The sequence below is a fragment of the Corvus hawaiiensis genome, chromosome 10 (genome assembly GCF_020740725.1).
Source record: "Corvus hawaiiensis isolate bCorHaw1 chromosome 10, bCorHaw1.pri.cur, whole genome shotgun sequence".
NCBI lineage: Eukaryota > Metazoa > Chordata > Aves > Passeriformes > Corvidae > Corvus > Corvus hawaiiensis.
The window spans coordinates 9798861-9943039 of NC_063222.1; the positions used below are offsets into that span (position 1 = coordinate 9798861).

Sequence of the window (144179 nt, forward strand, 5' to 3'; positions counted from 1 at the left end):
GGATCCATTTATTTTTATTTTTAATTTTTTCATTGAAAATTGAGTATTGACTTATGAAATTGGTAGATTAGTTGATACTTTGGGAAAAAGCACTCCAGTTATCCAAGGCGTACTTTGAAGATCCTGGTAAGTTTCTGTGTGATCTTAATAAAAATGAGACATCTATGGGAAGGCAGTGACAGAAATGCAGTGTGTCCTGCTCTGTGAAATATGGTAAGGACTAACATGGCCTATAGAAATCTCTGTACTTCTGTGTCCCTGGGTCCTCATATTCAGCCTGGCTGACAAACTGAGAGATGAGATCTTTGGAGTCATCTGGAAATGGCTGAAATGTCCTGTTTGCTCCAAAGTCCTGATGTAGGCAGAAGCAGTGAGCAATGACCAGGCCATATTTTCCTTGTGGAGAAGGGCACATGCTTCTAAATAAAGGTGGAAAAATCTCTGCTTATATGCTGAAAAACACTGTGTGTTTTGTACAATGCAGTTTTGCACTGAGCTCTAGTTTGTTTTGGTTTTGGTTTGGAATGTAGGTTGTTCTCCCTTGTTAGTTCCCAGATAGCCCACAGGCAGTAAAACTAGAAGTGTCCAACAAGCAAGAAAGCATACTGTAATTAAAAGCTGTTCCCTCTCCCTTTCCTCTACAGATCTCAGTAAGAAAAATGTTAAGAATAAACTCTTAAACAAAACTGATTTTTTATGAGGTTTTCCATCTCTAAAGGTACAAAAATCTCAATTTGCCACTGACAGTCATAGTAGAAGCAGCTGGTCCTAATTGAAGAAAATCTCTCCTGATATTTTCTTCTCAAAGTCAGACAAAACCAAATGCTGAATCTGCCCACCTCTGAAACTTCATAGGTTTAGGGCTGAATCAGGCTGCCAACTTTGCATCTGGTCCATATGAATATAAGAAACCAAGCAAAAAGAAAGAAAAATCAAAGCAGTTTTAGAAGTAATGTGTACATTAAACCTCATTTCATTCATACTCTTTGAAGGTTATGCATTCCTCCCTATTCCAAGAGCCTAAGGTTGTGCAGCTTGCTCTCTGAGAAGTTGCTGTGAGCACTCTTAATCTTCAGGCTTTGGGGGCAGGTAATTTTGCCATGACAGGTAAATGTCTGTGGATCATATCCTTCAAGGGGCTGTCCTGATGGAATGCTTTTGAGGCCTCTGTATGATTTGATGGGTTTGCATTATCTTGGCATCTGCTGGTGCCCGCAGCTGTGGAGGTGCCTGTGGGTCCTGCATCCCAGGTCCCTGGCAGCAAAGTGGCAGCAGAGTCTGGTCAATGTTTGCTAAACCCACACTTGATTAAGGTGAGCTGGATTTCCATAGGCTGAATATGATCCTGCTTTACTCTGCTGATGCCATGATGATTTTTTGCCTTTTCTTTTATACATTTTTACTGCTTCTGTATTCTTAGTGCTTTTTGCCTACATTCTTGGACTTATTTGTTAAGCTAGGAGACCAAACATTTTAGAAGCTTCATAGTTAGGGATCAGTGTGCCCCAGACCCCAAGGTCCTCTCCAGAACACACTTTTTAAACCAAGATAGAACCATCCAGGGGAGGGTTCCTTGGGGAGGGGGGCTCATTTGAGCCTCTCATTGGGGAATTTTTAATAGATATGCTAATTAGTAAGACCTATAATGTTATACCCGATCTTTTGGGGGAATGCATTGCAGTAGGCATTGAGGTGCATTCGACCTGAACATAGTGCACCTAAAGGTGCTTAAAATAAATACCAAGGTAAAACCCCTTTTTCCCTTCTAACCGTGTTTGACTCTTGATTTTAAGACAGGAAAAGGCATCATGCCTGTGCTTGGTGCACACTGAGCACAGCAGAACCCAGCTAGGGGGAAATACAGGCTGTGAGAAGGATGGGAGGGGGGGAGACAGGCTGTAATAAATCCCTGACTACCATTTCTACAAGTCCTTGCTTGCAGATGCAGTAAAATTGAAGTGCTCATCCATAAATGAGCAACTAGAAGCAAAACAAACATAAACATTCCTGCACAACTAATCAATAAACTCGTATGTCTTCATTAGCAAGGTAGCATTTTGTGTTATTGATATTAAAGATCTACTTTCTGTGTTGGGTCTCACTGCAATTGTTATTGATGAATAAAACTCCCGTGGGCTGAAATTGTTGTCTTTTAAAAACTATAATCTTGATTGGATGGCTTTATTTTCCTTGCATTGCTTCTCACCACATCTCCTATTAAGCCAATAGTGTTGAGAATGTATCAGTTCACAAGTCTCAGTTGTGACTCACACTGGACTCTGCCTGGATGAGACAGTAGCAGAATGCTGAAGCTATATTGGGATATGTGTTTCACTTAGGGCTATTTAAAGAATGGATTTTGATTTGTGTCATTCCTACTTTAAATATTACTTGTTCAATAACATGTTCAGTAGTAATTAGATAATTTAATGTCTACTGACAGGTCTTTTGTGACTGAGACCCAATTTTAGCTCTGCATACCAAGGAGCTTGCCAAGGAAAAGTAACCCTTTTACTTACTAAGGAAGGATAATGGGTAACTTCTGGAATTAAGTGAAAAATTGAATCCAGCTTCCTGTGTGCACTTTAGGTCCCACACTGGGATTACAGAACTAGCTCTGAACTGCTTGGCTGCTGACAATAAAGATTTTATGTGTGTCATGTTGAATTTTCAAAAAAAGTTCTTGAATCAAAAGGTCAGTTTTACACTGAGTCCGGCTGTTTGTTTAGGAATTTAAGTGCTTTGCACTGGCTTGTCTTCTCTGTACCACTCAAGTTTAACTCGTCATTTTGGAGCAAAAATTGATAATATTCCAGTTTAAGGAAAGGAGAGAAAGAAAATAAGGTCATATGCAAACAGAATTTCAAAGTGTTAGCTTACTTTCCATCATGAAGAATTTACCCACTGAAGAGCTCTTATTGGCCAAGTTCTTTCTTGCCAATGACTTCACTACAAGAGAAATTTTATAAACACAGGAATAATTTCATTTAGTTGTATTACTATGTATTAATATCTATCCATACACCTATGTATATTTGATCGATGCAGAGTTGGTATCCTTAGCAATGAAGGTGCTTCTGCCCTTGGAATGAGACAGCAAATAAAAATAAATACGCTTTTTCATGTATTCAACATTTTAAAATATTTATAGGCTGTCTTCTGTGGCACATAACCTATTACAGTATAGGTCATCTTCTCTGTGGAGTGTTTCATCCTGAGAACTGCTTGACTGTGCCATGTAATCACTGGGAGCAGACATGTGAGGCCCCTGCTAAAGGGAAATGCCATCATTTCTAATCTGTGCATATAAATGGATCATGCAAGTCTTAAGACCTGTGTGAATATCCACTTCAAAAAGTTTTAAAAGTCTGTATTAAAAGCTTCTTCATTTTAACACGGCATTCTCCCTCAGAGACTTTCTGCAATGGTTCATTAATCAAGAAAAGCTTCATTAATCAAGATATAGTCTGAATTTTAGAAAACATATTTAAATTAAATACTCAGTCCTGACAGAATGTATTTTCTAATGTATTTAGCTAGAACCGTGTGAAACTCTCAGTCAAGAAGTCATCTGATCTTCATTCAGCCTTCTAACAGGATGTCTAACTTTGATTTTTATGTTCTTTTGGTGTGAGACAGATTTAAAATGTTTTTATTTGTAAATGATTTTTTTTTTTTTTAATATAAAACTCCCGTATGTACTGATTGGAGAATTTTTTCTTTGAAATTCTGCTGTCTGAATTCCACAAGAAAATAACCAGGAAGCCCTGTGATGTGATATTGTAACCAGACTCTCACTTAACTACTCATTTGTCTTTTAACTTGGTCGTGGGAATAGTAATTTACTAACCTAATTCAATGCATTTGTTGCCTTTAGAGATCAATGCTGCTCCAAGCAAAGTCAATAACAAAACTTAATTGATTTTCCTGGGACCAGGTCAGCCCCTTTACACAAGTGAGACCTTATAGCATCATAATTTTTCTGGACAATTGCTGAAATATTAACCTATGTTTTTGTCCTAGCACAGACCCTGATACCCTGTGTAAAAGGAAGTTTGGAAGGCAGCTGACTTCTCCAAAGAGCTGTGGCAGGTCAAAAACACAGCCAGGATTTCCAATCTACTGAACCACAGAGCATAGGGGGGGTCCACTCTGAACATGTGGCATGAAGAGGTAGATTATCAATATGTTATTAATATACTTGATAATTATTCCTTTCCACTACTTAAATGACTATTTTTTCTTTCCCAGGCATAGATAAAGACTCAAGTTTTTGGAAGAAATCAAATCTGTTATAAACCAAGTATTTTTGGGAGGCAGTGTAATTTAGTACAAGAACCACCACCCTTTTTGCCAAGAAGTAGGAATTATTGTACTGTCTGTGTTGTTGAACGCACTGTACATCCAGGGTCTTGCTGGACTCAATATGATAAAGAAATGAGGGTTTTTTTAAGGTATCTGTGCCATGACCTCCTGGTATTCAGCTCTAGATCAGTGGTAGGATTTGACAATAGCAACAACTGTTCTAAACCACATCTGTTTTGTCCCTAAAAGCATTTGGGAGCCTTTAATCTTTAGACAGAAGGTCATAGGTAGAGATGCACAGGAGTCAGTAAGGAAACTGCTGGAGGATGCTAGGAAAAATTCAAACAGATGAAGGTACATGGCAGATAGCTTAAGGTAACAGGAGATACCTGTTATCCCAAAGTACAGCACCAAAGATGAAAAGAACTACCAGTAAAACATATTTTCAGATGGTCTCTACCTCTGAGATTGAGGGGAAAATCTGAATGTAGTAATTAAAAACTTTAAACAAAGAATATGCAAAATACAGAGAAATGCAAGTCTGGGAGCTGAGTCAATGGGAATGTAGACAGAATGAGATTTGTCTACTGCCTGGCAGCTTTTCTCTGAACTGCCTCAGCTCTGTTTAGGTGTCTGGGAAATGATTCCTAAGAAATTTTGAGGCTTCAGATCAGGGTCTTACAGAATGAGCAGCAAAACACAACCTCTGCATCTACAAACAAGCCTAGGTTTGATAAGCTATAAAAGCACTGTAGCCCCCAAAGGTCTCTTATGTTGTTTCAGTTTAATCAGGCTATTAAAGGAAGACAAACCTGTTCTTGACATTTTTGAATATGCAGTGTACTGTGTTTTTTTGTGTGAAGCAAGTTCATATCTTCACCCTGTCTTCATCAGTTTTTTGTGTGTGAAGGTAAACTGTTTGAAATTATGCTTTGTTTTATACAAATCAGTTGAGCCCAGTAAAATATTTCTCCTACATACTATTCTAAATACAAAGGCCTTGCTGAAGTACAGCTGAATATTTTGAGAACTAATTTATTAAGAGCAGAACCAGTAATTTTTTTACTGGGGAATCCTACAGCTTTATCACATTGTTCTATGTTAAAGTAATGATGCATCAAGTTCCCCATTAGTTAGTGAGGAAGAAACCCTCAGGGCAATTGAAATAAAACAACTTAATGTATAGAGTACCTGGCAAAAAATTACAAGGCTAGACAAGAAGAATGTGGCTACGCTGGAGGTCTGTAACCACAGTCTCCAGGAGCCCGGAGCCCTGGCCATACCACAGCAGTTCTTTTGGACACTTCTTCCTTGCTGCGGAAAAAGGATTTATAAATTTATATTTGAAAACCTCTGCACAAGACAGCTTTGTCAATGTATTTCAGCATTGGATATTGAAATAAATCATGGAATTCTCAATTAAACTTTGATGTGCAAACCCCTTGTTTCATAATAATTAAAAAAAGAAGTTGTTTATTAAGCAGGTTGCTTGGGAATAAATAAATAAATAAATGTCAGGAGGTATTCTGGAAAGATTTCTCTACATTGAAACCGGCAGATTTTACAAAGCTAGTTATGTACCTGAATATCAAAGTTTGTTCAACAAAAATTTTTGTAAAGACCTTTAATAGGTCTTTCTGTTGGTTTGTATTTGCTCCTCTAAGTAATGGAGGTAAGTTTTCACAAGCCAGATTTTTCACTGTAACGATTAAACTTATTTTTTTGTTGCTGAAAATATATAGATTGCTTTATGTGTGAATCAGAGAACAAGTTCTAGTGAAATTATATAATATCTTTTTCTCAGGTTTTATGCCTAAAACATAATTAGAAAATGTGTCTGCTAATTATGGATTATAATAAATGGAATATTGCTGGAATTTACTTGTGAAATTTCAAATTTGTCAGATTTTTAAAGAGCAAATTTGTGCTGCTAATTGATTATATGAGTTATTTTACTTGTGTCAGTGGGCAAGAGAGAGAAATGGGACATTATATGGAGAAACATAGCACAAGAATACAGATATTTTCTACACTGAAATCATAGAGCAACACATAGAACATAAATAAAAGGAATGAAAGAAAGAGTAAGTTTGAGTACCCTGATGCTTTACATCCTATACAGGTCAAAACTGGGCTCAGGTCTTTTCTGTGAGGTTCCCAAAAATTATGATACTTTGCATGAGGTGGCATTACTGGTGATTTATCTTTTCATTAACACACAGATACCTAGCAGGGTGTGTTTGTCTCCCACATACCCTGCTGGGTATCTGTGTGTTATTCTTCATTGCAATTAAAGTTATGTTTGTAGAGCTGGTATTTCTAGAACTATATATGTTTTATCTATATATAGTATAGAACAACTCTATATGTAGAACTAGCAGATAAGTGCAAAAAACCTGAAGGTTCAATTATTTTTGCTTGCCTTATTCCTTTAACTTCTGAAGACAGAGAAGCTGACTGACTATTGCAAATTACTCAGGAGTGGTAGATTGAAGTGGCAATTACTCTTACACCCTTGACTGGAACTCTCACTCCTGCTCCTTTATGGCAACTTCTTCACGTGTTTCTTTCATTGTTAATTCACAGCATGAAAATTCACATCGAGAAATGTTCTACTGCAGTTTTGGAAGTGCAACATTTCTGTGCTGATACATCAGTTATTTTAATGTTCCTTATTTAATTAAATTATTATTATCAATATTGCTTTCTGTCTGAGGCAACATTAGAGCCTCTATTAACGTATGCATTAATATGCATGCCTGAAATATGCTGTCAGATGTTGCCTAAAGTTATTTACTTCTTAAATCCTAGGGATTGAAGTTCAGGCAATAGTTCTGTCTTAGCAGTAAGCTACAAACTTCTGTCAAGAGTAGTAGAACCCACCTGGGATGATATTCTCCTTCATGGGGTCTGGGGTTGAAATTAAAAATACCACTAAAATCAGAAGGAGCAACAATGTGTGGGTGACAGTATGTTTCAATTCTGCTGTTCTCTCAATGAGATCCTTAATGCCAGTAATGAATTATATGGAGAAAAGTATGGATCAGAAAGTCTCTAAATTCAGGTGTTTGTATGATTGCTGTTATTTCACCAGGATCTGTGGTTTAAATACCAGAACAGTAGCAGATGTCATAGCATCTTTAAATTTTACAACTTTGTTTATAATTTCACTCTGTTAAAGTTTTAATGCTTTGAAGTGCATCATACAAGTGCACGTGGCATAACTATTGCTAGAATCACTTGAAGGGGATTTGAGGAATTCTATTCTTAGCAATTTCCTACAGGCAGCTTTTCAAATTCACTTTATTGACTCCAAACTATTTCAGTTTCTACTTGTATAATTTTACAAGAAATATGACAAATGTAACTGTTTTCCCCATGTTTTATGTCTCTAATGAGGAGCAAAAGGTCAAGGACTTTGGGATGGAGGGGGAAACCAATTACTCTTGCTACTGTGCTTTGGAATACTGCTGGCAACTTGCACTCATTTTCTACCAGCAGGATTACAGGACAGTTAATTTCCTTAGAAAGTTTATGAGGCTCAAAGGATTGGGGTTTGTATTTTTTTTTCAATGCTTGCTATTCTTGCTTGAAAGAGACTGAGAAATATTCCCTCTTTATATATGCATGACATATATCATAAAAAACAAAAGCTTTTTAGAATATCTACAACTTGAAGGTTAGATTATTTTTTAAAGTCATTAGGTGCTCTAAGCTGCAGATAGATGTCTGACTGATTTTCAAAAGCATTTATATGCCTACCTTATCTGAAGAGTTGATATGCCTAGCCTATGAGGTATTTGTTAAAATCCTAATTGACTATCTGCTTCTTAGGCACATTAATTAAAAATCTGGCTCTAAATGTCATTAAGGGCTATGAAGAAAGGCATTCACTGGAAAATAAAAAGTCAGAAGGAAAACCAGGTCAGTGTCATTAGCAAACTCGATCAATTCTTCTCATGTTTGATTTTGCACAGCTGACTTGAAGGCTGGATGCTGAGGGAATCACGGACTGGCTTGGGTTGGAAGGGAACTTTAAAGTCCCCTAGTCCCCTCCCCCGCTATGGGCAGAGACACCTTTCACTAGACCAGGTTGCTCAAAGGCCTGTGATGTAAGAAAAAAGGTGGGTAAGAGCTTTCTTTCCCCATAAAATAACAGATTGAATTTTCCCAGTGCAAGGAGCAAGGTCAGAGGGCAGGGACCTGCTTTTTGAAATATCAGACCTAGCTCCTGTTTAAGTAAAGCTTGTCAGCTCTCACTGTGACATCAGGCAAGGCTGTGCAGTGTGTGAAGGTCACTTGAGCTGTTTCAGTTTGTGACCAGGGATGTAGGGCCAGGTAATCAATGTTTGTGCCCAAACAGCCACATTGTTAAATATCCTAACTGCAGGAAGTCCTCAGACACAGCCCATGGTGCTCCACAGTGTCAAGGGGGGACACAGGGACAAGGACTGGCCAGGACACAGCTGCTCCATGGGTCCCACTGCACAGCACAGGCCAGGCCTCAGTGGGGCTCTTGTCCCACAGGGAGGATTCAGGATCCACTGCTCCTCACCTGATGTCCCACTCAGGTGGAAGTCATGCTTCAGTGACTAGTGAAATGCATCTGTGGGCTTCTGGAACATGCTTTAAACATCTCCTGCTGGCCTCGGAACCTGAGACTAACTCAGAGAGTTTTAAAGATCATTTAGGGAAAAATGTAGTGAAGGATTTTAGCCAGTAGTGAGCACACCTGTTACAGAAAATTGAACCTTCAGCTGGGATCTACTCCATGGGTCATGGTGGAGAAGAGAAAGGTTTGAGACACTTCAATCTTTCTTCCCCTAATGACTAAAGACTGCAGAGATCTGTCTGAGGTCTGCAGCCCTGTAACCTGTACAGCCTGAAAAGGGATATGCCTGATATGCCAGGTGGCCTTTAAAGCACACAGTCCCATCAGACTGGAACAGAGCTGCTTAATGCACTGCTAATTCTTCTCTTCCATTGCTGAGTTCTCTCCTTCTATCACATGTCATCCAAAGTCTATGGCTTGTCTGAAAACTGATACACTTAAATGTCAAAACCATCTGAGGATTTACACAGTCCCTCTGCCCTTTGGCTATTTCTTTCTTATTTTTTTTCCCTCTCACTTGGATCTCTCTGTGCTTAACTAAACTACTACTCATAGTCCTAGGAATAGAAATTGGTGGTCCAGACTTTAATATGCCTGTTGCTTTACATGCTCCCAATTTGAATATGTGATTTATATGAATCTGTTCTAAATATTGTGTTCTGTACTCACCTAACCTTTTTCTAACTTTAACAGAACCAAAAATAATTTAAAGCATTTGAAAACAAGCATTTAGAAAAATCACTAGGTGAATGTGGCTATTTAAGTACCGCACCGACTAATTCAGGCAAGAGTGGTTTCTTTCTGAAATAGCCTAGTACTTTGGGTAGAAATTTTGTCTGCAGGGGAGACCGTTACATGAGATGCATGCTGTGCAAAACTTTAAGCCATGATTGTAAAAAAGCAAACTTTAAGCCATGATTCACTGGCAGAACAGAAAATTGTATCATAGAAGATCTAGAATTTATACATAAAGAAAGAGCTAAGCTCTCTCTGGCTAAAGACTGAGCAGGCATCCCTCTGTGATGTGACTAAGCTCAGTCACCAATGAACTTAATTCCTATGACCAAAACTGCTGCTGATTTACTCTGGTGTAAATGAGCAGAAATTCCAGAGGAAGTCTGGTTGCATTTCAGTGTAATGGAGAGCACAAACCTCTGTAATGGCAACACAATAAGGCAGGGTTTTGACTGCCACTTGACTCCAAATGCTGTTTTACTTGACCTTCAAATAGCACAGCCTCTGCCTAGCAGTGTTTTCATTGCTGCTCCCGAGGTGCATTATTTTAGTTTCTTATTTGATTGCAGAGACCAGGAGATAAATGACCGAATAAATGGTAAATGATTACTTGAGTGGAGTTTAACTAGCAGAGTCTAAGCAATGCAGTGGAGTGATAGGAATGTTTTGGTCAGGTGTTTTCTTGGTTTTATTGCCAGCATGACAGATCAAAGTTTTCCTGCGAATGGGAGTAAGGAGAGAGATGGATGAATTTTGGTCCTTTGTTTGGTCTTGGTTTAATTGAATGGCTTAGGAGGATGCATTGTTTGTTAAGCACAGACCACCATCAAATAAATAAAGACAAATTTCCTGGCAACTGTTTCTGAACATTTTGGGTTTCTGGTTTTGAGGTTTTTTGGGGTTTTCTTTAATATCTCTAAGAACATAAGAACGTAATTCTGGTTTTGGTTTCTGTAGCTAAAGATTTGGAGTAGGGTTGCAGTGGGTTTTGTGTATATAGGAAAAATTCCAGCTTTTCTTTGCAAAACATACTTAATGAGACCCTGAGTAGCAACACTGTGAGAAGAGATGGATGCTATTTCCCTTTTAGCCACAGCTACAGTCTCTAGACTAACCCACAGCAGCAATTGTCTACTTAAGACCCACACAAGAAAGCCTTATTTTGGCCTCACTTTCCCTCTCTGTCCATCAGCAGAGATGACTCCTCTATTAACACTGCATATGGTTTGTCCTCACCTGAGGATATCAAGGAAATTTTGGCTTTCTGGTATGGAAATACATATTTATATGTATGCATGCATATGTATATAAACATGCACACCCATAAATATTGTATTTTCAAAAGGTCTCACAAATACAGTGTTAAATGATGACCATCATGTGTTATGTTGGGCCTTTTCTTGCTCTGTGGTTTGCACAGCCCTTGGCAGAGAGGTGTTCCCAGCTAGGAACTGGGGCTGTGGAAGGTCTGTTTGCCCTCTGATTGGAATGGCCAACTACTTTTGTTCTCTTTCCCAGCTGAAGCAGCCTGTGAGAACACACTGAAGTGCCTGGCAAATTAACTTATAAAATATGAAGGAGTTCAGTGTATTACTATCTTTCACATCCTGCACTTGGCATTACGCTTTGGGTATCTCATTCTGGTGACAGAGGCAGTAAAAAGAGCAGACAATGCAGTACAACAGTCTCTAAATCTGTTGTGTGACATAATGAAAATGGAAAATGGTTCTGTATAAACCTGAGTTATTCTCAGTACAGTCTTTGGATTGCGATTCCTCGATAGGATGACCCAGCGTTCTCCTTTGTCTTAATTTGAACTGGCCACTGACTTGCAGTGTATGAGAATTCCCTGGATAACATCAGTAAGTGATGGATTCCCAGGACCCCTGGCACGTGTTTTCAAGGGATTTGGTTTAATGATAATTGTCTTTGTCCTTTACCAAAATCCAGCCTTGTTTCATGAAAAGAAAAAGAGAAAAGGCTGCCTCTGGAAATGTTGTTCATCTCTGCAGTCATATTGAGAAACAATGCATCTTGCCAGAGTGATGTGTCCAGGCAAGGAATCAAATATTTATTATTTTCTAACCCCTCTCCTTGCAGATAAGAAGCTAAATAATTTTTCAATCAAGTGAGAGTGGAGAATTAAGAAATGAGTGGGGTAACATTGGCTTGATCTAATGTTCACTGGAGACCCTCTTTATTTGCATATTTGGTTTTAGGTTTTCTGACACTCTGTTCTCCCAGCTCTTTGCTAGTGCAGAAACAGCAGTACAGTTCAAATATTTTCTCATTTGAATGTGTAAGCAGCACATGTACTACCTTCTATAATTCTGAAGTTACTGCTTGCGTTTGTGTCTGTTTGAAAATGAGTATGTGAAGCTTAGGAATCAGATAAGTCCCCAAATGGTTTCTCTTTATGTTCCTCCTATTAAATAGCTTTTCTCCGTTTCTTAAATTAAGTGTTTAGTATTTGGACAGTAGATCAAGCTGGCCTTGCTGCCATAATTGTCATCTTAAAAGAACAGGTTTTTTATGAGAGCTCATATTGCTAATAGCAAACTGAATATGCATGGGGAGCTGCCTAGTGTGTTTCATCAGCATTCTCACTTGCCTTTCCTAGAATTATTATGCCAAATTTTTCTTGTCTTTTGTGGTTTTGCCTTGTAAATGTCTTAACAGCTCCAATGCTGTAAATTACAAGTTTAGCAGGTTAGTTGGAGGGAAAGTAGAACCAGTTGAGTAGAAAAGATGGGGATGGAAATGAAGAAAACCAATTTGAGTGGACACAGTGTGTGGCAAAACCTCAATAGGTGAAGGATGTGTTACCCCAGGGAACAGCTTTATGTTACAAGCTGTGCCTTATAATGCATGTCTTTCTATTTTGACAATCCCTGCCTTCAGCCTGATGCTTAATAAAGCACCTAAACCTATATTCTACTCCCTGTTGTGTCTTGCTGCTTAATCATACAGTATCTGTTTGATATTTGATCATATTTTTCTGCAGGAACAGTTTTTAAAATAATTACTCAACATGAGCATGGAATTATTTTAGGGTAGTTTACACTGACAATTTCCTGAGTGACATCTCTGCAGAGGCAGAGTCACAGTGAATTGTCAATTCATTTAAAAAGTTCAGTGAATGGATGGAAGAGTGCTTTCCAAGCACAAGCTTTAGCTCTTCTCTTTAAAAAAGAAGAAAGACATTTCAAGCGGGAAAAAAAGTTAGAGTCAGGATCCTTTTCTGACCCATTATTGTTAGGTATGACAAATGCTAAAAAACAAAGCCCAGGTATCTGAGAAACAGGACATCTGACATCTGTATTCCCTTTTTCTTGGTGCTGTGGTAGCTGTCACAAGGTCCAGAGAAGACTGAGACCATTGTGTGTTCTGTGGCAGAAAAGGATGTTCTCTGCAGATGGAAGACCTTCCCTAAGGCCCAGTGCTTCCATCTTTAGGGCAGGGGTGCTGAGGACTGTGCTCTTTCCTCTGAGCTAGTGCTCATTTTGCCTGCTGCAGCTGTATTGTTTTAATTTCCTTCAATCTCTATTTTCCAGAGTTGAAGCCAAATTTTAAACACTGCTACTAGATCATAATGCCTCTGCTTTTCTTTCAGGTTTCTGGGTTTTTGTTTGTGGTGTTTATTTCTGAAGTTAGGCAAGAATACAAGGAGAGTGATGGTGTCAATACCAAGGTCTGTGCAAGTGAGGCAAACTGCAGTGCTTATGTCTTCTGAAAAAGCCATTGGACACATGGAAATAGTAGGAAAAAAACAATTAGGACAAAGATTCCTGTTGCCTCTAAAAGCACCCCTAACTAATATGAATGTTTCCACTTTAATTTCTGTCCTCCTCAAAATGACAAACACCAAAAGTGTTTTTCCTCCAATTTTTGAGGGCTTTTGCTTTTGAAATAGACAAGTAGAATTTCCCAAGAAATATGTTTCTTGGGATTTTGTAAACGTAAGTTTTTAAACATGTTTTGCCTTACTGCAGCATTCAGTAATGAAAATATTGATCTTATTAACTGTGCTAATTAGAGCTGAACAAAATACCTCCAGCAACAGCTAGTGAATATGCAATGAAATAACAATTCTGAAATTGCTTTGCCAGTGTTTACAGAAGATGAATATTGTCAGGGATAAGTCTGCTATCTGGAACATTGTGAGAAGAGAGCGTGGTAAATATTTGCACACTCTAAATTTTAAATTCATATTTCGGTATAAAAAATTTCCTTTGTAAAATCAAATAATCTATATATCTTTTTTTCAACTAATCTGCTTAATAGGAGAAAGAGAATTAAGCAGGTTTTGCGATGCAAGTTCAAATGAGAGTAATCTCCTGTTGTCAAAGCCTGTGAGCGGTGTATTTACAAACTGTCTGGAGAAGAAGGGAAGCCTCAGATAGTTTGGAAATGCAAAGTGTTGATATTTGTGAAGAAATTACTTGCTCACTTCTGACAAGGACTCTTTGTACAACACCTGATACTAAATGTTGAATATGCCCAGGGTTTATTGGAAATAGGCTTTAATATATATTTAAAAAGTGGGTTTAGTACACAGGAAAAGATGAGTCTATAAAATACTTTGTGAAAGGACTGAAGAAGATTCCTTCTGTTAACAGTGTAAGATTCTACTGAACTTTGAAGTAATGTCATATTTTCTTTTGAGTACCAGTCTCCCAATACATTTGTCTTGTAGAAGGTGACAGAAATGCTAATGCAGGGAGATTCTGGGCTGGTTGCTTTGCGACATGGCCAGCAATGTAAGAGCTGAGGTTTCACTCTGAGCTGTTAAGTATTCTTCTACCCTCTTCTTTTACACCACAGCTCTTATGCTGGTACATGCTCCTGCAATAGAGCAAACAGTTGCCTCTGTTTAATGAGCCTTTTCATTACTAAAGTGCTGCAGCCATTTTAAACAGCATACACAGTACTCATATTAATAATTCATTAGTGTATCAATTACTTATTTTTAGTTCTAATTATTTAGTTAATGTTTCAAAGAGTTTTTCAAATGTAAGTATGTTCCAGGGACTTTCATTGGTACTATGAGTCGCTGAAGTTTTTTTGTTTTGCCTATGTGGAAAAAGAGGGAGTTGTTGAGTTTAGAAACAATCCTAACATATGGGGGCAGAATGAAAGATGTAGAAAATTTATGATACTGTGGTAGCCAAAAGCAAGCAGAGCTAAATCCAAAGTCTGGCATGTGCTCTTTAAAACAAGGCATTTTGCCATGTTTTTGTTGGAGAAGCACTGACTGTTGGGTAACAAGAATGAAACTTCTTAATTAATAACATCAACTCTTGTGAGGTGGTTTTTTGTTTCAGAATAAAGATTAGCTAATCTCTTTATTTTTTTAATTTTTTTTTTTCTGAGTGTTTACTTCCTTGGCCCATGTTATACTGTGGATTTATGTTCCAGTATCTCGGTTCTTCGTGTACTTTCCAATCCTGGTTCTGCAACTCAGAAATGGAATTCATTCATTACGGTTTCATTTTTGGGCATCAATCCCATGAAGTCTCTGGCATATGGGGATGTTGATGGGATGACTCACATGCATAAAATTAAGCTTGTGTTTAACTAATGGTAGGATCAGAGCTTTAGTCACTAGCAGAAATGTATATTTGATTTCCTCCTGGACTTAGCATAGCATATAGGGCAAGATATATTCCCAGTTGGAGATGGAGAGAAGGTGGTGATCAAGGAACAGGGACAAGTCCCTGCCCCTCATGTGTTTGTTTGAACTGACAATTTTTCTTGGAAAATGAGAGGCTTGAACTTCAGGAAGGTTTTTTTCTTAGTATTAGTGGTTATTCTAAAAAGGAAAGCACAAAAATATCACAATAAGGTAGAATGGTTGGCTAAGATAGATCAAATGCTTGTGTTTCCTAGGTAGCTGTCTCTCCCTTATGGGATTCCTCTGAATGTTTAGTGCTGATGCAAACAACAAAAGCCACTATGAGACTCAGCTGTAGAGAGCTTCTGCTTTTGGCATTGGAAATAAAAACTGTCCAAATAACTCCCAGTGCTGACCTCTGGATGCTCCAAATTCTGTATACTTGGATTTTTATGTTCATGCATGCTGTTTTCATTAGTATAATGCTCATTATATGAGCATATGTTTGTTATGTGTGTAAAACCCTGACCTATATCTGAATATATACCTTAGTACTATGCCATGCTTATATCAATGTTCAGCTGCTTAATGGCTGTGCTGAATTTCTTCCCTGTTCTCATGCAATGGTCAGGTGTGGCTTTGTGTAAAACACAGTAAATTGCTGCAGTGCTCTTCTGCCATTCTTTAGCAGAATTTTTTGTCTGTTTTATATCCTGTGTCCCATGTGGTTGTCTTAGCTGGGTGCTGAGCCTGGATATTAACCAGCACAACTCAGAAACTTCCCAGACTCTGTATTGGCCCCCTCTGATTTTATTTTCTGTAAACTCAGATGAGTTTTCTTCCAACTTCTCTATATTTGTGTATTTTTTATGATACTTCCCAAAGACTACACTGAACTTCTTTAAAGAACAAGCACATCATTTGTCCATGAGGGTTTAGGGCTTGAAAGAAGAAGCAGAGGTGGGTAGCAGAAAAAGCAGCATTTTCCAACCTTCCCTTGGAGAGAGCTTCAGAGAACATCGGATAGCTGCATCGGCTGGGAACTCCTGGCTCGCTGCTGATAGTGAGGTTTAGCTTCCAGAAGCTTTTGCTTCTGTCAGCTCTAACAGAGAGCTTCTGCTGGCTGTCTCCTGTTTAGGAACTGCTGCAGCTCTTGCCTCCAGCTGACAGCTGTGCAGGGGAAGTCACGCACTGCTCCACAGGCTGTGGAAGAGCCCAGCTCCAGCCTGTAGCCAGCACAGAGGTCCTGCTTGTAGCAGCACTTGGCAGAGTGGCTGCAGAGTGGCCCAGAAATTCTGCTTAAAACTGTGCAGTGGTAGTGTCAGTGTGCCAAGAGCACCAGCAGAGGGGACTTGGCACATCAGAGGACTGAACCCAGATGGGACTCCCATGAGAGGGTGCTGCCATCCAGGTCCTGAGCTACAGGGGATATCTGATGCATCTCTCTGACTGAGCAACACAAGTTGAAATGAGGTTCCTGTTTGAGATAAGGAAAAAGATTTTTCGCCATGAAGGTTATCAAACACTGGAACATGTAGCCAGAGGGTGGAGATAGTTAAGTCTCGAGTCTCTTGGCTTGAGAAAGCCGTGCATAAACTGGCCTGGGTAGCAGTGCTTTAAATAGTGAGTTGGACTACAGAGGTCCTTCATAACCTAAGTTATTCTGTTGTACACAATGGGCAAGTGGCACAGAGCCTGTGAATATTGGCTTTGGGATTGGCTCAAATGAAAACCTAAAGAATGATGCCTATGTGTGACAAAAAAGAGCTTCAATTACTGATTTCATTAACTCAAAGTGGTGCTTTATGGTTTCTTCTCCCACAACCTAAAGAGGCTTTTGAATTTCTCAGTTTAACACAGAAAATAAAGGTGACTCTCTAATCACTTTTCATGAAATGATCTTGTCAGGTTTGAAGTGATATTGATTTAAAGTTGTAGAGGGAGGGAAAACATTGCAATCCAACTGATGTGGCAGCCTCAATAGACTCAGAGGGATATGATAATAATTATCATTGCCATTAAACACTGATTAGTACTGTTAATTAGTTAAACACTAGACTAAGCCTGTCTTGTTCTGCCGTTGTGTTGTTGATTTATTTATTTATTTATTTAGAGGAACAACGGAAGGTAAATTAATCAGGAAAATTTGATTTGGTCCCTCTCTCAAGAAGAGTGGCTCTTGATCCTATTACTGCTTGTCTCTTTGTATTTTATGAAACCCTGGAAGTTATCTTATAGAATAGCTGGAGAAGATCAGTAGTTCAGCTATGCACAACTATCCTCCTGAGGAATATCCTCACTCTGCTACTCCAGCTCTGCTCTATAACACAATAGTGGCTCTGTGCCTGTGCAGACCAGTGGAGAGTTTGCCTTTGACTTCAGTGGCCGCAGAAACAGGCCCCAAATGTCACAAATGTACTCGCCTGTCTCAGAAACAAGGGAAGTGACAGGTCTAGAATATGATTAAATTCTCTGATTGCTCTGAAGTGATTATTATGGGGATTTTTTCAGTGCACCATGTCAAGAAGCACTCTCAGCAACACAGTCCTCCTGGCTCTTGAAGGGTGAGTTTATAGAAATATTTAATTTCCCCTTCTGGAGATTTGTGCTTCGAAACAGTAGTTGGCAAGAGAGTGTAGTGAGTGACTCATGGTGCCCTGCTCTGCCAGAATTAGGGGAAACTGAAGTGGGTAATGTTGCTCTGTAACTGTGAGAAAGAAATAGGAACTGATTTTTTTGCTTTCAGTGCTACAGTTTGGAGTCCAGAATTTTCAGAATCTCAGGCAAAATACAGAGATTCTTGAATTGGTGTGGGAACCACTCCAAGTAATATCAGACTGGCATGAGGATGAAAATGTGGAAAACTTTTCCTGTGAAAACATGCATGCTAGACCAAAGGCAGGTTACCTGAGGGAGGAAGGCCTTTAGTGACATGCATGAAGTCCATGCTTGAAAGAGTTGTTCAAAACAGACAGGGAAGGTCTGTAATGCCTCTACAAAATAAAGTCCTGTAGCTTTGGCAGTGAGTATCCTTATTCAGTGACTGTCCTTTTCTTCTGAAAAGTGTGTCTTTGCTGGGTAAAGGGTTTGCTGCCTGCTGCCTCTCTGAACCAGGAATATCTCCTGTCTTTTGCAGGTATTCTGTCTCAAATACAGGCCACTGCCATGCAAACACTACTGACCAGAAGTGGAAAAGGCAATGACCGTGTCTGAGATACAGAAGTGGCTGGGTAACTCTAGAAGAGGAAAAAACGTGCACTAATAAGGGGAAAATTGTGTATCTGTGTATAAAGTGTCAAATATGATTTGGTATATAATTTCCAAAGTTTATCTTTTAGGATCTATTTTGAAGTTCTTTTTCCATTTTTAATTACTTACATTTGTTATTGAACTTTTTTTTTTTTCCCTCATTTGTTCTCAAAGTAAACACTTTTTATCTAGTCAAAGTTTTCACTGTCTTTTTCAGGTCACTTGATCCTGAAAAATGCACAGAATCCATCTTCATCATGTTTTTAATTAAATTTTCCATTTATTCAAGTAAGTTTGCTTTTGGCTTTTTTTAAAAATTTGTACGTGTTTTACTGAGTTTCCAGACATGTAGGTACAACTTTCGATTATATCAACTTTTTATTTCACTTAGAAAATCTGTCTTTTTTTTCTACTTTACAATCAGATCTAATAGCAAGTATCTAGCAATACATAATAAAGGTTTGTATAGCACTGAGTAATTAATTAAAAGAACGGGTACATGATGAATCATTTAGCTGTACCTGGACAACTCTATACAGTAACAAACTCTGAGCATCCTGTTTTTTGGTGGGGTGGAGAGACTCCATGAAATCTATTAAAATTTTATGTATCTCTTTTCCAGAATGCAGGTGGGATCTGATCCAAACACTGGAAAGCTGAACTCTTGAGTACCAGCTTCCACTTCTTGTCCTGGACTCAACCGAAGCTTTTCTGGAGAAGAAATCTCTGAACACCATGCTCACTATTTTCACTGGAATGACAAAACATGCTTTCTTTGAATTTTACAATTGGCACAAAAGCACATGTGACAGCAGTTTCACAACACAGTAAGTAGAAATTAAATATAAAATATGCAGGTTTGCCCCTCTGAGTATGCTTGACCTGCCTGTGACACATCCTGTTCAGGGTGGGCTGTACATCACTGGTACCCTTTTTATGGGTGTGGTGTAAGAGGCAAAACACAGTGGAATGTGTGAGTACCTTTTGGGCTGGAACTCTGAAGGAGGATGTGATGAGATGGAGTGTTAGCTCAGTATTGAATGGTCCTGCTTTGATTGCTTTGTGTAATTTTCATTCTAATATTCATAACCCCCCCTCAATTTTGGGGGTGGATGGTGTTAATGTATTTACAGTGTGGTTGGTTTAACAGCATGTCCTGCAACACAATCTGGCTTGCAACAGCAGAAACTGAAACTGGAGAAGGGCATTTCATATCCGGCAGACAAAAGTGGTGATATCCAAGACTTCCTGAGTTCCTGTGCCTTGATTCTGTAACATTTTGTTGATTTGACTGTGAGTTATGACTTGCAAAAGCAAAATAGGTAAGTCTTGTTATGGCAAAATCATTAAGGGATAATTTTCATTCCCACTGAAGCCTTTGACAAATGCCCTCTTGATGCTGGTGGGAACATTAATGATCATTAACATCTAATTTGAAGCATTTAAATTATGAGCAAAGGCCCATCTGGGTATTCTTTAAAGTAAAGTACTTTCAACAATGATCACTCAGTTCCCATTCTGCCCCCACTATCATCAGCTGCAGTAGTAGGAGGGGATTACCTGTCCCCAGGAGCCACGGTCGGGCTCCAGCACCTTTCCCTTGGCCTGGCAGAGCTCAGGGATCTGCAGCCAAGGCAGCCAGAGGTGTCTGTGCTGTCCAATGAGGGCTCTGTGCTGCCTCCCATTCACAGCTGGAAGTGAACACTTGGGACAAAAGCAGTTGGGGATTTTTCTTGTGAGGAAAGAACAGGGACTTTTCCAAGAGAGGTGGCTCCTGCAAATGCTGGCTGTTAGAGTCAGAAATCTGGCTACCTGCTTGGGCTTGCTGATGTACTCGTTCCTTGTTTTTAATCCTGTCATATGCAGTGAATCATTAATGGGTTCAGAGGAGAGATGTAACCTCCATAAATAAAAATAGCACTTCTACTCTCATTTTTATATCAGTACATAAAATAGCCTCACCTTTGTTTGTCCTCTCCTCTTTCTCCATATTTTTATTTCTTTCCTGTAATCCAGTTTCCTTATTTATTGTGTCATGCATCCTGCTCAGAGAAAACTTATCAGGCTTACTAAATATGAAAATGATAATATCTTTTAGGATTTATGTAATTTCTTCTGCTGTAATGGATGACCATATGCAAAACAATGAGAAACATAAGGATATTGAAATCACCCCTCTGTAATGAACAAGTAAATCATGAAGCTTGGAGTTTAAAGGACTCCTTCATAAGTTAGGAGATTAGTTCCTAATATAAATTGGCTGGTCCAAAAAAAACCCAAACCAAACCTCAAAAAAGCAATAAATTAAAAGCAGCCTTTACTGGGAGAGACCTTAAAAGATCTTTTACTCATTTTTCAGTTATTTTTTCTGTCTTAAAAGTCCTGTCAGTGCTTCTTGTTCTGATTTTTGGCATATTTGGTAACATCCTAGTCTAAGAAGTTTGCTGCAGCAACACAATTCAGAAATGACTGCGTGGCAGGATTGCTCCAGCAGGAGACTCCATTCAGACCATGGCTAACATACATGTTGACTTAAATGAGCTCAAAAAAAAATGCTCGTGGCTGTTATGGATGGGAATGTGAATAATTTTTTTATGTAATGACCTAGGAAATCCAGTACTTACCAAAAAAATTAAAAAAAAAAATAAAAGAGAACAGCTGGCCCTCCTGTCCTCTTCCTCCTTTAAACCTCTTCAAAAGTTCTGGATGTAGTCCCTGACTGTAAAAAGAGATTGAAATATTTTTGTTGTCTTTTTATTTAGATAGTAAGAATGAAATCCCTGGCTGAAGGAGTTAACAGCATTGTCCAGATGTAAATGAAAAGTGAAACAAAAATATCAACAGCACCAAAATCAAATAAATTCTTTAATATATTGCCAGTACATTGAATTGAACTGCTAAAAATGTTGTGCTCTGGCTGGCAAGCTGAATGAAATGTGAGACCACATAGAAACTTCTACAGAAAACAGCTCGTTTGAGGATTGTCACTTTGCTCTGAGAGAAATGTCTCCTTGTTTCTTTTTGGCTGTGATAACTAGCCTTAAGTCTCCACTGAGAGCTGTATGATGATGAGCTGTGCCACCTGGGAGCCAAGTGTTTGTGCCCTCTTGATCTCTTGTATGAGAAATGAGACTTCAGTTCTTGAGGAGGAAGAAAAGAGTGAAAAAGGCCAGTCCCTCAGGGAATACTATCAGGGCGTTAGAGCAAACAATGCCTGTATCCTTTCACCGATGACACAAACTGGTTCATCCACATCTAAAAGGATAGGGAAGAGAAAAACAGAGTTTGTGGTCTATATATCTTCATTGAACAAAACCTGTACTCTGGGCCTTGTGGCTGTTTGAATGATTCAGTCATAATTGTAGAGTACTTATGAAATTCATTTTAGTTACTCCTTTTACTAAACAAATTGGTCATGGTTTGGGACAGCCTGGGACTCCAAATTTAAGTGTGAGAGAAGAAAGAGGAGTGTGAAGGCGAACATGGATTCTGCATGCCACGGCTGAGCAAGGAAGATGAAGTGTGATTCTCATTTTAAATTGGCTCAGTGATGGCACTTCTGTTTCAGGTGAATTGCAATAAGATTTTCACAGAACTCATTCTTCTGTACAGACTGGCAGACATTTAGTTCTGATTAGAGTTGTGCCTGGGTTGGGATGCTCGGCCACTTGCCCTGTCCATTTCACCCCATGCATACTGCCTTGGCCAAGGCTCTTCCATTCTTCCTGCTCCTGGCCTTGCTGGGCTGACAGCCAGGCAGAAGGAGGAGGTCATCTTTTGTTAGATATTTTTCTCTAGAACATCTGTTAACAATCTACCTTTATTTAAAAGTAAAAGCTGGGTAGCTGTAGCCAATTTAAGACCACATCTCTCTGGAAAAGGCAGCTTTAGGGAAGAAAACTAGGTAGACACATGCCTCTTTGTGAAAAAAAGAGTCTGGTGTGAAAACTGTTTGGAAGAAGTATTTCCACTACTCAGAGACAATCACATTGTAAATAGAAGTAGCAGAAGTAGAAAGGGTGCTGGTTATTTGCCTCAGGACTTACTAAGTGGGTTAGAAGCCTAGGCACAGACTGGCTGTAAGGGGTTTAGTCATGTGAGCTGAATACTGACATTTCTAAAACAAATCACCATCTTTATTATTTAAATTCAGACTATATAAAATCAGAGAAAATAAGAGAAGTTTTGAGATTTTCCTGAGATAACTCCATCTATCTCATTTCTTACAAATACTTCTCAAGTAATTTTCAAGATTTTGATGAGACACTGCAACTTCCTTGGAAATTTATTCCAGCATCTAACTTTTTATAGAGACAAGGATTTTCTCATTTCTTGCAGCAATTCAAACCCATTTTTGCTCATCCTGTCTACCAAATATAAACAGTATCCCCTTTACAATAACTTATATGTTGAAGAATGTGGTTGTGTCTTCTGGGTTTCTTTTCTGCAGCTTAAACAACCTCAATTCTTTTTTGATAGAACCTGTTTTTTAGGACCATTAGTTATTTTATTTTGTCCCTCTGGGAACAACTTTTGCTGGTCCATCTGAATTGCCAAAGCCTGACCCACTACTCCCAGCTATGAATTACAAATGTCCCATTCTAAAGCTTTTTTTCATACATCTTAAATATGTCGAACATCAAATCATCTGTAGGAGCCACTTGTTTTTTAATAGAATGATTTGTCTTTACATGGTTCTCATTCTGGTGTTCAACAGTTGGAGAACTTGTTTACTTCATAAGTGTGAACTGTCATCAATAACTGTCATTAATTATTACTCAACATATTTAGTGATGTCTTGTGAATGCTTTTGGAAATATACTTTTAAACTTTAGGTTTTGATATTGGTGACCTCTGTAACATGATGTGCAATTAAAATGAAAGCTTATTAACCAAGTTTCTCACCTTTTTATTTTCACTTAACACTATTCTGTGATGATGCAGGCAATGCAGCCATTCCCTAGATCTTTTCTATACCATATTTTACTTTTCTGTACTTCTTTTAGGCCTTGCTGAGTCCTTTTGTATCCAAAGAAATCACTCCTGGTTTTGTCAGTCTCATATTTGAAGCATTCTCTTGGATTATTTCCATTTTTCTTCTTGAGCCCCTTAGTCTGTCCATGAACTTTAAAACTAGGCTTACCACCACTCTGAAGGTGTCTCCACATGGAACCAAAGCACAGATTAGTACTAGAATGCATCTTGTGTCTGGCAATGGGATGAAGAATGTTTCATGTTTATCCTCGTAGGTTATGACACGTACTAAAATTCTGGTGTTAGCTGCAAACATGGTCTTCATGCTTCAAATAGGGTTTTTGTTGTTATTTTAAGTTATTTATATTTAATTCTCTCCTGTCTCGTTTCCGGCCTTCTCCCTTAAAATGAATAGGTGATCATGATGAGTTTCTAAATTTTTAAATAGTCCTTTTAGACTAGAGAAGTGTGTTTTTTAATTATTAAAAACACGAAATTTTTTCTTGACTTCTGGAACAACAATTGCACAGGACATGTTACCCAGGCAGTACTCTGTACGCTGAAACACAAGGCCAGACCATAGCTGGAGCTGAACAGCTCTGCCTGTGTCGATGGTAAAGGGGCTGGTCACTGCTGTGAACCTAAACTTCCCTTTGAAATGCTGCAGATTAAGATAGGAATACTCAAGGGGAGATGGCTGTGACTGAGGTAGAGTTGCACATGATTCCCCACTGTGCAGCATCCTGTTCCATCTGAAATTTTTGAATTTAAATTTATGGGTGTTTTTCTTTCCACTTGCAGGGCAGACATTCTGTTTCCTAAACATATCCACTTCCTACAAAACAGGCAGTTCATTTTGCTTCCATGGCTGAACTTGTACTCAGGCAGCTTTTGATGGATGGGTTGTTTATAGTTCTCCTATGGTGTACAGCTTCACCAGAAGTTTGATTGTCTCCTGTGTTTTGTTGTGTTCATTACAGGGGTATGCATACACAGCTTTCTTGAAGCTTCTCTTTGGTAAGAGAATTACAGGGAGGGAGCAGCCAACTCGTTTCCTCTTCAAGATGTGCTGAAACAAACAAAAAAAAAACCAGTTGGGCTGCTCCTCTTCTTTTACCTGTTCAAAGTGGATGACAGTTGAGGCAGGTGCACGTCAAGCAACGTGCTGAGTTCCTTAAAAATCACAGTGCAGATTTCCCCTCATTTTAGGGTTTGTGTCACATGTCGTGAGCTGGATGGTGATTTTTATTACGTGCTCAGACATGTATTGCTGACTTCCTCTGATATCCTCTGACAGCTCTGTGACTATAAGCTTCACTGGTCCCCTTACTCAGACACATGCACTCACCTGTCATTGGGGCACAGCTTACCAGTATTGCAAATTTTGATTTATTAAAGTTCATGTTGCCACAGAAACACTTTTATTTTCAAAATTATTTTTGTTTTCTTTGGGACAGCTGACTTTTCTGTATTTTTCATCATGTCTCTTATTTCATTTTAAAATTAATTTCATGGCTAGGTGCAGTACCCTACTGCGCACAATTATTGCACCAATATAAAATCTAACCATCACAAAATAATTTCCAAAATCTAGGCAGTTGTTGGAACCAGTGCAAGAAAATCAACAGAAAAGTCCTCTTGTTTTTGCCTTAAACCGAGTCACCTGACATTTAAAATATTGTCTTTAATATTTCTTTCTACCTCATTAGAGAGTTAAATAATCCATGAGATAGTATGTATTAAAAATCTATTCAAAACATTACAATATTGCTTTTCAAAAAGCCTCACAAATCTACCTTGTACATTGAGCCTGTACCTCATATGTTGGTTAACAGCCAAATGGAGCTATGTCTTACGGTCTAATTAAAGGCAAAAATCAGGACAACCACAGTTGTCTTTTGTAAATTAAAAGTCCTCTTTTATGTGCTGCAGAGGTGTCAGCACTATTATAAGGACTAATCAGACATTTTACAATGTCCTGGTACCAGGGAGGAGGTGGTATTGTGTGTAGTTTAAAGATTATTAAGTTTCTTTAGCACACTGGGGTTAGATTTTTAAGGATGCCTTCAGTGCTTACCTGCTGCTATGAGGGGAAGTACTTTATTGTCTTGTAAGAAGGAACTGGGCTTTTTGGAGAATTAAATGCTTGTGTATAATGGGAAGCTTCCACTTCTAAAAGTCACTAAAAAGAACAAGCAAATTGTTGTAAATATAGTGGGCTTCATGTGTTTGTGTGCACTCATAAATCCCAGCCAGAGTATGTATCTATAAATCCAAACTCACCTGCTGATTGTTTGTGGTATTTCACATCCGTTTCCTCTGTAAAATAAATATTTCTATCACTCATCTTCCGTCCCCCAGCAAATACCCAGATAATTCTTCTTTGCTTTCCTTAACAAACATGATTAGCAGAAAGCCTGGGCCAATGGTGTGTGCCTTTTCAAAATAAAATTAGATTATCCCTTTCATGCATACATGTTTTATTTAACATCCTATGATTTACAAACCAGACTCATGCTTAAATTGGGCAGTAGGAAAGGTGGGGACCAACTTGTTTTCATACTTTATTTTTTAATGCTTACATTTTTGTCACTCAGAACTTAGTTATAATCATAATCTTGCTTGTTGCTTCCATTTTGCCCCCCCCATATTCTACCTGATTTTATGTGCATTCACATCTTGAGTGTGAAATTCCTTTTTTCTTGTCAATGCTTTATATGCCTAGCTAGAAAAAGAAAAAAAACAAACCCAAGACAAATATGCATACATTCATTTTGTCTTAATGATAGGAAAAAATTGTGACAAAAATTATATTTGATGTGGTCCCTACTGTGCTTGTAAACAAGTGAGCATCGTCCTTTGTGAACAAAATTTGTAGTTATATCATAGATTTAACTGAAGCTTCTAGTATTTATGAGTAGATCTTTAGATGAGGCATTCTGAAGACATTAATCAAAGTCAGCTCCAAAGAGTAATTTTAAAAATTTCATTTAGTGTATGAACTTCTTGCAAAAATATATCTTCTGATTAACTGTCTAAACTGAAATGAAAAGTTCTGTCTGCCTAGTGTGAGAGCAATCAGTGTTTAACAGACTAACAACTGTTTCAAAAGAATTCAACACCCAAATGTAATGGGCACTTTTGAAACTAAATTTTCCACGTGGTGTTTAGGGATTTAACCATGCAGTGCACATTAGTGTTAATGGGAAATTGTCCGGACAAATCTCTGCACATTACACTGCAAATGCACTCCTTAGTGTTTAAAGCTGGCCTGTTAACACCCATTATGGAGCCGAATTCAGGAAAGGAGAGGAAGAAATATGGTACCTGAACATCCATCATGCAGCAGTACAGTCCTCCATTCAGCCCCTCTCCTCCCCACTCCCCCAGTTTTGGGGGGGGGGGGTGGGGGGGTGGGGTGTATTTTATTTTATATTCTTTTGTTTTTTGGGGGTTTTTTTACAGAAATTCTACAAGAAGACTGTATGGGGATATTCTTCCCTATGGAAAGGCATTTTCCCAGATTGAAAAATAACTGTTTTTCCTAGGGGCCCAGTTGAAGTTGGCATGGAACCGGTGGAGGGGTTATAAATACAGCAATAGGCTTTTCTGGTTTTATTTTCCTATTTAATTTCTTTTCTTTTTAACTAGCCTTCATGTCAATCCCAGCCATTCTTATGCTGATTCTGGACCCGATTCAGCTCCAGCAGAACTTAGAGATGAGTGAGGGTAATGTGATGGACAAAGCCTCGCATAAATTTGACAATAGCATTTTTTAATCATACAGTGCTGGTTTGGTAAAATTGGACTTGAGAACACCTAAGTTTAGATAAAACTTTTGCTACCCACTGCTCAATTTTTCAGTCATTAATCTTCCTAGATAGCATATCTAGGTTCAAGGTCTGGTTTCTCCATATTTATTTATAGGTAATGGAAGAATTCCAATGAGAAATTTTGGAATTTGGTCATCTCAACATAGTTGTTGTCATCCTGACAATAAAGACAGTGAATCTGGAATGTGGGCAAATGACTGAGAGCAGGAAGCTGAAGCTGCTCTGTCACACCTATACTGGATGTCCCAGCCATCAAGTTATGTGGAGAAAAGGACTTTATAACACCTGTGAAAAACAGGAAATGTCTTTGCTTTGTTCCAGGTTACTGCTAACATTTTGAAATACCAAATTTACTCATTGTAGGAAAACCCCTTACAATGAGAATGTGGAGAGCCAAGAACTGGGTAGGGAAAATGAAGAATAAGTGTGTGAGATACGACAGAGATTTTTTCAGAAAAGCATAGTTACTGAAGAGCTGCATTTCCATCTGGGATTTGCAATTTTGTTCAAGGTCTTGTGCTTTACTTTGTTTTGGTATTCTGAATCTTGCCTCTTTAGGAAAAATTGAAATGAGGTAGAGTAGAATATTTTTGCTGTGGGGTGACTCAGCAGAAAAGCATAATTGCAGCTGTTTCTTCTTTTTTGGTCATTGAAATGAATGAAATGTATAAATACAACCCAAATCCACTTTGGTAATATCTCTCCCTTGGAGCATTATGGACCTTGGAACACGATGTCTGATGGCTCCTATCACTTTTCTGAGAATTTGTGCAAGGAAACTGAACTCGGGTTAAACCCCTGTTCTTTGAGGAGCTGACACAGGTTTTTGTATCTTCAATGATAATACAGTTGTGTGATAAAAATGCCTTCTTATTTTTCCAGTTCACAATGTGCATTTTATTTTTACTGGTGCAGAATGTGTGCTCTAGAGTAAATACTGCCTTGTAGTTTTCAGCAACTGAAATCTCTCAAAATTGGCAGACAGATTAATAACACATGCTCAAGGTGCCCATTAGTTATGTCTACAATTAGTGGAAAAGTGCCACAGCTCATTCTAAGGAGTTATTAGGGGCATTTCTGTAGGAATGCAATCAATTCTTTGCTCCATATGGTTAGCCAAAGCCAGCAGAGCTAACTTAAAAAGTCCTTTTACGGATCCTTTAGAGACAAGTTAAACTAGCTTTGAAAGACTTACCACAAAAACGCTGTTGATCCACTAATGTGATTGAGGCTCTGGCACAGCGTATTTAACTCTTCCTCTTTACAATACTTTTTCAGGGGAATATGAAAATGATGTATATGAGTTTCCCTTAACTTGCTGAAGTGGCTTATGACAATTTTTTTTCTTTCCTTCTCCCTTCTCTGTGATGTATGCAATGACAAGCCATTCCTGATGAACAATTATTTAATGCTGTTCTCTGTATCTGTTCTTATTACTCACTAGAGTACCACTCTTCCAGAACTATGATTCCTCTCTGCCTTCACTTCCTTTCAGGTTTTGTAATTTCCTTGATTTGTCCCTTGCTGGTCTCCTGTTCCAGCTCTGGCACACAGTGCTGCCCTCTGTGCTGCTTAGCCAGGGATCTGCTCGCCTGCCGCCCAGCCAGCCTGTGTTCAGTGCAGGCACCTGTTGGGATATCTTTCCAGAGAGCTCCTTACAGCCCCATCACTGACAGCAGTGGCTCAGTGTCACATGTTATGCGGTCTCTTTGCTTTACTTGTCACCCATCAGCTTAGCTCTGCTCCTCTCACCTGTCAGGCCTCATTGTAGGATCCTTGTGGCCACCAACCCCACTTTGACATTGGATGCTTTGCTTTTCTAATTCCTTCTCCAAATCCTGCTTCACCTAACTTCCTGCTGTCTTCTGCAAGAACTTTGTCATGTTTTCCTGCCTAAGCTGGGATCCTTCACTCTGCTTCTCTGGAGTGCTGCTGTCTCCAAGTACCCTTGGCTGAGGGATTGGCTCCTGACTGGGATCTCATGTGTGACTGCAGTGAGAGTCAGGGGGTGCTGAGCTACTAAACGGGGAGAGTGGGATTCAAGACCCCAGAGGCTTTTATTCCTTCAGTAGGGCAGCTGTGTGATGCCCTATTGCCAAGGAAGGATTCCTTTATTAGAAAAGTGCCTTATGAAGTGATAGGTATAAGCCTTGGCACTCCCAGGTCTCTTGCTTTCTTCTCAAGAGCTGCGTATCCCACCATTGAGCCACTGTCACCAGGACTGCAGTGAGCTGCAGGAAGCAGAAGGCCTGAACACCTGAAGCTGGAGGCAGGGTGACAACGACACAGCTCAGGCTGTTCTCAGTGCCCAGAATATATTTAAAGCTGCTAAGGTGTTATAAACACTGAAGTAATGAGGCAGCCACAACCACTCTGATCTCTGATTAAGAGAACCCAAACCTCTAAGCAGGGAGGCTTGTTGAAGTAAGATAAGCATGGTAGTTAGTCACTGCTTATTCCACATGATCTTGATATATCAGCTCTTTGTCTTAACCACATACAGCTTGTGGGAGAAGTACTTTTCCATCTGTGCTCTGTTATTGTCAATTTTAAAAGTGAGTTTGAATCCTCTTAAACTGTTATGGCAGTTTCAGCCTCATCCTGTCTTAAAGATCCCATAGATTTTGGTAGCTGCTTTGTTCGATCCTTCTATTGAACACTCAGAAATCTGCCAGTACACCACAGAGTAGGTGTACTCAGAGTGGAATACTCTGCATTTACCCCAGTGCAGGGGAATGGGTCTGTGGTGTGTCTGTCTGTGCTCCAGCAGAGTGGCAGTGCTCTGATTAAACAGATGGATAATTGAAATAACTGCTCAGGGAAATTCTTACCCCTGCCCCATATAGGCATTTGGTTTATTTAAATAATACATATTTCACATTTCAGTGGTAGAAAAAAGACCTTTGAAAGCACTGTATTTTGTCCAAATTTGTGTTCTTATCTGCTGGTAGGTTCCAACTGTCCATGCAATAGCACAATTTCTTATTACCTTACAGCTCTGAATTATGGGGTTTTTTTCACTATTAATTTGACAGCCCGTTGGAATACTATTTGAAAATATCCAGACATTTTTAATAAAATATTTTTGGTCATAAATGCTATAGGGAAATTTGGCACAATATATCCTACTTTCAGAAGACAAATTTGCATTTTTACAGGAGCAGCTACAATGAGAGAATAATTTAGGTGCAGCAGAAATTTGGGTGAAATCCAATTGCTACAGTGAAGGTACTATTAGTAATGTGCTTAAATCAATACCATTTATCTTTAACTTTCTAAGAACAACTAATTTACAGACCCTGAGAAGAAACAGTAGTAATTGGCAGCAGTGTGAATTCTCTTTTTGTCTGTCGTTTTTTGAGCTCCAGTGAGAATACTGCACATTAATTTCTTGGTTACTGAGAGACTAATAGATCTCTCTGTATTGTTAGCTTTTAAATTTGTCACATAACACTTCTTTATCTCTCCCTCTTCCGCAAGCCCTTCAGTATAACATCCCAGGTGTTCTCCTTCACTGTGTTTCACCCTTTTCTGCTGAAGTTGTCACTCAGCCTGCCCAGCACTTTGGCAGACCCATACTGTGGAAGGAACAGTTCCCTAATCACGGGTCGGGTAAGGTTTTGGTAGGGAGGATGACTTGGAAATCAAGATTTGGGAAGTGATTTCAGGGATCAAGAAAGGGTGAGTAAAAACTATGGCACTGCTGCCTTTACCACCCACTCTCACTGGAGCCTTTTGTAGAACTTCCTAAACGGCTTTCTGCTGAGGGAAAGAAGAAATGTTGTGTTTCACTCTCAACAGCATATGCGTTTTTGTTCCTCAAAATATAATGTCAAAACCTCATCTTATCATAATATGCCTGCACTATTAGGAATTGTGATTGTATCTTGATAAAAATGTTACCCCCTTTCAACGGCACCTAGTAAAAATTGCCATTTTGGTCCATTCTAATGCCATTTACTTCACTGGGGATACTTGGTTCTTGTGATGGCATGATACCCCAGTAACATTCTTTATGGATTTCCAAGCCATAGAACTAATGGAATTCTATGAAACTCAAAATCTGTCCCCTATTTTCAGATATACTGACCAGGCAGACTCCTAGGAAGACCATTTCTATTTGTACATCATTTATCTACTCTTTTCTGTACCATTTGTGTTTACCTGTAGACTGCAAAGTCATTTTTACCTATTGCAGTTATTCCAGTAACACCAACAGCCTCTGACTGATCTTGTCTGTGGTTATTCCATCCCCGAATGCAAGAATTGGTGGCCTAAAGCATGACAATATAAACTGACAAGACAGAAAATGGGACAGCGTAAAGCTACCCAGCTCAGAGGCATGCAGCAGGTCAGTGGTGTAGCTGAGAGAGAACTGCAGTTATCTCACTGCCTCTGAGGCTCTGTACTTTGGGAACCTCATTCTCTTCTCACTTCAACAAATGTTCACTCTGCACATAAGTCGTGTAGGGATCTCCAGTCTTCCTCTGAGCTCTTGCCAAACCCAACAGTGGGAAAGCATGGTGAAGTGAATTTAATGAATGTCATTCATTTCAGCAGTGAAACACAAATTTAATATTTTGCTTAGCCTAAAATTTATATGGAAGGAATGAAAGTCATGTGCAGAGCTGGCCAGAATCTTCCAGGTTTTGGGTTTTTTTACAGACAGAAAAATACTTATATTACTAAGACAAAACATTCTGCCCTATGTAGTGCTGTTATTTAAGTTGTGCTAGAATCTGTAATATATGAGGCTTATTTTCTCCCTTCAAGGCAAATGGAAATCTTAGAAAAACAACCTCTTATCCCCCCTGAACTCACCAGCCAGAAACTTTTCCTGTATGGCTGTTGAGTGGGAGTGCACAGTATCCATCACTGCATATCCATGCCTCCTATTCTATCACACTGCCCTTCACAGACCTCTTTTCAATTTTAAATGAATAAAAAGTGCGTTGAATCATCTGACTTTTGTAGATGATGTTCCTTGTTTAGCTTGTAGCAGAAGAACTCAGCCCGAGTGATGTTGGCAGACATGCCACAAGAGCAGCAAACTCAGGAATTGAGCAGGGAGCAGATAGTAGAGTACTGAAGAGTTGTCTGGGTAGCTACTCTGTTCTTCAATCACCTGTTGTGCCGGGACAATATTTGCAGTTTGTATTAGGTGATGATTCAACAACATACGAACTTGGAGAGCAGTGATTCTTAGCAGACCATATACCTCACTCTGATAGGATTCAGGAAGTTCTCCTCATCTTTGACATCCAGAATAATATTTACTATGTTGTTCAAAGCAAGTGCCTTTCCTTTATGGAAGAGTGGCCACTGGGGATGAGTTGTTTATGCTGCAGTGAAGCTGCTGAAACTGCAGTTTAGGGAAGATGCCCCTGAGCAGATTGGCTAGACTTTTGCCACAGTCTTTATGGAAACCTCCAAGAAGCAAGAATTCAGAGGATTATAGGTGCAATTAGTCTTTTTGTAAGTGCTATAAACAGAGAACTATGTGTAAGGATGTGGATGCTGAAAGCTGGATTGCAGAGAAATTTTCCAGCTTTCTGCCAGCATCCGTGTGAAAGTCTTGCTTTCACACGCACACTAGCTGGGAACAGTGAGGGGTTTTTGTAAAACAATACTTTTATCTTGCAGATGCAATTTGTTATGTAGTTTGTTATGTTACTGACTGGAGAAATATTTTGAAATGGGTGTTGTAAGGTTTAACCAATTATTCTAAGAGGTGGATGGTCAAAGGATCAATAACCTTATGCCATTCAAGTGAACCAGGTTATATAAACGAGTTTAGAAATTAATAAAAAGCCCCTTCCTCTTGACTGGAGTCTATGCCACTTTTCTCGCCGTCCCCAGTAAGACAGCAACACAAGGAGTATCTGGGGAGAGCTTCAGTCATGGCCAAGCTGCAAAGCTGGTGATGAGAAGAAACCTCTAATTGTCTGTGTGGGATAGATCAGCTCCCACAGTGCCATGAAACATTCAATGCCAAAGTTGGACATAAGAGGTTCACATTCACAGCCATATCACAGTATGTTCCAAAAGCTTTGTTGGCATCCTGCCTTTCAGTCAAAATCCCCATGCATTACCATGCAATCAGTGTTTTCTCCTTCTGGAAAGCCAGCACCCTTTCAAGGCAACAGCTGGTGCAGTTACTGAGAAACTGACTGAGCCTTATCTTTAAGGGGTAATGAAATGATGACATCTCTCCATTTCCTATTTTGTATATAGAACTTGCCATGATCTTGGATCATGCAAACCCCTGGGGATTTGGAAGATTGTGAAGTACCTCATTGTAAGCATTTTGTTTTCTTGCAAACGCAGGGAGGGATATGAGAAAAATATCTGTTGTAGATTTTTTGCAAATGTAGGAGGACTCCTGATGTAATCTTCAAAATATTCTCATGCCCATGTAGTCACCAGAAACATTCTGGCTGTGCTTTTTCTTCCTTGATGCTTACTATTGCTTATTCTTTCCTTCTTGATGCCTTTTGCTCTTTACTTCTCTTGTTTAGCTGCTAATTTTGCCTTGTTACATGACAGGATTTTGTGGTATTTCCTCCTCTCTGACATGTCACATCTTCTTAAGTCACAAATACTCCATTGCCACCATTGCCCACAGACAGAGCTGGTGGTATCACATGGTTTGTGTTAGTGTGTGAAGGGCTGCATCAGAACTTGTAAAGGATTCACTCCTGGAAAACTTCACTCTTAACAAATATAGTTTGGAAAGGAATAAGATGCCTGACAGACTGAGACTGATATTGCACAGTCTTACTTCTTTAGGAGTGTTGGGGTTTTAGTTTAGTCTTAGGTTTTCCTGTTAAAGGAATTTTCTCCCATATGCATGTTGCTAGGGGACAAATAGCTGTACTTAAGAAAGACAAAAAGGGGAGTGGGGCGGGCCTGGCTACTCTTTTGTCTACACCTGGGTGTGGGGACAGTTCGCTCTGAGCGTCCGGAGAGAGAAGCTGCAGAGAAAGGAGCTGCTGCTGCTTTCTTTTGGCCGTTCTTTCTTCCTGCTGGAAGCAACGCCGGGACCCCAAAAGCCGCTTTTCCCTGCCCTGCTGGAGACCGAGCTGTGGCTGTCCTGCTCCGCTGCTGCTTCGAGCTTTCGCTACGCTGTAGCCCTGCTCACCCTGCCTGCCTGGGCCTCCGTGGTTTTTTCCCATCTGGATACATCTCGTCTGCCACCCGGGATTTGCGTTCGTCCCTGCCATTCCAGCCTGCTGTTCCTGAGAGCCCGGGATCGGCTGCCCAGCGGTTTGTGAAGCCTTTGTTCCATCCTTCCCGGGATCCCAGGGCACCAGAGCCGCGGGTTTCCCGAGCTCGCTCCGGAGCGCCCCCTGCAGCCGCGGGGGAACCATCGCACCTGCCCTGCTCACCGGGAGCCGCCAGCGCCCCTGCCGGCTGCGAGCGGAACTGCACCCGAGGGGAAAGGGCCTGACAGCCGAGAAGGCTGGCACTGGGTTTGTGATTGCTGTTACTGCCATAGTTGTTGTTGTTTTGTTGGACTGGTTATATACATATATATATATAGTAAAGAACTGTTATTCCTATTTCCCACATCTTTGCCTAAAGGCCCTTGATTTCAAAATATAATAACTTGGAGGGAAAAGGGGTTATATCTGCCACTTCAAGGGGGGCCTCTGCCTTCCTTAGCAGACACCTGTCTTTCAAAACCGAGACAAGGAGTCATGCTGAAGGGTAACGCTGTCTCTTAAGCTTTTGACCTCCACAGATCAAAGTTGGTTTAATTTTGGTTTATTTTCCAGGCCCTTCTAAAAAACCTGGTTCAGTCAGCATTGTCCTTAAACACAACAGGGTTCCAGATAACACACTGGGCACTTTGTGTGCATAGCCCCTCGGTCCTGATGTCTCTTCCCAATTGTCTCATCCCACCATGCGGCTGTTTGACACTTGCACTGCTTTAGAGTTCAGTAGAAAACAGCAGTTGAAGAAGGTGAGCTGATCCAATTTCAGAGAGAAAAGCTGGTCTGTTCTGACGGTAAAGATGTGTTTTCTGCAATTAATATTTGCAGACCTCTTTTGTGGAGGAAATAGGAATTGATTTGGAAGAATCCCTGGCATTGTAATGCTATCAAAGCGAAATTGCTTATTTCAATTTGCCATTCATTTTGAAAGCCTTTAAGCCAATTAGAATTATTTTACTTCAGCACAGTCATTGCTTCCACATTATAGACACGTAATCTTGTTTCAGTAACTCATTAGTGGTTCATATATATTTTCATATATAGTTTTATATAAACAGTCTTTTTCTCCAAATGATTTAATATTCATGAAAAGTATCAGAAGCTACAAACATTGATTACATCTGTAGAATAAACAAAGATAAAAGAGTACTTGAAATACCCTATCTGTGTCCTTCAAATTTCATGAAAAGGACCATCTCTGAGATGACATGTTGTCTTTCCATCCACACAAGACTCCTGATGTTGCAGTGAACTTCCACCAAACAGAACAGCTCTCCTCTAGGAAATGAATGAAATGAAACCAGTAAGTCAATGCACACAAGTCATTGAGTCGTGATGTGATGTAACAGCCTTGTCATCTTCTTCTCTTCAGTGTGCAGCTCAAAAATGCATTTCTTTTTCTTTACTAATGCTGTATTTCTCTGACCTTAGCTTAATGAACAATATTTTTTCCTCCTTTTTTCCTCGTCTTTTCTTGCCATGCTAAAGATGGATTTATAAGGCTCATTGCACTGGAAATGAGGTATGAAAGCTTCTGCCTTTTGTATTCAGTCCAGACTTAACTTTAAGCAAAAATATTTTCATTTTCAGGTGGGAGGGTTGGTATAATCATCTTTGCATTTCGCTCTTGTGGACCCCATCCAATTTGCCACACCTGAGGAAAAATGTAATGGGAGAGTGAATCTTAAGATGGAATTGCTTTTCAGGGATAAATTCAAAACTATATTCTCCCTTAACTTTGTGTGCTAGTGGTTATTAATTTCTGATTTGTAATTTGGTTTGTGAGCTGATGATGGAGAGAAGTTCCCCTCTCACTTCCGTGATCAGAGTTAGTTCTTGCAAGCAGATGATGTGATTTGATACCTTTTGTTGTGGTTACTGCTGGTTTTGTCATTGCTGTTCATTCTCTGAGTGAACAAAGCAATATAGCCTTGATCTCAGATTCAGTTGATATATTTAGTGCAGGCAGAGAATGCTCCAATAATGTCCAGAGACCAAATAAACCTGTAGGTAGTAAACCCTGCCTCTCTTTCCAAGATTTGAAGTAGACCTTTATAGCTCCAGATGCTGTCTTTTGCTCAGTCTCAGACAGCTGCCCGTGGATGCTCTCCAGAACGGTATATCTCTAGTTACAAAGCCTAGATCCCATGAAAGAGCTGTCTAATATACCAGAAACCAGCCCAACAGGTCTCTGTTTCAGAAACCTGCAGACTGGTTTTGAGCAAGTTACATCTTTGAACTGGGAGAACATTTTAAGTTTATGTCCTCATGACATCAAAAACCCTACAAGTTTTCAGATTTTTGTGCAATGTCTGCATTTATAAAATACTTTTAACTGTGGCTGATTAAATCATCTGTCTTAATTAAAAGCAGATTTTAAACATATGAATGTGTGATTGTAACAAAATTGCTGCTTTTCAAAAGTTTAATTAAAAATACTTCTGGAAAAAACCAAACCCATGAAGAAGTGAGGTGATGTCTGTGTGCCACCCCCTCCTTGTTTACTTTCTCCACAGCAATGACTGTGGATACTTATTTGGAAGAATATAGGGCTGAATGGTGAATCCAGCTAATTCAGGAGCCTCCTCATCTCTCAGCCCCTGTTCTCTTCTCTTTTCCTCTTCCATCTTTTACTGTTCTCAGTGTCTTTCTTTTTCAGTGTTAACTTGTACTCTCAGAACCTAATGGAATAAGCTGCTGGCTGCAACAGCTTGTGTTAAGCAGCAAAGATGGTGTGGGAACAATTAATGAGAACTAGCTTGGAAGTAGCTTTCCCAGTTTTGTGATGGCTGTCATTGGGGCAGTTGATTGGAGGCTCATTCCAGTTTTTTGCAGTCTGTTCTGCAGCCACTCAGCAAGTGAAATTGAGATGGCATCACTTATAATAATGCACAATAACCAAAACCTGAGAAAACATTGCTTTCTATTCACAATATTGCTAAAATTCTAGCATGGGAGTTCGTCTCACTCCCCTCTTCTCTCTGCTGTCATTTAAATTTTGTTGTTTTGTGCTGTTCTTCACCAAAAAGTAAAATCACACTAACTAATCTGATCTGCTCTAAAAAGGTGGAAAGTGATTAGGGATGGAGATTTATTCTCAGTCTCTATTAAATTTCCTATGCTGTTTACTCGAATTTCCCTCTCTCTCTTTGTTTTCTAACAAGTTTTTCTTTCTCTTTCCGTGCTCTGGGTGAGGGCAAGGGAGAGGAGGGACTTGCTGCACACGAGCTGCTGGTGGAACCCTGTGGAGCGGGTTGCTGCCAGGGGCAGGAAATGGAACACATGCCTTCCACCCAGGCACATTTCTGCCTCTAATCAGAGCTGCAGTCATGCAGGGAGAAGTGGCACTGACAAAATGTCAAGAAATCAATCCTCACATGCACATGGGTTCCAACTGGAGCTATGGATGTATTTCTGACAGAGAGGAAATGGCCACAGCCAAAACTGTGTTGTACATCGTGATTACAGCTGTAAGGAACATTTGATTTAACCCAAAGAGTGGAGAGCCTTTAGATTGTGAGTAACTGATCCAAGCTTCCTAATGGAAAGTTTAAATGAACTTAATTAGCAGCTTCAGCTTGTTGTGTTTCTTGCCGTGCTGTACCATTGCCCTGAGGAATACCTGTTCTGCAGAGCTCTGGCTCAAAGGCTGCTAAGTCTTAAATAAATCAACTGTATTAATTTATGAGCTTTCACATTATTACTTTATAACTAAATATACATACATATATATTTTGGCCAAGGCTGAAGTAATAATTTCTCCCTCTCTTTAACTTGCATCCCGGGGCTTAGCAATAGAGTGCACTGTTCATACATTCTAGTGCAAAGGGAAAAGCAGAGATGCCCTTGAAGCTGTCTTTGGTATGCAGTGCATGCAGCCCTGGTGCTTCCCTGCTGCAGCACTGGAGCCTTTTTCCTTTGCACAGAACATAAAGAACCCTATTTCCTGGATCCCACAGTTTATATATTTTACATAGAAGATGAAAGCCTTGGAATTTGTCCTAGATTGGCTCTCTGAAATGAAAAGTACTGGGAATTTGTTTCTATCCTTTCAGGGCCATAAAAATTCTAGGTTAAGAATTTCATAGCAAAAGTACCACAATGTCATAGTTCCGTGGGCCCTTGATGTAAAGTATAATAAAGAGCACAAAACCAGTTAAAAAACAATTAAGGAGTTTCTTCATGTAAAACTGTCATTGTCTTTAGCTTTGATAATGATTTAACATCTAACTGCTATTAGAAAAATACTAATATTTCCATCACATAAAAACAAGTTACAAGAGAGTTTTCTGAGGCAGAAAATATGTTCTAAAAATATAACTTTGAAGTTTAGGATTAAATAATGATGGAAGATATGATGAGTTATGAAGTCTCTCCCATACAGAGATGGAAGAGAATGATTAATTCTAGTAAACACGAATTATATGAACTGGATTATTTATCTATCTGTTTATGTGGAAGTTGAAGTGAATATTACTGAGAATGCTTCTGGTTTTCTTTAATGTATTTAAAATAGTGATATGTAAAATGAAGCATGTCCTCTTAATTTACTTGTGAGCCTCACTGCTACAAGATATTGTTCAAGGCAGAACATAGTAATAGTTTGTAGAAGGCCAAATAATTTTTTCAGTGAACAGAGATGTGATAGGTGAGGCCAAGGGCTGGAGATCTGCCTGTGACAAAGCACATGCTGATTATGATTGAATTTGTTGCTTGACAGACTATTTTCCAATTGTTACCTGTATCACCCTGGTTAAACTGTGCTGCTGCTGTCAGGGTGAGGAGCCCCATGTCACTGGGTCCTAAGGAAGTTTCACGAATAGCCTTTTTTCCTGGGGTGTGTAATGTGTGTGTATGTCAGGCGAAAACAGCTACTTGTGCTGAGATTTCAGAACAATTTTGGAGGTTTCTAACATTGTCAAATACAACTTCTGGAATTTTCTTTCAGAAAAAGAGCTTTTTTTCTACTAATTTTTAAGACTTTAGATATCACCATTTAGCATTTTTTTTTATTTGATACTTATAATCCTAATAGTTGCAAGCAAATATGGGTGTGAATTCAAGTACAAAATGTTACATTTCTCTACTGACTAAGCACAATCTTAATTAACTCTACACAAGCATGGAAATTCTGGGTGAAATTTGAGGGTCCTCTGCAGTGCATCCTAGTGCTTCAGGCATAATGGAAGGCTGCTTGATAGAAGGCATCCTATCCATGGGCTCTAGTAGTTGGAGATCAATTTAATAGCTAATTACTTCCAGCACAAGCAAAGGCTAACTCTGAACCTCATGTAGTTTGTTGATTATATCAATGTGGTAGTCACTGAGAATGCAGCACATAGCACATATTATTACCTTTTCTCATGACAATTAACTGTCTGCCTCTTAATAACTCTGCTTTGCATTACCGTGGAGAGCGAACTCCCTGTTGAGGAAGCAGGGGCACTGAAACAGCCATGCAGTGGTATGTTCTGACCTGTTGAAACATTCCATGTACAGTATACACAATTGTATTGACCTGCTGATGATAAAAGCAGTGTATTAAAGGGCATTGCTACAGTACTTTCAGTCCTGCCTACCTCCTCAGTCCCCAGAGTGGCTCCATGAACTGCTGAATTGGTGGCCTGGAGGAGAATCCTGACTTGGTGATGGAGGATCTATTTCAGATGCATAACCTTCAACACCAACCTACCTGTTACATCTTTTAGTTTAATGCTGTGAAGGTTTTCGTGCCTGGCACTTGAAAATATGTGTTACCTAATATGTTTCTTTTAATACATAGTCAAGCCACATACCTGATATCTGATGGCTTGGTGTCTGCCTATTAGTTTTGGAATAAGTTCTTTTTATTACTTGTTTTCCTTCCTCTATCTCCAGGCAGAATAAATCTAAATTCAAATTTTAAAGTGGGGTGGGGGAGGGCAGACAAGAAAAAAAGAAGCTAGCAGTCAGCTCAGCATGCCAAGGTTCATCCCAAAGCAATTTTTACAGCTGCATTTTAAACTAATTTAAAAAAAAAAAGGAAGGGTTTATAGTAGAGATTTGAACCATATCTTAACAATAGAAGAGCAGCTGGGTGCTGCTAGAATATCAGAGGTTGCTGAGCATTGCAGTTTGAATGAAACTGTCTGCCCAACTTTAAAAGAAGATGTCAAGTGTAGACCCTCTCTCACTGAAAAAGAAAAAAAAAACATTATTGATCCATTTAGCTGGTAACAGATAGGAATCAAACCAAAAAGTATGTTCTCCAGCATTCAAGTTAGATAAATGTCAAGAGCTGCAATTGATCTGGAGCTCACTGCTAAACTTCATGGCCATACAGAGTTATAGACTGGTGAATTCTGCAGGAAGTGATGGATTCTATAGAGAGATTTTTGTCATGTTTTCCACGAGAAACCCTATTTATACAGCAGCCTGCTTGAAGGAGGGTGTTATGGTACATGACACTGGTCAGAGTCAGCAGAACTGGGCAGAATTCCCTAGGTTTTTGAGAAGGCATGAAAGTTCAGGTGTATGATTTGGTCTGTTGGATTTGCTCAGTTTTCCTGTACTTTTGTACAAGCACTAGTTATCCTCAATTATGACTGTGGTGGCATATTTATCAATTTATTGAGACAGGCACCTTCATATCCAGCACTGCAGAGACTAAGTTTTAAGTTTGGATTTTACTAGCAAAAAACCATCTCTAAACAGTCTCTGAACCACACTTGTGTCCAATATGGAAAAATGTCAGTTTCACAAAAATATATTTTTAAAATAGTTAGAACTAGAGTCTAATCCACAAATACAGGCCAGTTTTCAAACACTGTGAATTACACAAAATTAATTGCTTCCAAAAGTGTATTTTATGCAATAATGTCAGCAAAAAGTTGACAATTTTTACATTCAAAGAATCCAAAAATATAAATGTAGTATGTTTTCAATGTGATAGCGCATTTCCATAAAATTGATTTTATTTGTAATAAAAAATGGGTTAAGAATCATATGTGTCCAAGACAACCATTTGGAAAAACTCATTACTGTTCTGGACTTCTGTGCTCCTCTCATTTGACCAAATTCATCCAATCAATGTCACAGCAGAAGAATGGGACTTTTTTCACCAGGGCTGCAGGACAGGAGAGAAATGGGGGGGGGGAAATAAAAATGACAAGGGATAACACAGATCCACACTGTTTTTTATTATTCAACCTGGATACCAATATGAGAAAAACTTGAGATAACTATCTATGGTGTATAAGGAGACCATAAACTGACATTGGGTTATCACATAATCTTTTGTGAAAACTGTGATTATGCACCAGTATGAAACAGATTTGTCACAGCAGCCTCAAGGCCAGGTTTTCAGTTGTCCATGTTTTAAATCAGATTTTGATAATGATTCTAAACCAGGAGTAGGAAAGGAAAAAGTCCGAAGTATTCTCTGTGTTTTACCATTTGTGGATTTTGCTTTTGCCTTTGATGGTTTTCTAGACAATGCAGTCCTGTACTTGACAAAATCCTGATAGGAGTATAGAATGAATATAATTAATATTTTAATGAGGTAACAGTGGGAGAAAGGTGGTAGATTGAATAAACAGGTGTCCAGCTAAGAATTTCTCAGTGTCTTTGTTCCCAATGTAAAACACTTCAAGTTTAGTTGAGTACGAGAAGACAGCATCCTTGAGCCTAAGGGCTCTGTCCAAAGTGCACCATCATGTTTGACCCATTGAGGCAGATGTTTCTGGCACTGAGGGCCCTTTTTCCTCCTCCGCTGTCTTTTGAGATGATAGCATTGGAGAACAATGTGAGCATGTGCTGGGCTCAGCCCACTCCCACCCCTTTGGCATCCTATTTAAAAAGTGCTGTAAAACCATTTTGCTGCCTGAGGAAAAGCCTGTATTTAGTGATAAAAGAAATTACGTTTGTTTTTTTTATGAGATGAGTACACAGCAAATACTTATGAATTCTCATGCTGATGGAGCTGCGTTGTTCTGAAGTAAATCATAGAGCCATAGCATCATTTAGGTTGGAAAAGACCTTTAAGATTATGGAGTCTGACCATAAACCCAGCACTACCGAGCCCACCACTACAATTCTAAATGTTTATTAGTAGATATATATTTGTCTTTTTGATGGACACATGCAAAACCAATTAATGCCAGTGTATGCAGTGAAGGGGAATAAAATACCTCTGCATGTGGACAGAGAGAACTAGAGGGGTTTCTTCAAAGTATTTAAAATATTCTAAAATATCTCCCAATTACTCATTTCATCTTTCATTGTTCTTTGAGTCCCTCCCTCTTCAGAAGATATTTTGGGGGAAGTTAACAAATTAGACAATTAATAAGAATGGTGAGAATTAAACACTTAGATACCCCAAAGTGAGGGGAGCTTTCTCATTCTGTCTAATCTTTTGAGGGTAGAAAAATTTTTCAACCAAAGTCTGTGGCTCTGAGCGTGTTCAGATCTTAGTGGGAGCTGAACACACGCTGCTGACCTACATACAGGTATTTGTTCTCAACTTCAGAGTTTTCAGTTTCTTACTAAGGTTCCTCCTTTCAGTTAAATGAACAACAAATCTATCTGCAGATTTTTTAAATTTTATTTTTAAAAAATAAATGACCATTTAAGGCACAGCAACAGCTCCAGTTGAATTATTTCTTACAAATGACTGTTGCTGTCTTCAGCATCTCTAATCCATGAAGTTGGCATGGAAGGCATGTAGAAAAATTGAGTTGGAACATTTACTATAATTGTATAACTGCTCTGACTGTATGGTATGTGGTTATGTTTAATGTAATGATTATAATCAAGTGGATGGCACTGGGCTATCAAATCACTGTCTAAATAAAAGAACCATCATTTTTTTCTTGAATAAGTATAGCAGCGCATGTGGCAAAAGTAATGTATTTTACTCTTTCTGTTTTCCCCCAAAATGTGCAGAATGAATATTTGATGTGTAGTGATCTTCCCACTCTGCATTTCTGTTGCACTTCATTTCCTAATGGCCCACTGGTAAAGGAAGATAATATTTCCTTAGGCTTAGGTAGGAACACTAATCTTTATATTACATCAGACTTGATGAATGGATCTCTAAAAATTTACAAGCTTTCTGGGAGGATCCAGAGGAATCTGCACAAAAGAACAGTTTGGCATCTGCTTGTGCCTCCAGAACTGTTGGAAGAGAACTCTTGTCACCTCTTTACCCCAAGATATGTCCATAGTCTGTTCTACATGTGTCCCTTAAAGAGTTCATTTCCACACCCAAGATGAAGACCAAGCAATGAAAGAAAAACACAGTAAGAATAATCTGAAAGGGAACAAAAGCCCCTACATTAAAACTCAGCCTCTGCAAAGTCTAAGAAAATGAGCTTCTTTTCATGAAAATTTGAGATTATAATGAATAGCAGAGCACTTCTTTGCCAGATGAATGGCTGCTAAATATAGCATTTCCATCAGAAGTTTCTTAGATAGTGGATCTCTAGGTAAATGAACATCCTGCTTCTGCCCTGAAGATGTCTTTATCTTTAAAATTCCAGTCTTTAAAATATGCTTTTTATTCTTTAAAATAACTACAGAGCTCACTGACAGGCCAGGCCAGGCCTGAAAGTGCCCTCCAAGATGGCTCTCGCAGCTTATACTGCTCTTTGCAGCAGATTGATCCAGCCAGGCTGCTTTCATCCCCTCACACGTGAAGTGCTGTAGAATTAGAAAGAGGGGGCTTAGGACTTGGCATTGCAAATGTTTGCACCCTGCCCCCTTCCCAAAGTCACTGAGTCTGGTATTAAAGATCAGAGAAAACTTTTGGAATGATTCATGAGACACCACTACACTCCCTCTCTCTGGAGCTCCCCAGTTGCCTGATTCCTTCTAGACATCAATGTGGTCTTTTATTGCTGCTTAAAAATAAATGGTATTTTGTTTGCCTACCTGACACTTTTATTAACTTCAGTCATGTGTGTATGTACACATGTTTCTCCAGGCATGATTTCTCCCCAACACCCCCCAAATTAAAGGGGGGATGGGGAGAAAAAAGCACAACTTTATTTGAAGAGAATTTGTCCCTAATCTGTTGCAGCTGTAGGGGACCATTCGGCCAATTAAACAGAGCAGGCTTTGGCTCCTTCCCAAATGAGGTGACCACATGTTACACTTGGATCGGTCACCTCAGGGGAACTGTGGGTCACAGGGGCATCTGGTTGTCATTTCCTCTCTGGTCAGCATGAGGCAGGCAAGGAGGAAAAAAAATGTGCATTTTATTTATCTCATGTCTTGTCCTGCACCATCAAAAGTTCCAACAGCATCCAGTCAGAGCTGGAGAGGCTCACATGATGTGATGCAGTCCAGGATTTGGGAATGAGAGCTGTGTGATTGATTTGCTTAGCTTTGAGGTGTCATTAACTTATCTCTCTTTGTCTACTGCAATAGCATAAATGTGAAGGTTCTGTTAATATCAAGGAGCTATGGAAGTTTTATGCTGTTCTAACTGACTTGAGAGTTGCTCTCCTAGGTAAGAAATCTGCCCCCTCTGTAAGAGGACATTCCCTCTGCCAGAGACAAGTGAAAAGTTCCCAGGCTGGGAGGGAACTGGGGTTTGATAGAAATGTAAGAAATTGTGATTTCCAGTGTCTTGAGTGATGTAATCTCATGGTCAGCAAATAGTGTAGATCAGGAATTATGAGCAATTTTATAGCTGATCTGTAGCTTAATTGACTCCCAACCTGCACATACACCTAGGGCTGGAGGGTAACGCTGGCTTCAGAGCCATCACAGCAAAGTTGTCTTCAAAAAAATCAGAAACATCTGGTTTCAACTAAACCCAGCCACTAATAAACTAATACTTATAATGAAGGGGGAAATGCTTCAATGAACTAGTCAGGTCAGTGAACTCCTTTTCCTCTGAAGGTGCCTGGCCCTCAGTTTTCAAACTGTTATGTTTAGCACAGACTGGTTATTTGGCTTTGCTAATGAAGTAGTGTCAGTGATGAAAAGGTTTTCTTGATCTGAAACTTTCATCCTTTCAGTGCTATGAATTTAGAGCTGTAAAATTTCCATTTTTGGGTACTGACCATCACAATAGCTAAGGAGTCATGAACAAGTCTGTGCAAGGCAGAGGAGCTGATAAATGTTCTTTCTTAGGCAAGGTGAGTGCAGATGTTGGTGTTAAAAAAAGGCTGTGAGACCCACTCAAGACTTAGAGAAGGAGCATATGGAGCAGCTGATGAACCATGGCAGCCTCCTTGTAAGGATCAGCCTTGATGAGAGGCTGGAAAGGAAGGAGTGGGTTGTTCCCCACATGATAGAACACAGCAGATCATACCATGGCCTGAGGCCTTGGACCAGTGTCAGACCTGACACAGGCTTTGTGGGGCAATCATTTAAAATAAGGGACAAGTGAAGTTATGGCTGTGTGCTATTCAGTCAGAAATAGTTACTCCAGTCCATATGTGAACCTCTTCAATTTCTTTGTAGAGGAAGAAAAATGACCAAGTTTTAATTTCTGTCTGGTTTTACTAACTTGTTTCTTGTCTTTCCCCCAACAGAACTTCGGTTTTTATTTCTGGAAGCTGCCCTGGCCTGAAGCCCAAGACCCAGCCTTCCACTTCCTTCATCAGTCCATACCTCCCACTCCGTTACGGGTTCTGGTTTTGCCATGTATGTGATTTTCCAAAGTGTGCTGTGTACACTACATTTGTCTGAAGAATCCTATGGTTTCTATTCTTCTTGATTTTTGAAATGTTTGCTCTTTTTCTTTATAGCTTCTAAATATCAGAAAACCTGTACAACAAAACTGAAAGTCATATGCAGTTACTAGTTAATGCTTAGTTATCAAATGGCTCTAAATCTGAAAGGAAGCAGGGGGGATTTTACTTTAGCTTTTGTCAATAACTTTTACTTTTTCCTTTGAACTTCAAACCCCTTATCCCGGTGGTTATCAATATCATAACAGCTGGTGAATAAAATTCTATGTGGCCACTTTCAACAAGACCTAGAGGGCTGAATTTTCAGGATGTTTAAAATATGGTAGCCACCCCCTACCAAGGCTGAAGCTATGAAAATGTCAGATTTTGTCCTAGAAAGACATTCAGATTTTGAGATATTATCATTGAGAAACTTGTCCTCCGATTAGGTTTCAAGCAGATTGAACACAAAACTTGATCAGAGGTGAAATGATCACTTATAAAAATTCTGACTAAGGCAGGCTGTGGGTACACAGGTGACATGGAGTGCTCCAGACAGTGCCCTTGCAGGCCATTTCAGCCGTGGTGCCACCAGGAGGGAAGGTGCTGGCATGCTTGGTGCAGGCTGCCTCACCCCCGGGGGATTTACACTACAACCAACCAACCAACCCCACGCAACAGACCCCTGGCTGCTCCTGGCAAACCTCAGCTGGGCAGTCTCTGAAGCAGCTTAGGAGACTTGCAAGATAAGGTTGGAAACTTTTGAAGCTGGCCAGGAATCATTGCACCAGCTGCATATAGTCTTGAAACTTGGATAAAGAGCATTTTGCTCCATTTAAAAACAATCAGGGTAACTACTGTATTTTCAGTCAAATGCCACACGTTCTAAAAATTCAAAAGGGTGGCCTCAACTACACTGTGTTACAATCACCAGAGCTGGGAGGTCAAAGCACTTGCCATGCCCTTGATATCCTTTTAGGGCCTGAAGCTGTCTATCTATGGCACTGATAATAGGGTCTTGCATAATGAAATATTTCTCTTCTCTGATATATATTAATTCTCCAATTAATACTATTTGTTAGCAAAGTTAGAGGCCATTTTTTAATTGTGGTTAAAAATACTTTCATTTTCTTCCACTTGGGAAGCTGGGACAAACTAGGAGAACTCAGTAAGTAAGTCCCATCCTTTTTGACACCTTAATAAAACCTGTCTTAATATTGGGCTCTAGAAAATGTAAGTGGTTTCCATGGAGATCTGATGGTTTAATCAACAGTGTGCAATAAAAGATGGTAATTGTGCCAATGTACTCTGGTATTGTTTCCTCTTTAACATATCTCTGAGTCTTCTAAAGTTGATGACTGGGCTGAGGAGCTTGTAAGCAGTCCCCAGTCAGTTTGGTAGTGAAATTTTGATTAAAACCAAGGTGAGATTTTACATAGAACTCTGCAAAAGGAGTTAATAAATCCTATTCAATGTGATAAGAAAAAAGGAGAGAGAAAAAAAAAATTGAACCCACAAAACCAGCCTAAATCTTCCTGGGTAACTATCAGAAGAAATGGCAAACTCAAGCATTTTATTTCTTTTCTTTTTCCCTGCATGTGCTTTTGATCTAGAGAGTGGACGTAAGTTAGCCCCGAATATTTCTAAAACATAGTAATTTGTCAATGCACTATTTGTGTAAAATGGATACTATAATAAAAACAAGTGACAAAACACTGGTCCTTTGTAGATCAGATTCAGATTTTTCTTGCATAGCCTACAATTTTCCTACTGTATTTTGTGGTCACCAATGCCAGTTCCAATGAATTTTCAAATTATAAAATGAGAGAGCTAAAACTAAACTCCTTCTGACTTAAGGTATGGATTTCTGAATTTTTTAATTAAATTTAAATTTTAGGGTAATTTAATCCATTTGCAGTTCAAAAATATTGTCAAAATAAATGGCAGATTATAAATAATTGTTGGGAATATGTTTTAATTATCCAAATATTGCAATTGTTTTATCTCAAATACTGTCCCTGAAGTCCAGACAGCTGCTTTTCAATCCCTTTACTGGCTAATATCAGAACTGAATATAAACAAGCTATGCCCTTTTAACCTGTAGAGTTTGATTGGCATTATGTTAAACTAACATACCTCTACCCTAAGAAAACACAAACCCAGCTTTTTCCAAAGTAGAAGGAAAACTGCAGGGCTTTTTGGATAAGGTCATGTTCATCCCCCTTTCCTTCCTTATTTGTAACATCTTCCAGAAGCACAGAGAAATGGCAGAGTGTTTTTGCATCACTAAAAATGGCACAGTTTGACTCAGATTAAACATAAACACAACTAAACATGAGTGGCAGAAGCAGGAGTACTTCAAGCTCCTGGAGTGAAGGTAGGGAAGGGAGGACTTGTGGCTTTATCTGCACAGAGTAATCATATACCAAAGAGTTGAATCATTTTCTGTCTCTTTCTGATTGCCTCTGATCAGATCAGAGAGTCACAATTGAAGAATTTGTTATCCGTCTTTAAAAGTTCAAGTAAAGCCTAATTCTGAAATTTATCACAAAAATGTCCAAGGCTTTTAAGCAAATAGACTTGAAATAATAAAAATAATTTTTCTCTTAAATCTGTCTTGAAAGCGGCACTGTAGTAGCAAAGTCCCTGTTGAAATCAGCATCTGGCAGGGTTAGTCCTTCAGGTCCGTATCCCACCCTCATTTGTATGCATGAATTTAACTTTTTGCAGGAGAAGGCTTTTATTGAAAATTGTTTATAAAATTGACACAGGTTTATAGGATGTTAGACTCTTGTGCATAAGAAAATATTACAATTTGGCCATATGGAAAACATATTAGAATAAATTAAAATATTATGAAAAGGTTGTAATACCTCTGTAAGTCACTTTGAACAATTCTGTGATATGTATGAGAGAATTATGTACCTTTTAGAGGTTTCTACAACTTACATGTAAGCAAAGGAACCAATATTTTTGCTACAGTACTGTGATTTTAGGAATATTTCTGCATCTATCAATATGCAGTTAAATACAGTTCTTAGTCCAATTGATCATTTCTCTCTAAATTAAAATCCCTGATCCAATATCTCACAGGTACTTATGACCTAACTGAATTTCCAGTCCACTAACTGGCTCTTTGGTGGACCAAACTGGGGCCCCGAGTACTGGCCAACACAGAGGAAAGTTTGTTTCATCTGAGTCTGTTCAGGTTCAGCTGCACAAACCCAAAGGCAGGAAAGTAAATATTTTGTGTACTGTTCCTTTTTTTCAGGCCCTAAATACATGGAAACAAGAAAAAAAAAAATTACCAAAACTGAAATAAAGTTACCATCGGTTGTGTTGACAGAATTGTTGTGTAGTTCAGGAAAATGAAATTGATGTAGTGATCCACAGCGCTCTTTGTCCTCTTCTTGAAGTAAAATAAGTTCTATCTTGTATTAACATTATTGATTCAGCAAGTAGTGTTGTGATATCTTATCCAGTAAAACTGCAAACTGTGGTGGCAGTTTGCAGCATGGCTGAAAGCTGATTCAGCTCAAGTATCATGAGCGTGGTTAAGTAGATGAACAAATGAGAAATCTGTGTCAGGGGTGTAATATTTACAGTTTGTGTGCCCAGGAGCCCCACTGAGCATGTACTGTTTGTTTGGACAAGTGCTACTGGATTTCAGAACTGGCCCCCAGGTTAGTGTCAACACTTCTCAGCCGCGGGTGGAAAAGGTTTCAGGAAATTTCTATCCAAGGCTGCAATCAGGTTTTCCCATATTTTCCTGAGTTGGTAGCTGTAGCTCAGTAAAACAAGGATGTTACTCTTGTCATGTTCTTCATGTTTTGTACTTGAAATATAATGGCAAGAACTTCCTGACATCTCTGTTATTGATTCTGCAATGTCAGAATCTGCTTTCCCTACAATCCATATGAAAATGAGGAAGTATCCTTAAACTCACAAGTTAATAGGCTCAGCAGCAAAGTCTCACAGTTTTTTGAATGTAGTTTTCTCTATCCATGTTTTCTCTAAGTGGTTTTGACAAGGGGCAGAAGAGGAATACAGATATTAAAGATATATCTAGTGAGTTGTATGTGGAAGTAAAAGTGTTTTTTTGTCTTAGTTTTATGGATTTTAGAAACTGAGATGGAAAGGAACTCCTAGGGGCATTGAAATAATAGGTGAATTGTATGCCAATGCTTTTCTTGGATTCAAACCTGTGACTTCTCCTTTTAATTATCCATATTCTCAATGTTTAAGACAAGCTAACAGCAATCATGAGGTAAAGAATCATTTAACTAGGACATACATGAACAATATTGACAATATGTCAGAAAATAAAAGGACTTTTAAAATCGGGAAATAACCCATAAAGATATCTTAGAGAAGATATCTTAAAGTTTAGAGAATGGTATTTGAGATGATAGCATGGGGAATAAACCAGAAGGAAAAAAGAATTTAGGCTTGGTGATATCACTAGATAGTTTCCAGTTCTGCTTGGCTTTCAGGTGCAGAACTTGGATTATTGCAGCAAGAAGTGGATGTGCACACCTGTGAGGAATGATAAAGTTATTTAACTTGACCTAGACTGTGGGGAAACATCTCAAGTTTTGATTTCACCACAAACTTTTATTCTGGACATGATCGAGGTATTCAGAACAGAATTCTGGAAATGTATGAACATAATGGACAACTCCTTTGAACATAATAAAACTCTTTTAAACACTCTGTTTCTTTACCTGTTTTTCACTACTTTTTCCATCAGAAAGTTGGGATTTTTTGCTTTGCTTTTTCCTGAAGATGAATTATTTATTTTCTGCATCTGAAGCCCTCTGCTCTGTGTACTCTAAGACAGGCTGTTCCTATCTCTTTTCACCAGACTGTCACACACTTGATGACTTACATCCACTGTCATTCTTCTTAGGCAAAACAAGCCTGTTTTCTCAATCTGTACTACAGGGGTTTTTTTGGGGTGTTGTATAACTCTGCTTGCTGTTATTGCACCCACGTAACTTGCTTATGACTCATAAGCTTTCTTTACAGGGATTTAGGTAGAAGAAACATCTTTTCCAAACTCCCAAGTGTATAAATGATGAGCAAAATCATCCCTTCTTTTTTCAATCACATCACTTAAATATTTTACTGGCAGAAATGGAATGTCCTTGGGATGCTGTGTTGTACAGATGTATTACAAACCAGTTAACAAGGACATTTCATGTAATCTAATTTTAATTTACATAACCTTTTACAATTGGATTATTAAAGCCTAGGCATTGTAACGCATGTGTGGAACAAGGTGCACCCCTGCCTAAGGAACCAGAGTCACTTGGCTGCTAAGGAGAGTGCAGCATTTCATCTCACGCTTGGAGGATTCCTGCAGATTTGTGTTCTTTCATTCGGAAGAACAAACTGGCTTTAACAAACTGAAAAGTGTTTCAGGAAAGAGTTAATTAATTTCTCTATAGAAATTATGTTTCCCAACTCCAAGCTAGAAAGGATTAAGTAAGAACTTGCTAATTGGAGGAGGTGGGAGGGCCGCGGATTTGTAGGCAGAGCAGGTGATAATGTAACTGGTGGAGATTACAAACTAATTGTGTGAACCAGCAATTGCCTGCCAGGTGTGTGAGATGCACAGCAGGGTGGAGCGAAGGGGTAGCTGGTGGGGAGCAGGCAAGGAGGAATTTTACATGCACTTTAAAGCTCCGAGTGAGCAGAGCCCTGATTAGCACTTTGCTCTAGGTGGCTTAGGCATGAGAGGGAAGGACAAACGGGCAGTGTAAGAAGCTGGTTGTGTTTTTACAGATTTGTTTTAAAGCACGACTCTGAGCTTCTGTGTTACATTTGACCACTACTTGATGTTGTGTAGCCTGTTACTGTTCAGCAGCCACCTGTAGGTTGGTATGAATGAGCAAGAATTTTGCTTGGTGGTATTAGTGAAATATGCCTGATTAAAACCGTGACAGTTGTTCTCTGCCGTAGAAAGGTCAGGTTTCATTCCAATTTAGGTTGCCTTTCAAACAAATCCTTGGTATTAGCTACAGCTTTAGATAGTATGGGGATTGCTGGGAACACTTTGTTATTCTGAAGTACAGGCACTGAAGAGTAATTCAGTCATTACGTATTTTAATACAAATTACAGCTTCCTGAGTAGCAACTATAAATAAGCTCTGCTGCCATGTGTGGAACAGGCAGATGAGCGTTGTGCTCTCACAGAGCAGTCCCATAATTGAGAACCAGATGCTCCTAAGCTCCAGCCCTGATTCTGGTCTTCATGTGCGTGCTTGAGTGATTGCCTGCATCAGTGAGTTGTAATTAATTAGTTAGTGCCTGGGAATGTGCAGAAGGCATAAAAGCGCTACAGAAAGTATTTGAGGAGGTGTTTTGTTGCTCCACTTCCTTCCCATCAGAACTAGGTGGTGTGACCTGTTGAAAAGCACCTAGGTAAATATATGTTTCACAAAGAAGGGGTGTTAGTATTTGTTCCATTTTCTTATTAAGTGAACTATGAAAGCGAATTGTTAAAGCTTTCTATATTAGACTGTAATGAAATTATATATTTTATTTGATAGGCAGTTAATGGTGATGTGTTTAAAGTCTCAGCCATCAGCTGGTGCTTTATTTTGAGCTCAGCTATTATTATGGATGGTGACTTTTTTTTATCACTGTAAGTTTTATTAATAACATTAAATACTACCATCTATAGATGATGATGGTACTGTAATAATATAATGAAAATATAGTGTTTTCACAGTGGCCCAGAGATGCAAACTGCACACATCTCTGTGTTTTAAATGAATGACTGTGCTAGGGAAAGGACCAATCCTGTTCACTTATCACTGGCTATTTTTAGGTATGTTGTAGACATACCATATACTTCTAGAGATGTTAAAGACAGTAACTTCATTTTGAACAAGGCTATTTCTTGCATTTCTAGCAGTTATCAAAACATTTAGTGAAATATGAATTCTGCGGTTCTTGTATGATTTAAGAAATGTGAATTAATTTTAGTATTCTAACATTAATATTTCTTGGAAGGCTATTAATCACTTGACTGCCAGGTGTTTAAAAACAGTCTTTCAAATGGGATATGTACAAGGAGATGAATGTGTCTTCTATCTTCCTTTCAGCAAAGAGACCACAGCTTTTCACCCAGCCAAGCATAATGCAGGGAGGTCTGGTGGCTGAATGGCCTAGTGTGAGTAAATAATGGATAATGCAAGTAACTCAACAATAATGTAACTGCCTAACTACTGGATAACAGCTCTCTTCCCTGCCCTCCAGGCTATGCCCGGGACTCTGTTACCCTGTGGAGTGAATTTTAAAGGAGAGCACTATCTCTGTACTCAGGCTCAGCTGAGAGAGCCAAGAGCTTTGCCATGTGCCCTACGAGCTTGCCAAGGGTTTTGAAGACAGGGCAAGTTGACAAAGAGGTCTCAGGATCTGCTGTAATGCAAACAGAAACACCTTGCCTGGGAATGGCATGCCCCCAAAAGTGGTGATCAGGGATCAAGTCGCAGCTGCTAAAAGCATTTCTGCCTCAGAAGAGAGAGAGTGAGCTGCAGGTGTTTGTTGTCCATGGCCCAGCTCGTGGTGCAGGTGTGAGCCAAGCAAAGCCTTTCTGCTCCACTGCTGCAGTGCTGCTGTGATGTTTCCCTGTTTTTCTAATGGCATTTCCATTATGGATGTGGAACTGTGATTGCTTGGTTTCAGCCTCTGAAGTTTCAATACTTAGGCTCCTTGGAATGTGAGAGAGCAGGGGCTGGGCTCAGTGTGGTTTTGCTGGTGGCATGGAGGTAGAAGAGAGAAATCTTCCCTCTTTTTAGCAGTTGAGAATATTGTATTAAACACTTCACTTCTTGGGGAGTAGTCTGCTGTTATATGGCAGATCTTTGCTGCACTAAGAAAGTGATTCTTAAAGGGCACCAGTTCTAAACCTGGGCCATGAAGAGTAAGTAAACCATCTTAATTTATACAGCACTGCCTTTGAAACATGGGTGCCACCTATCTATTTGCCAAGACATAGGAGTGGCACTTCTTTTTTTGGAAATACTGGGTGTTTTTACTCCTCTTATTTTACATTAGAATAAAATTGTATTTTTTTAGAAGTGGGCTGTAAAGCGGACCAAAGATTTCTGTTGCAATTTGTGACTTTGCATCCCTGTCTCCTCCCTCTACCCTGGGGAAGATCCTAAAGCAACACTTCAGATTGCTGTAAAATGATAATGTGTCCCAGAAAACCTTCCCTGCTTTTCTGAGCACCAGTTTCTCTGAGAAGGCAGTTGTAAGAAGGGCTCTATAACCTTGGGAAGATGTCACAACAAATGAGCTTTTTGTGCCTGTTCTTAACCTTTCTGCTGATTATTTTAAGTATAAATATGAATATAATGAAATATCTTGCTGTACATTAAGATGTTAAGGGAATCCATAAATCTATACACCAGGCTGAATCTCATCCACACAACTTTATATGGCTTGAAACTATTGAGAAAAAAAAATAGTGTAATCTTCCTTTTCCTGTAGTTTTACAAAGCATATTCTAAGTCTGTGAAATGAAGTCCACATGTGGGGTATCTGGATTCACTGGTTGGAGTTGTGAGGGGTGGGTTGGGGGATGGATAATGTAGGGTCATCAATTCTTGAGTGCACAGGAGTGCTTGTGTGAGATTAGAATAGAAGACAATTCTGAATAGAAGATAGTGCTGCATTGTCATAAAAATTAAATGAGAAGATTGCAGTGTTATCAAACTGTGTGCCTGACACTTATATAGTATAGTTTAAGTCTATTGTGAGTCCAAAACCAGTGGATTCAGGAAAAAAAAGGAAGTTTTCCATTTTCAGTTCTCTGCATCTCTCATTTCAGATGTGTGCACAATGCTCTTATGAGGTTTTGATTTGTTTTGTTTTTTCCTGTTGAATCTTATCCAGAATGCTTGAATGTGTTAATGACTCATGCAGTACAGACCTTGCCTTTCAAATGAGTTCTATTTTGTGGGCTGGTGAATTCTTAGCAGAGCACATCATCTTGATTCATTTGAAGATGATATTTAACTTCTTTTCTAAATCAAATCAGTTTCATAAAAAGGTATAGCTGACTGAGACTTACAGATAAGACCAGAACACTAGATTTCTTTTTTTTTTTTTTAACTTTAAATTCCATTCAATACTTTTTTAAAAGCTGTAGGAGTGGGAAAATAAGAATTTTCTCTTTGACTCTGTTTCCTGAAATTATTTTTAACTAACTATCAGTTATGTATGATTTTTTTTCCCCTTCTTTTTGGAGTTGAATACTGCTCTGCTCACTTTTGAGGGGTTTTTGTTGAATTCTTGTAATACTAGTCCTATGTGAGTTAATCTTCATGATGTCTGTAAGGATAAATATTTCTCTATAAATCTTGCATGCACCTCTACCTTTAAAATACAAAATGAGTTCTATTTGTAGATTAATTGGTACCCTTTCTCATACAAATGACAAAAGAAACCTGAAGTATATTAGTAATGTGATGGCAGTAGTACTTCAAGCCCAATTACTTTGTCTTAAATTGAAGATAAGCAGAATTGTAGAATTCACTCTAGCAATAAAGGCCACTTCTTCAAGTGGAATTAGGAAGAAATTAAAGGAATGTTTGGCAAATGTAGGTCTTTGCATGCTTTTTCATCTTGGGAGGTGTGTGGAAATAACACAATGAAAAACAGAGTCAAGTGGGGTTTTTTAGAAGTATTATTCTACAGTTTTGACTGTTTGTGGTTGTCGTGGTTTGGTCCCTCAAAACCAGATCTTGAGGCTTGAGATAAGACACATCAAATCTGGTTATCGCACCTTAATTGTGTATTAGTTTTTTCTGTTTGGATGTATTCTTGATTGAATTCAGTCAGCGCTGACTGCCTCTGGGAAAACAGTTTTTCAAAACTTTGTACAGGCTATTTTAACAAATGGCCAACAATGGATTTACTAAAAGGCAAGTTACAAATCTCTATCAGTGTGACACTGATAGAGATTAAAATTCAGCTGTGGGGCATCTATGTGAAACCAAAGTTGATGTGTGCTAAATAATGTGTATTTAAACTTAGTGTTTGTGTCAATCTATAAACATAAGCTTTGTGGATCTGCTTGAGTTTCATGTTGGAATTTTGTTAGTGTTCATATCAAGAAGTTCTAATGAAATTCCAAAGGAGCATAATGAGAAATTAATTCGTAATAATACACGGAGCTCAAACACTGTTTAAAAATAGCAGCTGAACTACAGAAATGTGAAATAACTCTTTGTGTTATTTCCTGCAGACATATCCTTATATGTCTGCAGAACTAATCCAGGAATGTCCCCAACAATAATCTTATCCACAGGGTCAGTAACCTTCTAACATCTGTGTGTCACACTATTTTTCTTTTCCTAAATCAGAGACTCTTCAGGATCTGGTAGATATTGCCTGTCTCGAGGTAAAGAACTGATGATCAATCCTTATGCAAGGTCTGGAGTCCTCCGATAGCAGGGGTTGATAGGAGGGAGAATCTAGAGTCACCTGCTCTGCTGTAGGACATGAGTGGCTCTCAGTCTCCTGGGAGCTACCAGGTCACACAGGACAGGCTCTGGTTTTGGACCTGGGTGTTATTTGCTACTTTAAAAACCTGCTGAGGTCAGGCTTTTGTGCCAGGGGGTGCAACTGGAGGTGGTGAGAGAGAAGACTTTCCTGTAGCATTGAGATTTCGGGTTGTAAGATAACCGTTATGGGGATTTTTGATAGTGAAGGACTTTAAAGAGCTTGAGAAGCATTTTCATTGCATGATCTGATTCATAATATACAGATACTCTGACTACTTAAGCAAACTTCTGCAGTGGTATTGTTGTGTACTACTTTTCACATGTTCCAAAAAAAAGTTTTTTTGATTAACTGCTCACATTCAGCATAAAAAAAACCTTTTGTCTCAGAGTCACTCCATCAAAAAAACTACTGATGAGGAGGAGAAGTTCAAAAGATAATTAATGTTTTAGATTTCTTTAAATTGTAAGAAATGACACCTGTCACTTGAATGGAGAAGACATTGTGCTGCTTCTGCTCTGTTCTCATCAGTACAGCTTTGAATATTGGCAGTGGTAAGATTTCTTGGGAGGAAGGTGGGAGGATCACTGAGCATCATTCATAAAAACACCACCGGGAGCTGTTTGCTCTATCAGGGGAACTCATTCTGAAAGCAAAAGTCTGCATGTGCAGAACCTGATGGACAGTCAGGGGCAGGTGCAGAACCTGAATACTGAGGGAGTTTTCTACCCAAAATTTCATCTTTCATCTGATTTCCTATCTATTGTGGATACTGCCTTTGGAGCTCATAGAAATGTTGAAAAAAGCTAATAACTCTGAAAAAATGCTACGCGTGAAAGCAAGAGCGACCACTGTGAGAAATGTGGGGTTTAAAATGAACTGAGAGAAAACCACTTAAAGAACATGGGCAAAGAGAGAACTATCAGAGAGAGGAGTCCCAATATCTGTGAGTCCTCTGATGACCAGTACAAAAATTTCTTTCAAGCCTTGAGCCCTGCATGAGAAGAAAGCCACTGAAGATTTTTTTTCTTTTATTTTTGGATTTTTTTAAAAGGAGAGGAGAGCTGTTTAGGATTTTTTTCTTTTTGCTTTGGGTTTTTTTTAAAGGACAGGAAAGCTGTTTGACCTGGTATCCTATCTAATTACCTATTGGACTCCTCTAATACTTAAGCAGAAAGAAAGGACTTCACAAGTAAAAAAATATATATATAAAATTTAAATATGCTTAAATTGGAGATGCAATTATCTACCCAATAGTTTGAAAAAGTTCCAGGGGTCTGATGACAAATCCATTCAGTTTAAAGCAAGTCTTTAATGGGCTCTGGATTATACCTTAAAAGAGGAGACCCACCTTAGTCTGCTTATTCCCTCTTCCTCTCAATTTCCTGATTTGGAAAACTTAACACTTTGCCCCTGTCATTTGAAGTAAAAGTGAATTCCTTTATGATAAAAACACTGGAGAGGACAATAAAGATTTAGGTGAATTAAGAAGAGTTGTATCCATAAAATTCTTTCCAGTAGCCAGCACTTGGGTGGTCATCCTCTGTTCTGACTAATCTCTGCTTAGTACCACCATGTTCTCACACCTGTAGATGGAAGACTGGGCAGTAAATGAAGGGATCTGTTGGTTTTACATCTTGCTCTCTTTGTAGAAATGCAAAGTGTGACCTTCTCTGTCTTTGTTGCCATTGGTATCCTTTGTCTGATATTGTGTGACTTGTTGATTCTCCTCCCATTTGATATGAAATGTTGATATACCGAGCAAGTTTGCAAGGGAACCCTGAAAAAATCCTCTGGGTCACCATAACCAACAGGACTGCATCTTCAAGAAGGCTTGCCCCATCTTTTTAAGAGGTAGGCATTGTAATTCTGAGAAGGATAATGAATATTCTGTAATTAGGTGACTTTTTTTTGCATAATCCAGATGCAAGGTCAGATAGAACTATCATAATTGCTGTAGCACAGTTCCATGTATTCCTAGAAATACATGGAACATGTACAATACAATATTCCTAGAAATCTTACTCTCCTAGATCCTAGTCTTTGAACTTGGGGGGTTTTGTGGTGGGTTTTTTTGGTTAGGTGTTGTTTTGTTTCAGGTTTCTGTTTGTTTGTTTTGGGGGTAGTTTGTTTGTTTTGTATTAGACTATATGATTGCAGGGATACAAACAAAAATATCCTGAATGGTTTTGTTGTTAGTGGTAACACTGAGCCAGTGCTATTGAGGAATAGCAGTTCCTCTCTGACTGGAGCTTCCTGTTGCTAAAATACACATCAGTTCTCACCTGTCCTGGAAGATTCTGCTTCTGGAGACAGGGAGACACATTAGATTTGTTTGTGTTTGTTTTGTTTGCTTTCATAAAGCAGTTTGGAATTGTAAACCCAAGTGTAATCAACGTTACATGACTTTGCTGTGAATGGCATAATTACATTCACATGCCAAGTGTGAAGTGCTTTGACAGTCTCGCAACAAAATTCATTCAAAGCTTTGAAGCAGAAGAAAGAAATGAAAAATCAACTATTGTCTTTTGGTGAGAATAATAACATCTGAGACTCCATCGTGCTTATCCACCAAATTCTAAGTGGAACGGCTTTTATGTGCAATAGGCTGTTTACAGCGAGCCATTTAAAATAATAGCCCGTGAGACCATTCCCTGATGCACGCTGCTATACCTGGAGAGCCTGCCAGATACCATCAGGAAAATGGACCATAAAAGCAATCCAAAACCTACATTCTTAGTGGAATTTATCTGATAAATACCTTGCAAAATCCTAAGTGTTTCATTCATCTTTTTTAAGTGTGATACACTGATCTGCTTATCTGTTTAGCCTCACTGGCAGCATTCTCTCCCGAGGTTAAAACACGTAAGGAAGACACATCCATTCACTTTAATAACTGTTATGTCCCGAAGAATAAGAGCTGCAGAATCATTAATTAAACATGATTGTTCTGGGGAAGGTCTCCTGATGAAGATGTATGTATGACTCACTCGGTGTCGGTAAACTCTATTTCAAATACAGTTTTTCACGTTTGACCATTTTCAGTGTCAGGTAAAAACTTGTCAACAAAAGAGCCTGTGTATCTAAAAGCATAATTTGTAATAGACGTTCAACCAATCCCTTTCACTTCCTTCTGCTATCTGTAACATTCAATAATGGAATTATGGCAGATGAATAGTCCTATATTTTTGTCATAAGACTAGAAGCTGGGAAATTTTTGGCATCAAACTCTGTGAGAGATGGAAATTTTTTCATGTAAAATTTCTGTTTAAACACAGGACTGTGTGATTTCAAATTTTATTTTAATGCCACTTCAGAATAAAATCACAACAATTTAAAGTTTTTCTTGAAGACATTTGAAGAAAAGTATCTTAAGCAAAACACTATTTCAGACAAAATCAAAATATTTCTGTCAAGTATAATATAAATCCCAGTGTCTTACTAGAAATATCCAAGTGTTTGATAATAATGTGCTTCTGATGAAAAGAAGCTGCATTTCTGTGAAGTATATTTGAAGTCAGAAGAGGTTTCATCTTCCTTTTTTCCTCGCCTTATATTTCACCTTATATCCTTGATTCTTTCTTATGTAGATGTCCACCTTCTGTTTCTTCATAATTTCAAACACCCCTGCCTTTTCTTTGATGTGTTTTTTTTTCCCATCTATAAGATATTTCTCACAAACTTAATTAAGTAGACCTTTGTCTTTAAACTGCATGACTGGGAGATACCAGAAGCTACTCTAATAGAAGCATAATAAAATAGAGGCACAGAGTTTTTTGCCTGTGCTTGAAAGTGGAAGGGCAGCCATGTACTTTGTGACTCTGAACAACAGGGTAAATTTTCCCTTCCACCTCTACACAGTTTTAATTAATATATTCCAATATAAGTAGTAAGCTGAAGGCCTCCTTTTGCTTCTCTTCAAGACCAGTAGTAACTAACAAAACACCCAGAACAAAGTGTGTAAGTTTATAAACATAACTCAGTGGATGCTGGATCCCTTAAAACTTGGGAAACACAAAGGTATCATCTATTAATTGATGTAGTTCTAAAAGTGTCCTTTGACAAGGTGAGCAGAGGGTGTTTTTGTTCTATTCAAGGTATCCTTAGGTTACCTACCTGGAAAAAGAATTTGATGTGTATGTGAATATAAAGTTGTGAGTGGTTTGTAGGGTAGAAATTGTTAATTCTGGCCAAGAACACAAACATCTGCCATCTATTCCATGAGAATTTTGGAAGAAGCTCGACCACTGCATGCACAGACCAACAGACCCTGTCTGTTCCTAGCTATGGGGCCATGTGTATCTATAGGAGCAGTTAGGTCTGCGTGCCTTTGTTTCCCACTAAAAACACAGAGATGACATGTGGGTTTATGTTCCAAAGTACTGTCCTTAGACTCTTTCTCAAATACGTTCTGCTCCACAGCAGCAGTACTGGAATTGTGAATTTCTTGTGGTCAACTTTTTTCTATCAGCCTGAACAGAGGGAGTGGTTTCCAAGTAAAACTGCAGATGTGCAACCTGGCACTTCCAGAGAATCTTTTATCAGGACAAATGCTTCTTTGGTCAGTGAAAATATTTGCTAAAATGGAGAAAGATAAAAGAAATGCCCTGAAATAGATGGTAAGTGAAACATCAGCTGGGCTGGTGGGCTGTGGGTTGGTGCTGAGACTCAAAAATTCCACTCAAAGATTTGAGCCTCTCTATTTGCAAAGGAGTGACCTAAATTTGTTAATGTCTTTTTTGAGGCTGACTCTTGTACTTTGAGGAAAATCCTCCAGAGATACTGGTTTCCCTCACATGTAGAATGTGAATCATATGGAAAATCTACCAGAGCTGGGTGGGAGCAATTCTTTCAAGCTGAGATAGGATGCTGAGATTTAGCCCTTTCCTTTGGGACCAGATGCCAGATCTGTGTTCTGACTATCTTTGGTACATATGTGAATCTCCAAAAGGGCTCATTTATAAAAGGAGTAGAATATCTGATCTGAGATCAGTCATGTAGATCTAAGGGAAGGATTTTGCCTTGAGTGTGAATTAGTCTCAAAGACAAAATTCACAGCAGCCTACTTGTTAATGAATTACAAAGTCTTTATTTTTAAACATTTTAAGTCTTCTTAAGTTCCCACAAGGAATTCATTATGCTTTGCTCTTGGAAGAAAATGGAGAAAGCGTTAAGTGGTGCTTTGGAGGGTGGGGAGTCTGGTTCCAATACAGATGAAGTTGGTGCAATTTTACACATGTAATATAAATAAAGGTACTGATAAATAGGGCATGCACAGTAGGTAGCTGCATGCCCTAATCTGTGATATGATGCATATTTATGAATGTGAATATAATTAAAAGCTGGTGCTCCAAGTGTCAATCAGCCCAATTTATACACAGATCATTAGAGGAAATGTTTCTCTTGAAATGGCAGAATATGTGCAGTGCGGACCTGGGCGTGCAGATTATATTTTTTCCCATTTCTTCATTTAGAGCTTCCTTTTATGGCTTGAGACTTGGAAAGTCCTTGAAAAAAACATTAGGAAGATATTTATCTAATTAATTGCTTTTAAATCTTGACTGTGTGTGTGGGTTTTCAGGTTTTTCTTTCCTTTTTTTCTTAATGTGAGTTGCAAAGCAACAGAGGCATAATTAGTTGAATTTGGAGGATTTGTTCAAATCTTTTGAAATAACTTAAAAATAAGCAAGTTTTTCAGTATCAGTAGAAATTTCAGATAATGTCTAGGGATACTAAGCTTGATGAAAATACTCTGGAAAATTATGATTTTGATGTGATGATGTTCTCTCCTTGTAACAGCAGTTATTTCAAGGAGATTTAGGGCCATGGTCAGTGAGGTGGCACAATATTATCAAAGCCCATATCAGGGGCCCTTGGGATTATTAGGGGTTCAAGGGGAAGAGATATGGACTGGAAGCCACTTGAAGCTTCATGTGGACAATGTGCCCAGCTTATTTTATAGCCACATTTGTGAGAGGGGGAGGATGCTAATTCTCCATCCTCTGGGAAATGCTTGCTCTGGATCAGAGGCTGCAGAGCATGTGCAACTGGTACCTGAAGGAGGCCAGCATTTGTCTGGTTATGGGAGAGGAGGGAATTCATCTCACACATCTAAAATTATCTTGATTTTCATTTCAGCTTTGTATCTCACCTTTAAGAACATGAGCAGCTGTCCAGTGAGTGATTCTGTGCCAGCCGATGTGGAATGTGAGGTCTTTTATGTAGCTAAATGCAGTGATTTAAAACATCTGCCCATATCCCTGTTTTTTCTATTTGACTGTTGTTCCATAGTGGAAACTTCTTAATGTGATGGAGACTTTTTATCACGTAGAATCAAATTTCCAGAGTTATCTTTTCCCTCCTTTTTAGAAGTAGATATGTATTTTCTTGTGAATGATGGCTTATATCTCAAATAATTTTGGGAATATATTCTTATAGAATTGTGGCTGTAGAAATCTTCTTGTATTTGTGTTTTGGGTTATTTTGTTGGTTTTTTTCTTCTGTGGGAAAAAAAAAATGTTAGGTACCATATTACAATGACAGGGATGAATATTAATAGAGGAATATATTTACCTGTAGAGGTAAAGCAAGAGTAGTTTACAGGTATAATTTTGGGAGCTTTGTTTAAGGTTTTTGGTTTTTGGTTTTTTTTTTTTTTTAAGTCCTCTACAAATAACTGCAATTCCAATGTGAGTGTCCTGGGTGTTAAAATAAAAAAAAAAATTGCTAATCCTGCTGTAGGATACATGCTCCATTTGTATGACTGTGGGAATCTGCTGTGTGTTTATACTAGGAGGGGTCTGATCCTTTTTGTTTGCTCAGTGCTAATGCCAGAAGTTTGTGAAACCTGTTCACTCGCCCTCGAGATGGAAAGGTCAGTGTTAACTTCTGCCCACAGGGACAGTCTAGAGAATTAGGGTAGGCATGGGTTCCAGTAAATCCAACTAAATATATCAAGAAGTTCTATTTGCAGCTTTTTTTGGATGAACCCTTGTGTGCTTTTTATTTTGACTATGAACACAGTGTTGTGCAGACCTTGTATAAGTGCATTATTTAAGCCAATCCAAGCCCTCTTCTGTATATTGAGATCTAATGTGGGAATCCCTGGTAAGATGCCTTGACACAAGTGTTCCCTCTGTCAAATGGTACTAAAGAATAACTTTTTCAGTTGACCTAATCCTAACCTTGATCATGTCCAGATATGCTGCTGCTCATAGCAAAAACTGGACCACCTTAATTTATTCTTCTTTTAATTTGTCAGTTTGGGGACATATTACCTTTTAACTTTAGGAAACTATTTTTAAAATTTCTTTAGATTTGGTTTGTTAGAAGCTACCCATTTTCAGTTGATGCTTAATTATTTTTTAGGACCCATGAGTTATGAAAATATTTATATAGTTAATCAATTATACTACTAGTGGATGATGGCTAAAAATATAGTAAGTAACTTTAAAGTTATATATGGCTTATAATCTTTAAAGGGTTATAGGTCTTTAACTACCCAGTAAAACTATAGAGAATTTACAGATCACTGTTTTATTGGTATTATAACTTAACTACTTCTTTGAACTTTCATTAATGACTGTTGAGGCTTTTTAAGGATGACAGTATCTGTTTTACCTTTTGGCTGTTACTTTTAAGAAATCTGTGATGTGAAAGCAATATATACATGTATTTAGGTAACAGATTGAGAAATTGAAACAATCCAGAAAAATGGTAATGGAAGTTGCAAAATATTGATATAGAGAGAGATATGGATATAGGTATTTATATAATATATAAGTAATATACATCAAAAATATGAATATTGTGCTGTTACTCATGTGGGAGTAAATGTATTTTATAGTTTCCTGCTTTGTATTGCTAAGAGTGAGGAAAGAATGAATGTTCAGGGTTAATCTTCCAGTCCTAGGAGTAGCTTCTGGGTCTAATTTACCACCAAATGGGTGTAAATAATTGAAATCTTTTTGGCCAGAGGGCTGTGAGCAGCGAAAATAGGAAAACACTTGCATTTATGTAGTTGGCAGAGCCACTACTAACCCCAATTAGGTCTTGAGTAATTAAGGCTATTCTCACAACTAGTTAGATAATTTCTTGCACATCTTGTTGGGTTAGATCAATTCCCCCAAAAACCCTGAAAACTGAAATGTAATACCTGGACTTCCTGGTGAAGCAGCAGCAGCTCATGCTGTGCAGGGCCTTGGGCTGAGTGGGCAGAGCCCAGGGCTGGATGGCCCCAAATCTCTTGAGTTACAGGGCTGGAGGAGCTTCCATTACCCAGAGTTGAAACGGAGATAGAAACCCTTGGGGTGGAAAGAGAAAAAGCCACCTCTATCTGCAAAGCACTGTAAGAAGTGCTGTGAGAAACGTTCTTCTGTTCTCCCAATAGTCCTAAATCCAGCTCTAACATGTTCTGTTAAATAAAATTCAAAGGGTCACTTTCTCCTAAAAAGTCATCTAGGATTTTAGTGTTTGTTCAGCTCAGTGTCTTATAAAATTTACTCTGTTCTGAGACAAAAAAAATTATGAATATGAAGCTGTACATAAAACATGGTTTTCAGCTGAGAACAACAGCACAAAAATTTACTTGAAATAATTGTGTGGACTGTCTTCTTCAATTACTTTCAATAAAACTGAATATTTGCAGTTCATGTTATACCAACACAGTCCCAACCTGCTGGGCCAGGTTTGGTTTTGAGCAGCCCATAAAATGGTCTGTGCCTTCTTTTAATACCTTTTTTTTCAATACCATTCCTCTAACTTTTAATCTCTACTTCAAAAAACAGGCAGCCATAGATATGTGTAATGTTTCTAAGCACTAAACCACACTGAGTTTCCTGAGTACTAAACCGCACGTTTCATCTGAAGCCATCAAGAAGGAACAATGTTTGTGAGTCTGCAACAAATTCCACGTGTGAAGTCTCTCATTTACTGAAAATCTTCCATTCACTGAGGCCAATGGCTTGTGCCAGAGCTTTGTGGTGTGTCAGCCATGCAGATTGTTTCATTGCATCAGGAGTTTGCTGTGCTGTCCATTTGCCAGGTGTATTGAGGAAGAGGGGTGGGAAATGATGTTACTCCAAGGCTTTGATCTTTTTTTGTTAATGAGCTGGTTGACACCTCGGGTATTAAACAGTTCGAGGCTTTTTTTTTTTTTTTTTTTTTTTTTTGCGGTGAAGGCTGCAGCTGATATGGAAACAGCCTAAATTTGGAGTAATACAAGCTAAGCCAAGCAACATTTTTCCACCTCCAAGTAATGGATTCTATTGCCCCATAAATTTAAATGACTCTTGTTGCTCGTTTCTTGTTTCCTCCTCCCATTCATTCTTTTTCTTACTCTTAACATCCTTGGAATATGGAAAGCATTTGGATTTAGTAGAATGGCTTTTGTTCTCAGTTTTAAAACACAACATCTCTCTGCCACCCATGTGCTAACTGCCTCAATTTGTGGGTTTAACCTTTTCTAAACACACACACACACACGCACAGAGAAATCCTGCCTGTTGCCCTTCTTTTTGGTTTTCTGCAGGCAGGCATGGGTAATCTCAGATTATTGAATATAATTCCTGATTGTTACTGGATTCTCTGGATTAACCATTGTGTTGTAGGTTGAGGGAAATGATCTCTGGTTCCACTTTGGTTCTGTTTTCTTACCCAGGGGCAAAGAGGAGACTCGGGGAAATGACATCTCCTTAACTCTGCTGTCTTCTCCTCCTTTAATAAACTCACTGAAGGATGTTGATGTGTACCAGGGAGACATTATGCCTCATTTTGGGTGGCCATATTCCTGAGTAATTTGTCCAGTGGTTTTTGTTTCTGTGAAAAATGGAAGTCTGTCAAGTGAGAGGTTTAGCAGAGGATGTTGTTGATGACAAGATTTGTTTTACCTGCTCCTCTGTGCAGCAGTATGTCAGGTTGTCTTACTTACCCAAGGATGATGTGCACTCTGTGTTTTTGGTAGTTAGAGGTTTCCAGTTTATTGTAATCTTGGAGCCCCAGCTCTGAGTGTGTCAGCTTTAAAGTTTAGCTCTCTGGTATGCATCCAAATACCTGAACATCTCTGTGTGAAAGACTGGTTTAATAACCCCCAAAGGGGCCTCAGGTTTAGTTGAGGAGAATAAATAAATAACATTACATAGGAAATAAAATTAGAATTAGGTCTTCTCTTTCTCATATGTCATGTCATGAGGAAAAAGTTTGGTATCCAAACTTAATATCATATTCAATTTGGTAGATCAAAGAAAAGGTGTGAAAAGTTTCATATGGGGCTATTAGAACATTTTATTTAAAGTTCAGGTGGAGCTATTGTGTTTTCATGTTTTTATGGGGTTGAGGGACAAGAGTTTTTTGGTTTTGTTTTTTTTTTTTTTTATTTTTCACAGGTCAAGTTGAATAAAAGCTGGAAAAAAAATTCAATCCTCTTGCCCTTCTGAGGGTGAACAAAGTATCACTGATGTCATACAGGTAGAGTGACTGAATGATGAGCACATTCTGCAAAAATTTAATTTAATCTCAGGTCACCATTTGACTGGAGAGATTAAGAGTTCAGTTAACCTTTGGTGAATTCCCAGGGCTGCCTCTGTGTGCTGACTGGAGGGAGCCTTGGGCAGCTGTCCTAAGGACAGGCACACCAGTGCCAAATGTAACTTTAATCAGGTGGATTTAGTTCGTCTGCCTCTATAAACCTCAAATCAGAGAGGGGACCAGTGCCACATGATTGAGAAAGGAGTGTATGTCCATGCTGACAAACCTCTGTTGGCAAAGAAGGTTTTTTCTCTCTATAGAAATGTTCAAAATTGGGTTTGCTTGGCTATATTCAGTGCAAAGCAGTAGGTGTGGAAAAAACCTGAAATAATGGAGAGTGTAAATTAATAATCTAAATGCTACTTTCTGATTATCAGCACAAAATTAGACATTAAATAACACAGGAGGCATTCATAGGCATCAGTATTTTTCCTTTGCTTTTTCTGAAGTCCGATTTAGTGTTGATATGCTTAGTATCATTCTTTTTTTCTCCCCTTTTCAATGTCTTTGATTGTAAAAAATGTGGATAACTTTTTGCGTACTGAACAAAAATCTATAAACCTGTTCCTTGCTGAAGCACTGAAATAGTCCTGCTCTTACGTCAGTGATGTCAATAATGCTACTAGTTCAGACAGTCAAATGGAAGTCTCTTAAAGGAAGAAAAGTAAAAGAAAAAAAGGGTGCTCAGGACTCGTGACCCTCAGTGTATATTTGAAGTTTAGAAAAAATAACTGAGAAATAAAGATATGTATACATTGCTGTATCTCACATTACGAACGTGATATGAACTGTCAGGTCTGACAGTTTTATTTCTAATTCTTTGTAGTTCCCAAGTTTGTTTTTGGTCAGCATCTATGTCTGCTTAATCAAGACTGAAATTTTCAGTTTAGTTTTGATGGCCAAATGTATGACCTTTATATTTTGGGGGGAAAAATGTCACACTTTGGCAGTTGACTATGCAGAGATGTTTGAGTTACAGGCGCATATTAAAAGCAAAGAAAACAAAATAAATTTCATCCACTGATCAACATGGTTTTTTAATAAGACCAGTACACTATAGCAGCGATAAAAGGAAAAAGGTATTAAGACGGTGGGGCAATGTGGGACAGAAGGAAAGGTAATTAATTGTCACTCAGGTGCTTTACTTCCATGTAAATCTTGTCAGTGTTGGCTCTTGCAGCCCCAGTTTAACAACATTATTATAATATAAACATAAATATGTAACCTCACATGACACTCATATGGGAATCTCATTCACAACACAAAACTATAGAATCTGATTCCTCTGAGCTGCCTTTTCTCCCATGGGACACCTGGGAGAGCAAAGGTGAATTTCTGAAAGGAGAGCAAAGACCACTTCAGAATTTTTTCTTCACCTTTCACCATTCATTCTTTGAATTTTTTTGTTCTACTCTCTCTTTGCCCCATCTCCTGGCACTTCAGGGAGTTGATTTGAAACCTTGCCACCATTGGAGACTTCATATTTTCAGCACCCTGTCAGCATAATCTTAATAGCCTGATGCTTATAACATGGCTGTAGAAGTGCTGTAAGTGGTATCGCCCAAAAAGAGCTGTCTGTGTAGGTGAAACAAACTTCTCCATTCTTCAGAGCAAAACTAGTATTTATGCTATTTACACTTTCCTAAATGATCTCTCAGCATTCATTGTACATGCATTGTAGATACTACCAAGCTTGGGAGCACAGAAGAATGGCACAGGTAGAGATGTTCAGATGCATTGCAAACCTTTTGTTCAGCTGTCAGACCATCTGAATGAAGATGGTTTGTGTCAGGCATCCTATTACAGCTACTTCATGCTCAGGCTTGTTTCACCTGTTCCCTGGGTGAAGCTGGCAGGAGTCACTGCAACGTGAAGGATCTTGCAGCTGCAATCCTGAGCTTTTGCCCAGGAAATCTGCATAGAACCCCTATATTAATGAAATGGCTCACATCCTGCTTGGTTCATGCTAATATAGATATCATTAATATTGATCACAGATTAAACTTCTGTCTTCAAAGAAAGATAGGTTTAATTATGGTTGAAATCCTTCTCTGTACTTTAATCTGTAATATTTTACTTTGAAGTTATAGTGTTTCTCTGGGTACCGTTTTCACATCTGAATATATTGTCATGTAAAGCCCACTAAGCTGCTTCATGCCCATTTATTGCCCTTAAGAATTGATTCCGTCCCCTCAAGCATTTCCTCATTTTTTGAAAGTGTGCCTTTGTAGACTTTACAAGATGTTACCACCTTAATCACTATAAATTCCAGTGTGTGCTTAAGGTCTTAAATGTTTAGTCCCAAGAGGCTTCACATTTAATACGTGAATTAAGCACTCTTTACATACTGAAAAACGTGCAGAATAAAGACATTCTGTAGAACCTGAAACACTTTAAGAAGAGGTTTGTGCATTATAAGTGCTGCTCTGCCTCACATTCCTCCTTTTGTAGCAGTGCTTTTTGACAGTTTCTTGGTAAATTGGGCTTCCATGCTGTGTAATTAATTTGAACATTCATCTGTGCCTGACTGAAAATTTTTGATGGCTTCATCTTTTAATAAATAAATCTGATTGTCCTAAATTCTAAAGCAAATAAAACAAAAAGTATTTGAAGGTCCTAACTGCATTTTTCTCCAGTGAGATCTATATGCTCTAATGCTCTGCTTAAGAACAGAGCAGGACACATCAATCAGAAATGCAGATACTGATTTACAGGGTATTCAATTAGAGACCTGTTTTAGAGAGGAGAAATGAACTGAACATTCAGCTGACCACAGTGTGTTCTTTGAGAATTCATTACTTGCTGTGTTGGAAAACTAACTGGTCAAGGAAACTTACCTTACCTGTCAGGGTTGCTATTTGAGAAAAAACCACTTGCCTCCGTCAGCACGGCTGTTTAGATAAACCGATCACTTCTCTAATCGATTCTGAGTGCTGAAAAGTTGCCATGGATACAAGATCCTGCAGCAATCAAAACAGAAGGTAAGTTTAGAATTGGAAGTGACAGATTTATTCATCACATACTTAACAAGCCTTTGAAGGGAAAGAGAGAGTTTGTCAGAGTCCTTAGGCTGTGTATAAAAAGATTGTGGAGAAATACTCAGAGAATTGCCAATAGGCACTTCAGTTGGAGAGGACTGGGTAATATTTGCATTAGAACCATTGCACAGATGTGTTTGCTTGAAACTTTTGCTCTGGATGACAAAACCATCAAAGTCTGCAAGCCTGTTACCATTTATCTTCTGTCTTGCAAGAAATGGTCAGCTGCAAATTTCTGTCTTCATGATGGAGGGTTTCAAACTGTTCCAGGCTCAGCTTAGGAGGCAAGGAATGCAGGGCATCCACTTCTGAAATCAAGCCTTTGGATCCTTCTCTCCTTCAAAGTAAATTTCAGAAAGTGAGTTTTTAATGTCCCCTACTAAAAATTGCTAGAATCCTGCAAAAGTGTTTATTGGATTTCTTTGTGATCCTGCTGAGCTGCCTTCTGCTGTCCTGTTTTATAGTCTTCTGAGTTTAGTGTATTTTTCAGCTGAATGTTGCAGGGATGTCACTCCTTCATTTGCTGATGATGTCGCGTCGCAGTTTGGTACACAGGACTCAGTCCTCAGAAATTCACTTACTTGTATGAGTGAGATGGGAAACAAAACAACAAAATCTACTTTAAATGTGAAAGGTCATGGAAGACAAATAAAAATAACCAAAAGGAGAGGGAAGTGTTGCAGTCATTTCATTCTCCTGGGTAAGCTTCTTGCAGTCTTAGAACTGTGCTGAAATTAATTTTCTCTCTTAGTTCTTTCAGACTCCTCAGAAATCACCTCTCCCCCTCCCACTTCTCTAAACCGAATGTATATGTAATAAGAGGACATGTAAAACCAAACTCATTTCCTGCTTTCTCCTATGTATAAACATACAGTGCTAATTTAATTTTTTTGGTAAATCAGTGTGCACCAAAAAATAAAGCATATTTCCTTAGTTCAAAACATGTCTGGGTTGGAGGGTTTTGTGCTCAAATCAAGAAACCTCTGTGGCATTATATAAACATGCAAAGAAAGTCAGTATAATCGATAGGATTTGCTTTTAATATTTTTTTGGTTTTCTTTTCAACCTGTGGCTTCCTAGTAAAACTTGGAGATTGAAATTCACTTGCAAAGAGCCAAGAGAAAGCATTTAGTGAATCTGTATGCAGCAACCCAGCTGTGTTTAGCTGGCCTCTCATCCCAAGGAGGTGAGCTGCCAGAGAGGTGCTGTGCAGCAGAGAGGGCACGAGGCAGGACTTTAAAGCTCACAATTGGTGTTTAAGTGCTCGATAGAACTGTTTGTCTCTGAACCAGTGTGGTGTGGGGCTCAGTCATGTGTTCCCTGGAGATGCTCTTCAAAACAAAAAAGTTCTCATTTCACTGCATTCAGGAGTGCTCTTGCTTTTGCTTAGCAATTCAACTCTTGTACATTCTGTGTTTGTGATCACAAAAATGTTTTTCCACAGAATATTCAGTCTTTGTGTCTGAGTATGCATCATTCAATACTTATGTCTTTAAGCTCACATGCACATTGTAAACTTAAATAATGCATTCTGTTACTAGACATAAATAATGATACAAATTTTGTTTCAATTTAAGTGGATCTGTCTTAATTAGTATACTATTACGTATCTTCCTCTTCAGCATTCTGAGGGTTACAAATTAATGAAGTCCATCTCATAGCAAAAAAGAAAAGTTTTCATTAAAAAATTGAGATTTTGTTTGCTACTATATCTGAAGCTAGTGCTATTCACGAAAATTTGGGTGGCTGCCCAATATTCTTTTGAAAATCCTCAATCCTCCAAAGATATGCAGAAGAATGTGATTTATGGTGCTCTCCTGTATGCTGTGTGTCTTTCTCTTTTGTTTCAAACACTCAGTCACAGAGGAAGAACACCTCCTTATGGCCTTCAGAATCATAAAAAAATGAATAGCCAGCATTTGGTGGAGGGCTGGGGAGGGATGGAATCCCTAAAACACCTGGAATGCATTTGCCAAAATATTAATCCTGGGAGTAATTTCTAAGAAGTTTGAGAAGGGTAAAAGAGTTTAATGCTCCCAAGACAGTTGCATGGGTGTCTCTTAAATGCTACTATTTTTTTTCTTTTTTTTTTTTGCTTCTATAACTGCGAAGAATTATTGCTCTAGTTGTCCATTGCCCCACTGCAAACATTTACCAGCTCCTCTGTGAACACTCCTGGTCTCTCCTGGTGCACAGCCAGCCTTGTTAGTGTAAATTAATGTTTTCTGGAGTGTCAGATATATGTAAAGAGACATGGTGTTAGAAGGTTATTTAGAGAGACAGAGATAAGTATTTTTTTAATCCATTAAAATAAGTTTAAGTTGATGTTTTGCTCTGAACCAAACTTGCAATCTTCTATAGAATTTAATTTGTGAGGCTGCAACATTTTAGGCTATTCTGCTAGACCAAATCTGTCCATATCCTTCATGTACAAGGGAAGAGGGACCATTGCAAGGGTTGATCTCAATCTTACATCTCCGCTCTCAGTAATTTATAAATAATCACTTATTATATGAATAGAATTTTTTGTATTTCCACTTAAAATTTGCTATATTTCCACTTATAATTAACTCTCTAAAATCTAACACCTACTTAAGGAATGATGTAATTAAAAAATACAATCTATATTCAACAGGGAAATACATTGTTTGGATGTTTGGATAAGTAAAACATGAGAGAGAATGTTATACATATCACCATGCATAGCATGTAAGGAGAATAGTTTTGTACTATTAGATACAGGTTAATCTTTACATTATGAAATTAAGTAATTTTGCCTCACTACTTAGATCTACAGCAATTTTTCCTCAGTTATTGTGTTAGCAAGTACAGCATGACCTTATTGAATTGGAAATCCTGTTAGTCCTTTGTACCAAAGTCACAAATCACAAAGAGAGTTGCACTAGAATACTCTGGGGTAAATACTCAGGTTTGAAAACTGAATTTACCTTACTTTGGCTATCCTAGAGGTATAATACTCCTTAATGTATTTTTCTGTGTGTATCCTTGGTGGACTTTATAAAAGGTTTAAAATAAGAGGTCTGAGATCAAAATTAATTTTACTCTCTTTATACAACATACAATAAATCCATTTCAACAAACATGGAAACTGAAGATCTTATCCTGGGATGTAGTTGTATAAGTTAGCTAACGCATCAATTGCTTCTCTACTGTTTTTTCATTGAAATTCATGATAAGATTCTATTTAGAACTGTTATAGTATAATATTTCTGAAGAGAGGAAGGAAATTATTTTATGCTAAGGAATGGACTATAATTCCTGAGAATGTAATGGAATTGTCCCTTGAAAACCTCAAGCTGAGATACAACAACTTGCTTCCTGCCTTGGCAGGCTGTTCTAAGAGCAAGGGGCTGAAGTGGCCACTGATTTGAACTGTACCCCCTGATCAGCAGTTCAAACTCTTGGCAAGTTTTGATTTATAGCCTTGCAGGTTTAGGAATTAGGAGAAGGGAGGGAGCTGCTCCATTAAGCTCCATTGTGTCTGATTATGCACTTTGCCCTCTGAAGAAAGATCCTGCAAAACAGTATTGGAAGTTCTATATCCATGCTGGTCTTTTTGTCGGGCAATTTCAACAGAGTCATACAGGAATGGAAATTTCATCCTGACAAATGAGTGAGCCGTCTTTTAATTCTGCCAGGACTGAAATGTATTGCTCTAAAACTAGAATCTCTAAAGGTATGAAACTCATTACCTCTTCAAGCTGTCAAGTACAATTAAAGTCTAAATCTTTAAACCCTTTTTTTTCCAGACACTAATTTCCTTTTTGGGGTGAACTGTTTTAATGCTCTCTGCAAGGCACTGAACTGAAATCTGAGTTTCTGGAGAGTTTCTCAGAGTTTCAGGTCCTGATTAACAGCAGGATGATGCTCATTAGTATGACATTATTTTATTACCAGATAATTAGGCTGATAATGCCAATTCAGATCTTGATCACTTTGATAACAGCACAGAATGAAGCTGATAATTAGGAATTCTAATTTGTTAACTGGATATTTGTTCACAGACCCTAGATTGACCACCAAAAAAGATTTCAAAAATAGTTTTCTGCTTTCACTCTCTTTTCATTTTGGAGGTTCAAAACCACTAACCAGACATGGGACAGATCACCTAAATTCAGGAGAGTAAAATATGGTTGGCATATGGAGTCACTAAATAATTTAATACCTATTCAACTATCAATGAATAATTTTATATTTTTAAGATAATATTGATGGGCTCTAAAAAAATGGGTCAAAGAATTTAATTCTGAAATCACTAACACTATTGGATATACTATGATGTAACTGTAAAGATTAAATTTAGATAAACTTACCACTCAATACTTCAGCCTGTTAAGCTAATTTTATACTTTACAAATTGTTTTGCCCAGAACTTTTTCTTCTCTCTAATGAGAAATGTCTCCTTTGAATGTCCTGCTTAAATGTATACTGGGGACATGTGAATTATTCAATATAAGATATTGTGATCTGCAAAATTTCCAAGTTGGTTTGTGTCTGGACATCCAACAAAAGTCTACGGTGGCCACTTTGCTCTGTGGATTTCCTTCTACACTGACTTTTCTCAGTGCTCAGAATGGTTAGAATTTTGTTTATTCGTTGTTGAGTAAGGAATGGCACATACTCATAACATGTTACTTTCTTTCTGTTAGGGGAGGACCATAAGAATTCCTCCTGATGCTAATTTAAAAAATTAGTTCATTTGTATAGATCGATTGTTTGCTGTTTACTCTCTGAATATTTAGCAGCAGAAAATTACTGGCAGGAGTTGTTACTGACACAGCAAATTTTAAATTGACACTAGAGAGCATTTATGGGAAATATGTTTCACAGCTGGAGTAGGAAGATTGAGTAGAAAATCATCACCTTAATACTCTGTGATCTGCATGGGTAAAGAAATCAGCATGTTTTGAATGTCTAAAAAAATTAGTGAGAAATGGGTAGCGGAACAAGTGGCTTTTACCTGCAAGATGGCTTTTAAACAGCATGGAATTGTGAGTAATGCAATCATCTAATAGGGAAGCCCTAAAGAGATCTCTCTTCCTCTGAAATTTGGTACTAAAAATAAAAGCAGGTGACAATTCCATAGCTGTATGTGGAGGCTTGGTTTTTGGATGATCATCTATAAGTCGAGACATAAAAAAAATTCAGTGCTAATGGACATGTAGCTGAGGCACAAAATATACACTTCTGAAGTACAAAAGAGGTCATACCAATGCAAGTATATGAATTAGAGTTTATAGATTTTCACGTACACTTTCTGTATTTTTTGCACCAAAGACATTGCTAAACCACAAGCATAACAAAGCATGCAAATGCCTTATTTCCATAAGAAATAAGGTTTGCTTTTCCTTTCTCTTCCCCCTTTAACAATTAGTAAATGTAAATAATAAAAGAGACAGAAAAATTACCTTGAGTTAATGGAATAACAGAAATGTTGGACCACGATAACTGGAAAAACTTGGAAATGTATTGGGTAGTTTCAATATATCCGTGGTCTAGAAGGCCACTTTTTTGTTTCTTTGTTTTTCTCCTGCCTGAACATTATCATCTTTATGTCCTTCTGGCAATACAAAGAAGGTCTCAGGTTTAAAGTAATTTGCTCTTGATTTTAAAAAAACAGTTACAGAACCAAAGTGAAATAAAAGGACCAAAGGGTTAATAAATCTTTTGTGTCTTCTAGAAAATCTTTATAATTTAAATATTGAAAATGATTATTTGGATGCACTTCTCCAGTGCTTTTAGGTGATATTTCAGATAGCAGTGCGGTGAACTGGAGCTAATGTACAGTCATCTTCAACATTTTAAGTCTCATGGTAAACCAGATTGTACTACCTCGGATGTGAATTGCGTCACTGAGTTGAACACTCATGTTCCTGATGAAAAAGAGTTCCTGTCAAAAGCAGACCCAGCCTGAGCTGGCTGAGGCCAACTGAGAGCAGGATGTGGTGTTTGCTGCTGCTCACACAGGGCAGCTGATTTATAATTAGAAGTCCAAGTCCAACTCCTTGTTGTTCACCTGAAAAGAAGAAATAATTCTTATCTGGCTTTTCAGTCGTGCAGTGTGAGGTTTAATTTCTCTTCTCTCGTTACCTGCAAATACAAAGGTATTTAGGAATATGCTCTCTGACTTGGTGAGGTTTTCTTCTATAAATCTCTTTTCAGTGCAAACCACATCTAGTCATTATTAAAGCCGGTGGTGGCTGTGTTTACATTGGAACTACAGAACTACATAAGTATTTCAAGAAAATATTGCCATACTACTTTTGCTTCCGTTTGTGGAGCTTGATTTGTTTTCACTGGGCCCTGGATTTTTTCTCCAGATTTGCTATACAGACCCTGAAATTCGTTAATCACATGTTAGCTCTGGGGTACTAACCCCAACTTCACAAGGGGGTGGAAAGTGTGGAGTGAGAGACGGGATAATTTTACTCTTGCTAATAGCTCTTAGGTAAAGCAGTTCTCAAAACAACAGATTTTTTTTTTTTTTTTTTTTTTTTTGGGCTATTAAGTTTCTTGGTCTCTTATTCTCATCATTCTCAAGAAAGGCTAGTTCTTGGTTCCCTGAGTTAAACTCTGCTGGATGCCAGAGGAGTTTAAAGTTTTCTGCATGCTAACATTGAATGAACTGTGTTAATTTTCTTTGCTAAATAATGTGCTCTGCTATATGTTTCAATCTCTCGTTCATCTGATATATTAGACATACATTATCGGTGTTTAATGAATGTACCAAGATGTTTCTCTTAGAAATGATAACTATATAAATAATTCAAGTAGTCAGAAATCAAAATTACTGTGGCTTGCCTTCTGCTTTCTCCCCTGGCAATCTGACACCACAGGAATATATGGGTAGGGAATGCTGCTTGGGAATGGTGGGGAAAGGTTTACACTTCCTCTACAGGAGAAACTAAAGACTGTCAATATGAAAGAACAGCTAATATATTGTGATTTGCCATTAGACCTCTGAAACCAGCATCAGGGGATAAAAACTGAAGAGAGCAACAGGCTTGAGCAGTTTCAACCCATGAACTCCTTCACAGTGGTTAGGGCTGCCCAACATCCTGACAGATAGCATGTTCTGGACACAGGTGTGGGAATCACACTGGAATTGTGATTAAACTGCATATTGCAGCTGAGATATATATCTCTATCATCAAATATAACCTACCTTTATGCAAGATATTTTGTACCACTCCACTAAATCAGAAATCTAGTGTAACATCAGTGATCTTCAAATTCGTAAATATTCTATTAAGCAGTACACCCTACACTTATAAAATATCTAAAAGAGCCTGGTCAATGAACACTGGCCTCTGACAAATGTTGTTAATCAGGATGGTCTTACCAGAGTGATTTTTCTAAGGAAAGTAATATCTAGTCATAAAATAAGTGTTCATCCCGTGAAATCGTTTGATGTCCAAAGTGGCACTAAAAAGCCCTATTGCTTGCAGGCTAATGGTCAAGTGCAAGCAAACGCAGCGTGTTGAAGGACAGAGGATGGGAAATTGGCCGTTGTGGAATGAGAGGGCTGACGTGAGAAGCAGAGCATTTCAGTGAGGATGTGAGAAATACTTGTAATGACTCAAGAAAAATGAATCTAGCAAATAAGCTTAGAACTGCTGCCAGATCTAACATTGCTGATGGTTTTACAAGATGTGAAAAATAAAAAAAAAAGGAAAGCAAATGAATATTTTCTGACAATATTGGTATTATAACTCTTGGGACCTATTTGTGTAGCTTTGTTTTTTCAATTATGGCAATATTAAGTCAATTGAAAAAAGTTTGTTAATATTTTTGGTGATATTCTACATTTCTAGGCCTTTTAATAAATGGAGGAATACAATATATTACTCCTCTTAAATTCTATCTGCTTCATATTTATCCCTTACTACTTTGTAGTTAGGGTGTAAGAATGTTGCTTGGTACATAAGTTAGATGCTGAACTATTGCTGTTGATGTTTTGTAAGAATATATATAATATATGTGTGTGTAAAAAATCGCTCATACATGGCAGGTAAAAATATTATCCTTTTTTCTTTTGTCTTCTGCGGATTGAGAAGACACTGTAAGAAGACTGGTACTTTTAGGTCTACTTCAATGAGAGTGTCTCATTTTCTTAAAACTAAAGTATCTTCTGGGGAAATGAAATGCAGCAGGTCCTGATGCTTTACCTAGCAATGAATAATTCATATGCAATGAATGGAAGCTAAAATACCTTCTTTACAAGTGAAAATACAAGCAATGCTTTTCCCTTTGAAAAAAGTGGGTAGCTACAGAACTTGGGAAACTATTTGAAACATATCGAATACTGTATAACAAATAATAGTTTTGTTTTGCATTTTGTTTTTATTTTAACTGTACCTGTTTTATGATGTTCACACAAGGTGGATAGAATAATACTGTAACTTTATCACAGCTCACTTTAGTGTTTTTGTTCCAAAAAAATCCCTGTGCTTGCCAAAACCTCTTGTTGATACCAGTGTGTCATGTGGGAGGGCAGTTCAGACTTCAGAGGAGTCAAATGCCATTTATCTGCATCATGTTGTTATCTATACAGGCTTTTTCAAAATGCCCTTTCCTTACTTGATGATTATGATATGAATCACATTATGAGGCGTTTGTATCCTCATATGTGTCTACTAAACAAGCTTTTACAAGGGCTACTTTGATGTGATTGCTGATGTCCTGTGTTGCTGGGAAATGAAGTAATTTCATGTCTTATGAATACTTGGTGTAGGATATGCTATGAAAAATATCCTTAAAAAAATCTGCTGAAATTACTTATGAAGTATTTGAAGACCCATAACTCTAGAATCGACTGCCACAAATTATATTAAAGAAGGAGAATGAAAAAAGTAATTTTTTTCCTGATGGAAGTTGGCAGCTGTATCACTCATTTTCTTAGTGAAATGGATTCAGCGGAATTAATGTTGGACATAAAACTTCCTTTGAGAGGCAAAACTGCTTAAATTGCAACCGTATAAATATGATAGGTCTTCCACAGGAATAGGAATGAAGATTTCTAATAAAATACAGGCTTAACTGGAAAGGTGTTTTAGATGTGTGCAGGAGAGGGTACATCCATTTCCAAGAACCAAACTTGACACTCCTGTATGTCTCAAAACCCCACTTGTGTGGGCAGACGCATGCTTTGGGCAAACACAGCCTTTCTTGGTGTTTTCAGTGCACAGAACTGATTTTGTTTGGGAGGATTGATTTTTTATTTTAGTTTCAGCTGTTGCAATTCTTCCTTTCAATCTAGAGTTAAATTTTCAGAATTTTAGCCAACAATGCAGCCATACTGCAAACCGCAGCATAGGCCCTTTTCCCATGGACAGACAATCATTATTCTGCCCTTCTCCAACCTAAATAACCATTACTCTTATGTAAAGCAGCTGCTTCCATTTTAAGGGTGTTTCTGACCAGGTACTGAGCAATTGCCTTGCTATTAATATTATTATTTCATTTAATAGTGAAACAACTACTTGGCCCAAGTGTCTCGTTCTCCCTTTTGTTGTGGAACAACTTTATCTCTTTGGAAATGGGCAGTCACAGGAGGGCAAGTGTGTTTCATACATATCATACAATGATGGTTTGGGGAAGCAATGATATCTTTGTTAAAACAATTGGTCTCAGGAAGCCGCCAGTAAGCACAGAGAATTGTGTGCATCAAGGTTAGATTGCTAGCATTTACATGAGAGTTTGGGCACTTTTTTTTTGCCAAAGCTTTCTTTTTTCTAAGATAGTTTTTTATTGTGTTGTTCAGTCAAACATACTTATAGGCATTGACAGACATCACAGAATTGTCTTCCTCAAAGGGAATTTTTTAAGTTTGATAAATTCTTTTTTTTTCTAATTTCTTTTTTTGACTTTTTAAAAGTTCTGGGAGGCAGGGACTTAATCAGCCAAACAATAATTTTTATATAGGTAATTTACATATAACTGAATCAAAACTGCAGTTCCCTGCCAGCTTTCAAAGGCCATACCAATATGTCCCAATAATACAGGTTCAATTTTTAAAAATTCAGACTGGCTCTGAATTTTAATCCCTAGTTTAGTCCTCGACCAAACTGGCCCGTATTAAAATTTCCTTCTCCAAGTTGCCTTTCCCATCCTCCCCTTGGTCTGTCACAGCATTAACATGGCACTTGCTGTGCTTGCTCTGCCTTTTTGAAACCAAATGGACCTCTTCTAAATTCAGTGAATCTGACAGCTGGAGAGCCATTGGTGATGAGTTTTTTGGTATTCTTAAACTTTTTGTTGCTGGAGTACTTTTTTAACCACTGCAACAGGAATTAATTGATGAAGCAGTGAATGCAGAAGCCAGGTGCTTTTCCCTTGCCCAGATTATCCTGTGCCTTCACTGGGAATTGTCCCCTTGCAGTACTGAAGAAATCTGAACTCAGTCCCCTAGGCAGGGTGAAGTAAATGTGCTGGAGAGCTGAAGATGTTTGCATTTCTTTGTGGCTGCTGCCATAGGGAAGCTGAGCAGCCTTGGACTGCAGTGGCTGCACCTCCTGAGCAACAGGTGGGGTCAGGATTTCAAAGCTGAAACAGGTGGTGTCAGGTGGGATTTGAAGCTTAAATCTCTGATTTCTTTTGTTTGTAGCCTGGACTAAATATGTGTTAAGTGTCTATGCCAGTTTTCTTTAAACACAAATTAGTTCTCTTAACCAGCCTCTGTTTTGTTTTAAAAAAACAAACCGGAGGTCCTCATGTGTCCTTGGAGGTTTAAAACAGTAATGTGTCCTTAACACCTTAGCTAAAATACATTTACTTTAGTCCTCTTTCATAGTTCACCAAGTGACCTGGAGCACAAGCTATCGAAATGACGTGCCTGGCAAGATGAAGAAGTCTGCAGCTGGAAAATGAGGGTATAGTAAATGCATCTCGCTTGGCTTGGGAGTTAGCAGGAATCTCAGATTTGGGAAATGAGTCAATACTTTGCTCAGGAAATCAGCATGGGTATGACAACAACAAGTAAGACACACCAAAGAATTTTTTTATTTCTTTCTTTCCTTTTTCAAACATAAAATGCGACCCAAGTAATTCTGTCTCTGCTCCCTCAAGGACATGCTCATTATTATTCTGTGTAAGGTCAGGACAGGAAGGAGGTGGGTTATGCTGTGCTTAGCAATGGGCCTGAAGAGCTTAACCAAATCAGACCAAGGATAAAGGAATCGATAGTAAGGGACAAAATAAGCAGTGCTGCTCTCTGAATATCACATTAGTGTCACATGTTTTCCTTTCTGTTTTGTGAAAGAAAAGCTCTGGGCTCATATAAATGTCTGTTGATTTTTCAGGTGTGGTGGTGCTCAAGAGCTCTCCCTCTATAATGACAGAAAATTGAAGGCAGACAAAGATGGATGGGGGAAAAGTAGAACAAAAAAATGAGTGGGATAAAGCTAAGAACCCAGGGTTTGGTATTAGCAATGAGGAAGTAAAAAGGGGATCACCAGAATAAAAAGACACCCCCCCTCTTTCCCAAAAGAAAAAAAATGCCACCTGTAATGACTAAAACCCCTAGTGGTCCATGCATTCCAGTAGTTTTAGGGTTGGATTAATCTCTCCCAATTCAGGTATCCAAAGAGTATATTTTTGTATTTGACAATTTATATTTTTAATAATAGAAAATAACTAGGGGCTGTCCAGGAATAACTGACCCTATTACAAAGATAAAAATTGGGATAGTGTGTAAGTCCTATTGCATCAGTAATATTGTGGTATCGTGGCCTAAATGTAAGTGTAGGCGTGACTTCCTATTTATATATTTGTATATCCCTATTCTTCCTGCTTCTTTCTTCTTTCTTTTGCTGTGTTTTGGAAACTGAAAGGCTTGTAGCTGCTTTCTGTTTGTTACTCTGATGATTTTACCAATGAAAACACAACTCTCTTTCTTGGCTTTTTAATCCAATCATCTAGGTCTGTATGCAGTGGTTCACAGTCAGCGTGGGAAATTTCAGTTAAAATCAACCGATGCTGAATTGTTAATGTTTTCATTGAATTGTCAAACTTGGTGAATTCATTGGTGTATCAACAAGAGACCTTCTGAGAAAATTCATAGAAATGTTTGGTTTAAAATCTGTGGAGAAAAGGAACAGAAATGTCCATTCTTGCTCTATTTTTTGCCTATATTGCCATACCAAAAAGTTTCCATACCCCCTAAAGATCATATTTTGTTAGACTAAGTCTAGGTTTCAGGAACAGCATTAAGTTCTGGGTAAACATGTAAAAGGAGAGTGCAATTCTTTTCTTCCACCGCTCAGAAGTTTAGTTCTCTCTCCAGAACAGCCACTTTTAATTGCAGAGTTGCCCATTTGTTGTGTTTCTGACAAGGGTCCTGCATAAAGCCATTGCATTTTGTTACTGATTTCATAGAATTAAATTTGACACTGCTGACTTGAGAGGCATCATAGAACTTTGCTATGAGAGAGTAAAAATGTAGTAAGGAAAGAAAATAATATACAATAGATTAAAGGGGGGCAGAACCCCAAAATGCTCACGTCTAGTGAAAAAGATATGAGATTACTGAAGGAAACATAATTACCTGACTTAATGAGGAAGGTCACTCTGCCAGCTCTGTGGTGCAGAAGAGACTGAATTGAGAGCTGTCTGCCAAAGAAGCAGGAAAGTAATGAGGGGAAACTTCCTGCCTATACAGCTGCAAACATCTGAGAAGGAGGAGTGGAGAGCCACCCACTTATCTAGAAATGCCTTTCAAGAGTCCTTTTGAAATGGTGCACTTGGGAGAACATTTACCTGAACAACAGCAAGTAATCCCTAATTGAACTGCCAGAGGCTGCTTCTTGACAATGCAAAGCATTTTACTTTTATCCTTCCCTTTTCTGGTGCTGATTGATAGATGGGTTGATTCTGCAGTTGCCACTGTAATAGAAATCATCACAATACTATCAAGTACAGTTTGGAGAGGGTTTTATGTGTCATTCTCTCTCTTTTCAGTAACTTTATCAAGATCAAAACCAAACCAATTGGCTTAAAAACACTTGAACTATTTAGAAACAAATACTTGTGTACGGATTTTGATTTATGTAAGTCATCCAAAAAATTCAAAAGGTAATAAACCTTAAAATAAAAGTTAAGTTTTAGTGTGAAGTAAAAACATCCAAATACCAATATTCATTGAAAACACTTTTAATTAGCCACTTATCAAGGGTTTAATTGTATGTGTTTATATGATTTAATGCATTTCTTGCTATCTCTGAATTTCTATTTAAAAAATTACTGCTCTGTTTTAGTCGCTGCTGTAGCTAAACCCATGAGATTTTAAGGATGATATTTCTTCTTTCGTGTCTGGGTCTTGAGTATTGTTGTCATTAAAACAGCAGGTTGGGAAAAGAAAATCTGTTCATGAAACAAGAACAATTTATCCACATGCCACACACTCAGAGTCTGGATCAGTTTGCACAGCCTGTTCTCACTGAGCCCAGCCTTGTTCACATGTGTTGCATTTAGTATCAGCTGATGCATTATATATAAATATGTTGTACTTTTCAGTTCTTTGTCAGACACCTACAAGTTTACTTTAGTAATTTTATTTTATTACAAAAATACTGTATCTGGACCTTTTGTTGACTTTGTTCATTGCTTTCACAGCAAGACTCTTCATGAAAGTCATTAAAGACCCAATGAATCTTACAGATACCATTATGTGGATATGTTCTCATCTTTCTTCCCAAAGGTGGTGGCCCCTTCTGAGTATGTAAACAGAAATGCAACCAAGTGTTGGCTGCGAGAAATGATGAAATAAATTGTTTAAACAGCACCAGGAGTTTGGGTGAACCAGACTCTTTTCTGGCACTGATGTCTTTTCTGGGCTCTGTGAAAGGAAAACCCTAGAGCACTCAGAACAAGAAATCTCTTCAGCCTTTCCCCTTTTAATAACTAATAGTTTACTTATTTTTAAAATTGTTTTTCTACTTTGCACTTGAGGACACAGAATAGGTAGTGATATGGTCACATATATGGCACTGATTTTGCTCACTTCGATCAGTCAACGTGCGACAAAAATATATAACTGCTACTCTGATGCCTATTCCTGTCTATAAGTATTGGAGGAGGAGTTGCATTTCATCTGTTGTCCATGAAACTGGTAGGGGAATAGAAGTGAAAAAAATTGAGCAACTTGTCCAAGTAAAGAAAGTCTTGGGCAAAACCTGTGATAGATTTAAAGCTTTTAATGTCCTTCACCCCAGCTCTGCTCTCAGTGAATTTTCTGTTCCCAGGGAGACCTGTGTGGCCATTTCTCTCTGTCATCTGAAAAACTTTTCTCTGAAGTACTAAGGTTTTATCCAGCAATTATTGCAGGTAAAAAAACCCCCAAAACCTACATGTATTTATCTACTTTATTTATTTTAAAAGAAAACCATGAAATATCTCACCTGGAATTCTTCAAAATGCTGATCTACTGCACCCCTAGAAAGGGGAAGTTGTTGATATTTTAGGCCACCTCTCTCTTCAATTTGATTGGAGATTTCTGATTTATTTATGAATCACACTCACTCCCCATCCCTGTGTAAGATGGGATCAATCTCATCCTAAAATTTGACACAATCCTGGCAATGATTGAGGTGATTAGTACTAGCCATCAGTTTTACCCTTCAGAATAAAACGTGGCAAGTGAATAAAGCCTGATGGCATGGCTGTGCAAAATTTCATTTAACAGCTCATTGCAGGCAGGCCAAGTTGGATTGCCAAATATATCAAATCACTTTTATAGATCTAAGCTGTCTACCTCCTGATTTTCTTAATCGTAAATGGTATAACAGATATTGCTATGGCTTTCCCATGCATTGTAAAAGGAAAGTGTTTCAAATAAGGAGCAGAGCAAGCTGATTTGTTTGGTTAAGTTTACAGGTATAGATTGTATGTACTCCAGATGTTTGCACACATTCCCAGAGTCCTAGGGCCCTTTGTTTCTCCTGAATCCACTCTGAATACTCCAAACACATCCAGTCAGTAGGCAGTGGTTGTCAATGAGTTACTAAAAGGGCTCATCTGTTATATTTATGTGCTTTTCATCCAAGAATGAGTAGTTTTTGCTGTGCTGTTTCCAATCCCAGATACAAGGAAATATGCCAGAGCACAAGCTGCTTGCTTTGTTTACAGCTACATTTTTGGTTCTGACTTTTAGTATATGGGATGACAAAATGTATCTATTCCTCTTTCTTGGTATTGAACCTTTACCTGGATTTTTACCACAGATCTGATCTCTGTATCTATAACAATACACATCTATTTCTGTCTTCTCATGTGATCTCTGACACACTTCACACACATGTTCTGGGAGGAGAGGAGGTGCTATTATCCCTGTCTGAGAGATGAGGAGATGAAGCACAGAGAAGGAAAATTAAAAATCTTCTTTAAGATCCCACACAAAGCTTATGGTGAGTTTGGGATAGAACAGAAGTCTGTTGGAAATTCACTGTGATTCTGGCTTTGGATACTTCTCAAGCTCAAGAGTTCAAACCTGCCACTCAAGTCCTGCTGGTGGGAGTGGTTTTATCATCAGTCTTGGGGAGGGTATCGTACACGCATGAAAATTTAAAAGCATCCTTGCCCAGGTTTTTCAGCATCCCATTGTGTGCTTTGGGTCCTAAAGTTTGCCCTGTGGTGGTATTCCTGATACTGTGATTACTTTGGCACAGGTGGATTAAGGATGTGACCCTGCAGTTTTTTGTGTTTTCTCCATGGTACACCAATACATGTAGAAATATCAGCCCACAGTGGAGGGCAGTGGTGTGTATCACAATATTTATTTTGACAGTTTCATACCCTTGAATAAAAAATGTGTTCAGAAAGCTTCTTTAACTAGCTTTATAAATGTGACAGGCTGAGGGTTGTGATGTACCTGTCTACTAATATAATATCTCAATTGCCTAAATATTGGGTTGCTTCTCTTTGTAGCATATGAAATCTCAGCTGGCTCGTATAAAGATCAAGATTGACTCAGATTTTGCAGAGTATGAACAGAAAAAAACCCACCACAGGAACAATTGCACTAATTTATTGTCACAAAGTGATAGTTAACTCTGTAGATTTCTAGGATTCTCCTTTCCACCTACTTCCAATGTATGAGATTCTGAATAATCATCAGAAATGTCACTTGATACTGGGGAACCCCCAGTTCTACTTTTCTAGACTCCATGAATCCAGATGAAATGTCCATAGTTTGGTGGAGTATCATTTATTGAAATGACCTCCGTTGCTTAACAGCAGCATGATTTGTCAGCTGTATTAGAAAATTATACTTTATGTGAATTTAGTAGAAATGTGTTAGAAATATTAAATCTCACTATGGAAATGGAAATTAGTGTGTGAAGGTTCACATGGGGGGCAGGATGATATAATAATGCTTTACTAAGCCAAATTAGCTTCTCACACTTTGTAGAAGGTTTTTACAGTTAAAGGATTATTCAATATTCTGCAAACTAAAGTCTCTTCAGGGCTAAGATGTCAAACCTAGAATGAATTTGTATCACCAAAAAGAAAATTTAAAATCAACAAAAACCAGGGAAGTAGAAATTAAAGTTTGAATTCATTTTGACATTATTTGAGTAGTTCACTGCAAAGGAATTTCTGTGAACAATTACCACTATTCAATAACTAAGTTAAGATTTGAAAATAACCTTAAAAATAATTTATTTTTTCAAATTATTTGTGTTGGAGTGGGTAGAATATCTCATACATAAATAAAATGTGTATCAGAAGAGTTTAATTCTGCCAGTAAATGCTGCTCAAAAAGAGAAATGGAGCATTATTTTTCACACTAATTGGTACTTAGAGGTCTAAACCTGAACTTTAATTTACATAAGTGACACTCTTTTGCAAATGATAAACATAAGCAAAATCAGTCTTATAGATTTTTTTTTTTTTCCATAGAAATGAAGATTTATGACATTATACTGTTTGTGAGTGAATATAGGAAGAGATGTCTCAGATATCTTTGCCTTAAGAACTTTTGCCCTTTTAGCTGATCCCAGACAATCAGGTCTCAGAAATGCAGCAAACGTTGTGGAATGAAAGTATTTGATAGAGAGGGATATCTCCAGTGTATCCTATTTGGGAAAATGTAAGAGTATGTGTTCAGTCCTTATTAAGCTTGAGACAGCCTTTACTGATGTCTAAACAATGGGAAAATCTCTTTGGAGCTTTTACTGATTGGTTGCACATTCTTAGCAAATTCAGTCAACCTTCACCTGTTCTGCTTCTTATAAAGCTTCTTATTTCTCTTTGGATGTTATTTGAGCACAAATATTCCATGTTCCTCTTAAACTCTAGGCAGACCTGTTGGCAGCTGTGTGTATCTCACCCTGGCATTGTGCTTTCAGAGGAAGAAAAATAGGAAGAACTGGTAAGAAAGGATATTCAGTTCTCTGCACAATAATCAATACAGACACCTTGGATATGAAGCAATTGTTAAATAAGAGCTAACATAGGCCTTGTTTTTCTAAAGAACCTTTAGTCTGCAATGTCAATTGAATACCAACTTGTAGATGAATACTGAAAAGCACTGAGACTGGTCTGAGCTATAAACAAGACCTGAATTCTGCACAATTTTTATCACTTGTCCAGTCAACAGCAAAAAAAGTTATATGAGTCAGGTGGTCATTAGGAACCAACATATTCATTTTTACACATTTAAAATTTGATTGAACATTGTGGGATATTTGGTTGATTCAGTTATTACTGGATTCACATTCTCTTAGAAGGGGCTGGAAAGAATGACTACAGGAAGATGTGAATAAGGAGGGGGGAATTCTTATTTTAGCAGTCATGGATCTCAGTCATGCATATCAGACAGCAGCAAATAATGCACTGCCATAAGTATCTATGGAAAGACAGCAGTTGTATAATTGGAAAATTTGCTCAAAACCTGCAAATTGCAATTGGACAATTTTTTATTTAAAAACAAGCAAAACAAAGTAAGAAAGTATTCTGTTTCTTAAATTGTTTTGGGACATCTTCTTGAAGTCCAATTTGTTCTTTTTGAATTTAGATATGCATCATAGGATTTTATGTATGTGCCTTGCAAATCATTGTCCTAGGACAATTTATTCCTGAATGTAGCCACCAAAAGACCCCTCTAAGAGAGAGAGCTGCACCTCATATTTTTTTACTGTACTTAGTATTTTAGAAGCTCTGTTTGCTCAAATAGAAGGGCATCCCTCAAATATAATTTCAAAAAGGGCTTATAGGATTTTTCTTTCTGCTTCATTACAATTGTAGTCTGCAACCATGTAGAAAATGTCACTTGAAGTGTAAAAGGAGGAAATATTGTCTTGAACAAGAAGATGCATTGAGCAGGCTCTCAAAGCCAGTCCTCCTTCAAACCTGAATAATTTGACTGAAGAGATTTAGAATTGATTTTCTCTCTTTTTCTTCTCTCCTACTTTAATTTTCAGTGTTGTAGAGTGCATTCATGTTCCTCTAAATGGCACAGCAGTCTTGGGCTCCATGCTTTTGTCTTAGATAGTTGCTAGTAAAACAGGTACTTTTTTTGTTTAGGGATCTGCTGAGCTAATCCCTGAACTGATCAGTGGGAGACAAAACGTGGGGGCCCCGGAGGGAAAGACTGAAGGTGTGGAATGTGGAAAGCAAGGAGATGTCCACAGAGACAAGGAAGAGGGAAATGTTTCCAGCTGTTTCCATTGCTAAAGGAGGGATATTCTGTGAAAGATGACCTTAGAAACAAACAATTGCTGAGACACCAAAAATTGTGTCCTGCCTTCACAGCTGCCTGTACCTGTGGGTGGCAAGGAAGGATGGAGGTAGCTCCTTGTTCTTTGCTGTGTCCCAGAGGTCAATTTGGCAGTGATAAGACTGTCAGCAGTCACTGATGTATTGCAGAACAGCAATAATGCATTACCATAAGTATCTATTGAAAGGTAGAATTTATATAATTGGAAAATTTGCTCAAAGCCTGATAATTGCAATTTTTTCATTGAAAACATTGCATTGAGGGCATAAAATCATGGATTAGAAGCTCTTAAATCTCTAGATGCCTTGATTAACAGACAGGCATATCAATGTATTTTCAGATTTTATAAAAATCACTAGATATTTTTTAGTTTCAGGGAGCTTGAAGGAATTTTTAAATACATTTCAAATCATGTTTAAAGTATTTTAGACTAAATAAAATATTTGCATTTTATTTTAGCTTCATTTTCCTAATAGAAGAGATTAATATAGTGAATTTTTGTTCATCCTGTGCTTGTTTACTTGTTACAACCAAGTTTGACAGCAGTATATTTTAAATTAATAATTACTTTGAGGATAAAGAGACAGTAAAGGCTAAAATTTCACTATGATGCGAGTTCAAGTCAGCTATTCCTCATGGCCTGCCTGTCACAGAGCAGGCAGAAGGACAAACAGGAAAGAAGCTGAGAAGACGAGGAGGCTTTGGAGGATGTATTGAGATCCTGTTGAAGAATGGAAAGGTGAATTCCTGGGTGTAAATAGAGCCTACTGCTAAAGCAGAGGAGTGTGGGGATTTCAGGCACAAAGCCACAGAACTGAGGTCTCACAAGTTAAATACAAATACTTGCTTGCATAAACACAGAAACAACACTCCTGTGTTTGAATGGGAACCTGTTCAGCTGGCCTTTAAGTCCTGAAGTTAAAACTGGCTGATTTGTTGCCCAAGGGAGTGAAAAATAATAACACCCAAATACTAAAGTCTTCATGGAAGAAAAAAAATTGTCTCCATCAATAATACAATGAGTTATGAGTAGCAATGTAGCAAGGAAATCAGAACAAACCTCTTCTTCTTTTGTCCATATTTTCAGCCTTACAAAGAGTAGCTTTCCTAACAAGTCTGCAGAAATCCTGCTGTGAGGAGAGGGTGAGCACCGAAAAGTTAGGGCCAGTGTGTCCTTCTGAGTTACAGAAAGGCAGATTTATGAGTTGGGTCTGTCCTTATCAGGTAGATCTGTTTTTTAGCTTGAGTATTAAAATTACTTGCTCTGGACAAATCCTTACTTTTCTGAGAACATTAAAATGTCAGAGAGTTTAATATAGAGAAATTGGAGAGAACCCTACTAGAGAAAGAGATAAAGTGAAATTCTTAAAACAGATTTTAAGACTGCTGTGAACCCTTTTTGTCTGTCTTGAATAAGTGTGTTCTGCTTTAATGAGATTATTTTGAGGCTCCCATCAGGTTTTATGCACAATTTTCTGCTGGTTTTCCAACAAAGGCTTCTTTCTGTTTTTCAATAGAATTTCCTTTCTATTGGGTTAACAGTAATGTCTTTATAGCTGATCAAAAGCAGTCAAGTTAACTGACACGCAAATTATTAAAAACAGTTATTGTTCTGATTCATACATTTTCACATTTATTTATTTAAATTTATATACATATCTCAATTATGTCAATATTTATTTTGTTCTTTGGCTGCCTAATCTAATGCTTGCAAGAGCATTTCCTTTCCCCGTCTCAGGGTAGATGCAGTTGTACATTTTAGGAGTATTATTTCCCTGCTGTGTCCTATGTGAGGAAAAAGGAATGAGAAAGCATTCAGGAGGAAGGCAAAAAAGAGAGGGGTAAAGGCAACCTACAGATTAGCATCATTTGCATACCCCATAAAATTTAATTCAACCAAGTCCACTCCCTGTTGTAACGAAAGAAAAATAACACACAACTTAATTTTGTACTTCAGCCTTTGTTTCTCCCTAGAGAAAGGGGGTTATTGTAATTCCAGCTTAGTGGAAATATGTAAGGCTTTTACTCATCTTGTGCATAAAACTGATAACCCATGCAGTTGGGACTGCTTATTTATTTCTTATTAATTCATTTCAGTTTTTATAAGTCAACCGAGCATTCAGCATTTGTAAAGTGATTCTGGAAAATTATTTTGCATAAGTAATAGTAAACACTGGCATTGCTTCCTGGCAGGGAGTGAAAATGATTCATGCAATTCCCAGTGGCCTAATGAGCAGAAACAGGGACTGGAGCCATGAATAGCTCATTGGCTGAAGTTTGGCAGAAGAAAAAGCCACATTGATCAGCTGTGCCTTCACCAGCAGGCATCTCCTGAATCAGTGGGTATTGCTCACTGTGAGGCATAGAGGGGCACAGAGGGAAGATTTGGCACACAAATGTGGAGCAGGGGGAGATGGAGAAAGAAGAAAACCTCATACCTGGAAAAGAAAATTAGTTGTGAACAGTGTTCTGTTTTCTCCTATTAATTTATCAAGATTTGTAGCAATTCCAAAAAGTTTTATATTCTGTGGAGCACTCCAGCAAGCTTCCAAAGTACGCCTAAGATTTTACAGCCTACGCAAATTCAGTTCTCCTAGGTCTGCCAAGTTCTTGGTATTTAAATGGGACCCCATTACTTCAAACAATTTTGCTGTCAACCATTACACGGGAAATTCTTCCTCTTTCTCTTGTTTGTTTTTAAGCAAATCCAGTTTCAACTTAATTGTGATTTAGACTTTTATCTTTAAAAATCAGCAAGTGAGCCAATGAAAGCACTCTATAAAAACACAAATAACAGAGGTAATCAGATACTGAAAATAAAATACATGAAACAAAATCTCATCAAGTAATGAACTGACACAATTTTCTTATTTCTCTTTTTGTTTCACAACAGCTAGATTGTCAGATGACTCATCTGCTTTGATTTAAAATAAGATCTGTTTCTGTAGAGTCACTCGTATCACTGCCTTTTGTCAGTGAGAATTAGGGAGATTTTCACAAAGCTGTACAATTTAGAACAGTTTACAGTTGCACTGTTGAGATATTTTGTTTTTTTCACATCGAGTGTTATTGTTTCAGTATTTGTGCTGTGATGCAAAAGTCGTTGCAGAGAATGTGTTTCCATTGACAGCAGGAAACTTTCTGTCAGTCTTTCAGATTGCTTTGGCTCATTCTGCCAACTTCAGACCCAGAACTGGGCTCTTTTACCCCTTCTATATATCCTGTTTGTGGTATCTATAGAATCTCTTAATTTAGATCCAAAAGAAAACAAATAAATGCTGATGCTTAAGCACTTGAGTAAGGGGAGGGCTCTGGATACACAAGGTATTTCTGTTACCTGGGGCAGATTTGGTTCCCTCTAATCCTCAGAAAAATAACGATGCAAAGAAATAATTTTTGCATAAATTATTGCATCATTTCAAAGGGAAATGTCAGTCACATTGTGGGTAATTTGAAGGGCTAATGAGCCTTAATGAAATAAGGAATGGAAACAAATAAACTGAACACGATATTATGAAAATAAAAATATGGAATAGAATGGATAATGGGAATAAGCAGTGAATAACATAGAGTAAGGAGAAATAAAACATTAATGTAGAAATTTTTAGACTGCCCTGCAGCCCAGGTGGTTGTTTCATGTAACTCTGTAGGGTTTTTTACCAGTAAAAATGAACAACTGTACTATAAAATGTATGGCTGTGCACATAACTACCACAAAAGCTACAGGAAAGACCATTAGTAATTATTATGAACATTAAAAAAATCCAAAACACCAAAAAACCCCTATGCTTTTGCTATCTGCACATGGTAGTCATCTTGGCTCAGTGAGCTCATTAGAAAAACAAAATGGTTTTGTTTGATCATGATGTGAATGATACTCTACAGGGACTCCAGCAAGTGCTCACTAAGCCAAAGCCAGTGTGTGAAGCCCATGTTCTTCTCATAGGGTGGGAAAACAAAAATTAAAAAATCACAGCACTTTATATACCACACCTTCCAGTTTGTCACTTTTTAATATTGCAGTGTGGAAACAGTTACTCAGAACAAGATAACTGCAAGTGTGTGTTCGCAGATTAATTTTTACAATGGAGTTATCTTGATTTATTGGGAAGACAATTATGTTTAGCTGGGTCCATTAATAATTAAACACTTCCATTGGTTTTCTCAATCATTGCCAAACAAATGTGGAGGCTTTTAATTTTCCTAACTTAAATGACTGCTTTGCTGTTCCCAAAGGAGTTCTTTGCAGCTTTCTTGGACTTCTCAGGATCTTATTCTTCAGGTTTTTTTTTTCCTTTTACCATAGTCTGCTCTGTAAGACTGCCTGTTAGTTTATAACCCCCAGAAATTGAAAATGCTGCAAATAACCAAGCTAAACATTTGAGACCACAAAGAGATCAGTAACATTTGAAGCAAGTTATCAAGATTAAACCAGCATGAGGTCATGCAAAATTGCTTAGAAAATCATAATTTATCAATGTTAAAACAGAAGGTGGTGCTGAGAAGCATTTCAATGGTTCAATTTCTATTCTGCCTATAAAATTATTTGATAATAGCAGTAAAGATGTAGATCAAGTAGAGATACATGGGTTGTGTTTGCTAAATCTGTATAGACACCAAGCAGGCAGTGAGTGCAATTTGCTGTGTTGCTACAGAGAAAATGCACCATGGATTGTTTAGGTCCTTTTTGATTCTTTGATTACCTTTTGAGGAGAAAAGGTCTGGACACAATTTTAGGTCATGCCCTACAGTGAGCTTTGTATTGAATAACGTGTTTACAAATGAAGTCAAACCCAGCAGTGAACAATGGTTACCAAAAATAAAGTAAAATATCTTATCTTTCTCATGAAGTAAAGCTGTTCAGGTGGACCAGAAAGGTGTGCTCCTTCCCTTTAGAGGAATATTGAAAATCTGGATGATATTTATTGATTGCTGAGCTGGCAAAAGTTATAGCTAGCAGTGTGCTGGAGACTACACATGAGGTCAGGGACATTTATGTTAACTTTAACTTGTGGGGTCACTGGGTGCATCTTTAAAATAACACCTACTCTCCAGACCTTGTCTGTATTACAGCACAGAATCTTGGCTTCTTAAAATGCAGGGTTGATCTGTCTGAACCACAGGGTAAATTGTAGTTAAAAAACTTTAAATATTTGCATTGTGAACCTAACTCTGGTCTCATTCAATTTGTTGAATGTATTTTATCACAGCAGAAATACTTTTAAGGATCAATACCAAATTGCCTCACTAAGGAAATATTATTCTCTTTCTTGGTGTCTCTAAATTCATTATCAGGAGTATTTTATGGGCAACAAGGATTATATCCAATAGCCCCAGAAAGCAAAACAAACCCAAGTCTGAAATGGTTCCGGATAATATAGTCAGCAAAACCTGTTTGAGATTTCTGCACTATAATCATACCTTTGCAGCCAAGCCATTTAAAACCAAAATCTGTTATTGCTTTGCTTTGTTTTTGTTCAAGAGAACACAGCCATGTAGATCAAACTTCAGCTTCTTAATTTTATCTCCATCCTCATATTTCAGTGGAAATTAACTGTTCCCCTGTTCATTTGAATAACTTAGGGATTTTATTCCCCTTTCTATAATCTTCTCTTTTTATAAATATTATTTTGTTTATTAAATAGCTAAGCTAATATAACAAAATAGCACACAGAGAGACAGCTGAAGAATTTTAAACAGAGAATGATTAGGAGATCAATAAACAGTTCAGTAATTCTGAGATGACTTTGAAGTGACCTTCCAGAATGAAAGAAGCTCAAAGCCTTAGGACACACAAATCTTAAATGATAGTTACTGTGCCAAGAAAACTTGAGTAGGTTGGTAACGTTGATTTAGCTGTCATAATTGTGTTGAGCACTGCAAGTCATAGAATAAAAGAGCAGTGGTGAGAACAAAAGAAGCACACACAGTAAAGAAATACTCGTGGAAAAAGAGAATGAAAGAAACAGTGAAAGTGAAATAATAAAATGAAGTAAGGGGGTAAGGACTGAACACGATAAACTAACATCATGGCAATGTTCAGCTAAAGCCTCCTCCATAATTTCAGGTGAAATGGAATTCCATTCTGAAGCACAGCATTTTAGCTGCCTGTATCACTTGTAATGAGGCTCAAAGCCAGAACTCTTTCATAATGATGTGAGAAATGATGCCTTCAGCCCCTCCAGTATAAACTTCCCCTACGAAGCTGTGTGATTTTTTATTTATTTTGTTGTATTTTGAGGTCAGTTGTGTACAGAAAAAATTCTTGTGCTTTCATTTAATTTTCCTGTAACATTTAATGTTTCCCCAAGACTGGCAGAAATATTGCTTGATTTTCTTTATATTTTGATGTTTCAAGAAACTCAGTCTCACACATGCAGAAAGGGCTTTCACTACACTTACATTATTTAGTATATAATGTCCCAAAAGATCTTGTTTTATGGAACATACAAAACTGTGGGAGATGACAGTGGAGTGCTGCAACATATACAGAGCCATGTTCATGTTTCTTGTCAAATTCTTAATGCTATTGAAATGTAGATCTTTGTTCAGACACTGCTGCTCAGACAGGTCTACTTTCCTTTATTCTGGAAAAACTTTATTTTATGAGGAAATTGCTATTCTTCTTTTTGACAAATAGTTGAGAAGTAGAGACAAAAGGCTTTTTAAAATTTTTTTTGATAAGTCTAAGCTTCTCCAGCGAAACCACTTCAATTAGGGAATCTCAGCATGCATGTCAAATCAGCTCCAGCTTGAACTTCCAGGTAGGAATAGCCTTCAGGAGGCAGCTTAATTGCTACTGTTTCACAGTGTGTGGCTGGGAGTTGGCATTGTTTGACTAGGTAAGCTGTTTTAAAAATTGCTTATAACACAGATATTTGGGAAAGTCATGAACCGTTTGGCAACCGAATGGAAACAGAGACCAAGTGACTGAATTATGTTTCATTTCTAATTGTTTTCTAGTGATAAGTTTGAAGAAACCTTCTCAGCAGAAAAAACCCCAAGGGATTAGGAAGATTATATCAGCCTAGAAAAAAAAAAAAAAGAAATTGGTAAAGGTTTGCTTGTTTTTTCTTTTTGTCTTAGGAAAATAATACTGGGCGACCACTACTGTGTTTCCAACTTCACACCCCAGTGAAACAGCACATTTCTTTTCATGTCAGATGACATTTTCTGTTAAGCCCATGACAGTTTAATTTCAGTTAACCACTGCTAACAGCATGAACATACAAAGAAAGGAGACAGTCCCACAGTCATTGACTGTATATGTAAATTAAGTAATCCATTGTGTTGGGTCATTGGGGAGGTTGTTGATTATTAAAAACTAAAAAAAAAGTTCTTCCCCCATCCTTGTGACAACCTTTCTGCCTGACTGACACTTATAAAACATTTTGTCTATAGATATGCAAAACTACCTGCAATAAGTTGAAATGGTAGAAGAATGAAATATTAAGCCATAATCTTGTTGTTGATTTAGTGTTCCAAGTGTATGTCTGTTAAGTGACTCTCTTCTTAGGTTAACTATCTTTTTAATGTCCCTTTCATTTTTTTCCTTTTCAGATGATAACATTAACAGTGTTAGTGTTATTGAAACACATTGTAGTTACCTTCTTATTGTTTTTGGAGGTGGATAGGATGTTCTGTATGGTGCTAGAAAACAGGAGATTCTGGAATGCAATGCACTCCTGAAAATCCTGTTGTGCTATAGGAATGGTCAATTTTTACATCTTTTTAATTACTATCATTTTAAGTGCTTTATCCAATATTCGTCTCATAGAAATGTCAGTAGCTGTCCTCTCTACTTATGGGTAGAGTCAAGCACAATTTCCTCCTGAAATCCTGTCAGTGTGAGATCCTCTGTAACTTCTAAGAGACTTATTGATCATAAATAGCTTCCAAGACCTGTAATAATTTATCATTGGTGGAAACATACAGATAATTTCCACAAATATCGAATATAGAATTAAATAGGGATACTGTGTGTTGATTTGGTTTTGCTGCTGATCTCAATTGTAGTCATGATTCCATAAATGCTCTCTAATTTGCACTTAGGCAAAGAAACTGTAATATAAAATTTCTCTATAGGTTAATGTAAGATAATGACTTTCTACTGGCAAACATTATTATTTATAGATAAGGAAAGGAAAAGTCTCCACGTGCAAAATTAGGGAAAAGGAGGGTAGGTGAAGGAAAGGAACAAAGAAGACAAATCAAAGGATATCCTGCACTTTTACCAGCACTTTTTGTCTCTCAGTTGGACAGAACCTGCCTGTACTGATGTCACAGGGCTGTGTTTAGAAAAATTAGGAAAAACAACTGGAGGAATTTGATATTTCTATAAAATTAAATACCATTCATAAAAACACTGGAAAAATGAATTTGCCTCAGAGGAACGCCTTCTGTCATTCTCGTTCATGCTTGGCATCCTGAGCTGAAATTAGTCCTGTGGAATCAGTTATTAAAATCTGTGTAAAGGCTCCCATTAACTTCGCATTGTGCCCTACAAATGCGTCTCTTAAATGTATAGACTGCTCAACAAATGCTTGGCATCTTATAAATAATAGACCAGTCATTAGAAACATGCAATAATATTGTTATAACAATATGATTGTTGTAATGCAGATCATTCACTGGGCACTCCATGCATATGGGAATTGCATTTGTGTGGCATAATCAAAGTCAATGACAGTCTTTCCCTTGATTTCAATAGGCTTTGGATCAGGCTATTTGAGAAGTACCATTAGCTGTCAGATGTGGTTTTGAGACTATATGTATCAATCTGATTAATTAGTAGCAATCTAAAATGTTTTCATGAATGGTTTCTTCAAATTCAGGCTTGCATAAAGAGCACTGTAATATCTCATTACTGTGGTTCCTCCTACAGCCTTTGAAGTTCCTGTTAATTCTCACTTGATAGTAAAGTTAACCTCCCTAGCAACGTAATTGATTAAATAACAGGGATCGTAATGAAATTCCAGTAATTCTTTCTGCATGCAAAGCTGAAAAGGGAATAATTACTGTCAAAGAAACTTCTGGATTCATCTTTCTCAGATGAATTTCTTAGCAAAGTAAGAGTTCTTTTAATCTTTTAAACTTTTTTAGTTTGGTTGTGCTGTGTAAATAAAAATGCTCTTGTATTATTTCCTTTTTAGAGTGAGGCAACACTCAGAGGTGACCCTGATATTGGTGTGTTCCCCTGCAAGCCTTTCCAGGCACAGTTTGTACCCACAGCAGGACTTGCTCTTTCTTCTGGCAGGGCATTTAATATGCTGGGGATTGACAGCTGTGGTGTTCTAATGGTAGGGCTGAGCAGCAAACAAAGTTTAAGTTTTAATGCTGACATTAGCATACACTGGCATCAGCATTCATCGTGTCAGTATTATTTAAGAGGAGCTAGAGCTCCTCAGGTTTAAATAGCTGTACAATATTTCAATTTAATCAGTGTTTTATTACAATGCCTCCTTTGAAATGTGATCTTAAAATTATCCAACAAGCAAAGCAAAAAGTCCGATTAGAAATAATTTTTGCAGAGTTTTGCTCTTAACTTATTGCTTATTAATTGCAGCAATGAATTCTGTAGCTTTCATCATCAGCCAATTTCAGCCCGCTAAGAAGCATGAAATTTTATCTTCATCAATAAGTTTTCCTTTAAAGAAGCTATATAAAAATTGATTACAATGAGTACAGTGTCTTTGGCATTAAGAAGGATAGGTTTGTTTTCATCATAAAAAAAATTAACTACATTTTTATTAACTGTTTTCTTAAACCCCTGAGGCTGATCATATTTTACTTATATTTTAGCAAAGTACAATCATAAAGAGAATGTGCTTTTTATCTTTCAACTGCTGAGTTAGGCTAATAATCTTTGATTGTAAAGTCTGTCCTTGCATATTGCATATTATTTTTTAAGCTGTTGTTAGGTGTACTTGATATAATGCTTATATTTGCTTACTTCCATGAGTCTTTGGCTAATTTGTATATGAGTTAAGGTGTCACAGACAAAATATCTAAAAGAATCTATTTTTGTTCTAGTACTGGTTTTCAGCATTGCACATTATGAAGGGTTTTGCAGAAGGTTGTTACAAAACTTGACAAATAAAAACATTAAATTCTTCTGAATGATAGGAAAATTCTCATATTATTTACTTTTAATGTTTTCTCCTGAAAGGACATGGTTCCACACTGTGGTTTTTCTTTTGATTCTTCTTCCCTCTCCCCTGGTTTTGGGAGTTACTTGGATTTTTTTTTTTTTAAATTCCATCCTTTGTCTTCCTCATCTCCCTCCCCCCTCAATACTTATATACACCAATGCCCTCAGAACCAGAAGCTGACATAGAAACTACAGAAATTTAACTTAAATCTTCTGGAATCCTTGTCATGCCACCTCTGACAGCCTGATGGCTCCAGTCCTCCCAAAATTCTTTATAGGGAAGGAATAAGAGAGAGACTGTGCCTCCTTAGCTGGGTTTTGGCTAGCAGTTGCTCCTCTGTAGCAGCCATGTACCCTTTGATAGCCAGGCTGTGTGAGGGGCTATTTGGGCTCAATCAAATAGATTTGCATCATTTTTCATCCATCCTGTAAAGGACTTGCTTTACAGCTGTTCTTTCCTGTCATCACCTCAAAAAAACCTGCCTCTGTAATTGCCTTCCATGATAATATCAGAGATCCCTGGTTTTGACAAAGAGGTTTATAAAATAACTTGAATATTTTTGTTACTTTGTGCCTCATCCTCTTGCCTTCTTTTCACCATTCCTCTAGCTGACAGATATTTGTGTGCTTGGCAAATGCTCCAGGCCTTTTTTGCTGACTTTGAGCAGTTTTAAGTGTTGTATATGCATTTCCTACTTTCTCAATGAATGCAGCCTCCAGAATATCCTCACAAACCTTCACTCTGCTCCTCCTTTCATAGTATCATAGACAATAAATAGCTGGGCCCTGCGGTCTATTTATGGAAAGCAAAAAAAAGCCTCTCAGTGGGATGCCAGTGTCAGTTTTTCATGGAGTTTTCAGAATGTCATTTTCTTGGCATAAATGTTCCTGTAATTAAGTATTCTCCATGCAGAAAAATTGATTTTCCATTCTGCAGTTTATAAACTTAAGCATTTCTTTGAGAATACCCAGCTCATCTGCAGAGCTCTGTGCCTGCTTCCCTCGGCATGTTTCAGTTTCATGTTACTAATAGAAGCTTATTTAAGAGGAAAAAAAAGGCTATTGAAATATAATCAGACACTGTGTGGGTTGTTGTTATATTAATTCTATTTGAATTTTGTTGGCATCCACATGACTCATGCTGAATCTAAAAATAATTTTGATAGAAATAATCCTCTCATAGCGTAAAAAGGAATATGCTGAGAAAGTGTATGAATTACTATGCCATGTACCTGAGTATAAATAAAAACATATTTTAACTTGCATTATTTTTAGTCAGACAAAATAGTAAAATGAAGATGTCCTTAGTGAAAATTGCTTCCTTCCCCAGGTATGTATACAGTGTAGGATTAGTTCCACAAACCTGTGTTTATGTAGATCTTCTTTTTCTTGGTTCCATTCACATGGACAGATCACAAGGAGAATATGAGGGCACGAATATATTTTGTATGTATTTGAGTATATTTTCCTTTGTCAGTATAATCAATTGATCAGATCTGGCCTATAACATGCACTCATTTTTTACATTATATCACTTCATTTCTGACCATCGTGGTCTCACTATGGTTTCTGATATCACGGAATGTGCCAGTTCTCCCAAGCACAACAACTCTGAGCCAAACCTGCTCTTAGAAGTTTCTTAAACTGCTTCATAATAACTATTGAAATAAAGTCACGTTATAGAGATAGGAGAAAAAAGCTGATGGCTGCTGATGACTTGTAATAATTGGACTGGTTTTACATTATTGTAAGGGACTTGGAAAAGAGAAAGGAGGGGAGAGAATATTTGCATGTGCATGTGTTCCCACATCTTGCACAGTGCTGTGTTTTCAGTGCCTTTTAGTGGCATAAATAAAATGTATACACTGGGTAGTTACTTGATATGTCAGATATGGATTTGAAAGTAGAGTGTGATTTAAAGTATTCCTATATATAACCAGGGCACTGATCCTAGTGGGCTGTAATAATTTGTCTCCTTTTCTTCCCTTCTCTCTCCTGATCCTGCAAATAGTATATTGGCAATATTTAAGCTATTTCACACCTGAAAAGGAAACTCAAAGGAAAACATATGTGTTTGCTTATTTGTTTGTCATTTGTTTGTTCATTTAATTATGTTTTTCTAGCTCAAAATTACCTAGATACTAAAGTCCTAAAAATCTTACTTATGTAAACTGTGGGAAGAGAGGAACCTTTTAAATGCTACCCCATTCTCCAGCTAGGCCAGGTGAAAGGGCAGTACTTATCAGCTGGCTATCAATTTTTAAAACTGTTTCAATAGGTGATATTTCCATTGTTGCTGATTCTGCTTGGTTGTATTATTTTTCCTGCTGGGAAAAAAACACTTTCTCCTTCTTGAGGTTTTTATGATGTATGGTAGCTAACATTGACTAGTACATTTCAAAGAAGGAAGGTTTGCTGTCCTTTATTGCTCTAAATGTAGCATGGTAATCCATGTCAATGGTTTTCTTTTTTTTTTTTTTGCATCATCATCCAGGCCACATCCCTTGGACAGAGGGATGCGTCTTCATGGGCCAGCAAGGAAAACTTACAAGGAAAATACTCATAAATTTCGTTTGCTATAGAATCTCGTGAATGGGAACCCCCAAAGGAAACTTTTTATCATGGTCTTGCAGCTGTGCTGTTCATCTGCTGGAAGAATAAAAAGACTGATGGTCTTACTCTTTTAATAGACATAAAAATAAGGGCAGTTTCAAGTTCACTTTGTTGGTCCAGACTGAACAAGATGGGACCTTGCAGCAACTATCAACCTGTCTGCTCACAAAAAGTCAGAATGCCAGGATTAAAGGAAAGAAAAGTGAAGGAGGAGAAAGTGTTCTTGTGACCTAATGAGACCTAAATGCAGAACAGCAAACAGAGAAGACAGCGGGGAAAATTCTACCCTCTGAGGGTAAGTTTGCAGTAAATGCAAACCATCCACCATTGTTTGGTCTTGCCTGCTGCCAGTCAGGCAGTAAAACTGGCTGTCAGTAAGGAATGATTACAGCTTTAGTTCCGTGATTGCTCCTCTTTGCTGGAGAGTGTTCATTAGGAGGAACATTACCAGTCCATTCTTTCTTTTAGCACTGTAGGATGCTACTTGATTTTTTTATAACTATTGGGGAGGCAGAGGGAAATCTGAGAATTCGTTGTAAGGAGGTCTGTGGTAGTTGTTCTTTTTAATTACATACTTTTAAAATGCCTTGGAGTCAACAAGGTTCTTTTTCTCCAATCTCCCTAACTTTTCTAACGAACTATTAAAACTAATCTTGCTTCTAGGCTTGTGAAGCACCGTGGGTGGGAAAGCCAATTACATCAATATTTTATTTTTAAAAATAACATATATTGTTCCCCCTATCAAGACCTGTTACATTTCCAGCAGCATTCAATACAATAGAGTACTGTTAAATATACCGTTGGCATACAATCAACTACCATTTATTTTACTGTTGAGTGATTTGTTATAGTAGATAGAAGCCATTCAATACCATTGACAAACAACAGACAGTCCATAGCTCTGAATTACTGTTAGACTATTTTTGTAATGAATGGAGACTTAATTTCAGCTCAGTTTTCTTGGGGGTGCCAGACACAATTGTGCCGAGCAGAGCAACAGCTTTATTTATTAAGGCTTGCAATGCTTTTGTCTAATTACTGCTGACTTGTCAGACAATAGTCAATGACCTTCATCAGGAAAGGTGAAACAATTCCTCTCACCTGATTCCTCCTGGCCTTTTTAGCTTCCAAGAAAAACACTAGATTGTCTAAGTGATTACGTAGGAATCTTACAGACCAGTAGTGTTTGAGAGGCCTTTGGGGTCCAGCTGTGTTTTAGATACAGACGTTTCCCTTTCTATCACAATACCCTGGCAAAAAACTGAAGGCATTGTGAAGTTTTTAGTCATGCCTGTGTTAGGAGACTCAAGGGTCCACTCTGAAGTGTTGATGTTGTGCAAAAAAATTTATTCACACTAATGACTTTCTGAGATCAGACTGAGCATTGTATAATTTAGTCCATCCATGCTCTGTAAAGCAAAAGGTATGAAGCACACTCTGCAGGTAGATTGCCCTGCCACACCAAGGCACATCTGGCACACAAGTGTTGGGTGCCTTTTTATTTCTTGGCTAACAACCCTTGTTTACCCAAAATAGATGAGGGGAAAAGAGCAGGCAATAATACAGTTCTCATCTATGTGCTCTAAGTTGTACACTAGACTCTTTTATACTGACAAACCTGTACAGAGCAGCATCAGGGATTCCTCTGTACTTCTTGTCCCTACCTCCGAACTCAAAAGCTTTCCGTAAAAACTCAGATTTACTATTCTCCATCACAATTCATGCAGAAAGACTCCCAGCTAAGTCTGGATATTCTTTCAGAATAGACTAGCACTGAGTATCTCTTCGCAAAAGTCCTTACAAAGTTTACAGAGTCAGTTTATAACACTACAATTATCAGTCAGCCTCAGCAATAAGAACTTCTTTTGAGTTCATTCTTGTTGGGGAAACTGTAGACTGTCTCCTCTTGTGTTATGGGAGAAAGATCCAGATGTTGTTGACAAAGACTATCTCTGAAGCTGTGGAATTTTATATGGAATGGAATATGGTACCTTACTAAAAGACCTAAAGCGGTAGCATGTGGCTTGGGAATGAGATTGCTTTTCTTAAAAAGGAAAGATGTGCCAGCTGTGTAGAATGAAGACCTGTATATCGATCCTCAGCTGAAAATAGTTTATTAATTCACAGCTATTGAAGATATGTTCCACAGATAATGATAAATTAGATCCACAGCCATCCAGTGACCATTTTCATGGCTTTTTCAAGTCAGCAAATGCAACAAGCATCTTTATTAACCAGAGAGACAAAGGTGCTCTGATGTACTGTATCAAAGAGAAGCAGGATAATATGGTCAAAGCTGTAGAGTAAATAGAGAACCTTAGAAATGCTGGGTGAGCATAAGTGTTACCACAGCAGAAGCTATTAAAAAGAAATTTAAAAGTTTTAATTGTTCTGCCTAAAGGATTACTCGATCAAATAAACAGCTTATTGAGCCTGTAACTGTAATAAGGTTAGAGTCCATTATAAATTAAAATAATTTTATTCTCTGAAAATATTGTTATTTCAATATCCTGTTATTCAAAAAAATCCTGTTTTTGTAATAAGAAACTGAATTTAAATATGTTATTTGAATGTGATCTGTCAAATCTTTTAACACCTGCTTCTTCAGATTATTGAATGAATTACATTGACTGTTGAATTAATAACACTCATAAGGATGGAAGTAATTGGAATAACTGAGGTTCAATAATTTCTCACCAGTAATATTTTCTTCCTGAAGAAAAAAGCCAAGGAGATTTAGGCTGGATGCTCCGAAATATCACCACAGGGTGTTTGCAGTCAAAGAATACTTCCCATCAAAATGTGGTCAGCTTCAATAGCAGGATAGTTTGGGGATATATAACCACCCTGAGGGGCATGCTGGCTTCACTAAAATGACCCAAAACAAACAAAAAAGGAAATATTTTGTCCTTTAAAAGAAAAGGAATTTAATTTATTCTTTAAACTGTGGAACAAATGGAACAATGAATGTAACTGGAGTTTTAAATGTTTTTGAATGGTCTGTAACTATTCATACAGTTATAAAAAGAAAATTTAGCTACTTCCTATGTCTATGCCTGGAGCCCAAAAGCCTTCAAGAATAACAGCTTCTCCAGCTGTAGCATTAAGGGAGAGCAGGCAGCACCAACTAAATAACAGATTTTGTCCATATTGTGATTCTCCATGGGTATGACGTGCTGAGCAAGTACATTTCAGTACGTGGTGACTGAAACATATATGAGCAAATTATAAAAACACCAATAAAAATATTGTCAAATGGAGAAATAACAATTGCATTTGGTAAACAGTTTCTTAGAGATCACATTTTAGAACATATATATATATATATATCAGTTTATACCTATTGGGCTTACCAACTCTGGACAGTAGGAGTTGATGTAAATAAGAGTGAGATCCTAGAAACTCATCACAGGAATTGAGAGGTAAAACCACACTTCCTAAATGTTTTCAGGTAATTTTGTTTTATAAAAGCTTTGACACAAAGAGGTACTCAAGAAACAAATGTTAGGAGTGGAAAGTCTCTTGTATGGCCCAAGTTATTTCTTCCAAAGAACTGTAAGGGATTTTGAGAAGTTGCTGTGGGAGTGGGAAGATACCTGCTAAGGGAATGCTCACAGTGAGACACATTCAAACATAGTTCTGTAGAATCTACAGGGGACAGTTCAAATCCTCCTGACTTACAGTTTCTGTTAGAAAAAAACAGTCAGAGTTGATTTGGCAATCAAGGTGCAGTTTATAGTCAGGCTGTGTAAAGTACAAGATAGGGCAGGTTTAATGTGAGTGGTGTTGAGAGCTTGCAGAGTGCTCTGCTGCAAGGCATCAGACAACACCTGGAGATGCAGTTGCTGGACTCCAGCTGTGTGGATTTGGGTCTAGGCCCTGCTATGGGAAGGTACAGTGTGGGGTCCACTTTGAAACCAAAGCATTTTCACCTTGTGTGTAAACTTCTATCCAAAGAAAGTGAACAATTTTTCTTTCTTCTCCTGTGGGTAATATGGGGAAAGATCAGGATCTGTTCGTTATAGCTGTGGCAGATTGAGGTACTCAGGCTTGGAGAACTCAGTGCACCAGGGCATCACCGATGTGGGTTCCCCAGACAGGCAACAGGTTTTGGAACCTATGCTTTTCTTTAAAAAAAACCCCACACCAAACAAAAACACCACACCCTAATCAGCTTTTGTCTAGTTGAGGAGAGGAGCTGTGACTGTATATGCTGTATTACTTTGATGAGACATTTACTAATTGAAATAGGGAGCAGTAAAGGCTGAATAAAACTATTTATCGTTCTCACTGGACCCGGACAGAGGAGGAATAAAGGCTGCTGGCTTGCATAAGAGAAAATTTGAAGGCCTCAATTCAGGCGAATGGCTGAAACCCCTTCCGGTGAGATGATCTTGAGCTAAACAACCACATTTCACATGGTGTCACATGCTTTTTCAGTCATGAAAAAAAGTGTGGCTTTTTAAAAGAAAAAAAAAATGAAAATACCCTGATTTAGTAACTTACATGGGTTTGCTTTCTTCTCAAGGTCAAGTTCAAAGTAGAATTGTCTGCTGTTTGTCTTTTCATTTAATAATATCCTGGAATAAGTAACTGGGAAAACAAAAATAGAACATACATCAATGAAAAATACTGTGTACAGCAAATCCATTTTGGCAGGATGGGAATTTGTAAGCAGCTCCATTTAGCACCTACCTACTGTTTCTCATTCATTCCTGCTGTCTCTGTCCAGAGCCTAACAGAATTTTGTTCATACTGCTGCTTTGTCTAAAACACTTTCCATGCCTCATTCACTTGCCTCATTCACTTGCCATCACTTTTCAACTGTAGCAGACTCAGTTTTTCCCTCTCCTTGATCTCTGCCTCCAAATTTCTTTCTCTCTATGTCATTATTTAAGCTGTATGAATACTTTGCCAACTAGTGAGCTTAAGGTTTAATAAGATTTCACTTAAAATATAAGGTTAAGTCAAAAGTCAGCGGAAATAAGAGCCTAAATTCATTAAAACTAGGTATTTAATTGTGGCATTTCAATGCAATATGTACAAATAGAACCATATATAAATGATGATGACCTGAAAAACAACTCCCAACATATCTGTGATTAGGGATCTTATTTGTAAAACTGCAGTATTGTTTGTTTCTTGTGTATCATCCCAAACCAGAGGTTAAAATTTTGTTTTAGAGATTGAAAAATTTAAAATGCATTTTAATTTCATTAAATGAGACATAAAAATGTTATAATTCTCCTCAAAATAAATTAAAAATAATTGTTGCAGTTTGATAAATGAAATAATCTCTGCTCCTCCCCACCCCACCCCTCAATAAAAAGCAAAGGTAAAAATGAAAGCCTCCTTAGAAAAAGACACTAACATTTTTTTATATAAAATAGGAGGAAAATAGTTCTTTTTAAAGCACTGTGAGTTTCCCTTCCTTTTTCAAGCTTCAGCTCATTTGCAATGTATGATCAATGTTTCCAAGCAGCCATCAATTCTTCTAAAGTTCTCTCTCCCATTTTCAACTGATCTGCTTATTTTAAGGACAGGGAAGTGGAGGTGCTAAAATGCAGTACCACCTCCTTGGAAGTACTACTGGATCAAAAAATAAGATGATCATCCCTCCATATTAGATGAAAAGTCTTTCTCCTCATTTAATTTGGCTTTCCCAGAGAAAAATCTTCCATGAGCCCTCCAAACAACAAGGATACGTCCAGTATGTCATGTACCCCCTAGAGAAGTACAACCTACCTGTATCCTGAGCTTTATATTTATTTGGACCTCTTAGCATTCCAAGGAGCTTGAAAAACTCTTTTTTGAAGATTGGACATAAATCAGTGGAAGACACTAGGTTATATTTTTTTATCCATATATTTTTCATTTCCTTGGTTTGGTTTTATGGTGGTGTGTGTTTGGTTTGGTTTGGTTTGTGTTCTATCTTTCTTCAATCTGACCAGACTCTTCCCAATTGATTTTGTATCAGAAATACCAATGGTTTCAGATGAGGAAAGATCAGAAATGAAGGCAATCTTTTTGGTAAACCACCTCTTTAATCTGCCCCTGAGCCCACTCCTGTTCTTCATCATCTTTCTTGCAAAGTGTCCAGCTCATTCTGCCCATTGGAGTGCCGCCAGACACATCACAGTGCCTCACCACAGAGGCAGCAAGTTCCTTGTCAAACTGCATTTGGGAACCTGTACAGCCAACAGCAGGTGGAACAAGAGCTTGAACAAGGAAACTTGACCCTTTCTGAATCTGGGGGACACTTTGCTGTCAAGAAAAATCAAGTTTGGCTGCTTCGTGTCTCGAACATGTGAAATGGCTGCAACAGGAAGAGGTAAATCTGTCCAACAAGTTTAATGTCAACAGAGTATAAACCATTAAATGCACTAGCTGGGATTATAACGCAGTCAGTATTGTCAGATAAATATGATGCTTTAGAGGTAAATTTCTTTCCTGAGTGTGGAAGTGCAGGTCTAGTAACGAAATGGGACACCTTTAGCAAGATATAATCTAGTGTTCCATCATACACCTTCATTATTTCCCCTATAATTAGGATTTTAATCCTTGTATTTGTTCTTTTTAAAAGCCTATTATCACTGCTAGGCATTTCTACTGATTTATTGATTTGTTATGTATATCATGAATGACTCCTGAGGAGTATAATAATGAAGGAGAATGTTATTTAATTCTATATAAATATTTAGGGATGGAGCCAATATTATTGTGTAGTTTTATTATGAGAAGCCCTATTTCTTCTAATATCAATATCACCTTACAAAGCTCCTCATCTGCTATGAAGAAAGAAGGATTATTAGAACTGACATAGTACTTGGCTTTTCAAAGCTATTATATTTCTTGTAATTATTTCTTTTTGAATTTCTACTGCATCTTCCACTGAAAGCCTGTTTGCCCTGTTGGTCTGGTGGCAGTTTAAATAAACAAGTTGCTTCCTTCAATATTGAATTATCAAAATAAAACTGCTAGTAGATAGACAAGATACCTGATATCCATTTTATTCTTCTAAACTGGCAACAGGAGACATTGGCAGACATCTTCATGGGGCCTTCCATTAAGAATGAGTATTAAAGACGTACATATAGTACATATATTTTCATCAAATTGAAACCTCTTCTTCCTGTCTATGCATAAGGATTTTTTTCATAGTCAGTTTCAGGGTGTTCCTGGTTTTGGAAAAAATAAGAGTATTTAAAAAAGAAAGGAAAGAAAAAAAAAAAGAAAAAAAAGGAAAACCTACAGAGAAAAAAAAATACATTTCCAGTGGGCTCACAACCAGTGCTATGTTTTCCTATTCACTATATAATTTGGCATTTATCTTTTACAAGAGATGCTGCTGTTTTTTGTAAGCATAAATTGCTTTCTCTGGGGTTTTCTATTAGAGGTAAGGAAAGGGAATAACATGAAAGCAGCACGTATGTTTTATAAATTATGTGGATTTTTTTCTAAAGAGAGCTGTAATAACCTCCAGTCTCATGTGGCAGCAATGCATTTTCCATATGTTTAGTATATGTGTGTATACATGTGTATGTTATGTATATATAATTTTGTGGTTGTTGTTGTCGTATTTACTTTTGGGTTATATTCACATCAAATGTCCAGAACTTAGGCTGAGGAGATTCTCTAAGGAAAATGCAGGATGCCACAGGAGCTGATTCAGTGGGTGGTACTCTTCCTTTGGAGTCAGAACCAAACCGATGCCTCAGCATGTGGCTGTGGAAGGAAACATCTGAATGAGCAAGAACATTCCAGACTGTCAGTAGGCAAGTTAGCCGTGTTGTAATAAGCTGAAAACATGTCAGTAATAGCACTAGATTAATTTAATCTTGTATAAACCCACACTTTAAAAGAGGTTTTTAAATCTCTTTGACTAGAGGGATGGTTTTGTTTTGTATTGCTCAAACGAGGCATCAAAAAAGAATTTTAAGAGTTTGCAACATTGTAAAAATGTCAATGACGTTCTGTATTTGGACTGAATGCTGGGATTGTAGTTTTAATTTAAAAGAAGCTAGGAGCAGATGCTCAGATGCAGGTCCTGGTGTGTTTGTGATAGAGGGCAGAGGATTGTTTTCTCAGAGCAGGGGACATCTCAGAGCTTTCCATCACTCTGATCCTGGAGAGTGTCTTTACCATGCAAATACTTGCCCACGGGTCTTCTGATTTTCTTACAGAAACTCAAAAAGTGCTCAGCAGCAGCTGCTAAAAATAATTTTTGTGTAGCTGTCACTAAGGTGGCTTTTCCTGTCTTTGCAGATGCGGAGGCAGCCATGGTAACCTGTGCATTCATGATGCACATGAGCTGGCTGTGAAAATGATGGCCTTGCAAAAAGTGTCCAGACTTCACTTTGAAGAAACACATCCAATAAAGCAAGACATAATTGTAACACTGTACTATCTGGCATCAGACAAGCTCTGTTGAAAAATAAATTAAAACTTTGGGAGTTCATGTCCAAATACCTTCTTTAGCTTGGTTTAAACTTTGTTTAGAACTGGTCTTGAAGAAGGGATCTTTATTTATCACATTAGACAATATGTATGAGGTGTGATCCATTAAGATATTATACATATTTTTCTTCAATTTAAACTATTTCCTCTGAAGGTATATTACTAATAAATTACTAGTAAGGAAATCTTTGCCTGAGGATGAAAATTTCAATTTGCATCTTTACCACAACTTTTGTCATTAATAATTGTTATGGATCTGGCAGGTGTCCATATTTTCACAAAGTCTACATTTAGACTCTAAACAGAATTCATGTAATGTTGGCAGATGTTCAGATATCAAGGCAGAGAGTGCAGAGGCAGCCACAGAGAATGATTGATCTGACAGGATATCTGTGAATTGTTGTATGAAGGAAAACAAGCCTGTTTATCAAACAAGGTATTTACCTTCATGTTCCAGGCAACTTTCTAGAAATGCTGAAATTCAGTATAATTCCAGGGTGATACTTAATACAGTGAATCAAGATATCACAGTATGTGCTGGCAGTACCTCATGAAAGTCAATGTGTTGAGCTCAAGTAACCTTTCCATTGTACACATGAACTGAGTATCTGCTTGCTGTGTTTAGTGTTTGTCACATCCTTGAAAGATGAGGTGAAACTGAAGATAGACATTTTCAGGTCCTCTTTTTCCTGTTATCACTGTATGTAATAATGAGATATTGAAATTGGAGCCAAATCTACGTTTCCAAACGTAAAAGGGAATAAATCAGGCTTTTTAGCAAAGTAACTATGCCAGCAAAAACTCTGTGGTGAAGGTCAGAGAAGGCTTTTCTGGATTAATAATCTTAGACATACAATTACCACAACAAGATGTATAGAAAAATAAGTCTGAGAACATGGTATAACCAGGTATATTTGTGTCACAGCTACTCAAAATTAATCTTGATTTGTCAAAAGGTCTTCTGATTTGCTTGGACGCACAGATTGCCTTAAAGGTAACTGAATATAACTGGTGATATTTCAGTGAATAACTTGACTAGAGTTATTTGACATTTAGTAGGAGGTTTCTGTGTTTTTCTAGGAGAAGAAGATGTGTACATCTGTGCTGCTAAACAGCTCTGATCTATGCCAGTTGTCATGGTTTGTTGAGTTGAATAGAATCTTAGCTCACTTGGTGCTGGCCTGTTAAAACTGGAGCCATGGATTATGTGCAGAGTGACAATTATCCAAAAACTCAGAGGGTTGTTTTATTAACCCAAGCCATGGAGCTGAGTGTTTTCTGCAGTGCACATTGTATCCTGGAACAGTCACTGTGCTGCACGAGCTGAAGGTTCCCTTGTATTTTATGAAACTGAGTGAAATTTTAGGAATTGTTTCTCTGCACCTCCAGCTTGATTCTGCAGACACTTTCAGGCAGTTTTGTGGGCTGTAATGCCTCTTTGCTCATTTGGTCATTGCCCAGTTTACTGTGTTCATGGGAAAGGGAAGAGACAAAGGATTCAGTGTGTCAGCTTTAGAAGGTGATGGATGGTGCTGGTGCATCAGCCTGGCTGGAAATGTCTGCTCAGCAGAACCTCAGCAATCCTGCAGTGGATGGGACCGAAAAAGAAATTGTGAGAATGCTCCTTTCATGTTAGCATTTAACTTCCAAATGGATCTCAAATATGTCTATGGAATGTGACAAGGGTTCAAAGCAGCATGTAATGGATTCTGTAACTGGAATTCTCTATTACACCACTCTTTGACTTCTTCCAGCGCCCTGTAAGAACAGTTCTACAAAGAATGGAATGGGTCACATTACACTGACTTTTTGTTGTTGTTGTTTGGTTTTGTTAGGACAGTTTATACAAATGCTGTGCCTGAAAATCCGTGCAAGGTCAACTGACATGGAAAAAATGGTGGTGGTGGGGTTGGGCAGGAAACAAAAAAGTTGTTTAAATTAACAACTTCTGGACTTAACAGTATTTTTGTGACACTTGATCAGAGTGTAGCCAGAAGCTACAACACAGAACCAGCAGGTTTGAATCTCATGAAAGAAAAGACTAAGATCAAGTCTAATTAGCTTTCATTTATAAAGAGGAAAAGAAAGAAAGAGAAGTTTACGGACACTCTCCTTCAGGACGTTCCACACTGAAGTGTTTACAGCCTGTAAACTAATAAAAACAGACAGCTACACACAAGGCCATCAATATAAGGCTTGTTGAGTGGAGAGGGTAAAGCTTATTTCCCTCACTCTGAAATGGATTGAACCTTTTTGTTGCATTTATTTGTCTGTCTTGAAGAGAATATAGTTATATTCAGCTCTCAGAAAAGGCTTATATGGGTTGCATGTGGGATGGACTATTGTCTAAGCTCAAATTTTATCTTTGTCCTCCTGTTTGTCTTTAAATGGTCTGCAAATTTATTTGAAATTTCCTGGGTTAGCTGACAACAGCATCTTCCAAGGAGATGATCTTTCCTTACTCCAACTTCATCTAAAAATGCTGCTCCCTCTAGTCAGCTTGAGTAAAAAAATTACAACAACAAAACCTCCTCCCTGCCCCAAAAGGCAGCTTTTCCAGGGCTAACACACAGCGAGGGTCTGACCCTTTAAATGGAGAGAAAAAATATGCTGGAAGGTGGAAGAGGGAAAGTGCAGTTCTTTCCTGCATGGTCTGGTATTCAGAAGGTGAATGTTGGTCCCCAAAAACTATACCACTAATCCTGCTATTTTACTTTTCCCTTTTTCCAGTCCAAAGCAGGAGGAATTTTTACACAATCTTCATTCCCATACTTCCCCTGTGACCAAAAGTACTATTTCTTTTCATTTTCTGTTTCCAATAAGGTTTTCTTTTTATTTCCCAGATCTCAGCTTTGAAGTCAGACTTGAACACCCAAATCTTGACCAATTTTCTTAATGCTTTAAAAAGACCTGCCATTTCCATGAAAAACTGTGCTACATTAAATATGAATACTTCTGCATCCATTTCCTGCAAGCAAGTCACCTCAGCTGATGCCCCTCAAGTCTTGGCATGAAATTGATATGTCTGTGCATTTTTTAAAAATTTACTCTGAACATTTTTGTAAGCTGGAAGGGTGAGGTTTGGAGGGGTAACAAGAAGGTTTGAAACAGAAGCTCTGTTAATGTGATTGAGTTTGTTTCAGACTTGTGTGCAGTTGCCAGTTAAATGTAGTGCTTAGGTATCTTCTGCACCAAACAAGACTAGGACAAGAGAACCAGTTTTGTTGTTTGTCCCTAGATCATATGTGAGATTTTAATCCTCTTTTTCCAAACATTCTTTTTTTTCTTCTCACTGGTTCTTTATAATTGCTTTCAATATATAGTGAGCACTATAAACACAGAATCCTGCTCAGTGTGTGACAAAAGGACTTCTGATCTGCATGTGGCAACAATTCACAAGTTGTAGTTTGCTCCTACGTACTCCCATAACAGAGGGACCAAGAGATTCAAACTCAGCTGGTGCTGTGGCTCTAGAAATATTGTATTAGTGCTAAAGTGTCTTTGCATTGCTTTTATTAAACAAATACTGCTTTGGAAAGTAAAGCTCTCATCTGCTTCCCACTGGACAAATATAAAAACCATTTTCTTCCTTTTCTCTGAACTCTTACTGTGCAAGCCATGTGGTTCTCCCCACTGTGATCTGTTTTGCAAAAGAACCCTATTAATTGAGGATGTTTTTCAGTATTGCCTAAAGGTCACTACAATCAATTATGGAGAATATTTGTAAAAGAGAAATCTTGCCTATAAAGCAATATATCCCGAGTGTCTAATTTGTTCACTGTAATAAGGCCATGCCTAGTTATTGATTAATCAGTCTTTGTTGTCTGTTTGCTGATTATATCAGGAAGTCTCTTAATGTAATGGAATATCATATACAGATTGGTTTGCAAAAATATTTATTTCTCCTATTATACTGCATGTGTTCAACCTGAGGAGATTATTTTTCCAGGATAGATCATTTTGATTTGTTGTGGCAAGCCTAGAACTGAAAATGGAAGCATATTTGGGTTTGAAACATGAATAGAAACATGACTAAGGTCATCAACACAGAATTTTTTCTATTTTGATCCGATTTGTAAATCATTACCTGATGTATTCCATTCAAAAGTCTTAATGTTATGCAATTATACTGCATCAAGATATGCAGTGCAGGAGTGTAATTGATCAAAATGAAACTTATGTTGTACGCCAAAAAAATGGTTGTGGATACATTCAAAGTGGTTCTCAGGCTATATTTAAAAGTGTAACATTTGGCTGTTTTTTTAAATCATAGAAAGGAAGCCAAGCATATTAAAATTAATTCATGTTCATGTGCTCGATATAATTAAGGTTTTTATCTTGTCATGAATCTTAGTGTGATTTGTAGGACACAGAGTAGTGGCAGGAGTTATGTACATAGAAGATGTTTTAAGTTATAGTATAATTATCATTATCTCTGTTGGCAGGAGTGCATCATTTCCATTAAATAACATGCCTTGTTTCACTGTGAGTCCACGATTCATTTCTGATCTTTTGTGCTGTAGTTGATGTATATGAGCCACATTAACTGCCCCCCTGCCTCACTTTGTGCATATTTAAGGATTTAAAGTGTCTCGGGAATCCATTATCACTCTGTGACAGAAAGGTGAGAAAAATGTGTGAAAAACTCAAAAACAGGTAGAACTAGATCATGTCTATATATTAACTTTTGACAGGTGTGAGACATCTAAGATTTAATCTGGAATTTGTGTTGGAATTCAGATAAAATAATGCATACTTTAAATTGAGAAGAAATAAAGAATTAGTGATGCTGATGTTCTGTGTTATTACAAAGAAACAATGGTTCTTAAAACATTTAAATTTTGCAAGAAATTAGCATGATCTCAGTGGGACCAGAGAGTCAAAAGGAGAAACACAAGAACACATAAATAATTTTCCATTTATCCTTTCTTCAGTATTTAAAGTGCTGAAGTTTAAGTGCCTCTTTTTGCTGTATAAAATGCTTATAACATGATTTATCATGATGCACATCTCATTGTGAGTAGCAAAACTGAAAAAATAAAAATAGGCTCCAATTCTGCAAGCAGTTTTGCACACATAGATCCTATTTGCATTACTTTTGTACACTAAAATTTACTGTGATATATAAGGAGTATTAAAGATAACGAACTTCAATGAGAGGACAGTTTTTATAAAAGCAGCGGTACCACATCTCATAAAAGCCAGGCTTGGCATCCACAACATGTGCCATGTCTGCAGTGCTTTCAAATTACAAAGCAATCTTTTTACCAGAAGGGTACTTAAAGTCACAAGTTCTACTAACACATCCACTGAGAATAAGAATATAACAGTTCTCTCTAAAATTTTAATATGTATATTGATTCTCAGTGCATTCTGGAATGTGGACTCAGCTTTTCCGGCTCTGGAAATCTAATGTTCAACATATGGCCACCTGCAGTTAGACCATGGTAAAATTTCTGTGCTTTTCCCCAGGGAAAAATCAAGGTATCAGAGATGTTTTTTCTGTTTCCACATGCTATGTAGATTAAATACGTGACATGCAATTTAAATCCAGAAGATTTTTGGCACTGATAATGATGACTTGAAAGATATCATAGCACAATTTTTAAACTCATTTATGTGGCAGTCACTGTTGTTGAAAATACAGCCTCTTTATTGTGGCATCAGGGCTTCATCTCTGAATCGGTGACAGCCAAAAAACTTCTCAGTACTGACCCACTTTGGGAATGTTGCAATGCTATCACATTCCTTAATCCTAGGGAAACTGAAGTGGTGAAAGGGTTGTATAATTCTGCTGTCATTACTGCCAAAACCAGGACAAATCGTCAATGTCTCCATAGAGGGAAGAAAGAGGAAAGAAATACCTTCTGAATTTTTTCAGTAAAGACTGAAAAAAGAGAATTAGAATAGTGTCACTAAAATGCCCTTCTGTGTCTTAGCACCACTAAATTTCTTCCAATGTTTAAGTGGGGATATAAAATTTACATAAGTAATATATAATGTGGTCCACAAAAACAACCTTAAAGAATAATAAAATAGAATAAAATATGTCTTCCATTGCCAAAATACTATAAAATTCAGTTTCTTAAACATAACTAAAGTATGGGAAAATAGCGTTTTGTATAATAAACATAGATTAGTCCCAATAATTCTTTTAAGCGAAGTGTTGGGTTTTGTTTCATTTAAATTATTTGTCTACAATACCATAAATAATAATGAAGTTTACTGCCATGATCTATTTAGCATTTCTTATCTTTCTTTGAACTGTTTACTGTGTAGAGTTCCACTACTTTTTTGACACTGCCTTGAGGAGAGAATGTTGTTGTGACAATTCTGGGTGACAATTCCCAGCAGTTACATGTAACAACATCCTTGACCCTGGTGTTTATGCTGACTTAAAGGAGCTTTTGGAAATGCCTGTCTCTCTGAGTGTGAGTATAGGTAGTACACACACAGGCCTCGGGCTGACAAAGGAAGTTGGTTACCTAAGGAAAGTTCTCTAGTAAATGTGGACAATAAGATGCTCGTGCTCAAACTCTCCTCTTGTGGATTCCCATGCAAGCCAAACCTGGGGTGGTCAGACTGTAACCCTGAGTGAACTCTGGTGTAGGCTGGAGCAAAACCAGGTTCAGACTGCGGGCACTTGATATTAGCAGAAACTGAAGTACAAAATATGCACTTGACAGCTCCAGTTACTCAATTACAAGTTATTGGAGAATTTATGAGCTGAGTGCCAAAGGTGAAAAATGATGTTCTGTGTGTCACTGAGAGTGCAATAAACTGTCCTGTGAGCTCAACGTGTGCATTACTTTGATGCTGAGCGATTTGAATGATTAATTTATCTAGTGGCATGTGGTTGATCTTGAAACCAGTTCGGTCACATACATGTAGGAGTATTTCAGGTGTTCCCAAAGGTGAATAGCAACATTTTACCACTGTGCAGCATGGCAGTGATGACAAATGTGCTGTCTGGCTGGAGGAATGCTGACAGTAGTCACATTCACCAGGGTGCTCTTGTTAAAATGAGAGTGGGCTTGGATGAGTCCATTGATTTTAATCACTCAGAATGAAGTGAAAAAAGCAAGGATGAACTGTATTCCACATACAGAGGAGACCCCCTTCCAGGGAAAGAGGTTCACAAGGTCCTACAAAGATCTTGCAGAAGGTTTATACCTGTCTTGCAACAATCTTATTGAAGCTGACATCCTGTGGATGCTGAACTTCCACTCACTTCAGAGGCTTTTTTCCAGCTGTATTGAGGAAGGTGGCTGTAGTTCAAGGTCCTAAGTTGCCTTGATATTTTGCATTTATTAAGACCTCACATAAAGCCATCAGTGTTGAGACTGGCCCATCCACACAGGAAGAGAGCTTTGTTTAACATGTTTTATAATTTTTTTAGACAATCACTACATGACAACAAAATAATTTAGTGTCTTTCCACCAAATTTACTAATGATTTGGTCAATGTGTAATACTTAGGAAAAAATTTCTATTTTCATTGTAGTAGTACCTTAAAGATATTAAAAAGATAGTCTTAAAATCTATTTTTTCCTGCTCCTTATTGCATAGAAGGGTTACATAAAGTAGCAATGCAAAGGGAAATAAATTCTATTTGTCACCAAGGCCTGCAGTCCATTTTCAGAATATGTTTGTGTGCACAACTGAGGAGGTTAAGCAGTCTCCTAAGGTTTGACTGTTGCTAACCCAGGTTCTTGGGCATCTTGCTGGAGCATCTGGTATAAAGTTATTAATGGAGAAAGGCCATGAGATTTAACAAAATCAAGTTTGACTCAGTGTAATAATTTCTTTGGGTTTTTTTACTTTTTTTTTCAGAAGAGGTAATTAAAGGTACACGACACAAAAGAATATTGGCATCCTAGTTAAACTTTACATGTTTTGCTAAAACAGCCTGACCTTGTCATATTTTTTTCTGATTCTAGTTCATTGAGCTTTAACCTCAGCAAAGTAAGTTGTGAGCAAAATCTGAATCAACAGCAGCAGTAGATTTATTGATTTTTTTATCAATACTTTTGGACAACTCCTGAAGAACTCTAATTATCTTAGAAAACAAAACCTTTGCAAATGGCAATTGTGTGATTGATTATTTGCCACTCTTACCTTAGAGTCTGAAACATGAATCTAAGGACTAATTCTGAAGCTGAGCCCTTTGAAAGAAGTCTTTGAATATGGATTACTCTTTCAGAACAACATCTGAAGCAGAAATGTTCAGAAGCAGAAGAATTTCATCATTTCCCCAATCAAGGGGACACTTGCATGTGTCCACTCATACAACTGCACCAAATTCTTGAGGAATTCAAAAAACTTGATTGAGTAAAATATAACTCTACCACACTGCCTTTTCCTAGAACTGCATACAGACCAGAAGTGTTTGTACTCAGGGCAATAGTTTTCTGAAGAGCCCACTAACTCTCTCAGTCTCCAGTGAGAAAACTGCTTGCAAGACTTATTTCACAAACCTGGGTAGGCTGGAAGATAAGGATAAAAATATGTACTTTAACTGAAGATTTCTCTGAGATGATAGAAGATAAATCAAGCCACCAATGACAGCAGAAAGTTGAATTCTCAACTGGTTTTGCCATTAGGAAGTAATTTTTTGTGCTGTTGACATGATAAGAATAGAAAGCAGACAATGAAGCAGAATTATTAAACACCTATGGGTGATAAACTAGATTTCATCTCTGGTTTTGGGACATAGTTGAGTTCCACTTGGAATAAAGAATCCTCAGGAGTAACATCATGGAGTCTTGTAAATCCACTAAAATATCAACTATGGTAGAGGTTAAAATGGATTTTTCCCTAATTTATGGCACATATTAACATCTTTTAAAAGGTTCACTTTGCCTTGGTAAGAGTTACAATGGAAGATAAAAGAATTACTTATTTAATCAGAACCCACTCTTGGCATTGTAGGTGCTTTTTCTGTCTGTCAGAACATGACAGAAGGAGTCAGCTTCTGTCTATAAATGGGGAAAATGAGACAAGTGCACTTGTAGAGATTCTAAATTGTCAGCTCTGGTGGAGGGTGGGATGCTCCCAGTCCAGTTAGGTGACAAGATCAGTGTTATAACCCTCAATCCACCCCCCAAGTGTCCGTGGTGAGCTCAGAATAGCAGACCCTGGAATACAATGCAGGTAAGCTCAGAAATCATACAGACAACTCTGAAAATGCTGCCATAGAATCATGTTCTGCCTTGCTTTAGTGTCATTTGCTTTATATAGTCAAGACCTGTCAGTTGGAGTTTATGGAAAGTATATTTTACAGAAAGGTACAGGACAACTTTCACCACAAAATAAAGCTTTCTATGTGAAGAAGAAATACACTTAATTGATAAGGTAAGATTTACTTGGTTATACTCTCCTATCTTATAGACAACTTATTATTGAAAAAATGGAATGCATACACTTGACAGTTATAAAAGGGGAATTTGTGACTCATTCATTTAATCTTACACTTGGTAGTTCTTGACCTCTCCCTCTCAGTTCACTGGCAAAAATTACCATTTATTATCTGCATAGCAGTTATTATAAACCAAAATTTATCCATTTTGCCAAAAGGAAAACATTTTTCAATGCGAAATATTCTTTTCAACTGGAATTTTTATCTTAGCATCATTAATTGTGTTAACGTCTTCCAAGTGTCCCACTTTATTAAAACATTAAATGAAAAAATTATTAAGGAGATGGATACTAGATTGTGGCACTTTTTTTTTTAAACTCAATAATTCCTAAGTTAGCTTTCATGATATATTTGAGCTGTGAACTTGCAGGTCAGAATTCTCTTCCTTGTTGTGTGTGGACAGTATACAGGGCTGAGCTTGCAAGGTGGGGAATGAATCGCAGGAGCTACAGGCGGGGAGACATGACAGTAGTGCTCATGGTCTTTAATTAAAACTGAAAAAAATGAGGAGTAACCAATTCTGAAAAGGCTGAACTTTTGGGGTATTTTGGGTTTGCTTTTTTGGTGTTTTTTTGATTGATACAAACCATAGTGATCTCTGATGAAAAGTCTGAATTTAGAGGAGAGCTGCCATGTAAATTGTGAAGTTTGTGAGCTGTGGGAAAGCTGCTTTTGGCTCCCTGGCTCCTTCTCAGTCCTCAGCCTGTCAGCAGTGCAATAAACTGCACCTTAGTTGTATGTAAACAAACAGCAGCATCGCAGTCCTGTGTAGCAGCAGCCTGTGAAGCACCCATCAGGCCAAATGGGTCAAAGCTGTGCCTTTGCCTTCCAAAGCCTGGCCTAATCTCTAGTACTAGCAATTTGCTTAAATCCTGAGTATAAAGTTTAAGTGATTTCTCATGGCAATCTCAAGCCTGTACTCATTTTCAAATAGACAAGAGTTGATAGTAGATGGGCTGGGGAGGCTGTGGGGCACCAAAGGGCTGTCTCCTCCCTCCTGGGCTTGCACAAGGCAGGCTTTTCCCCCGTCAGCTTTCTCTGGAAAAATGAGGTTCACAGTCACCCTCCCTGGACCTCAGCTCTGAGAATGAATGGCAATCTGTGGGATCACGTGCTCCAGCAGTTTTTCAGGTTTCCCTGAGCCATCCTCTCTCCCCCATGGGGAAGCCCCCAGAGGAGCCCAGAGGCAGTGGGCACACTTGGGGGACCCCATGGCAGATGGACACGGCATGTGTGGGTGGAGCAGGACTGTATAGGATGGCTGCTCTCCAGGAGAGGTAGTGAGGCGCTGTCCCCTGTGCTTTTAAACTGTTTTTTCCCTCTGATTCACTTGGTATTCTTGAGCAGTGTTGGGTGGGATCATCTTCCACCAGCTTTTGGCTTTTATCAGCACAAGGGATGGCATGAGAACAGTGTTTTGAACATGCAGCCATTTTAAAGGAGAGGACTGTCACCCAGTCAAGTTGTATCATCTTTTCTTACGTGTTGAAAGAAAAGGGCAACATAAAACAATGCCAGCAGGGTAGCCCTGTGCCTGGCTGGGCTGAAACAGAAGTAGCAAAGGGCTTGTGCTGGCCTCGTGCTCCCCACGAAGGATGTTTGAGGCTGCCCCCCATGCGTGGGGAAGCCGCTGGCCCCAGGACCCGCAGGGGCCAGGCACTGGCCAGGCACCCTGGCTGAGTTCAAACCTGGAAGAGTTGGAGGCATGTGGAGATGAAGAGTAAGAAAAACACTGACCACCCCAGCATGCTGGTAAGGAAAGAAAACACTGGAGGGCTGTTGAAATATTCACAGAGGATTAGCACAATGTTACTGTGTTTAGCACAGGTGTTTCTGTAGCTGTGATACATTAGGAAAATTTACAATGTTCAGTGACTCACACTTTCTCCATGTAGGGTGGTAGTTTATTTTCCTGGGCTAGAGTACAAAGTGAGGAGGAACACCTGCTGGTATTTTGGCTTTCCTGTAATGTCTAAGCTTTTGTTTAATCTAGGTGTGCTTTTTTTTTTTTTTTCTCTGACTACATTGAAACATTTTAGCACATAATATTTACAAGGAAACTGATTTCACCAGAGACATGTAGAAATATTCTGTTCTTTACCTCTGTGGTATTGCATATCATAAACTACTATCAGTAGGAAAATATGGACATTGCTCTCAATATCTTTTTGGCTTTACTTTTAGGCATAAAGTTAAACAGCCGAATTTTGAAAACAGATTTGTACACCGTGTATTGCAGTTCCTTTTAAAATTTTATCAAAAACGTCTGTTTCAATGTCATATAAAATTGCATATGGTCCAAACTAGTTCCACTGCAGAAGCAGAGCTAAGAAAGATCCTCCAAACTGTTATAAATTCAATATTGATATGAAATGCTTATTTAAATTGTTTCTCATGGTAAAATTCTTAGTAAAACATTAAGGAAGAAAATTGAAACTCCATAGAATAAATGCAGAAGCTTAAGAGACATCATCTTTTTGTTTAAGAAATATTCTTAAAAGGAATAGATCTGGATTAATACCCTCTAACAAAATTAATTATTAATTTCTACAAAGAAAACAATGAGGTTTTTTTCAGAAAGTATACAAGATGGTCCACAAGCAATTGAAAGCAGTCTCTCTTGGATGGGCATTGCTGCTGTGTGAAGGAATGAAAAACTGGTAAAAATATGAAAAAGTAAGGGAACACATCTTGATATGCTGTCTCAGTGGAATATTCAAGACTGACATTGAAGGGAAAAACCAACCAACATTACCAGAATTTATCAACTAAACACTTTGATCTCAAAATTTTTGAATGTTCTTCTAAGATTAAAACTGCAATTTAGGGGGTCTATACAAGTTGTAACTTAATGACTCTGTATTTGCCCTGTTTTCTCTCCTCTAATTTCTTTGTTACATCTCTTCCTTATTAAATTAATATTTAATTAATTAAATAAATTAATATTTAATTTATATTCAAAGGAGCAAAAGAAGAACACTGGACTTATGACGTGGGTGAGTTGCAGTAGCACCCTTATCTTTAGAATTCCCTATATTGTGTGCATGATTTTTTTTACTTTTTTTATTGGATATGCTGTATAAAGTACACTTTACATGTTTATTTTGAGTTTCCATACCTGGATTGTATCTCCTTATTTTGCACTTTCTCGCTTGTTTTCACTTTCATTCTCTTGAATCAATTAATTCTCTTGAAGCAGTTAAGGACATTTTTATTAGAGTACATGGAAGCTGGCCCAGATTTAAAAATGCAATTGCTCTTGATTTGTGATGTCTGACAGCACTTTGTCCATAGGGCCAGACACCTAGAGGGATTGTATAATTTTCTGTAAGTGTATATATAAGAATAGCTTATAGGGGACAGGCAGGCACTTGTGTTCAGATGTGTTCCACAAATGTTCAGTAATCTTACTTATATGAATAATGCCTTTTATGCAACAAATGCAAGTGGAGAGAATTTAAGAGAAAAAAGTTTTCCTTGGGCTTATTTGGGGGTTCTACAAAGCAAAAGGAAAACATAACAGATGCAAACTACATTAAAGGGGATCAGAGACATACATTAAATTCCTTATGTCTTTTTAATTACACAATTGTGAATTATATTCCTGTTGCATTTGTAATTAGAGGGCAGAACAGATGGTAAAGGCTTGTTCTAAAGTAATGTGTCTATTAAAATTATCCACATAGCTAAACTGACTGTTGACTATAACAGGGTTTCTTAGCCATTAAAATACCCTGTGCAGATATGTGCTTGATTATTATAGCTCATTACATATGAGCACACACAGTAGATATGCATATATACAGAAACAAATCTAATCTATATTAGTTATATGCTGTATATGTCTTTAAATGTCGTTTATTACAGTTGTGAAGGAAAACGAATACTGATTCTACAAAAAGCCTCCCACGTGGGTACACAAGATGTGCTGTTGTATGGTCATCATGTATCGTTTGTTTTCTTTATCTCCAATTTTATCTGGAGCTAAAGTGTGAAGATAAATTTACGAGATGAGGTGTTCCAATATAGGACATGACACAGACAGCTATGATATGGTTGTTATTACTCTGCAGAAGCTTGCTTTATTTTTAGTCAGTATATTTGACCTATTATCTCTTGTTTATGCATTTTTCTTATCTCAGGATCTGGAGATACTCGTGTTGGCAACCATTTCTTTTCATGCCATCTGTAATGTTTTCCAGTATAAGCCATGCACTGAGTGAACCGATATTATCTAATAATTTGTGATGTCATAAAATTCTCTCCTGGCACCAGACCCCCCACATTTTAGGGAGTTAGGAAGGTACAAAATGAGTGAGAGGAGATGATCCTAGTTTTTACAGTTCTTATGAATAAGATATTTGTTCTCTAAACCAAAATTATTCTGACATCTGTGTATTGACTTGAAATGGGTTCTGTGCAACATCCCCGAGTATATTCAAGGCATGATGGCATTTCTCTGACCTCTTTAAAATATCTGAATTCCTGGTTGCTTTATTGACCTGAAAGCCCCTCTATAATAATGGGTATAAAGGAAACTCCTTAGGGTATTTAATTTCAAACATTGAATTTCAGTGAATTACTCTATCAGGGTGTGATGCTTTAGTTCAGAGCTGAACCTGTGTGCTTGCATGTGGTAGCACATCGTTAAGATCATCCTAGCTCCATACCAAAGTACAGTACCTGGTATTTCCATCATGCCACTTGTTCCAGCCAGAGGTGGAAGACAGTGACAATAAATGTCAAGCCCATTGACTCAGGAGGAGAAATCAGCTCAGAAGATTTTTTAAAAATCAGGATTTGACAGGCAAATGACTAAACATATTTCTTTAGTGATTCAACACATCTTCTTAACGAGGCAAGTTGTCATTGACTCTGCTTGTTGTCTATAAATTCTGACTGACTCAATCTTCATAATGTCAGACTGGTCAAAGGCATCAGTAAACTACATGAATAAAACATAATACTTGGTAATTGTCCTTAGCTGCTAAGATACTGTAATTCCATTTGCTCAACAGCATTTGTCCAAAATAGTGTTTCTTGAAATGGCCATTACTTTTACTTTCCTAAAATGGATGCCATAACCTCTGTAAACACCTTATCTACTTAGGTTTTATGCATTATGATGTTGCAAAGATGTCAGAGCTTTTGCTCCTCTAATTCTTTCCCCCATCCTGCTGTGGGGAAGGGGGTGGGGACTGAGTGACCATGTAGCATTTACTTGTCAAGTAGGGATAAACCACTGTGGCAAATTGAGCACTTTTCTTTATCTCTGGAGACTTCAAAAAATTAGTTTCTTGCATCTGGCAAATAAAACAGTAAGCACAGTTTGCTGTAAGGAGAGTTGACTCTTGCCTTAGTCTCAGGTACCGTAGAATCACATTGTCCTTGCACGTGAATTGGATCCCCTACTATGTCCTACTCATAGAAAAGCCAGAACTGAAAAAGCAAGAATGCTCCTGGCAATGCCTTCTGGCTTTGGGGACAATGTCTGGATTCATGCATGCATTGTGCATAATGCAGTATGTCCTTGAGAAAATCAAAGTTAATTTCTGTGGTTTGGGTTCTTGTTTATTATTATCTATATTAAAACAAAAAAAAACAAAACAGAAAACTGAGAAATATTATTGTCTGCCAGGAGCTAAGTCGCTTGACAGCATTTCTTTCTTGTCCTTAAACCAAGCCTCTCACATGCAAATATTTTAAATTACATCTGCCAAATAAAACTGTTGTGAAGCAGACCTTTTATTTTTCTAGGTTCTTTTGAGAACACATCATCTAAACATGCCCTCTGACAAACTGCCAGGAGAACAATTTTTGACACCAAATGCTGTAGGAAAAGAAATGATCCTATAAGATCCGCTTACAGCTGCTTCCCTCTGTGCTCTTTATTCTGCACCTGGAATGTTCTTCCTGGCTACATACTTAAGTGCTTTACGGTAATGTACATATCCTCTGGTTTCAGAAATATGCCTCGATGCATCCTTTTCCAGTCAGGCAGAAAAAAATGTCAGTCCAACCCTAAAGAAAAGAAATCAAAGCTAAATAGATGACAAGCCACCTTTCTAGTTGAAGGACCTGCGAGCAATGAAAATGTAAAGCAAAAGAGAGTTCCGTGTTGATCATTTTGCTGGACCAGCAAATACATCAAGCATCTGACCAAATTCCAGCAATTCATTCAATATTTAGAAAGAAACATATAATCAGTCCACAGCCTGCAGTGAGAAGGAAACATGAAACTAATACTGCAAAACCAGGTTTGTTGGAGACCTGTTCAGGCAGATGGAAATCACCATCCCTTTCTCCTTAGGTGGATATTTGATACCACTGTACATTTACCTGTGCTGATTCAGAATTGCCATTTCAGTCTCTGGTCAGATTCTTATGGGGTCTAAATCAATTTAATTCTATTTATTTGTGTGATCTGACTCATTAAAGCTTAACTTGTCCTGAATAATGCTTCCTTATTTTGACCCAAAATATAGCATATTTTTTCTGGTTAACCACAGACCACAACAATTAGAAATACTCAGATAAAAATCTAGACAATGCAGTGAAAGCAGTTTCTCATCCTCTGCAAAAACTAGTTTAAAGTAGGATAAACTACAACTCTCTTTATTCTGGAACAAGTATTTATGATATTTTCAAAATATCAGGTATATAGTAACTTCCATTAATTTTCAGTCATTTTAAAAATGCTTAAAATAGTTATCTTACTGCTTTAGATAGCTTGACACATCTGAGTAGGAGAGCAGATGTTTCTGAGTTTGCAGAACAAAGGGTGACTAATAGGAAACACCTTTTTTAAAATAAATGGCATGTTCATGCAGTAACATTTAGCCTAAGTGCTGCTCTTTCATCTTGGGTTTTTTAATTTGATTTATCCACCAAAGTATTACACTGGAAAATAATGTGGCTCTGTTGTTTAATTATTGAAGATTATTAAGTATTATAGGAATCTTTTGATCAATAATAATTTTAGACTTTGTTCAAAGCCTCGATAAGTTGCTGTGGTTTGACCATTCCAGAGCTTTAGGGAAAGAAATTGCATTAGATCAGAGAGTAAATAAGCAATTAGTACACAAAATAGCTGGAACCAAGCTGGCATTCAATGAACTGGAATGGACTCAATGATTGCATGTGTCACCCTGATTTACAGATGTGTTAAATATGGTTTTTTTCCAGTTTCTGTTCTTGGCTAATAAGCTAAGATTTTAATCAGAAATTCAGAACCTATTTGTTCATTCTTCAATGTTTCTTGTCATATGCTGCAAGATAAATTATCCCCAAATTATATTTGGTATTTGAAAAATTAAGTTTTTATTCTATTTAGGTATCTATTTGTCTAAGAACACGTCCAAGCTGGTAACTTCGTCTTCACACAATGGTGCACTCATTTGCAAAGCAGAATCCTCCCTCTTTTAATCTTGCATTTTCCTCCCTCTTTTCCCTCTTTCTCTTTTTAAGAATTAACTGTTCCCTCCAAAGGCACCACCTGAGTCATGTAGTTCAGTTTAAAATGGCAAACAAACAAAACCTACATTCACTCTTTTTGTTGTGAAAGAAGGTGGAACAAAAAGTGGCTCTACAATGGAGGAGGGATTCAGAGTAAACCAGCAACTTCTTCCATTTGTTAATATGTTAAAGCCCAAGAAATGAGGAGAATGACTGATATGCTAAGACACCATTGGGTAAAATTTGGCAGAATTGCTAAGGGGTTCTGTTATTGTTAGGTCCAAAATATACCATCAATCCATCTATCATGATCGGCTGTGTTAAGAAGAAGGAACTTATTCATGAAATATCCCAAGTACTAGAGTATATTTAGTGCATAGCTGACACATGCTGCACATTTTTCTGTAATGTCATTTAAATAGTTAGTTATCAGTGACTGAGTCAAACAATACGTCCCAGAAATAACTGGTTGCAAGTTCTGAAGGGCAATATATGGACAAGATTTTCCTGATAACACAGCTGTAGGAATGTTCCATGTATTTCACCTAACGTAATCAACTTGATTTCTGAGAAACCACACAACTTCCTTAATGGAAAGTAAAAAGGCAAGAATGGTCCAGTGGCCAACATCCTGGTAATCAGCTGGGAACAGGTTTCACCTTTTTCTACAATAATCTACCCAGGTCTGCTGTGAGCTGAGGAAGTACATTTAAGGCTGTGGAGAGACACTACAAAGGGTATGGCTTTGTGATTGAAGAAAGTGCATCCCAGAAGTGTGTGGACACCCTCAAGTGCTGCTGCCAACTGCAGCTCTGAAGTGCTCCAAGGGATCTGCCGATGTTTCCAATGATAGTGGCTAATGGGGCTGCAGTTGGTGGTCCCTCAGGAATGGAGGGAATTTTGTCTTTCAGCTCCAGGAGCTGGAAGCTGTGCAATATCAGGAATGCAGGTGGAAGAGAGGTTCCTAGGAAAAGGGAAGTCTACCAGGCACATGAAAAAGCAATGTTTTCTGCAAGAATGATTAGGGTCTCAAGAGAGCATTACTGGGAAGAAAACACCTTGATATTTTCCATATGCAGCAGGGAGAAGCATAAATCCATTTTTCATTTCTTTTTTGTGAGATTAAAATAGTAATCTCTGCTGATTTCATTCCTTGAAAGAACTTTTCCAAAGGATATTATTATCTTTCTGTTTGCAAAACTTTTTGTTTTGCATATGACATTACCATTGGAGTTAATTTTTCCTGTGCTGAGTTCTAATGAGAATGGAGACAAGAGGATAAATGAAGCATGGATCATCCTGCTGTTCATCATAAAGTTCGAGGTTCTGGCAGAGTTTTTCAGAAGTTTTCACATTTAAGAACAGTGAAACTAAAATTTCTAATGCAGAATTTGCCTAAGCAGCTTAAGTCTTCTGCCATATAATTTTTGAAGTTTTGGTGTTGTTAATTACTATGACTTCCTGAAGAAATTCACAAATTTCTGTTTCCTGCCTACAATTCTTTGGTTCCTAAGCCACTGTGTAACTGCACACCTGGTTAAAACTGTTCCCAAGAGAACTGTTTAGTGCTGAAGAGACAGATTAAATAAAACTGGAGCTCTCTGAGAAGAACATGTTGCTGGTCTCTTACCAGCCTTACAAGAGCTGTCAAGCTGCTTTTGGCCCCTTGAGTAATTAATATCCCAGGAGGCTGAGATCTGACTGGTGATCTCAACTGACTCTGGCTTTACTCATCTTATGTTCAAAGGTATCGTATCAGATTGCTTGGATTTGCTAAGTGTATGAATTTCCCACAGGTATTCTCCAGGTTCTTGTTCCCAAATCCTACCAACTATACTTACCATGATCTTGTGCTTCTTGAACATACTCTTCCCTTACTCTGAGGGAAAAGATATGAAAAAAGCTAGGAAATCCCGTAGCCACACCTACATCAAGCTCTTTTGTTGCTTTTGCCTATGTTCATAGCAAGTTTTAAGATTCTTGTTGACTTCCACAAAAAGACTTACAAGGAAGAGCTCAGGAGACGGTGTGTACCTTGTCCTGTTCAAGCTATTTGCTGGGACCTGAAAGTTCAGCTTCCAAAGTGGCCCTTAGTAGTGAGACAAACCTTCAGTACTGATGACAATAGTCACAGCTGGAAGCTAGAGATCCTCTAACAGAGATAGAGAACCTTTCTCAGATATTCAGAAGCCTTAAGGACCCAAGCAAATAATGGGACTGGTGTGGAATAAATAGGCCATTCAGGTACGGTCTGCAGTCAGTATTAGGTATGCCACACAATGAGGGATTGTTGAAGTGGCAGAGCAGATGTTTTGTTTTACAGAGGTCATGTACAATTTATCTGTGAATTGTGATAGTTCTCCATAGCTGAATAGAATGCCACAGAACCTAATGGAGCAAATTGAGTAACTGTGTCAGCACTGGAACAGAAAAAATTGGGCTCTTGGAGTAGCAGGATTATATTTCTGCTATTTAAGTTGCCTTTAGGTAGTGTTAATTGTTTTGGATTAATTTCTGAAATTCCATGTGGTATTTGTACAGGTATTCCATCAATTATCACTATGAATGCAATTATATCAGACTATGAATTTTGTCTGTTCAGGTGAAACAAGAATGTGGGGATTAGAAGAGTCTATGACTAAAGTGTTCAACATCTCCTCTATTATTTCTACAGGTAATGTCAATAAAAATCTCTCAACTCTTAAGTCCTGAAAATGAGCATATGCTAAAATACTCTGCTCTCTTTGGAGTCTTTGTAAACATTCATGATTTGTTTTCTGTCTCCAGTATCTCCCATGTAAGTTTGTATTTATGATCTGTTTTCTATTTTGAGACAATCGAATTAAAACTTGCTTTGTTTCATAATTATAAACATCCATTTTGCCTAACTGACAAACCTTGCTGGTTTGTCATTTCATTCATTCACCAAGACACAAAGCAACAAAATTTATTAGGATTCCACCCAGTTTCTTTAAATTTTCTTTGGAATTGTACAGCATCTATTAATTTACATTACTTGTCTCTCTTCTTTCCTATGTGATTTAAGGTTTATTGATTGTTTTTCTGCTTTTTCCCTACTATAATAGAACTATGTAGAGATAGGAAACACACAAGAAAGGTAGAGAAGTGTCTTCTACTTCTTACTAGTTGCTACAGAAATTTTCCCTCTTGTAAAATGACCTTCATAGTAGATGGCAGAGGGTTTTATTTTTTCTAAACCTTACCTCAACACAGGAGTTATATGATTAGGGACAGATTGTCATTAGCCCCTGGAAGACTCAAGTCTTCAGCTCAAGTGAAGTGAATACAAACAGGATTATGTTTACAGAGAACAGGTACATACAAAGTTGTCTGTTGTCTGGGTCATGCCTTCTCATTTGGTTCCCTTTACTGGGTAAGTGTGAGCAGGGAAGTCAAAGGTATTGTGTAAAAAGTGAGAAAAACTTTAATGGAGAGGAAATTGCAAGACAGTTCCTTGCAACAGCAGCTGGAGAGGAGCATCACAAAACTACTGCTCTTTCTGATGTGCTGAACAGTTAACTGTCATCTCCTGCTGGTAAAAGCTAATGTGGAGAGGTGTCCTATTCCTCACATCAAGACTCCTGAATCTCCTCCATCCACAGTTTTTTCATGTTGGTGAAGAAAAACTTCACTTGAAATACTGGTTTCATTCCTGCTGAAGGGTTGAAATCCCCTCTTGTATTCAGGGGCTATGACTGCAGGTTTGCCTCTCATTCCTGTCCTCACAAGGTAAGAGAGACTCCAGGTTTTCCAGTCATGCTTTGAGAAGCTCAGGAGTGGAGTACATTTTAGTCAGGAAGAGTACAAAAGAAACAGCATGAGCTGATGAGTTTAAAGGAAAATATGCTTGGCTGACATTCTGAAGTGTTATTTGAATATTCTTTCTTTTGCATGCAAGGTACACGTCTGAAATATGTGAGTCTGGCATCCAAAACACTAGAAAGAATGGGATTAGAAGAATGTAAGAAAACCTCAGATTCTAGTTTAAATTCAGGGTATATAAAAATGAAGTGTAGAAAGTCAGGTGGAATGTTAAGGGATTTACAAGCCAACTTTATAGCACCTGATATAATATTTATTTATATTCACTCTCTTTTTAGATCTCATGTGTAGCAGTGAGATCTGAAACAGTTCCATGCCAAAGCAATTCTAACTTAAGACCTACAGAACATTTCTGAATGGGCTTGCTTGAATGAGAGGCTCAAAAGCCTAAGGAATAGAGAATTAATTCAAAGTACAGATGAACTTAGTTGTGACAGACATCATAAACAGTCCTGGGGATTTAGAATGGCACGGACTATATTGAGTCCTTGTGTGAATGAATTAAGAAGTGATCCTATTCTGAATGGAATTCAAATGCAGCATTTGAAAAGCCACACATTTTTGGTATAAGCTAACTTGATGTATTTTTCTTTAATTGATTCATTTTACTTTCCTTCCTTTATCAAGTTTTAAAGTTCTGTGGCGCAGGTTTCCACCTTTTTTTTTTTTTTTTTCTTATTTTCTGCAGAAAGGATATAGAAAAAAATCTATATGGTAACCTTACTAAAAGAATATCTGTAGAGCTGTTTTCTTAAAAAGAGTGTCATATTTCAGCTGTGGAATTTGAAGAGCTTTGGCAAAGGCTGTATTCCAGAGGTCTAAGCCAATGTGGTAGAAATCTGTGCTTATAGTTAATCATGTTCAACAGTTTTACCATCCAAATGAAAAAATTGCATTTAACTGAGATAGGCCATATAGAAACTCAGATTCTCTTAGCCTGAGCACTCCCTCTTCCCTCAAAATATGGGCTACCTCCTATACTTTTTTCTTGCTGGCCTGCTTCACTTGCTTGCAAATGTTTAATATTGATCAGCTCTGTCCTTCACTCTGGGACGTCTGCCAAACACCTCATGCCAGCTATTATAGGATTAGATATATTTTGTCTAACTGGAGGAAGATTTTTCAGTCTCTGTTGTTCCCTGGCATCCAGCTTATAAGGGTTGCTTTAATATACCCTGCCCAGGGCCAAATCACCATTGCTAATAACAAAACCTACAAGAAGGCCACCAGCAGGGCATGAATTTTTGTGTGCTTTAGGGGGATGAATATTTTAAACATCTTCTACCCAAGAAGCCAAGAGTTGGAGTGTGGGCTGCCACCCTTACAGCGCCACAGAATAGCAGGCATCCTATTAACCCCCATCCTTAAGTTTCTTTTCTGCCTCACTGCGCACCTTTCTTGTGCCGTGCTGATAAGTGCAACACTTGCTTGGCCTCTCAATTACATTCCTGTGCCCTTCCTGGAAGGGTGGGGCCATACAGGTATCAGATACCTTATTACCATTTGTTCCGTTGCCCTGGTGCTCCTCAGCTGTGCCTCAAGCAATATCAATGTCATCTGGGACACCTGCTCACATCCAGGCCTTTCCATGCTTGCTTCAAGCCCTTCTAGTGACCCCCTGACCTGGACCAATCTCATCTGGACTGGTCTGCTCATCCTGGATGAAGAAACCTGGCAAGGATATTAATCTACTTCTTATTAGCCTGATAGCAATTTTATATACTCTCCTATTTTCACAGAGAAGGAAGGATGTAATCAGACTGTTCAAGTTATGGGTGGAGTAGTGAGTCTTTGGGTCAATAGGTAGAAATACACCACACTAAACTACTACTCTCTGCCATAAGAACATTGGCTCTCAGCCAGTGTGGAGAAGAAAAGATTACAGCCTTGCCTAAGCACTCAGCTGCTGCTCTGTCCCATAAAAGTTGAGGTATTTCAAGCAAAGACAGTTCTCATTGTAATTAAAGGCCCTGATGTGGCAATTGCCTGTTATGTGGAGTATCCTGCTTCTTAAATGTAATATTTCTGTATCCTGACACAGAGCTGTCAGATTGCTATTTATTTAGAGCCACAAGATCCCGTGTGTGGCTTAAAGGCATCTTTCTATCTTGTAAGAGCACTCTGCTCTTACACAATGAGGATTGAAATCCAAGTGTTACAGTACTTTTAAATGCTGAACTGAGAAAATAACTTCAAACCTTAGGGTCTTAAGGAATTGATGTGGGATTAGTCCCCGCATCTGAAACTGTGTGGTAAGTCTCCTGCTCCTTGCAGCCAGATGGACCTTAGAGCAAAATCGTACCTGACATTCTTCTAGTCAAATCCTTGGGCTGGGAGCTGTTCAGGCATCAAAAAATTACCAGTAGGAATGACTAGAGGAAAGGCACCTTACACTGTAGGAGTTGCATACCTTTGTGGAAGGAGCCAGCAGGGGTGCACGAGCCTGATTTTTACCCTAGAATTTTCTAATTTTTTTCATAGCCATTCCTTCTTCTGCTCACATCCTTTATGGCCCCTGCAATGGTTCAGCATCATGGAACTCATCATAGGCCGGGAACAGGTCATGGCCATATGCAGCACAAGCTGAAGCAGGGCTGTGACAGCATTGCTGTTTTGCAGTCCCCTTATGAAGGACAGCTGGAGCTCTCTCTAGGGCACGGCAGCAGGGACACCCTGGAGCGGAGGTGCAGGTACATCCTGAAATTATTGGCTGAATGCATGCCTGATTCATTTTCCTGTCTCCATCCCCTCCAAATACCCATTTCCTGGGAAATGTTGCATCATTTCTAAGCTCAAATGCATTATCAATAGGATAATACATTCGCCTTCTGAGGTCCTCAGAGAGCCAAAGAAGAAGTAAGACTTCAATGTGCTTCCAGAAGCTAATTTTCAGCAGCCAAAAATCTGATCCAGATTAGTTTCTTTCACTATTAACAGTTTTGCTTAGCCATTTTCATTCCAGAATTATGTAAATGGTCTGAACCTGAAGCTACTCCCAGTGACTTAGAAAGTTTTCTGACTCACTGTGCTCAGATCTTGGAAAACAAAAATAATCTGAAAAAAGACAATTTCTCAAAGGTTCTTCTTGTGCACTGTAATTGCAGGTGAGTTTTAATTCAGTGTTTGTGTCTGGGTTTCTTTGGTTGGTTGGTTGCATTTTGGATGTGGGTATTTTTGTAGTATTGAATTAATTTTACAGCCTTTCAGACAAAAAAAAATCCTGCTTTGTGTAAATATTCCTCTCTAGAAATTATTTTATCTTTTTTTCATATATTATTTTCTATTCCTAATAATCAATTCTACTCTTCTAATCTCATTACGTATCTATTATACCATATATTAATTTTTTAGTTTTTTAGGTAAAAAGTGCTGTTCAGTTTTCTTGAAGTCTTCTTTATTTCTAAAAGCTTCCTTCTTTTCTCTTTCTTTTAATTTGCAGATGTATCCTTTCTAAGCTTTGTATCCCTTTAATCTTTCTTCCATTTCATTGCTAGTGTATGTGGGTATCTCTTGGATATAAAGTCAAAGGCATCTAAATATTTATACGATATTGTATCAGTAAATAGTCACTTCAAAACTGGAATGAAGCAGCCATTTCAGTTCCTCTCTGAAAGGTTCGGCCCTAAGTCATTGGATGTAAGGAGTACTGCACAGAGAGTGTTTTGCTCAAGACTAGAAATGTTATTTGTGAAGACAAGAGCTAATTCCAGAGTATATGTGGAGTCTAGCACCAGAATAATTTTCTAGGGGATAAGGTAGAGTGTGAACTTTATCTTGACTTCATTAACTACTCAGCTTTATTGCCTATGTGCATATTCTTCTGTTTCAGAATTGTATTGTAAATATCAGGGGGCTTATACTTTTTCATTTCTTTCATCATTTGCTGTTGCTAGGGAATAGCAGGAATGCTAGAAGGTCACTCAAAAGCTTCCCTCATGAAAAGCATCTATGTGCATGTGAAATGTGCCTTCCAATGGTGAGATCCACAACTTGCATGTGCCTGTATTTGGGGTGTCAGTGCTGAGAACAAATATTTAAATGATGTTCCTCTTGTCTCCGTTGTATTTATTAGTGTGTGTGTGCATATGGTCTGGTCTGTGTACTCTTCTGGACTCAAGAAGGTGAACCTGAAAAGAGAATCAAGCAAACACATCTTCCTCCCTTTGCTAAAAGTGCTTACTGAGTTCAGGGGCACTACAGAAGACAACAGAATATAATGGCATCTATCTGTGCTAGGTGACATTTGAAAGCTCAGAATTTGCTTTCAAATTTGCAAGGGTACACGTCTTTTTTGAGCCCCAGGGTGCCATGGCATGAGAGAATACAAGCTATTGAATTCTCTCTGTGTAGACAATTTGACTTTGTTTCTTATTGGAATCATTATCGTCACTGAGTACAAGAAGATGTATCTTGACAAATTAAATTCCACTCCAGAGGTGAAGAAATAACAGAAATATTTTGTATCTTTTTCACATTAAAAAAACTAAATATGGTGGTCTTTTGAAGCTGATATACAAGTTTGAAGGTAAAATATTTATGGAGTTCATTTTTTGCATATGGATCAGACCGAGTCCCAAGAATATGGTAAATATAATCACACCACATGTACCATGGTTACAGAATTTTTCAGACTAACAATTTATTTTTCTTCCTGACTGCTTTGTAAATGACAGTACAAATAAATTCTGTACATTTTTAAGTTTTATTTTTTACTTCAGTACTTTTGCTGCTGACAAAACAAGGAGTGAGAAATTGTTTCTAGGCCTATTGCAGTCAATAGGGACAAAATAAGATTTTCTTGGCCTAAGACCAGCCCCAAAGCAAAAGAATAACTTATTTTGTGGTAGGAGTTAGCTTCAGTGGCAATCCATTCCTTCCCCACGGGGTAAAAACACAGAGTGTATTTAACCAGATAAAATGGGTACTTTTAAATTCAGCATGGAATGGAGGGCAAAGCATGCACTCACCCCATGAATTTTGGATAGTTATAGTCCATATTTACATTATCAAGGAGTGTGGACTGATAGAAGTGAATCTTTAAGCAAAACTTTGTGGAGAGGCCTATGGTTTGTGACATATTCTTACTTGGCCATGGTACAGCCTGTGATACTCAGTATGAATTTATGTGACTTTTTCAGCAATGTGGTAATACAGCCAAAAGCAATATAACCCTAGAAATCATGGAAAGGACTGGTATTTCTGACAGATGTAGAGAGAGGAAAGTGATCTTACCTCTGTCATACTTGCTTTACCCACAGGCTGGCCACTGTTCCTGCCCAAGTATGTGAGTGAAATTGAGCATTTAATAAAACACTAATTAAAGTAAATACCATAAAAGCATTAACCTCCATAAGGTGTCTAAATTGAATTCCTGGGTACTTTGGCATCATTCCAGCTTTCAATAAGTTCCGATCTAACTGTATCAGATCACCAATTCAAAGACTCTGATTTTAGTTTATGGAATATTCCCGTTAATAACGATACCTTAGACATCCATTAAGTCTGGAACATTAATTTTATGGAAAAGTTCCAATGCAACTCCATTAGATTTTTTTTTAAGCTAAATTAGCAGCATAGGCTTTTAACAAATGTCATAAATAGCTATATTTAATGGAAAGATTACCCAAATTAAAACCAGACCAAAATAGAAAATACAGCTCCCTCTGTTTAAGTCTTGACCTTCAGAATCCACTTAAAAATTGCAAGCTGAATGAAGCCATGGGTGTTTCAAACTTCTTGTTGTTCGTTTGTCTTGTGGTCTAGAAAAATAGCAGTTGACTTAGGAAACACCAATGTGCTTTATGCATCTCTGGTAGGTGAAATCCTTTACTTACACAGATTGTTACAAAGCTTTTGAAAATGCAATTGGCTTATAAATGTGTAGTGTATGACACTAGCCATTTGAAATACCATGACAATCTATACATAATCCAGACATTCTATCTTCCATCTTCCTTTTTTTTTTTGTTTAATTAGATCTTTTGTAGGATGGTTTTCCAAACAGAATGATTCCTAAATTAGTAAGTGTAAACTATTGAGCTTACCTGTCTTCTGCACAGATTTCTGGCCTGTAAGTCATGTTCAGCCAATGCGACAGAAGAGCCAATGCAAGGAGGAGGAGGAGGATTATACCTTCCAATTTCATGAGAATCTGTCGGGGTCCCTTCCCCCCTTGCCATGGAGTCCTGGGAGAGGGGCCCTGGGGGGAGGCACGGGGTTTCCCTGCCCCTGCTCAGCCTCGTTCCCCATTGGTTGGTTTGTGTTCCCCTGCACGGGCAAGGACCCTCGGGTCCCGTGATTGCCGCAGTTCCTGAGCAGAGCTTCGGCCATGGGGCTGGAGAAATAAACATCTCTGAAACATCTGCCAAGAATTGGTCCATATCTATTTCTTTTCCATGGGCCTCGTTGTCTGATACATATGTTGCAGTACCTCCGCTGTAACAAATGGTAGAGAATGCCGGCAGAACGATCCCCGATCCCTAAGGACAGCGACTGATTTGTGAGTAAACTCCAGATTTCTCTTCTTGTTTTTGTTTTGCTGTTCCATCTCTAAACAATGGAGGAACCGTGGAAAGACTCTTGGCTCTCAGAGCTGCATATGGACATTTATCTTAAACTTGAAAAGATTCTTGAACAATGATTTGTAAATTTTAGCTTAATTCAAGCTCAAAACGAACTGAAACACTTCCTGGCATGGTTGTTTAAGAACTTTTTCTACGTTTCTTGGGATTTGATTCTTACCAAAGACTTTTGGAAGGCCGTTTGGACACAGTTAATTTCTGAGTCAAAATATATGCCAATCGAAGAATATTTTCCTGAATATTATTTAGTTACCGAGACTGTTGAACAATGTCAGCTGTGTCCTTGCGAAGTTAAAACTGCTTCAGGGACCGTGCGACCCAGGCCACGTGGACCGAGCACCCTGTGAGCAGCAGCGAGGCAGTTCCCACGCGTGGGCAGAGCGACGCGAGCTGCAGTGTCGGCAGCGGAGCAAGGCGTGGCGGGAGCCCGCGTGGCCCTGCGCAGCACGTGGTGGAGCGAGCCCTGTGAACGCCCGACTGAGGGGGCGGCAGCTGGTGGCGGTGGCGGTGGAGCAGAACCATGCCTAGCTGAAACGCGCACTGGAGCAGGGTGCAGGGGGGCCGCCACTCAGGGGCCCAGCCGAGACGTGGGTGCAGCCCCAGGCAGTGGCAGTGCAGCTGAGAGCAGAGGCGGCGGCGCACGGGGCCCCAAATACGATCCCGGGAAGAGCGCGCAGGCACCAGCAGCCCCAATGGCCCCGGCAGCATTGACAACCCTGGCAATTCCAACATGGGAGCAAGCGAATGTGAAAGAAAAAGCAAAAACACAGCGAGACAGAAAACAGCAGCCACTTGGAAAATGGAAAAATCATCGTAGCTAAGGTTTTAGGAATAGTAAAATTGTATAATGTTAAACAAAATTATGGTTTTATAACGAGATGTGACAACCAGCAAGACATGTTCGTTCATAGAACTGCTATTAAAAAGAGTAATCCTGAAAAATACATCCCAAGATTAGGAGATAGAAAAGTAGTAGAGTTCAAAACTGTGCAAGGTAGAAAAGGGTTACAAGCAGCAGAGGTCACTGGGCCTGATGGTGTTTCTGCAAAAGGCAGTATATATGCTAAAAATCATAGTCATGTTAGACAATATCTCCATTAGAAGCCCCCCCTACAGTCTCCCTTTCCTAATCCCACCTTTCCCTTTTATCCTATATCCTATTACCCCCAGTGTATTCCCAATCTGTTTTTTCACCCATGGTTTCCCTCACAAAACCATGCCTTTGCCAATTGTTTCCCCAAAAATCCCTTTCCAGTGCCGAGTGGGGGATGAAGAGGGGGAGGGAAGAAATTAACTATTGTTGTTTAGAGTTCCAACAGGTACAAATGGAAGAAACCCTCTCCTGCCTCAGTTTCCCCACAAAGCATGCCCAGAGAATCCTGTCTCCCTTCTGTCAGCCTTAAGATGTTCCAGAGAATCTGTTTGGACATTTAAAGGCTCAGGAGGGTGGCTTGTTTTGTTTTGAAACTGTCCTTGTTATGTTTATCCAGTTGTTTTCAATGTTAAGTTTTAAATCTCTTTTGTTAAAAATAAATAGGTGAAATGTCAGGGTCCCTTCCCCCCTTGCCATGTGGTCCTGGGAGAGGGGCCCTGGGGGAACAGACACGGGGTTTCCCTGCCCCTGCTCAGCCTCGTTCCCCATTGGTTGTTTTGTGTTCCCCTGTGTGGCCAAGGACCCTCGGGTCCCGTGATTGAGCAGTTCCTGGGCAGAGCTTCGGCCATGTTTCATCTCTGAAACATCTATCAAGAATCAGCCCATATACATTTCTTTTCCACGGGCCTCATTGTTTGATACACATGTTGCAGTATCCCTGCTGTAACAAGAATCGGCTCCTGGGGAAGAGGAGCGCTCTTAAGCCAGTGCGTGCTGAGGAAACACCAAGGGAGCTCAGACATTCTGTGCTCTGTGTGGCAGAAGCTGCATGGCCCAGCAGCAGACACAGAACCCAGCTGGTAGCAGAGCTTTAGCCTACAAGGAGCTTCTCTTGCTCACCAGGAATGCTGTGGAAGATGCTGGAGTTACCACAGTAGTGGACTGAATGCGGCAAAGGACACAAAAAAAGACAGAAAACCAGGTTCCAGTCACTTCACTTCTCCCATCTTCATTATTATCCCACTTGAACCACTGAGCATTTTTCTGTTAAAGGGTTACTCAGAGTGAAGACATTCAAAACAGTCCAAAATGTTTTAATCCTGTAAGGTTGAGCCACTGCTAAATTTCCACCAGCTAATATTAAATGTATACAGGACTAATGTTATTAAATCAAATTCCTCCAAACTGGACTTCCTTATTAGATCTCAGTGAGATTGAAACTTTAGGCCAAAAATAGAATATGTTCCTTTCACATGTATGTGTGTCAGACTGCGAGAAATGTTAGTTAGAATTTTCCTTATAGTGTAAATAAATAACAAAATGTAAAATAACTCAAACCATGTGACATATTTTAATGTACAAAGCAGTTGGGGCAGAATTAACATTGAACTTTTGGCTTTAACACTGCATTTACTAGCTTCCAAGAACCAGCTTTTTGTGATGATGTGTTCTCAGCTGTTGCATGCTCATTTTTCAGTCATAGGTTTCTAATAATACTAATCAGATATAGAATTTCTTATTTTTGCATAATGAAATGTTTTCATATATGTCACATAAAGCTTTCTTTTTTCTTTTTTTATTTTCCTTTTGGAAAAAAAAAAAAGGTTTCATAGCTCTGGTCACTGTCCTTTACCTATTGTCAAGGCTTTGATATGGAGAGAGACACAAATTGAAGTCACTGTATCCATGCAGCTTTGGAAAAAAATTGTATTTTTTGGTGTTATGGGGGAAAACCAGAGTCACTGGTATTGAGTTCCTGCTTACACAAGTTATAATGATTCTTCCTGCATTGAGTGTCTTAATAGCTTTCCATCAATTCATATTTCCCAATACTGGCATCAATATTCCTATTCCTTAGGAAAAAATTCTCCATGAAAATATTTCTTTAAATACTTCAGTGAAATAAAGAGTTGCTTTCTTTGAAATATGAAATCCCTAAAGTGATATCCCCACCATGTAGGGAATTGTGTTAATGTGAACCACTGAGGTAATCTATTTAAAATTATAAGCCACATACTCTGAAGACAGGAAGTCAAACCTGATGAAAACTGGATAAGAGATATTTTTTTTTTCTGTGTAAACTCCCTGACCACAGCTATACTTTGTTCCTTGAGTTACTGGATAATCAAGATACACAAGTTGAGGAATCCATTCCCTCAGGAACTTTCAGTGTTTGGCACTGATTCTGCCTTTCCTAAGAGAGATGATTTATTTTTGCACACAATAGGTCATTTCCCCCACTCAGATCACAGACAGAAGACAACTTTACACCTATCATTCTTGAGACTAAAAAGGGGTTGAGAGTGCTGCTTGTCCCTCATACAAAAGCACACTAAGCAGAAGGTCCTTTACAGGATTAGAGTCTTGAACGTGGTAAAAAACACCCAGGTTTCAGCAGGCAAAATGAGTAAACAATAAATAGTACATACAATAATTTGAAGTCCATAAGGAAGGTTTTTAAACACACAGGTATTGTGGGTTTTTTTATTAATATGAAAATCTGTAAGGTGAATGCTGCAAATGCTAGTTTGAAAAATTTAATTCGCTTTAAATAGTGACACCAGATGACCACAGTTCTGACTGTTCTTCTATGTACAGTGGCTCAAGTAAACCTTCTGCGGTTCAATGAACTCATCAGAAATATGGCAATAGAGTCAACACCTCTAGACTTCAATAGAACAAAAAAGAGGTTTCTCAGAGACACTGGATGAAGTTTCATAGCTAACCCTAGGTTTCAGTGTCTTTTGGGGATGCATATGCAAGTTTTCTTATCAATAAAGAAACACCCAACCTATGTGAGACAATAAATCTTCAGTATTAGAACATCATGTTGTACCTCGGTACAACCAGCTGTATTGCCGGAAAGTTCTCTAAACTAAAGCTTTCAGTTTTATTTCAACAGGAGGCTTGATCCAGATCTCAGTGGAATTAACAGGAGTATTTCTGTTGACTTAGACAGGAGCAGAATCAGGGCCAAGGTCAACAATATTAATTTGCTTTAGCTTCAGGCAAACTTCCTCCATTTTCAAGAGTAAATCTTCACTCCACCTTGCTTGAAATTCAACGACCATGTGTAAAGCTTGGAAAGTTACACTTTCTCCTAATGACCTCTGAGCACCTAATTTGGGTGTGCGCAACTCCTGTCCTCAGACAGACTTCAAGGTCACCTTGGATAGCATTTATTTCTCTGTAGATGGGATTGGGAAGTTCTTTGGGCTAGAACTTGATGCAAAGTATTTTGTCAACACCTTTTCCTTTGGAAAGTAATTCAACATTTTTTGGCTTATCCACAAGATCTTCAGTAGGTGCTTTGCATTTCTGTAAATATAATTGCATAGACAAACTAAATTGCAGAACAGAAATGACAAAAACTTTTTCCTGCCAAACTTTCAAATCTGGTTAAGGTTCTGTCTGTCTGCCCTCCTCTCTTTTTTCCCTTCAGCCTTCCTTTGGATGCTGTCTGCCTTTTGGCAGACTTAGAGATGCATAAAACAGTACCTTCAGCACGTCAACACAAAAATGTTAGCAAGATGGTGACAGATATTTCCCAGTTCCTCACATTTCAAGGCCCTGGTTTGTTAATTTGTGAGTTTTTTTTTTTTCCTTGTGCTTCATGTGTCTCTTTGGTCCCTAATACAGAAAACTACCAGTACCACAGGTTATTAGTAGAACTCATAAAATTAAGGTTAAGCAACGACCAACAAATCTAAGATAGATGTAATCACAATGTTTCAATGGGGATAAAAGCAGTAATTATTCTGTAAGTTGGTAAATAGAAGGAACATATTTTAAAACCATGCAAGGTTCCTAAGGTTAAACATAATTCTCAAGGGAAAATAGTAAAGGACCAGGGAGAGCATTTCTTTCTTTTTACACTCTGTAGGATTTTTTGTTAAAATATTGGAAAAATACACCTTGAGAGTCAAACTTGGTATTGTACTAAATGTTTTAATATGTGTGCATATGTACTTTTATAACTGTAAGTGTAAAAAATATTATTGTCACAGTCTCTGTGAGTCTACAGCTATGCCACAGGTGCCTGATTGAAAGTCAGTGAAATTTAAGTTCCTCAGTTAGATGGTTCTGAAATTTTCTCTTTGCTTTTCACAGAATATTCTTAGGACCAGCATTTAAATTTCCATGACTGGAAAGACATGCAATGCCAATGTCTTCGGGTAAAGATAATGAGCTCTGAAGAAGTTATGAAAAAAACTGGGAAGCGAGAAGGGGAAAAAAATACCAGAAGATGGCCAAGAGGAAGAAAATATAGATATCAAACAAAATGTCTGGCAGAATTCCCGGGCAGAATTTTCCATACATATCAAGGTCAGGCATCACAAGCTTTTCTGAAGATAAATCCTGTATATGAAACAAGGTATCTAAACAAGCAACAGAAGATACTTCCTCTCTCTTTCCTGTGGATATTGTAACTGCTAATTAGAGCTTTTGGACAGTGACTGAGGCAGCATGTGCCAGTTAGGAAGTTACAGAGTACCAGTGGAATTGGCAAATATGGAATCAGCAAACGTGAGCTGCAGTCGGCAGGCTCAGCGCAGTCACCCGAGGGAGCCCTGGCAAACTATGAAAAGGAAAAGGCACCCTGTGACCAGAAAGGCTTTGCAGTTCCATGTAGGGTAGTCCTGGGCAAGAACTTAAACAATAAAACAAAACTTTCATATGGTAGGAACATCAGCTCAACTCTCCTATGCTCTCTAACACTCTTATATTTAATGTGTGTAATTAAAAATTCACTTTAAATAGTGTAAAAGTTAACAGAGATCCCACAGAAGATGAGAGGTTTATAAGTATTATGTGAATTGTCCTTCTTCATGTGTAGCATCCTTTTTGACAGGTCATGTTTGCATGTAACATTTTATTTCCTTCTTTATTTTTTAATAAAGTAAGGATCTAAGCATTTAGACAGACTTCATATTGTCCCTGCCTTTAGGAATCCCATTCCTTGAAAAAGTCAGGAAATGAACCTTTTCTGATGCATAGCAATTCTTCCCATCTCATCTCCGTATTTGTGGTACCCTTCAGAACTTTGTCCTTTAAAGTACTTCCACAAAGAGTCACTTCAAAAGTTGGAATCAGCCCGTGAAGTACAGATGGAGGCGCTTGTGTGAATAAGCTGGGGAACAAGGCAAATGGTGGCTCATGCTGTCAGCCAGCAGTAACTATTTTTGAGGGCCGGAAATTATTGAAATTATTGTAAGAGTGGTTCATCTTAGCATTTATAGCCTAATAACTGAGTGATAGAGACCTGATTTGATCACAGTTTGCTTCGAGTAAATATCATTCAGTAGGATTAAACTAGATTGTGGAATTAAACAATATAGGAACTGCTCTCCTTGTTCTGCTTCATTATCCCCTTGAACCCTCTGTGAGCTCCCTCTGATGTTCTCCAGTGCGCTTTGCTTTTCCTATTCCTGCCTTTTTCTATAATAACTTAATTCATATAAATAAATTCCACTCTGATTCTCCAAGCCTGAATGCTTGGGAAAGTCTCTTACAGCTTGAATGCTTACGTTAACCACCTAAAATTTTAAAC

At 38.1% G+C, this 144179-nt stretch overlaps 1 long non-coding RNA gene across 1 annotated transcript; it reads left to right on the forward strand.

Annotated features, from left to right (window-relative positions):
- Positions 1–4029: 4029 nt before the first annotated feature.
- LOC125331050 lies at positions 4030–114721 on the forward strand. The gene is made up of 7 exons (XR_007205839.1): positions 4030–4173; positions 18733–18803; positions 19138–19342; positions 19666–19837; positions 46062–46173; positions 101663–102076; positions 110047–114721. It is a non-coding gene; the product is annotated as an uncharacterized LOC125331050 (long non-coding RNA).
- The last annotated feature ends 29458 nt before the right edge of the window (positions 114722–144179 follow it).